The 123,875-nt window shown below is 56.8% G+C and overlaps 6 protein-coding genes and 1 long non-coding RNA gene across 21 annotated transcripts; 4 read left to right on the forward strand and 3 right to left on the reverse strand.

Moving 5' to 3' along the window:
• Positions 1 to 35,912: 35,912 nt before the first annotated feature.
• Positions 35,913 to 60,583, reverse strand: LOC119152178. The gene is made up of 2 exons (XR_005105707.1): positions 60,514 to 60,583; positions 35,913 to 37,961 (listed from the first exon to the last, which is right to left on the reverse strand). It is a non-coding gene; the product is annotated as an uncharacterized LOC119152178 (long non-coding RNA).
• Positions 49,216 to 55,638, forward strand: LOC119152177 (START domain-containing protein 10-like). Its single transcript, XM_037397067.1, has 6 exons — positions 49,216 to 49,968; positions 53,289 to 53,436; positions 53,555 to 53,658; positions 53,775 to 53,892; positions 54,182 to 54,234; positions 54,562 to 55,638. The coding sequence occupies exons 1-6, from the start codon at positions 49,804 to 49,806 to the stop codon at positions 54,772 to 54,774; spliced, it is 801 nt and encodes a 266-aa protein (XP_037252964.1). The 5' UTR covers positions 49,216 to 49,803; the 3' UTR covers positions 54,775 to 55,638.
• A 358-nt stretch (positions 60,584 to 60,941) lies between the features above and the next one.
• Positions 60,942 to 82,742, forward strand: ARAP3 (ArfGAP with RhoGAP domain, ankyrin repeat and PH domain 3). 7 transcript variants are annotated; one of them, XM_037397058.1, is made up of 34 exons: positions 60,942 to 61,146; positions 63,025 to 64,143; positions 64,757 to 64,818; positions 65,137 to 65,210; positions 65,444 to 65,514; positions 69,810 to 70,079; positions 70,338 to 70,407; positions 71,231 to 71,351; positions 71,572 to 71,759; positions 72,539 to 72,645; positions 72,751 to 72,950; positions 73,103 to 73,188; positions 73,355 to 73,537; positions 73,776 to 73,938; positions 74,257 to 74,403; positions 74,480 to 74,633; positions 74,792 to 74,894; positions 75,126 to 75,324; positions 75,413 to 75,476; positions 75,794 to 75,957; positions 76,125 to 76,337; positions 76,488 to 76,593; positions 77,138 to 77,285; positions 77,478 to 77,546; positions 77,838 to 77,912; positions 78,135 to 78,249; positions 78,409 to 78,537; positions 78,746 to 78,879; positions 79,037 to 79,119; positions 79,319 to 79,354; positions 80,137 to 80,200; positions 80,308 to 80,445; positions 80,816 to 80,854; positions 81,558 to 82,742. In XM_037397058.1, exons 2-34 carry the CDS (start codon positions 63,065 to 63,067, stop codon positions 82,122 to 82,124), a joined length of 5,421 nt encoding a protein of 1,806 aa, XP_037252955.1. In that variant the 5' UTR covers positions 60,942 to 61,146; positions 63,025 to 63,064; the 3' UTR covers positions 82,125 to 82,742. The 7 variants fall into 7 exon arrangements, with proteins under 7 accessions (XP_037252955.1, XP_037252959.1, XP_037252958.1 ...); XM_037397062.1 differs by having other exon boundaries at positions 64,760 to 64,818; XM_037397061.1 differs by having other exon boundaries at positions 60,942 to 61,139.
• Positions 82,743 to 82,819: 77 nt separating this feature from the next.
• Positions 82,820 to 85,258, reverse strand: LOC119152176 (proteinase-activated receptor 2-like). Its single transcript, XM_037397066.1, has 2 exons — positions 85,049 to 85,258; positions 82,820 to 84,063 (listed from the first exon to the last, which is right to left on the reverse strand). The coding sequence occupies exons 1-2, from the start codon at positions 85,143 to 85,145 to the stop codon at positions 83,045 to 83,047; spliced, it is 1,116 nt and encodes a 371-aa protein (XP_037252963.1). The 5' UTR covers positions 85,146 to 85,258; the 3' UTR covers positions 82,820 to 83,044.
• A 1,380-nt stretch (positions 85,259 to 86,638) lies between these two features.
• Positions 86,639 to 92,355, forward strand: FCHSD1 (FCH and double SH3 domains 1). Its single transcript, XM_037396379.1, is given in 19 exon segments — positions 86,639 to 86,744; positions 87,044 to 87,141; positions 87,372 to 87,417; positions 88,268 to 88,341; positions 88,604 to 88,748; positions 88,825 to 88,961; positions 89,039 to 89,102; positions 89,210 to 89,338; positions 89,534 to 89,656; positions 89,739 to 89,834; positions 89,914 to 90,021; positions 90,128 to 90,232; positions 90,449 to 90,679; positions 90,768 to 90,851; positions 90,961 to 91,117; positions 91,202 to 91,407; positions 91,532 to 91,693; positions 91,695 to 91,772; positions 91,926 to 92,355. Coding segments are annotated over 19 exon segments (2,130 nt in total). The 5' UTR covers positions 86,639 to 86,723; the 3' UTR covers positions 91,992 to 92,355.
• A 47-nt stretch (positions 92,356 to 92,402) lies between these two features.
• RELL2 (RELT like 2) lies at positions 92,403 to 106,825 on the reverse strand. Of its 8 annotated transcripts, none has more exons than XR_005105631.1 (9): positions 105,638 to 106,825; positions 104,541 to 104,757; positions 101,188 to 101,401; positions 99,441 to 99,506; positions 99,299 to 99,365; positions 98,795 to 98,983; positions 95,247 to 95,814; positions 92,910 to 93,468; positions 92,403 to 92,674 (listed from the first exon to the last, which is right to left on the reverse strand). XR_005105631.1 is itself a non-coding variant. In XM_037396383.1 (9 exons), the coding sequence occupies exons 2-8, from the start codon at positions 104,586 to 104,588 to the stop codon at positions 93,427 to 93,429; spliced, it is 1,194 nt and encodes a 397-aa protein (XP_037252280.1). In that variant the 5' UTR covers positions 104,589 to 104,757; positions 105,638 to 106,825; the 3' UTR covers positions 92,403 to 93,112; position 93,426. The 8 variants fall into 8 exon arrangements, 7 of the variants coding, with proteins under 7 accessions (XP_037252280.1, XP_037252278.1, XP_037252282.1 ...); XM_037396383.1 differs by having other exon boundaries at positions 92,403 to 93,112; positions 93,426 to 93,468; XM_037396381.1 differs by having other exon boundaries at positions 92,403 to 93,468.
• A 91-nt stretch (positions 106,826 to 106,916) lies between these two features.
• On the forward strand, positions 106,917 to 120,842 carry HDAC3 (histone deacetylase 3). 2 transcript variants are annotated; one of them, XR_005105630.1, is made up of 16 exons: positions 106,917 to 107,028; positions 107,295 to 107,377; positions 112,098 to 112,240; positions 113,582 to 113,663; positions 114,463 to 114,519; positions 114,615 to 114,670; positions 116,730 to 116,863; positions 117,141 to 117,221; positions 117,310 to 117,383; positions 117,619 to 117,683; positions 118,036 to 118,125; positions 118,243 to 118,301; positions 118,679 to 118,758; positions 119,143 to 119,300; positions 119,586 to 120,438; positions 120,522 to 120,842. XR_005105630.1 is itself a non-coding variant. In XM_037396380.1 (15 exons), exons 1-15 carry the CDS (start codon positions 106,974 to 106,976, stop codon positions 119,653 to 119,655), a joined length of 1,287 nt encoding a protein of 428 aa, XP_037252277.1. In that variant the 5' UTR covers positions 106,917 to 106,973; the 3' UTR covers positions 119,656 to 120,842. The 2 variants fall into 2 exon arrangements, 1 of the variants encoding a protein (XP_037252277.1); XM_037396380.1 differs by having other exon boundaries at positions 119,586 to 120,842.
• Positions 120,843 to 123,875: the final 3,033 nt, after the last annotated feature.

Raw genomic sequence — 123,875 nt, forward strand, 5'->3', positions numbered from 1 at the left:
CCACGAAGAGCATCACTGAGGATCCCAGGGTGGAGGAGGCTGGTTCTCATGTTTGTAGGCAGCACAGGCCCCCTACCAAAGAAGCCAAGGGTCTCTGTGCTTGCAGAGCCCCTGCCAGGCAAGCAGCAAGGCAGGCCCCCTCTTTGGCACTTGCATCTGCCAAATCCAGCTTCCTGGGGAGCCCAGTTTTCCTTCTTGTTGAAGAGGGAGATGGTGTTTCAGCAGAAACATCCCTGTCAGGGAGCTGGAGCTAAAGGGGTGCTTGGGGACATGGCTGGCTAGCCCCAAAGGTGCCTGCACCAAAGCAGAGCCAAAGCCACAGGAAGCTGGAGCACCCTGTCCCCACCATGTCTGTGGGCTTGGTGGTTGTGCAAGACCATCAGGCTCTGCAAAGAGAGCAGTGAGGCTCTCACGGAGAACATCCAGGCTCAGCAAAATCCCCCCTGTGCCTCTGGGAGAGGGAAAGTGGAAGATCTCACACTGTACAGAAATGGCTTCCAGTCAGCCCTGCAGCAGGGAGGCTGGCCAACACATGGCAGTATGTGCAAGGCATGGCCAGGGTCTGCAGCACGGCCCTGGCACTGCGCCACAGACAGTGCACCCAGCACACACCAGACCCCATCCCTGCGCTCAGGGCTAGGTGGCAGTGCCAGGGGCACTCCATGTAACAAACCTCCTCTGCAAGGCACCCCAGGGACAAGGATGGCTGCTACTGCATGGCACAGCTGGCAGCAAAGGGCCATGGCTGGGGCAGGGAGCCGTGCACGGCAGGCAGGGAGCATTGCCTCACTCGCTGCCCGGGGCTGCACCTGCGCTGCCTTCAGAGGGAGCTGGAGGTGGCTCTGTTTCCAGCTCAGCAACCTGCAGCGAGCTCCCATTTTCCACTTGGTTAGCCTTGCTGCCGGGCTGACAGTGCGGGGCATGGCTTCCCCAGCCAGCCAGCACACAGCTGTGCATTCCCCAGCTTGCTGCAGAGCCCAGGACCGAGTGTCACCAACACAGGATGAAGGCAAGAGGGTACCATAGCACGGCAAGCCTTAAGATGCATCAGGGATGCTTGACTGTGAATATGGGCACATCCAGTCAGGTGTCATTCTAAGGATGGAAGAAACCTCTGTTTGTACTGTGGCATCCTTTTCACCCCATGCCAGGAGGCTGAGTGGTGTGGGAGGCAAAAAGCAAGGCCAGTGGGCTCGGTGAGAGATAGCATGGCTTGTCCCAGCCACAAGTCCTTCGCTGCCGCGGGGATGGGTGCAAGGGGGCTGAGCTCAGTGCTGCAAAGGGCTGTGCAGGGAGCAGAGCAAGCTGTGGTGAGCCAGGGCTGGTGATCACATCAGACTTCAAAGGGGAGCACTGTGTAAATATTTCACCAGGCCCTGTGCAAAGCAGAGAGGCAGTGGCAAACATAGCCAGGCACGACTGCTCAGAGCAGGCAGATCAAAGCCACCTGGCAGGAGCCTGGCCAGGAGCTCACCTGGGCAGTGCACTCAGCTGCCCTCCCCAGGGAAGGCTATGCTGACCTGGACACAGCCTGTACCCTCCTTCAGCCCATCTGTCCAGGGGCTAGCACTGTCTGCACACAACTGGGGACACTGAGGAGCTACAGCCTGTGTCTCCAGCCCCACTGAGAGCTGCTGCCCGGCTAAGCACCTGTCGGTGGGCATAGGGCTGCCTGCTTGAAGCTGTCATCTTGCAGTACCCTGCTCCTCCCCAGGACGGCTGGGCAAAAGGCTCACCTTCACCTCCCATCCTGCCTTGCTTTGCACCCAGCAGCCATCATCACAGCCCCAAGGGGTGTCAGGTCCCATGGCCACAGAGTCTTTGCCACATGCACCAACGCTGAGCCCTGCAAACAGGGTGCTGTGGAGCACAAGGTGCTGCAGAGCTGGGCACTGCTGCACTGGGAGAGGCCACGCTGCTGCCTGTGCTGCTGTTTGTGCCCCCAAATTAAATGGAATAATTCATTTATTTTGGCTTCAAAAAGGCATTTGCTGGAAATCCTGTGAGGCATGCTCAGGCCCTGCTGCCACGCTGTTTCCTGGCACAGCTGGCACAGACAGGAGGGGTGTCACCAGGAGGTGGTCTCTTGGCCTCAGGATCCTAAGGGACTGTCCCCAGGAGGGCAGTGGGGCTCAGTGGGGACTTGGGGCTGCCCCCCAGTGCCCTGTCCCCAGGCTAGTCTGCGATGGAGGGAAAGGGGGGAAGTACCCTGTGTGCCAGCAGCTTGTTTTATCCATCCCGATGACCACACTGGGCTGGAAGGTGGCACCAGTCACCCAGTACTTACATTTCAGTATTCCCACTAACAATGCAAAGCTTTTGTCTGCCTCACCTTCTTGGCCAGGAGGAGAGGGGCCAGGAGGTCCCAGCAGTGCTCTGAGCTGTGCTGAGCCATGCTGGCACCTGACACTGCTGCATGATTCCACCAGCGCTGACACAAAAAGGCTGTGGCTCGGATGTGCGGTCACATCCCTGGTGGCACACTTGCCCAGAGGCCTTGGCATTCACAAGCTCTCCCTTGCACCAGGGGACCCAGTGCCAATGGGGCTGCTGGGTGCCCTCGGTGCCACCGTGCTCACCCCATCCTGCACCTTCTGTGGTTCTCACTTGGCCCGTGGGGTCTCACATGATGAAGCCATAAAGTGGGTGGTTCAGGAGAGCTGGATGGGCAGTGTGCTGGGGGCAGTGGCAGGGTGACACGGGCTGTGCATGCACACATCTTTGTGTTGGCAAGTGCTTCTAGGGAGGGGTGTGTGTGTGTGTGTGTGTGTGTGCGCACCAGAGCTCAGCAGGGCTGTGTGTGTACTGGGGCTGCGTGTGTGCAGTGGGGCAGCCCACATGCAGTGGGGTGTGTGTCAGCCGTAGGCCAGGTAGCAGCACAAAGGGACAGCAGCCCCCCATGGCCAGGGAGAACTGTGCTGGGGACCCTGCTTGCTGGGTCCTCCCTCGCTCCGTGGGTGACAGCAGCCCCTCGTAGCTGACTGCAACCACTAAGCTACAGCCCCCTTGGGGTTCAGCTCACTCGAAAGCTTGCCTTTAAAATACGCTCCAGCTCTATCAATGCTACTGAAACAGAGCAGAGCTGGGCTCTCCACTGAGGCACCTAACCCCTCCTGGGGCATCGGTGCTCCCCAGCACCCATGCTGTGGGAGTGTCCTGTGCAACAGGGACCACAAGCAAGCTGAGGAGTGAAGCACTCTGCAATGTGCCATGGTCCCAGGGCAATGGCTCCCACCACACCTCAGGGACCTGGGAGATGTGCCCTCCCAGAGTGGTGGGTGCACAAGGGGGGCACTCAGCACCCTGCCCTACAGCACAGAGAGGGGATGCTGCCGGCAAGGAATTAGCCTGTGAGCAGAGACCTGAAGCCAGAGGCAGGTTTCTCATCACCAGCCCGGCAGCACATGCTGTGCCGAGCGATGGGGTCCCGTGCCCTTCCCCCTCACCCAGAACAGGTTTCGCTCACCAGCACAGCTGCTGCATCCAGATGTTGCTAGTATTGAGGGAGGCAGGCTGCTCAGCCCACAGCTGCTCCCTGCTTCGCTTGCAATTGCTTTGGAAATATTGTGTGTGCTCAGCTCTTTAGAGCTAATCTCCATCCTGCAGCCAGGGCTGGGGGAGCTGCCCACGCCAGCCCGGCCGGCAGGGAAACTGGGGAGGGGGAAGAAGGGGAGGGGGCCCTGCCAGCAGCCCCTGTGCAGGGCAGGTCTGGGCCAGCTGTGATGCTGTGGTGGGGGGTGGGCTGGGTACCACCCCAGCGATTCCTTCCCACTTGATTTGGGCCATTAATCCTGCGCTCTCCACCAAACTGACATAGTCTGTAAGTGTCAGCACGTGAGCGATCTGCTCGCTCGGCACCATTCATCAGGCCCCTGGCAAACGCCATGTGACACCCCCTCCCTGATTTATCTGAGGCCAATGGAGTCATGAAAAACAGCTGGTAAATCCTACCCCATCAGCCGGCTGGTTATTAATGCAGCCAAGTGTGGAGGCATCAAGTGGTTTGGAGAGACGGGCCTGGCCAGTGCTGGGGAAAGGCAGCATATGGCCCATTCCGGCTGCCCCCACCCTGCCTGCTGCCTGCCGGTCGCAGCAGAGCCGAGCCCTGCCTGCCCCTCGTGCATGCAGGCAGCAATGCGGTGGCTGCAGAAGTGTCCCATGCTCTTGCCTGCACCTGCAGCTCCCAGCTCAGGTATGCAGGGCACCCTCTGCCCTGGGATGCCTAGGCTGGGGGGCTTAGCACCCCCGGGAAGAGCAAATTGTGGGGCTCCTGCTGGGTAAAGTAGCCCATGGATGGGTGCAGCCAGCACGGAGGGGCGCCCAGGCTTTTTCAGGGGGAATGTGGCTGTATGAATGTACAATGTGTCTCTGATGCAGGGGCACAGGGTTGCCCAAAAGAGGGAGAGATAACCCAGCATCGTGACTACGGGCAGTCATGGAGTGGGGCTGGCTGCTGAGAGAAGGTGCAGAGCCCCAGGCTTGGCCCGGTGGCGTTGGCTGCAGAGCCTGGGCTGTGGCATGGGGATACACACAGCCCCCATGCATGGGTGCAAGATGCCCCAGGGGTCTCTGCCAGCCTGTGCAGCCTGTTGCATTCCCCTGCCCCGTCCCACAGAGGCAGCACAGTCTGGGGGCACCCCAGCCTGGTGGGGACCAGCACCATGGCCACCCCAAGATGCAACACCCAGATGCATTGCTGCCTACACCCCTCATGGGTCCATATGGCCTTGGACATCCCACCCTGCTCTCCCAGCCCTGCAAAAAAGCATCATCGAGAGCCAGGCAAACCACTCGCTGGCTTTTACAGCCCCAGTCTCCCTGTTGCACCCCATGCACCAGGGCTCAGCATGCTTCTTGTGCCCTGCAAGGCTGCTGTGCCCTCTGCATTGACGTAACAGCTTGGGGAAAAAAAAACAAACAACAAAACATAAATTGTGTGAGTGGGCTGGAAGGAAGCTAGAAGCAGCATTTTTGTGGTTGTGTGCCGAGCAGGTGCAGCTGACAATTAGCTATCTCTTCCCAGCCTCTTCATTTAGTTCCTCAAGGTTATTTTGAAAATTGAATATTCAATTAATGAAAGAGTGGCTTTGCAGGGCTCTCGGTGCTCCCTTCCCTGGGGCAGAGGCACCCTCGGGGACAGCTCAGGAGAGAAGGAGGAAGCAGTGTATCCTCCTCTCCTTAGCCCCCCTCCACAGCCATGTTTCAAACACTCTGAGCCCCAGATTTGCACTGAGAAGATGAAGCGGCAGAAGTCATTGTGGTGGAAAGTAGGTGACGTTGAGTCACGTTTGAACCTGTTGTGGGAGACATTGTGCTCCCTTCATTGGTGAGCCTCCCCTTCAAAACCCAGCCTGCAAAAAGCCCTGTGCCCCAGCCCCCCACCAGCATCACCCCAGCCCCCCCAGTCCCCTGGAACTGTGGGGCTGCATGGGAGGGAAGGGGGGCAGCTCCTCCCCTCCCTCCAGCACATCCTTTTTCCCACCCTCCCTTGACTGTTTTATTTTCTTTCCTGCCACTTAAAATATCGTGTGATGATGAGCCCGTATTGCTTGGAAACGCTGGTGCTGCTCCACCGGGTCTTGTTCCCTGGCTCCTTGCTGGTGCTTGCAGCGATGATCTCCGCTGCCAGCAAACACCCTTCCAGCCAAAATGCTCATGTGGGGTCACTGAGCAGCACCCTCACAACCCACTGATAGAGCAGAAAGTCCCTTTTCTGCAGCTCCCCTCACTGGGGCTGCTCCTTCTGTGCCCACTGCAGGGTCAGGGCAGACTCCACACCCCCAAATAAAGCTTTCAATGAGACCCTGTGCCCCACTGGGCTCTGCAACTCACAGCTAAGCATGATCCAAACCTGAGCCCTTGCTCTGTGCCATGGACTTGTCACCACTAAGACGTGCTCGCCATGCTGGGACAAAGACCCTTGGCTTTCACTTCAAGCATCACTGGTCACCAGGCTGGGGACAAGTCTCTTTGGCTGGGAGCTTGGGGCTGGGGTTCTCCTCCCACCATGGGACGTAGGAGTGCTGGCCTCATCCCACACCATTCCCAGCTTTCTGTTTTTGTAAATGAAGAGCCCTGCACCACTAGCAAGTCATCAGCATCATGTTAGGACAGGTGGTCCCCCACTTTTGGTCCTCTTCCCTGCTGGACTCAGAAAATCACCCTCAAATCCTAACCAGAGAGAGGAGAGGTGAGCTCTCCCCCAGCCCAGGGTGGGACAGAGGGGAAATCGAGTCACGGAGTGGAGCTGCAGCCCAGAGACAGAAAATGGGCGACACTTCCCCCAGGGAAGCAGCCGCAGCAGATTGCCAGGGTGGCTGGAGCAGGTGGCAGTAGTGTGGGCACACCTCTCTGTGGTGATGGACGAGCGCTGGCTCAGACCTCTGCTTCCTCAGCTCTTCCTGGGGAAGGGTTGATGGGAGAGGGCTGAGAGATCTATAATGAAATATTGCTTGGTGTGTGCTGGTTCGGTCCCAGAACTACAAGGACCCTTTGCAAGGAGGAAAGGTGCTTAGCAAGGGCAGGAGCCTCAGTCCCCTCTTTGCTGACCTGCAGGTGCTCTCCTGCAAGGTGCCCTCCAGCAAAGTCCCCGTAGCTGTGTGACACCTGGCCCTGGGGACAGTGGATGGTCCCACGCTGAGAGCTGTATCCCTTCTGCAAGCCAAGCAGAGCTCACTGCAGCAGCGCAGCAATGTGCAACCCCTCCAGCACAGCTTTCTCCGAGACTCTCCACTCACCCCAGCTATGAGTGCTCACTGGGGAAGGAAGATTTTGTTTGGGAGACACTGCTGCCAGTCCTGCTCTCTGCCTACCCATTTTTCCACCCCAAACCATACAGGGCTATAGATCCAGGAGGCGACATTTTAGGTTACCAAGGGGTGTATTGCCTGGATAAGGGATGATGTGCACTGTGGGGATGCTCTGGGCTGTGCTGGCTCACCCTTCCAGCTCAGGGTTCATCTTGGAGCATCCCTCCTCCTCTCTCTTGTCCCCCCACTATTTCCCATTCCCCAAACCTCATTTACATCTTCCTTATTATCCTCCTCCCTGCGCTATCTGGGTCACCCTCCTCTGCTATTACCCCAGATAATTGTGAGCTGAGCAGAGGCCACGGGCAGCAATCTGGCAAGCAGCACCTGCGCTGCTGTCCCAGCACTGGGGAAAGCGCTCCTCCGCCAACATCTCCCTGCCTTCCTCATACCCTCCTCCTCGGGTCCCTCAAGCCAACCTGGTTTCCCAGCTCCTGGGGAAGGCAGGCAAGCTGGCCGGGCTGCAGGCAGGTGAAGCCTGAATTGTCAGGCAAAATCACCCCGAAGGCAGCTAGGGTTGCAGCACTCATGATGCCCCATGAAGCGAGGAATGTTTGCTAAGTGAGGAAAAGCCCCTCGCTGCAAATCTCCTGTTTCTGGATGAGAAATAGCTGTGCCCGAAGGCAGGAGGGCTCTCAGCTTGGCGCTGCCTGCATTGGTCTCCTGGGGTCTTGCTCATAGGCACAAACAGATTCAAGCCTCACCCAGAAAAAAAAAATAAATTAAATGGCACCATCTGGCACTCAGAGAGCTCTTCCCCCTCCCGTCAGTGGGGAGAGGGTAATCCAGGATGGGAACCAGGCCACACTGCAGGAGCAGGCCACCAGCCTGTGTACAGTGGTGGCCAGGCATCCCCCTGCCCACAGGTGGCTGAGTGGAGGGGAAAGACACCCACTGTGGCCAAGCCAGGGCCTGGGGTCCCTGAAGGCTGGCATGGTCCCAGCAGGTGCCAGCATGTCCTGAGTGGCAGAGCTGGACACATTTCCTCCCTACAGGGACAAGGCCAAGCTTATTTTTATACATAATTATATCTCCAAAACTGGCCCAGACTCCTCCCAGGGACGATTTTAGCTCAGCTAAACCCACGTGGAAATTCAAGCTGTCTGGGCTGCCTGGGGACCCCATCCCACTCCCCTCTCCTACCCAGCTGGGATGTCCCAAATCCTGGGCAAGGGAGGAGATGGAACAACCTGCATCCAGGCCTCTCTGAGCAGGGGATGGGGCAGTACACTGGGATTTTGGCCCCTCCTCTAAAGGTTAGTAGAAATGAAATTAAATAGAGGATGACAGGAAAAGCACTGAGCCCTAGGTAGACCCCAAGGCTTTCCCCCATGGGGGATGCTGTGTGCTGTGGGATGGGGCTGCAGCTGCCCCTCTGCCTGGCTGTGCTGCACCCTTGCTGCCTGCTATGCCCTGGACCTGCCTGTGTTTCCTCTGCCTGTGTTTCTCCTGCCTACGTTTGTTTCCCCTGCCTGCATTTCCTCGGCAAAGCCGTGGGGAGGAGGTGCCTTATCCCCGTGATGGCATCAGGGTGGCTGCAGTTCCAGCCTCCGCAGGAATGCAAAACTATCAATTAGGAAATAACTGCCTCGCCTGTCCTTGTTAATCCCCTCCTCTCTGGGCTGTTATTTATTATTTATGGTGAAGGAGCCCCGGGATGTGCTGTCGGAGGGACGCCTGACAGGCTCAATCTGTACTGTACAATTACATCCTCCTTACCAGCTGGGGAAGCCCCTTCTCTGCTCCCACCACCCCGATCTTTTCCGTATTCCCTGCAGGAGCTGAACTGGGGGTACCAGACCCATCCTGCCCTACCACTGATGACCAACCCCATTCCCATGGGTACAGGGAAGCCCTAGCACACCCCCATGGCACCACACTGAGGGTGTGCCCCCATGTATGGCGGACCTGGGGGCACACCAGCCCCTTAGGTGCAGGACATGGGCAGCTCACCCACCCTCCTCCCTTTTGCCCCCATCCCGGGCATGGCACTTTGCCGTGGGCACAGCATTATCCCAGAGTGAGCCATGGGATGAGGCTGCCCCACTCTTCCTCCCTTTCCTGCCTGCCGGCAAGTGCAGGCAGCAGCCAGCCTGGAGGGGGGCCCAGGCAAGCCGCTGCAGAGGCATTAGCTGAGCCGGGATTAACATTCACCAGCGAAAAAATAACTCCATCCAAGCTGCGTCTGTTCTGGGGGCCTCGTGTGCGGCACGAATTGAAGTGCAGGCTCCCCTGGGAGCCCTGGGGATGTGTATGCTGCAGCCACGTCAGCTCTTTGGAAGGGCTGCTAATGTCTTGGCTAACAAGCTCCCAGCTGAATGTGTCCTACACACACCTGAGGATGGAGCCGGCCACCTTCATCTCCCCCCTGCTCTTCTCCCAGCTGCCTGTCTCCTGGTAGTGCCATCACCTCTTCCAGCCACCCCATCTGGGGACCAAGTGCTTGGGCATGGGGTCTGTGTGGACATCGCTTGGGGACATCTGGGCATGATGAGGATGTGTGCTGGGGCTCAGAGGCTGGGCAGGCATACTGGGACACTGCACTGACACTCAGGGATGTGTCGTGCCCTGTTTTGTGTTTAGGAGATTTGCAGGTTGATATCTTATAGGGCCACGTGGGGTTTGGGGACTGCAGGGTCTATACAGGTGCTGGGGAGCTGCAATGGGGCCTGGGGGCTCATTGCTGAGCTGTGTGATGAACCCCCCCCCCACAATCCCCCATGGGTGCCAGCAATATGTGCCCTCCACGCCTGGATGCCAGCACAGCTTTGGCGCAGGTGGCATGCTCAGCAAGCACTCTGGGGTACCCATGCACCTGTAAGCCCTTCCTCTCCTCTGCAGAGGGTGGGCATCCCCACTGCACACAGGGTCCAGCCCATCTCTATGCCATGCACTGGTGTGGTATCACGAGGTGGTGTGTAGGATCAGCTGGGTGTTCTGCACATACGTGTGTTCATGTGTGCCTTCCCAACCCGTGTGCACAGTTGCTGCCTCTCTCTTGGGAGACACACTAGGGAGCTGCTGGCATCCCATGGCTGGCAAATCCTTGGGGTACCAGCCACCTGCAGTGGTCCTGGTCCTCAGAGGGGTTGTGGGGTGTCTGTTGGGGATGTGTATGGGTGTCTGGCACATTATTTGCCACCTGGAGTGCTAAGCTCCTGCTCATCAGCCTTTTTGCACTCCTAGTGTTGCCTATCGGTGGGTTGTGTCTCCAGGAAAACACTGCCCTGGAGCACGGGCCATCTGTGTGGGCAAAGGCTGCCGCTCCAGCTGCAGTGGGCACTGCAGGCCAGCACTTTAATAACAGTCTGAGGACAAAAGGGATAAAAATAGCCCCCGGTACTGCCTTCCACTCTCCAGTCTGTGGGGAAGTAACGCCTCACCACCCCAGCCCAGGTGGTTATTTTTAGGCTGTCACCTCCTTGCTTCTCTCATGGGTGGCTTTTATAAATAGCCAGTGCCTCTGAGAGGCTCCAGTGCCAGGCAGGAGCTAGATGTGCCTGTGCGCGGCAGAGCTGGGAAAGACCCTGCCTCACTTGCCCAGCGGCTGCCCAGCACTGCCTGCTTGCTGCCACCAGCCTGCCTCCTCTTCCTCTGGGCACAGACAGCAGGGACAGAGCCCGATCCCACCACCCATGCCTCCCTGCCAGCTCCTGGAGCTTAGGCACAGCTTCTCTCACTACCTGTGCTCACCTGGGTGCTCCAGACACTGTCCCCCCACTCGGGGCACCCTGTCCTCCAGCTCTTGCCCCTACATCCTTCTGGCTCCTGCCCCAGCACCTACCCCAGCCCTGATCCCCATCCTCTGCTCCTGGGAACCCCACAAGCCCCATCCCTGTGCTCCAGCTCCTCTCAGGGCCCAGCCCTTCCTCTCCTGCAGCTCTGCCCCTTCCCCAGGGCCTGGAGTATCCTCAAGACCCCTTGATCTTCCTCTTCTTCTTGTTCTCCAGCATATTTTAGTATCCATACCTCCCCAAGTGCCCCTTGCCCTGCAGCATCTCCCTGGCACAGTTTTGCCTGACGCCGGCTCGCTGTGGCCATAAGCGCTGCAGAGTGGCAGCCGCGGTGCTGTAATTAGCCAGGTACAGCAGGAACACACTTGCAGCCTGACAGCTCTTCTGGAGTCGAATGGGAGCCAATTAATCTAATTAAAGCGGCCACTGGCTCGTTATCCCCGCACAGTTCACAAGGCTATGAAAGGGCCCCATCCTTGCCCTCCCCCTGCCCACGAGCTGCTCAGGTGGGTGCACATGGGTGGGTGTGGACAACCACGGCTTGCTCTCTCTATGGATCCACAGCACCCACAGCATTGCCCTGGGGAGAATAAAGGGGCATAAAAGCTGGGTGCTAATGGTGAGGTGTTTCTGCTCCATGCATTGGGCACCCGGAGTTCCTGACATGTGGCTGGGGTGCCAGTGGTGCCCGTGGGAGCAGGACGCAGGGAAATGACCCCTGAGGATGCCATGGCCACAGGGTTTGCATGCCGTGGGGCTGCAGAGCCAGCCACCGTCAGCCCCCGTGGCGGTCGGTGGGGCCTGGCACTCCGCCACGTCCCAGCAAGGAAGAGCTTTGTTTCCTGGTGCCAGAGCGGGGCAGCGCAGCAGCATCCTGCAAGCTAATTACGAGGCAGGCCGAGGAGGAGGTCTGTCTGCACAGGTGTCTGTCAGCAGGGCGCTGGCATTCGCCTCGCCTAATTAGACACCCTGCCAGCCTTTAATGAGAACAAATGAGAGGCCAGCCAGTGCGGGGCTGGGCCGCAGCATCCAGACCCTGTCCTGCATGCTGGTCTGGCCCAGTGCTCTCAGAGATCTGGTGGCCGCTCTCATTGGGGCATGAGAGGGGGCTGCAGCAGCTCAGCCCCCCCCATGCTGGAGAGCGCTGGCATCAGGGCAGAGTTTGCCCGGTGCCGCCATGCCCCTTGCAGCAGCCTGCATCCAGCATGCACCCTCCTGGCAAACCCTGACCCATACCCATCCCCTTGTCCCTTCATCAAGTCCATTTAGGAGCTGGGTCTTGGTGCCCCATCACCACAGGGTGCCTCTGAAGAAAGGTGCTGCCTCACCCTGCTGCCTCCCCCATAGCCCGTCTCATTGCAAAGTGGGGAGCTTAATGTCAAGTGGATTTGCCCTTATAGACTGAGCCTCCAGCTATCCTCTCATCAGCTATCTGCAACAGCTCCTGCTGCCCCATGGGGCATCCCATGGCATGCAGATTGCCACCTCCATGCCCTTGCTCTGGCAGCACTGATCCAGGTGCACCACAGGACTCAAAAGCCCTTACCTGGGTGCTTTAGAGTCTGTGCACAGGCAGGGAATGGGTTTGCAACATGCTCTCCTTGGGATCCCCCTCTAGCTCTTCCTGTCTCCCTATAATCTAAAGGCAAGCAGTGTCCTGAGTCGAGCACACAACGGTCTGCAGCAGCACGTCCTTCTGCCCTGAGCCCCTGGGCACAGGCAGGCTCCCTTGTTAGAGCAGGGAGCTGGGTGGGCAGGGTGGCCAGGATGACTTGGGAGTACCAGGTGTGCTCCGAAAACCTCAGTAAGGCTGCAGGATACCTCAGGCCACATGTGCCTCTGGAGAGGGAAGTTTAACCCAACAGCAGGACCTCAGGCAAGCCTGGAGGCTGCAACGGGGCTGAGCAAGCTGGAAACAAGGTGCAGAAGAGCTTACTGAAGGATGAGGATGGTGCCAGCCTGCTCCAGATTATAAACTCCCTCTGTGAGTAGATTTACACACCAGCGGGCACCAGGGCATTGCAGTAGGCATGTGTGTGTGCAGCCTGGGAAGCAGGAAAGGGAGCCCAGCCTGGCTGGGGGGTGGCAGGCCCCCACACAGCATGCCAGCTCTGCAGCAGCCCTATAAATAAACACACCCACACACCGCAGCGCACATGCCGGGATGCTGGGGGGAGGTAACCGCATGCGGCTCCCGGCAGGCAGCAGGGAGCAATGGGACAAGACCAAGCATGGGGAAATGCTGTGTGAGTATTAGGAAATGTCACCTGCCAAAGGAGCGATCGGGAAGAAGGCAAGTCCCTGGGGAGCAGGGCACGCTGCCTGCTGTGCAGGGCATGGGCAGGGCTGGGGTGCCCCTGGAGCCCCCAAGCAGGAGAGTGTCTGAACTAACGCCTGCACAGTCTGGAGGGGAAAATGTGCCATTAGGGAAAACACACACCTCCACACCCCCACTGTATGTACACACATACATGTGCACACATACATCCCCCTGCGTGAGTGCATACACACACCTCCACCCCTGGATGCAAACTCCCCTTTAACCCTGCATTCACCCTGGTATGCACATGTTCCTTCATCCTGGCATGTCCCTCCATGCACACATACCTTCACTTCTCATGTGTCCCACACACGCCTCCATCCCTCCTTCTGCACACATATTAGCCCTTGTGCACCTCTGCATGCATGCGTTTCCCTCCTCCCTGTGCACATCCCCACTGAAAATCACTCTCACAGCCCCCGGGGCTGGCAGCCTGCACCCCCAGCTCCCTGCCTCCTCAGGGCTGGAGAAGGATGGTCAGATCTGTGCCACCACAGCTCTGCCAGCCCAGCTTCTCAGCAGGCTGCTATCACGCCGCGGCTTAGAGAGGTTTAAGGGAAAGGCAGGGACGTGCCAGGTCGGAGGCTGAGGCCAGCCCTGCCATGCCAGGCAGGGGGTGGTGGGATTTGCTGGAGTGCTGGGCAATTTCCCTGACGCTCTGCTCCATCCTCTCATATTCGCAGCAGGGTCTGAGTGGTTGATGGGCAGGTTGGTATCGCTGGTGCAGCCCCCCTCCACTCTGCCAGTGGTGCTCGCCTGCCTCCCAGACTGCCCAGTGTGTGCCTGCTTGTTGGCTGGAGGAGGTGGACATGGAGCAAGGGGCTTTGCTGTGAATTTGCAAGCCTTCAGGGTGGGCAGGGGCCACACCACATCACCAGCAGTCCCAGCTCCATCCAGACACTGCTCCGCTGCTCCCACAGCCCTGGCAGGCTGTGCGTGGCCATGCGGGATCCCACAGCACTGGCCACAGTGGGAAGGGGCGGAGGTAGTTGCTGGAGGAGGATGGAGGCAGCTGGGGACCAGTATGCTGCAGCCAGGTGTGTCTCCTCCAGTCGGCCACGGACCAGATGCAGGGGAGCCATGCAAGCTGGCACTGCCAGCAGGGCGGAGGTGTGGGGCAGGTGGGGGTTCCAAAGCCTCAGCACCCCTTCAGCCCCTTCCCCGAGAGGCTGGGCCCTGGCCTGCAGGGATGATGGAGCAGATGATGCTCTTGGTCTGAGGTGAAAGGCAGAGAAGTGTTGCCATGGAGACCAGCTATGTCATTTTAAGGAGGCACGGAGGCATTCGAACCCATCCCTCTAGGATGAGCCCCAGCAATGGGAGGTAAGTGGTGACCAGCATCCCCTTAAGTCCCAGGTGGGTCGTCTGGTCCCCAGCAGTGCCACCCCATGCAGGAGCCTGAACCGAGGCTGCAGGCAGGTCTGCATGCCCAGGGTGTGCCCTGGGACCAGCCTCCCTCAGGGCCAGCTGGGAGCAACTGGTGGCACAGGGACAGTGTTACTCTGCTGCCAGCCCGGCCTAAGCGGGTGATAGGGAAGAGACTGCAAGGAGCAGACACCAATACATGCTCCCCCCCCAATTTTCCTGAGATGTCCCTGCATGCTGCAGAGGGGTTACAAGTGCCAGCCAAGGGGCTAGGGTGAGTTTCAGGGTGAAGGAAGTAATATCCTGGCTTTCTAGATAATTTAAGCTTTAAATAAAATGAGGGTTTACGTATTAGCAGCTCCCCCACCCCTCCTTTCCCCGCAACCAGCGGGAGCAGAGCGCTGCTGCTCGGCCTCCCGGCGCCTGCGGGCAGCTCGGGTGCCTCTGCTGGAATCCCCTCTGCACTGCCATGGACCCACCGGCTGCTCACCGGAGGAGAAATTATTCGAGGGGGTAGATCCCGTTAGAATTCCAATAGGAAGAAACACCCCCAAATATAGAAGCAAATAAAGGGATGCAAAGATGCCCCCCCACCCCCACCCCCCCCTCCGCCCAGGAGGGCGTTCAGGCATGCTCTGGTCCCATCAGGCAGCCTGAGGGCCAGGGCTCACTGCTTGCTGGGTTTTTGCTGTAGCTCCCCTCGGCCAGCCAGCCCCTGCCCCTCTGCAGGGTCTCACACAGCGCCAGCACCCCGAGGGTGAGCAGCTCCATCACGCTGCCAGCTCTCCCCAGGGCTGCCGCGCTGCTCAGCACTGTTGCCGTTGAGATGGGACTGGAAGAAAACCAGCGTAGCTGCACCGGTAAGTCAATGCCCGGGAGGATGCCGGGTGCTGAAGTGGCTGCAAGCGCTGCGGGCCAGGGTGCCCAGGGCAGGGGTCTGCAGCAATGAGAGGGACACTGCAGTGCATGCTTCCTGCATGGGAAGTGGCCAAGCAAGCAAGCTGCAAACAGAAATGATGCCTTGATGGGGTGTGGGGAGGAAGAAGGACAGCCAGCTTCAGCACAGCTCAGAGGGAGGTGCTGGTACCATCCTGGGTGTCAGGGTCATGCAGGCAGGGCTCAGGGACATGATTCCCTGGCAGATGCTTGCCCAGAGCAAGGGGGTGCAGACCTCAGACAAGGGGCTGTGCATTGTACCTGGTGTGAGGTGTGTACACTGTGTGCAGTGTTAGCTGTCTGATCATGCAGTGCAGGTGTGCAGTGAAGATGTGTAGACCTGCAGAGTGCGTGGGAGATATGGCTGCACCAAGTGTGAGATATGCACATGTTCAGGTACAGGGTGTGTGGCATACAGCCGTGCTGCATGTGCAGTGTGAGACATGGGTGCAGTTCACGTGTGCAATGTGACGTCCATGCACGCCTGCAGTGTGCTATGCAAATCTGTGCACTGCATGCAATGAGAGGTATGTGCACACAGTGCACATCAGTGTGGGAGATATGAGCTATGCAGTGAGGTGTGTGCATGCAGTGCACACTTGCTGTGGGAGGTTGAGCTGTGCAGTGCTGTATGCCACGAGAGGTGCATGCATGCATGAACTTGACAAGAGGAGTGCAGTGTGCAGCTGCTTGCCCAAGGCAGAGGGGCAGACTGCACTGACCAGGGATGGCATGGAGCCAGATTAAAGTGTGGGCACCCCAGGCATCCCTGGCTGGATCCAAATGGGCTCCTGCTGCTGTATGCATCTCCCACACCCTTAGGGAGCTCTTCCCCCCAAGTTCTGCTCAGCCTGGCATGCTCCTGCAGCCACCCAGCCAGGCGGGAGCATCTCCTCCTGCCATGCCTGCCAAGACTCCCACTCCCGAGACTACGACAGGAGAAAAGGGAACAAAAATTCACGTTTTCACATTTAGCTTCCTTTGTACTCAGCTAATTAGCGCCTGAGTCTGGTGATGTCATTAAAGCAGCACTAAGTCTTTATTGGGGTAATTTAATTTTCCCTTTCATATCAGGATGATTTCCTTTGTTGGGGTAGGTGCTGGGGAGGGGGAAGGGCCTGTGCAGACAATTGCTATTGTCAGGATAAATAATTCCCCAGTGGATTGACAAGGGGGGAGGTAGGCTGGGGGGCTGGGAGCTGTCACTCACCCGGGTAGCAGCAGGAGCTGGCCAGCCCCCTGGGAACTGGGTGCCTTGGGGTGCCTCTCCCTGCGCCAGGTGGGCTCCCCAGCCAGTGAGGCACCTGCCTTGGTCCCTTCCCAACCACTGAAACTGTGGCAATCATGACATTCAGAAAGCCGGTGGGTAAAGTTGGGGAGTCTCACATATAGCCCCTCCACTTCTTCCACCTCATCGGCATCCCTGGTGCCGGCAAGAGGAGGGAAACAGATTGCACCAGGATAAAAGGAGCATTTCTGAGCCATTGCAGACACCATGTGTAGCAACCCGCTGGAGAAATGTGGGGCTCTGCATGCAGCTGGGACATGCAGGGGAACAGGGAGCTGCCAGGGCTGGCGTAGAGCAGGGGAGCCCTCACAGGGGTCTCCCACCTTGGGGGATCCCAAGTGACAGTCCTGCACTAGGAATGGTTAGAACAGGGCTCAGCAAATATCCCCCCTCTCCAGGCTCTGCATGCAATGCGGCGATGCTTGAGCACTCACTGCCATGGCAAACTGGGCACAAGGAGGGGGCGGCTGGCACAGGGCAGCATGCAAGACCCAGCGCTTGGGGTAACAGAGGAGCAGGAGGCTGTTTGGCATTGCACCTCCCTTGGGACACCCTCTGAAACAAGTCTCCAGCCCCTTTCCCAACCCTGTCATCCCCAGCCCAATGCCACTCCTCAGCCCTTTGGCTCATGCTGCCCCAGGAGGGATCCCAAACACAGTGTGGAAGGCAAAGGAGATGTCCCACGGGGCCAGAGCCCCTGAAGACTGGCCTTCTCTGTCCCCACAGAGCATCACTGCAGCAGGTGCCCATCCCATCCCTGCCCTGCTGTGCTCACCATCCCCCAGCCTTCCCGTGCTCACCATCCCCCAGCCTTCCCGTGCTCACCATCCCCCAGCCCTCCCCTGCACAGGAGAAAAAGCTAAGGTGGCACATCCCTAGGAAGCAGCTGAGAGACAAGAGCTGTTGACATGTGCCACCACTCAAGTCCCGGTGTCCCTAGGAGCTTGAGCATGACACATGGTAAGGGTCTGAAGGGGCAATGTGTGGGGCAGGCTGACCCTGGCTCAGGGGTTGCACATCTTGCCCAGGCAGAGCTGGTGGCAGTGGTGTCCTGGTCCAAGAGAGCATCACCAGGGTGGGATGGGGTGGTTGGTGTGATCCCAAAGCCCTAACATACCAGGTTTAACTCTCCAGACACTTCCAGAGGAACTGTCCTTCCCTGAAAACAGGAAGGGACATGCCTGGGAGGAGAGAGCAACTGGAGAGACCCATTTTCCACCCACACCTGGGTCCATCTCCAGAAGGAACCAGGTCCTTACAGCCCTTCCTGAGCCCACCCTGCAAGTCCCACCTTCCCCGAAGCCCACCAAGCACTGCTGCCAGCTTGGGTGCAGACCAGGAGGACGGGGGAGACAGGCTGAAGAGGGGAACGTCACACCTGAAACTCAAACACCAGCTTGTTGATAATTAGCAAATGTTTCAAGAGAAATGATGAGAAGCCAGTGACAGGCAGGCGGGTTTCTATTAAAAGCTGCCACGTGTGATCCCTCTCCAAGCCTGCCGGCCCCTCCTTACCTGGCACAGGGGAAATCAGATGCAAACCTGACATTAATGCAATAATCAGGGTGAGCTTTAATTGCAGCTGTGGCAGGAGCAGCATAGCCAGGGGACAGCAGCTGGGCCTGGGTGGCAGGGTGACAGGCATCCTGGCCTCCTGCCGCCTCTGCTGCTGGGAGGAGAGCTGCTCAGTGCCTTTGGGTGCTCTCCTCCCAACCATCCTCCTCCCCGACCTTCTCGCAGAGGGTGTGAGTCACGAGGTGCACTGAAGTGAGCACTCAGCACCCCGCGTGTCTCCACAAGCAGAGGCACTTGCTTAAATGTTAAGGGCTTGTTTGTATCCAGCGGAAGGGAGCTGAGCCCCAGCTTGCCAATTGCTCCTCCATGCCTTCCGGAGCCAAGGGGCCAGGGAAGTGCTCATCCACACAGGGGAGCATCCTCGAGTGATTCCTCCATGTGCTCAGCCCCCAAAATGCTTCTTTTCAGCCTCATGTGGGGTTTTTTTTTCTGGCTTACTTTCCAGAGCATCCCAAGCATTACAGGACCATCCCAGCCACTAGAGAAGGAGCATGCATGGCCAGGGCAGCATTTTCAAGGTGGCCCCAGGGCTGATGCACAGTGGTGGTGTGGGTCCTTGTCTTGGACCTGTAAACCAAGCCCAGGAGGAGCCAAGGCACATGGTTGTGTGATCAGGAAGGACAGCAGCATGCAGGCAGACTTGGTGGCCTTGGGCCAGTAAGGTGGAGATTGCCACAGAGCAGGGGCTGAGGGTGGATCTGCTCAGTAATGCATCTTGTGAGTGACAGGAGCCAGGAGTGTAATCTACTTCTGGCTTTATGAGATTGGCTCCCCCAATCCCCACTCCGTGGGATGAAAGTGAGTAATTACAGTCTGACTTGGCAGAACAGTGAAGAAGGTCAGCTGGAGGGGTCAAGCCCACCAACGGTTGGGACCAGCACTTTTCAGGCTGGAGAGCATCTCTTGCCCCTGCTCAAGGTGTGAGCAGAGGTGCCCTTGTCCCTTGCCATCATCTCAAGGTGAGGGCTCCCCTTGCTTCACAATTCCTGCTGGCTTCACCACTGTCACATCTTGCTCCCAACCTTTCTACTGTCCAACACGTCTACCCAAATAGTAACCAGCTTGGAGCTCAGTGTAACCCCAAGGGCAGGAATGGGGATGAGCAGTGCACTTAGCTGCCTCTCAGTCGGGTCCTCGTGCAAGTGATTTGCTGAGTGACAGCAAGGTTGTTCTTTTAGCAAGGGCTGGCTGTGCTGAGCAGGGTTTTTCTTGGTCTCCTGTTGTCCTGGGCTTGCCGAAGAAGGTGGATCTCTCTCAGCTGAGCTCAAGACCATTTGGGAGTGACATGGACTCTTCCTTAGAGCATCCTTTGGGAGTTTCTAGCTGTGGTTCTGCCTGGACCTAGCACTGGGGACAGAGCTGCTCAAAAAATGTTGGATGAGAAGCTGCATCCAGCCAGTCCCCCATGTCCTGGCTGTGCAGCTGGGGTCCTCAGTTAGCTGAGACCTCTTATGCTGCAGCTCAGGTAGAGGCAGTGTGGGGTTGAGGGCTTTTCTTGCCCTGGGTCGGAGCAGTGGGATCGTTGCAGGGGAGATGTTGCAGAGAGGCAAAGAGGTGCCCGAGGACATCAGTGACACCTCTCGCCTGTCACTGCTGCTGAAGGGGCCAAACCTCAAAGGCACATGTAGCTATAACAATCCCACCACCACCAAGAAAACCCCAGAGCGAGGGTGCTTCAGGATGGCTGGGGACATCACAAGGGATTATTACCCAAAACAGTCAGCTGGGGTCCCTGTGGGGAGAAGGTCTACAGGGGAACCCCCAGGGCCTAGGATGGAGCTGGGGACAGCAGGGCTGGGGCAAAGAACTACCATAAGGCAGTATCAGCTCTCCTTGATGTCAGCCTCTGCTAGATGGATCTGCCCTAGACCTTCTCGGTGGTCTGCCAGGGTTTACAGAGTGCCCCAGTGTCCCTCATGGGTGGTGACACCTCCTGGCTGCCAGACAACTCTTTGGACGCCCTCGCACCCTCCATCTGCTGCTATTAACCAGCTGTCCACATTGCCTTCCCCACCACACTGGGGAAGAGAGGGAGCTCAGTTGTTTCATTAGCTGGTACATGGGGAGGGAATCCTGTGATGCATGTTTGGCCAGGCTGTCTTGTCCCCACTTCAGAGTGACCTGGGGCTGTGTCCCTGTCTGTCCCTGCTGCTGCCCATCCGTGCTGCTGCTCATGCTTGGCAGCGCTGCGTGGGTCTGTGCCCTCCACATCATGCCTGGTTAGAGTGAATTGTGTCTGATGAACATGCTAGTCATTGTTTAAGGGCTCTTCTTTGGACTATGGAAGCACGGGCAGCTGCCACACTTCTCCACTCCTTAATGTATTTTTTGGCTTGTCTGTCTTCCCTTGAGGCTGAAAAAACCTTCTGTCCAGGCAGCATTTCTGTGCTTTCCTCCTGCCCAGGGTCACTGCTCCTATCAAACACATTTGCAATCTGCACTGGTCTTCTCGGTTTTATTTCTGCAGGAATAAAGCCTCGCGCTTGTTTTCCCATCTATTCCCTCCACGCTCAGCCCTGCTTTGTCACCAGTTTTTAAGTCCTGGGCATGTGCAAGGTCCCCCTGCTCCTGGACCATGGCCACCCCATCACTGTGAACCCACCAAATGCCGTTGCTGGTGCAGGAGGAACTAGGTGCTGCAGCATGGGACCATGCCATGTGAGCTGGACCAGCAGTCCTGGAGCATCGGAGAGGGTTGCCCCAGCCCAAGAGATGCCGTATGGGTGACACCCAGCAGCAATGGAGCTGGCCAGGGAGAGGCTGAGCTGGCAGTGATGCTGCTGGAAGAGGCAGAGGGACATGAGGAGGGATACAGAGGGGTCCTGCCATGGATAAGAGGATGAGGAAGATGGGGAGGAGTCCCCAGCCCTGTACTGTGCGGGAGTGATGGAACAAGCAGCAACTCCTGCCCGGGCCAGCGGGGCTCCCCTCACTGTAGCTCGCTGCAAAGGGGCCCTCGAGTGCATGCAAGCGAGGAAAGGCGGGGAAGGGTGGGGGGAGAGATCTTTTCATCTAAAAGGTTACATTTGTCCTACTTCCTCCCATCTCCAGCAATTAACTTGAAGGGAGACATCACTGCTAATTGAGCAGTGAAGATCAGGAGCAACAATTACGCCTTTTGACAAGAGACAGCACAAGAGGGACTGCTCGGAGGCTGAGAATGGTAGGGAACGGTTTCTATGGCAATATAACTTTCCTCTCTTCCTCTCCAGCCATAGAAATGATAAAAATGTAGATTTCTCCCTGATTAATGATTTAATGAAAATAAAGAAAATTCTTTTTAAAAAAAAGGAAAATGGGGGGGGAGGGGAGAAACAATCAATAGGATGCAATGTTTAGCATGAGTCTGTGGCTGTGGGGAGAATCGATGTCCTTCTTCAGGCTGGACGTGGTGAAATCTATTACAGCAACGTGCCGAGGACTCAAAGCGGCCCTGCCGTTGGTATTAGGCAGCAGGCTCACACGGGGGAAACGTGAGGGCTATATTCAGATCTCTGATCAAGGAGCTGCCCATCAAAGAGCTCCTCGCACTGGCTTCTCCAGCAAACCTTCACAACTCGCTCCACATCTCTCCTGCCTTCCTTTCTCCTGCCTGCTTCCCCCAGCCTTCCACACCCCTCCCCAAAATCATTATTTTTAATTTTAATTATTCAGCCTGTTCCCTTTGTGAGGCAGACGGGAAGGGCTGCCGAGGCAGCTCCCAGCCTGGTAAATGGTGATGCCTTGTTAGCTGCCAGCAAGGTGAAGGAACAACTTGCCATGGAGGTGGCCCTGAGCCGGTGGCAGGGGTGCCACGGCTGTCCCACACCTGGGAGCAGCAGCGCCTGTCCAGCCGAGATGCTGGCAGCCACATTGGGTGATGCGACATGATACACTTCCTATACTGCCGCAGCCATGGGGAGAGCCGTGAGGAGGAGGAGGAGGAGGGTCAGGACTCATCCTGCCCCCATGCATGGCCTTGCAGTGCTCCCATCACATGTGAGCCACTTGCTCCTTCGCTGGAAAGGCCTGACAGGCGGCAGGCAGGGCGTGTGGCAGGTCGGGGCTGTGCGTAGCCCATAAGCCCATACCTGAAGGCATCACAAGGGCCACGTCCATCTGCATCTGTCAGCAGCAGCTGCTGGCTGCCATCCGGTGCTGCCTGGGCAGGCAAGCCAGCAGCAGAGCCCAGAGGGTGAGCAAAGCCTTTCTGAAGCCCTCTCTCCCCCCCGCTTCACCAAGTCAGCAAGAGCATCCTCTGTTTTGCAATACATTCTGCAGCCCATCTACTCACCCCTCAAACAAGCAGTTTTGGGGTTGGTTATTTTTTGCTTTTAGGGGATGTTGCTTTAGGATACAGGGAGGTCACTGGGGTAGGACTGGCTGGAGCTTCTCTGTCAACACCAGGGAAAACGATGCAGCAGATTCAGGTCAGCTGCATGCCCATTCATCAAAACAAAATGCAACCCACTTCAGAGATGAGAATTTGCCTTTGTGAGAGACCCCAGGCAGCAGTGAGCAAGTGGGGGGCTGCAGATCCTTGGCTCCTGCAGCTGTTCCCCTGAGCCCAGCCCAGGGCACAGGATCCCTCCTGCCATGGGACAATCCCGGGTACCTCTGTCCCCCCCAGCTGCCCCCACAGGGATGCACCTTCCCCACAGCAGACTGCTCCCCAGCAGCCCATGAGGTGGCAGCCCAGCAGCTGCCCATCCTGACTGTTCCTGCCCCACGTAAGGAGCTGGCAGTGCCCAGGAATCACGTCTCCCGCCCAGGCACTCTTATAGGGGCAGAGCACGGGCACATGGAGGGACTTTCCCACCTCCTCAGTTCCTATTTTATTGCCAAACTGAAGCATAAAACACACATAAACAAATCTAACGGCGAGAAATGGGTTGCTATCAAATCAACAAATTAATCTAATTATAGGGCTGATTAAATCGTATCAGATAAACCAGCGACTCCTTCCCAGTGCTCAGCAGCCACGCAGAGAGGCAGGCAGCCCTACTCTGCTCTGCTTTTGCATCTGGCTGAGCCATGGCACGGGCAGAGCATGGCCACACGGGGCTGGCAGCACTCCACAGCCCTGGCACAGTGGGGAGCCCCGAGCCCCCTCTCCCCGGCACTGCGCAGGATGGCACAGCTTGCTGCGGTGCAAATCTGAATGGCAAATGCAGATGCAAAGTACATGATTCCTCGGGATTAAAGATGCAGCTCTAGCCTGCAAAATGTATGCGGGAGCCGTCTTTGGAGCGAGATTGCTTAAACCTAAGCCTCCTTTAGGTATTTGAGGAACAATTTTATCGGTGCTGTTCGCAGAGATTTGCTGGGGCCGTTTCCACCTCTCTGTGTGCTTGCACATGCCAACACCCATGTGCATGCGGGAATGCACTTGTGCACCAGCACCCATGTGTAATACCCTCCCTGCCAGCCAGCTGCTGGAGAGAAAATGCGTCCTGTGTGAAAAGCAAAAGCTCTTAACTGACCGACAACACTCGCAGCAAGGGCTGTGGATACAGGACTGCTGGCAGATTTCACCAGGAAGGTGCTGGGAGGCTGCAGAACCTCGCTGGAGGGTCTGGTGGCTCTTGAAGCGCCACATGATGGATGTTTTCCCCAGTTCCTGCAGGTGTTGAACTTCAGATCTTGCCTCTTGCAAGACTTCAGATGGGAAGGTAGAGAAAGCACTGGTGCACCTGCCTGGCCGGGGATGTGTGAGCTCTCTGCAGGCTCCCACAGTGCTGCTGAACCTCGGTGCACCTCAGTGAAGAAGGAAAGTCCTTTTAAAAGTGGATATTGGCTCTGGTTTCACCTGCTTCTGGAGGGTAGCAGAGGTTTTTCTGCCACTGGCAAGTTGTTTTCCTCTTTTCAGGGCATCCTTTGCTCCCAGCCATGGGTTATATCAGCTCTTGATTCTCCTCCTCTTAGCCTAGTTCCTCTGTTCCAGGAACAAAGGTGTCAAGCAATGATCTTTTGTCTCCTAATAGAAGATTATATGAAAATGCTTTCAAGCTCAGCAGAAGATGAGAGGAGCTCAAGAGCCCTGGCACGGCGCAGAGGTCTTAACCTTCTCAGGGTTCCCAGTGGGTCCCACTTTGACCACTAGCTTTGCAGAGGACACTCCACTGCCGGTCTTCTCCTTCACACCCCAGTTCAGGCCATCCCGGTCACCATTTGAGGGCCAAGAAAATACACAGCAGCGGGTAAAGTGGGGTATCACTTGCTTCTCAGAGCCAAGGGCACAGCGGTATGGCCGAGACTGGACATATCTTGTCATCACCATGGCAAGTGACACATGGCAGAACTGGCAGAGAGCATCCCCAAGGGGAGCCAGCCTGAGGGAAGGATTACACAGCGGGCACTTAGGAAGAATAAAGGTGTGGCTATAACAGGCCCAGTTGGGTGGATTCAGCTGGGCAGAGACGAGAGCAAACCCTCCTTTTGTGTTCAAAAGCAGCTTTCCATTGCCAGTCCCCAGCATACGATGGCTTGGCAGCACCGTAAGGGCTGGGGTACCAGTGGGGAGCAGCTGGGTGGGCAAAGGGGGTTCAAAACAATGTCTTCCCAGGCAATGTGCTCAGCTTCGGACAGTCTCTCACTACTGTTTTTTTATTAGTCAGTCCTTAATCTGTATTGCCCTATTGTAAAAACATGTAAATAATGCGAAACATGGGGGTCAAGGATCCTAGCTGCCTGGCCTTGCACCCCTGCAGCAGAGACTGCCCAGAAATGTTACTCAAGGTGCACAGCGCGCTGCAGTTTTCACATGTTTTAGCAGCGTGATTGCGGCAGTGCCCTGGGCCATGCCAGGAGCCTGGGTGACACGGATATGGGGTGCTGTGAACAACCCTAGAGTGACCCCAGAGTGGGATTTAGGCTGCTGGTGCCAAGGTGGGTGGTGATGGGGATGCTGGTGCTGGAGCTTGGAGCCTCCCCTCAGCCTTGCCAGGGGAGCACAGCCTGGGTCGGGGGTACAAACCAACCACCTAAACGTGCTCCCAGTGCCCCCCACCGCTTTCAGTGCCTGCAACCACCCACTTTGAGAGTGTGTTTGCATGCATCCTTCTCTGTGTGTGCATACATATGCGTGTATATGCAGATGTGCATGCATGCATACACATATACCATACATATGCGCGTGTGTGTGTACCCGTGTGTGCCCACATGAGGGTTGGGGTGCGCACGGCTGTGCACATGGGTGGGGGGAGCTCTGTTAAGAGGAACCATTTCCCAGTCTGTGCTGATGCAGTTTAGCAATCAGAATAACTTTGCTGATGAATATTTAAGCCAAGCTCTGAATATTTAAAGCATTCAATTATTTTAATGGCTTCTAAGTGTGACAGCAGGAGGGGACGGGGGATGGCTGCCCCTGGGTCCGGCACCAGGCCTATGGCAGGGCAGGCAGGCAGGGATGCTGTGGGCAGCCCCCTGCTGTGGGTGGGGGGAAGAGCGTTGTCCCCAGCAGGGTGGTGGCATCTTCAGCATGCTGCCAGGGAGCTGCCAGTGCCGAGCACTGCTGGCTGCTGGTGCGAGCCCTGCCAGAGCTCGGCCGGGTGGGCAGAGCCCCAGCGGGCAGGAGGAGAGCTGTGCCCTGCCATCCTGGCAGGCTGAGCTCTGTCCTAGTGCCCTAATTCTTGCATAAGCAGCCTCGGCTCGTGCCAGCACCGCATGGTGCCAACCCCCTCCTCTCTGCCACCAGTGATGCTCCTGAGATGTGCCTCTTCCTGTCCCTGTGCCATCGTGCCATCACGGCAGTGGAAGCACCCATGCGCTCCTGCACCAGTGCCACCACCGGGACACATCAGCCCTGTAGATACCCCCTGGGATGCGAGGGGCAGATGGGCATGCAACTGGGGCACCGTAGCCTCCATCACGCCCGAAGTCCCCCCAAAGGCAGATCCGTGGTGAGAGGAGTGCAGTGGTGGTGACGGGAGTGCAGCATGCCTACTGGGGCTAGCCTGCCCCCGTGGCTGGGTGCTGCATTCAGGGACCTGCCCAAGAGCCACAGCGAGGAGGGTGGCAGGGAGCACAGAGGAGCACTTTCCCAGTGCATGCTCCTGCAGCCATAAATATTCATATTCTTATACTAATTTTCCATGTACTTTTCTGTCACATCCAATTTTATTTTAATTTCCCTTTATAAACCTTCACAGCTAATGCACTCTGTGCTCCCATGATTACCCCAATCAGCCGACGCTTTAAACACAATCCCTGCAGGCAGCTCTTGTTGGAAGCTATAGGATCAGTGAGCATCCACGCACGAGTTGTGCACACTTGGCAAGACCCACTCACCGGGGCTACAGTAGAGCTCCTTTGCCACCCTGTGGTGGGCACAGCTCCCATCTTGGTGGGCACTCTGGGCTGTGCTGGGCTTCCCACGGTGGCCAGACCAGAGGACATCTCCAGTCTTGTGCCTTTCCAGTAGCCTTGGTTGTGTCTGTGTCCTGCAGTGTGCATGTTGCATCTGATTGTGTCTTGCATGGGGACACAGCTGTCCCGGTCCACTGGGTCTTTCCCTGGGCAGGTGGTTCAGCGAAGCCCACCTCTGGGCACCCTCCTGCACTGCCCCCAGCTGGCAGTGACACCCTGCCTGCAGGCAGACCCTGGCTCCTGGATCTCCTTGGGCAGAGGGGATGTGCAGGATCACTGTGCTGGGGCTGTGCCGTGCCAGCCAGACTGCTAGGGCTGTGCCAGGGCTATGCCAGGGCTGTGCCATGCCGGCTGCCTGGACCTAACAGCGCCGTCCCTGCAGGGGTGTGCTTGTGCCATGCCCTGCCATTCTGCACCATGTCAAGCAGACTGCCCAGATTCAATGATGCCATCCCTGCAGTGTCGTGCCGTGCTGTGCAGCCTCCTCAGGCTCATCAGTGCCATCCCTACAGCACTTTGCCATGCCATGTTGTGCCATGCTGTACCAAGCAGGCTGACCAGGCTTGGCAGTACCATACCTGCAGGGTTGTGTCGTGCCATGCCATGCTGTGCCATGCCATGCAGGCTACTCATGTTCAGCAGTGCCATCCGTGCAGCACTGTGCACTGCCACCCTGTGCTGTGCCATGCCGAGCATTCTGCCCAGGCTTGGCAGTGCCATAACTGCAGGGATATGCCATGCCATGCCATGATGTGCCAGCTGCCCAGTCTCAGAGGCGCTGTGCTTGTCAGGGAGGTACCATGTGTGTTTGTCAGTGCCAGGAGCTGTACTGGTGGGTGATGAAGCCGGTGCCTGTGCTGTGATCCATCTGTTTGCCATGCAACTCAGGCAGCCTTGGCTAGGTTCTGCTCACTGCAGCCCATGCACTCCTGCCTGCCTGCCACCAGCATCCTGGCACGGCTTGGTGCCATGGCACCGCTGCTCCCACAGCACTCTGGGGTTCCAGCAGCCATGGAGGCACCAGGGCGGGCCAGGCAGGTGGTTGTGCCAAGGCTAAGCCAGCTGGCACTGCATCTGCATATGTGTCTGTGCATGGACCCATACTTCTGTGTGCATGCGTAGGGGTGTTTGTGTGCATGCACCTCTCGGTACCTCACAGGGGACCCAGAGCCAGCCTGTGAGCTGGGCACACAGTAGGCATTGGGCTGGGCAACAGGGCTTGTACCCAGCAGAGCAGGACGTGTCCCCAGTGGGGCAGGACATGTCCCCAGAAGGGTGGGACACGTCCCTGGCAGAGCAGGCCACCTGCCCTGGCCCAGGGGCAGCCCCAGAGCAGGGTCACACCATAGCATGCAATGGGAAGGGCCAGGGCTACCCAGACGCAGAGTGCTGCTGGCAGAAGGAGACAGCGCATGGATGGTAATTTGCTCCTCACCATCCATGGGGGCATGAATTAAAGAGGCTGTGGGAACCTGTGCCGATCTTCTGCTGGCAGTCCCATGAAAATCCCCCCTCAGGCAGGGGCAGGGCAGCTGCCACGCTCCTGCCAGCCGTGGGAAGTCACTCAGGCTCCGCTCGCTCACTTCTGAAGACCTCTTGATAAACATTTATAAACATTTGTAGTATTTTAAATTTCCCCTCAATAATTTATGAATAGTTATTTTATATACTTTAAAGAGGGTAATAATGTAAAATTTATAAGGCGGGAGCGCTCAGAGTGGCAGCACGGCGTCGCGGGGCTGGGAGCGGGAGACGCAGCCTTCCCCGCCTCTCCCAGCCAAGCACTGATTGAAACTTTAAAGGCTGCAGCAACGGGGTAAACCGGGGCACGGCGGGGACCGGGGGCACGTGAGCGAGAGGTGTGCGGGGGATGCGTGTGGCCGGGAGGGGTGGCGGCCCCAAGGATGGACCATGAGATGCCCAGGCAAGGTGGTGGAAGGAGGGAGGGATGGAAAGGAAAGAAATCTGAGGATGGGGGGGATGAGCGGTGGAGATGAAAAGGAAGAAGGGGAGTGCATGAGAGGGGCAAAAGATGAGTAGGAGAAGGGAGGGAGGGAGGAGAGATGTGTGTTAGGGAGCGATAACTGCAGCGGGAGAATGCAGGAGCGAGGGATGGGGAGAAGGAGGGATGGAGGGAGCGGTGGGGAGGGGCGAGAAGCAGCTGGGAGCCAGAGATAAAGAGGGAGGAGAAGGGTGCCCAGCACTGCACGCGGAAAGGTGTCAGGTAGATGGACGGATGAAGGAGTGGATGGACGGATGAATGGAGGATGAACAGAGCAGGAAGGGGGGAATGGGGAGAGGTGTCTACAGGGATGCAGGGGGGAGTAAGCCAGCAAGTCCGGGTCTGCAGCATGCCCCCACAGGTAGGGGGTGTGTGAGCAAGGTTTGGTGTCCAGGGGTACAGGAAGAGAAGTGCCTGGAGCTGCAGGGATGGGAAGATGTTGAAGTGCGGTCATGCCAGGGAGGCATCTCTGATCAGCAGCAGTGTATATGTTTGCAAGGCACGAGCAGGAGCACAAGGGAAAGTGCATGGGCAGGGTGTGATCAGACATGCAGTGGCTGAACACATGTGCAAGGTGTGAAAGTGCAAGGTGGGTGTGAGCAGACATGCCAGCCATGAGTGTGTGCCTCAGAGGTGAGTGGGTGTGCAAGGCATGCATAAGTGTACAAAGCATGCAGGGCTAGAGGGTGTGCACACCGTATATGTGAACAGAGTGGGAATGCTTGTGCAGGGGGTGAGTGTGAGCAGGGTGGGAGTGCTGGTGCAAGGATGAGTGTGAGCAGAGCAGGAGTGCTTATACAGGGGGTGACGATAAGCATATTGGCAGTGCTCAGGCAGGGATGAGTGTGAGCAGGGTGGCAGTGCTTATACAAGGGGCGAATGTGAATGTGCATGTGTTGCAAGTGTGCAAGGGGTGGGAGTGTACGTGCAGAGCATTAGTGCACATGCATGTGAAGGTGAGAAGGCAACTGTGTGCTATACAAAGGTGCTCCCCTCCTTCCCCAAGCTCACAGGGAACCTTGTGGCAGGATCCTCACATCAAGGCACCCCCAGTGCCAGCCGTGCCTTTGGGGATGGCCCTTCCCCAGCTCCCTGAAGGGCTGCAGGGTTAGCACTCCACTCTGGGCTCTCAGGGGCGGTTCTGAGCTCCTCAAGGAAACACGGCTGCTGGCCCTCCTCATGCAGGGCACACCAGAAGGGCCCAACTCAAAGGGATATCCCCCCCAGATCCTGCCTGAATTACCAAGACACCTTAAATGTCCAAGCAAAATCCATCAGGAGCTGGCAGCCATAGAGGGACCTGCCACGAAATGATAACATCTTCCATGCTATATATAGCGCTACCTTTATATACATATACGGATATACATTTATTTATGCTGCTTCAAGGAGGATGTCAGGGAGAAGGGGAACACAGTCAGGGCGTGTGTAGGGCTGCGGGAGAGAAGGGTGCAAGTCGTGCAAGGTGTGAGTACATGAATAGGGCACAAGTGCATGTGCAAGTGTATGTGTGGGGTGAGTGTGCAAAATGTGAACATATGCATAAAGCTGAAGGTGTGTGCAAGGTGTGAGCACTTGTACAAGGTGAGCAAGCTGTTTACATGAAGGGTGCAAGCATGCGCATGCAAGACAGGACTGTGCATGCAAGGAACATGTTTGCAGGTGACAAGCATGCATGCAAAGCACAGGTGGGAGCAGGGGGGCTCAGGGGTGCTGTGTCCCCAGCTGGGATGGCGATGCCACCACAGGGGACCTGTTGGGGTGCAGAGGTGGGGGCACATGCAGCACGTGGGGCAATGTGGGGTGCGAGGAGAGGAGGGAAGGGGCATCTCGGGCTCCTTGCAGCCAGGAGTGGGGAAGGTAGCAGAGCACTGTAAGCAGAGGGAGAATTTATTTATTTTGATGATAATTTCCCAGTGTTTGGGGCTGTCAGGTTCCCGGTTAGCAGCTCCCCCTCCGTGGAGCTGCTCCATGTAGTTGACACCGCAATTGTTTTCTGAAGAGAACACGCGACTTTCTTCTTATGTATTCCCTTTCCCGGTGTTTGTATTTGCTTCAAAGTCTCCTCATCACCCTGTTTGGTGACAAAAACTCATGTCTGGAGATCAGGGTAATGTGTTGCTTTTCAAAGCTCGTGGAGGAGGGGGTTGGTAGACATGGATTTGCTGCATTATTTAGTTCCCCGCAGCGCCCTGCCTCCCCAGCAGCCCTGCCTGTTGTCCCCACTCTGGGTGCTGGGGCACCCACCCTGCCAGCTGGGACACCCCAGGCACTCAGCATCCCACCTTACGCTTTGGGATGGTTGGGGGCACGCAGGAGGAGGGGGGATGCCAGGGTGCAGGAGCCTCTGGGTAGCATTTGGAGCACTCATACCCTCCGAGGGAGCACAGCAGGCACCCCCCAGCTTTGCAGACACTGTCACAGTGTCACACGGCTCTGGTGTATGTGGTGAGGTGCCAACAGTGCCCTGACCTGCTCCTGACACTGCCCCCATCCCTCACGCACATCCAGGCTCTCTGGGGTGGGGCAGCAGGGCCATGGACCAGTGTCCCCACTGCATGACAGCAGTCGCTAGCCAACTATCCCTGTGCCAGGGCAGGCAGGCTGGCCATGGTCCCGCAAGCCACCAGTGCCCCATGGTCACCTTTGCTGCTGGCCTGTCCCCTCCAGTCAGACACCTGCAGATGTGTCCTTACAGCTGGTGAGCAAATCAGGGCAGGAAGCAGGGTGTGGGAGACGCAGTGGTGTGTGTCACCCTGAGCTCAGCATTGGGGCTCAGCACCCTCCAGACACTGGTGTGCAAGCATATAGTGCGTGTGGCTGGGTGTGCACACTGAGTGCAGCTGGGTGCTCAGGCCTGGGTGTGTACACACTGAATGCGACGCAGTCAGGTGTGCACATGAGCACTGAATGCAGCTAGGTGTGCATAGCTGTGCATGTGCACACCGAATACAGCTGGGTGTGCACGGTTCTACGTGCACGGTGATTGCAGCTGGATGTGCACGTCTGTGTTTACACACGGAGCTCGACTAGGTACAAATTGCAGCACCCACTTGCGCAAGCACAGGAAGAGTGCTGGGGAATCACACTGGCAGGTGTGCTGGCACAGTCTCCCCCTCCACATGTGTGCAGTGCCACTAGCACAGGCAGTTCTATATCTAATTGATCAATTAATTATCTCCGGCATTCAGCTGCATATTGGTTTTAGATGAAGGGATAGGCTAACAAGCAGATTAGACGTGTGTGTCTTCAAGCAAGTGAGCGAACAGAGACGTGGGAGGAAGGGAGATAGGAGATAGGCAGATGTGGAATAAGGACCTCTTGCTATTGCCAAGGCTGGAGCCGGGAGCTGGAGCTGACACTGGGGGGCACACCTGCAGCGATGCAGAGGAACAGTGCTGAGGATGCTCCAGAAACAGTGATGCTGAGGCAGAGGATGCTCCAGAAATGATGGGCCAAGGCAGGAGGATGCTCCAGAAATGCTGATGCTGAGACAGGAACATGCTTTAGAAATGGTGGGACTGAGGGAGAAGGATGATGCTATGGCACAGACAGGGGTGCTCCAGTATCAGTGCTGGGTGCCCGGTGCCCACCATGGTCTGCAGCCCAGACCAGGCTCATCTTTCTCGACCCCCTTCTGCCCTGCCCAGGATGGATAGGGCCGGTCAGGATAGTGTCCCGAGTGTCACCGGTGCTCATGGGCCATGGCTCTGAGCAGGCAGCATGACCCTGCACGCTGGGAGCACAGGCAGCATGGGTGTATCTCCTGGAGGCTTTGTGTTTTCTAGGACAAGCTGTGCCCCAAAACTGCTGGGGTCAGGCAAACCCAGGCAGCTTTCCACTGGCATTCAGGAGAAAGGATGGAATCAGTGTCAGCCCCCACTCACCCCAGACCTCTCCCAGCAGTGCCTGACAGTGGCGAGCCCCCAGGGATGGCCCGAGGAGGTGGCTGCGGGTGTCAGCCATCCCACCTGGCACTGGGGCTCATTAACGCGACAGGCTGTCACTCAGGCTGCAGCCAGCCCTGGGGGCACATCTGGCTGGAGGAACCCCTGCCAGGCCAGCCTAGGGCAGGTGGCAGAGCCTTTGCATCCCTCCAGCATGCTTTGCAGCCCGTGGGGACAGCGGGGAGGGCTGCATGCCATCACTGAGCATTGTTGGGCACCTGGGTGCAGTGTCACACTGCAGGTTGCAGGGGGCCGGGGGGCTGCAGCCAGGCGGAGCACATGGTCAGGGGAGGCAGCAGCGCCTGCTGCGGTCTCTGTCTGTTGCCCCAAGATCACAGCCCTGGAGTGCCTCGCTCCTTGTCAATCTGTGTCAGGCGCTGATCCCCACCTGTCAGCACGGGATATGACAGTCCATTAATGATCATCGTGGAGCAGGATGGCTCTGCACGCAGGGGAGGGAGGAATAATTGTTTGACTTTCTTTACTTCCCATCCTGCTGTCACTTGGTCTTTGGAGTGCTGTCAACCTTGCGGCACCCCTCCAGCTCCCTACCTCAGCACCAACAAGCACCGCATAGCTAGGTGCACACACACTCACTGTATCCTGCAAGCACTGAACAGTCACACACGGGAGCTTGCATACATGTGCACACACATCCATTAGCCTGTGTGCATGCAGAAGTGAGGTACATGCATGTACATGTGCAAACAGAGCCTTTACCCTGCATCCATGTCACTGCACCTGCATGCACATACACAACATACACAACATATACATGCATTCTTAATCCTGGGACCATTCAGCACTAAGAAACACACCTGCATGTTTGAACACACTGCCCATTCAGTGCACACGCACACACATGCATATTCAGCCCTGGGAGATGTATGTATATGCACACACAACCCATATTCACCAGAGACACACAAACACACCTATACAGTGCTCCCATGCCTGTGACCTGCATCCTACATGCATTTTCAGGCAGGGAGCACATACATGCCCTTGCATGGGCACACAAGGTACCAGCATGTGCCAGTGGTTTTGCCAGCTGGGGAGTCTGGCTTGTCCTAGCTGAGCTCCCGCCACCCTGCTCAGCCTGGCACAGCACAGCTGTGGCCCTGAAACCTGCCCAGGGAGGGAGGGTGTGCCCCCAAATGTGCACAATGCCTGCACTGAATGTGAGCGTGTGCACAGGTGTGTGCACAGCCACTTCCATGTGCCCAGGGCGGGGGTCCCATCATGTCCCACGGCACAGGATGAGTGGGAAGGAGGCAAGCATGGTTGGGCTGGGGCTGCGGGACAGGCAATGCAGTGTCGAGGAGGAGGAGGAGGAGGAGGAAGGAGCAATACTACCCGAGGCTGCAGTCACTGCAGTCAGGAGATGGGTTGGCTGGCTACAACAATGCTGCACAGGGAAGGCTTCTTGCATTTGCTAGGGCCCCAGCCCCAGCGGGCAGAAAGCATTTCCCTCGTTAGCCGGGATGCACTTGCCACTCTCAGGCTGCCTGCCCGATGCCCGCAGCTGTTCGTCCTCCCCGCTGTGCCCGCCGCTTGCCTCGGCGTAATTAAAGATCCAACGACCTTTGCCGACTGCCTGAGATGCTGGAACAAATGAATGGTAAGCACCAGATTACAGCCCAGCTCAGCAGCCCCACAAATCCCTTTAATGAGACATTTAGGCAGGGCCAGCGGGGTGCCTGGCTGCTGGGGTGGGCTGGCATGGGCGGTGATGGTACCTCGGCCAGCCTGGCCATTGCCTGGGGACAATGGCACCAATGGATCCCAGTCCTGACCCCATCCCTGCCCTGCTGGGCAAGGGTCCTTGGGGTACTGGCCCCACAGGCATCCCAGCACCCAGTTCTCATTGCAGGAGCCACTTGTGGCTCCAGCTGCCCCCATGTCCCCCCTTGCACCCATGTACATGCCACAAGAGCAACCCTGCAAGTGGCAGTGGGGAGAAGGCTAATGGTACCGGGACCAGTCTCCTGCGGGGACGTGGGGTCCCTGGCCATGTGGCGGCTCAGGGATGGTCATGGCAAGCCCAGCCCAGGGCTGCTGGGAGGTTTATCCCTTCCAATTGTAATATCAAAAAATGAAAAAGCCTGAATGACTGATGGGGCCGTAAGGGTGCAATCAATAGTTGACACGGCAAACGATGTCTCTGCTCATATTAGTGCCAAATTAAGCTGTTTACTCAAACTTTCCCTGCACAAGGAGAAGCTGGGGCTGGCACGGGGAACTGAAGATGGATGGCATGTTCAGGGGCCTGGAGGTGTGATTCTTCTTGCTGTGACAGACAGTTTGCAACAACGATGTCTTCCCCTCCTCTCCTTCAAAGGTGGAGATGCGGCAAGAGGACTCAGAGAGCAAATGGGCAGAAGGACTCCATCCAGTCATACTTACTGCTGGGGCTTGGAGCTCACACAAGCATCCACCCAGCCAGAGAGAGCCGGATGGCCCTGTCCCCCTCCTGGGGACACCTGGGATGGTGGCAGGAGCCAAGGTGGTCCCAGGCTCCTCCGTGACATGTTGCAGGGAGCAGGTAAATCAGGAAACAGGGAGACATCCCAGCTGGACTCCCTCCCTGACCACACTGAGCTGACTGATGTCCCCAGCTTATCTTCAGCGTCCCAGCAAGCCTCTGCCCCAGAGGTTATCTCCAGTGTCCCTGGGTGGGACCCTGGTACTTCTGAATGGGGGCATTTATCCCTGGTGTCCCTGCATGCCCTCACTCAGTGGCATACATCTGTGGTGTCCCTGATTACCCCTGCCCTGGGACATTTATCCCTGGGGTCCCTGCTCCTCTAGCACCTCTGTGCCAGGTGTTTATCTCCAGTGTCCGTGGCATGGCGTTAAGTGATTCACTGCCCCCATCTTGCTCTGATTCATGACTACTTCTCACGATGCCCAAGAGCCTGCCAGTGCCCACGGCGCGTTCCACATCCTCCAGACATTCAAGTCCCTCCCCATGGCCATGACATCTTCCCTGTTCCCCACCAGATGGTGAGTTGTTGGCCAAGTACACAATTCCAGCAAAATCTGAGGGAAGACCAAAACAATCAGTGAATTCAGGTCAAACTCAGCCAGTACAGAAATGAAAGCAGGGATGCAATGCAGGATGCAATGCAGTAGAGCAGCAATATTTTTCAACCTAGTGATTCCAACATGGGTTTTTCCAAATTAACTTTACTTTCTGGCTAGCAGTCAGTGCAAAACCTACCAGCCAAGGCATGCAGCACCCTGCGCCCTCTCGATGCTCACCATCCCCCAGTCCCTGGGATGCTGGCATCTGGGACACAGTATAACGGCCAGGCAGCACGGAGACCCAAAGATGGCAGAGCCAGGGATGTTCCCTCCTCCTGGAGTGGTACAGGCAGAGAGAGGGCAGCGGGCAGAGGCGGAGGCCAGCAGCATCCACCTCATGCCTTTTAATAAAACATGAATTAGGTGCCAACGCGTATTAGATTCACTTCCCCGGTGACAGAAAATCAAAGGCTTCTCCCATCTTTTCTAGAGGCGCGTTCCTGATTGATCTGGAAGAAGCAGCTCAGTGCGAGGGAAGGAGTCTATACACACCGAAACAGCTCTTTAATTTCTTAATTTAATATCTGACACGTAAAGATTCTCATTAAGCCAGTCAATGAAGCCTGGAAATACAATTTTCGTGCAAACTGTCGCTATCATAACTTACACGAAACTTCAGATGGTGCCCTGTAAGCGGTGTGATTAAAACCATTCATCTTCCCTGTCAGTCGCCTGCTCCCACTCTCCCCCCAGCCCCCAGCCCTGCACCACCCGTGCCTGCCACGGCTGGCCAGCCTTGGCACCGCATGGGGCTGGTGGGTGCCACCGTGGCCATGGGCATCCAGCTGATGCTCGACAGCTGCATCCCGGGTGGGATCCTGCAGGAGCACCAGGGCAGTGCTCTCTGGACCAGGCAGACAGGGGGGTACTGGCAGCATGCTGGGCAGCACCCCACCAGGCACAGCCTTCGCAGTGGGCCCTCAAGCCCTGAAATCCCCCCACTGGGGCATGCGCAGGAGGGAGACGATTTCTGAAGATGCTAATTAGGCAAATTAATTCCTGTTGAGTCAAAGCCCTTCTCTGCCTTAGAAAAAAAAAAAAAAAAGCTACTTACTTCAGTGCTGATTAAATCCCAAATATCGAGACAAGGATTAGACCTGAGACTATTCCTTGGGGGTGCTCCCCACCAGCTGCTCCCAGTGAGTGCCTGCCTGGCACCATGCAGGCACACTGAGGAAGGGGCTGGCAGGGACTGAGGTTTGCACTGGGACATGAGCCACTGAATTACTCCAGAGGCTGTTGTTCCTCACACCAGCACCAGGCAGAGCACACATTAGCTGGGCTCGTTGCACCTGCATTGGCTGAGGAAGAGGATGGTAAAGATGCATGGGTGCAGGGCACCACCTGGGCACAGGGCACGTGGCACATTCTCTGCCATGGAGAAGCCTTGCTGAGCCTCAGGGTGCTCTCTGAAACCACCCATGAGAGGGTGATGGGCAGCTGTCCCATCCTCACCAGGCCCTGAGGGTGGATTGAACAATTTCTCAGGCTTTTCTGCTTCTGTCTGCCCTTCATCCCCCTCTCCCCAATCCAGGCCTGCTGAGCTTTTCAGCTCCAAGAAAACTCCAGAAATTTCCCAGCAGCTGGAAACTCAGTACTGGACACCAGGCTGAGGAAGAAAAGCCACTTCAGGGGACTCAGCAAACACTGCTGGATCTGTCTCACCACGGGTGTTGCATTGCACCTGGTTAGGGGAGGGAAATAATTCACTGGCAGCATTTGTCACCTAAATTTCTGTCCCAGCAGCTGGTGTCCAGCAGAGGAGAAAAGCCAGTGACAGGGTAGCAGAGAAAGGGACTCGTGAGCATCACCAGCTGCCCGGTCCTTGGGTTTCTGCAGTCAGCGCTGGTGCAGCCCCATGTGGGGCACGGCGCCATGGCACAGCCCCTTTGCTGGTGGTGCCAGTGGATAGCGGGTATCAGACACTGTCCCCCAGACCCAAAGCATGCAGCTTCCCCCTGCCTGCCCTTCCACTGGGGAGGGAGCATATTCCTGCGGGGATGGGTTCCCCAGGTACCCCAGCCAAGGTCCAACTGCCGTGTCTGGTCACTGAAGGATGCTCTGGTGAGGTGAAGGCTAGGAAGAGCCTCCAGCATATTCTGGTACTGCAATTGCCCCAGAGGTGTGACAGCTCCGGGAGGAGGAAAGTGGCCAAGCAGGTACCAGTGGGGTCACCCAGCTCTGCCTCTTCCCCCTGGGCTGCAAGCTTGGATGACTTTGACTCCAGTCTCTCACAAGAGATGAAATCTGCCCTGAACAGCATGGGCACCCACCTCAGCCCAGTCATGCCAGCTGAGGCACTTCGTGGGTCCTGTACCCAGGGCACCCTGACGGGGTGGGTGGCCCCTAGGGAAAGGCTCTGAAGGACACAGCACCCAGTGCCTGCGCATCGCACTGGCAGAGCAGCTTTCCTTGTCTTTCTTCTGTGTGTTATCTCAAGACGTCGGAGCTGCCAGCTCCTGCCAGCACTCGCGCAGCCTGACGTCGGTGCAGCTTGAAAGTGCGCGTGGCGTGTTTGATGTCAGGATTACCGGCTGGGTGTATTGTAAATGCTAAAATGAAATAAGAAGATTAGAGAAGAAAAGCGCCGCTCCGCAGTGTGCGCCTGCTGATTGCCTCCCGCTGGATCTTCTGCGGCTGGCGGGGGGCGCGGAGACCCAGCCCGGTGGCAATCATGCAGCAGAGGCAGCGGTGCCATGGAAAGGGTTAAAATGGTCCAAGCATCTTCCACTGTGGCTGGTGCTGCCTGCCACCCAGGCATGAACCCAGCTGGGGCAAGAGGCAGGATGGACCCCTTCCCAGCTGCCAGGGTGCCAGGCTCCCTGATGCTCTGGCTCACATTAAGTGTTCACTGGCTGCTCCTGCTGTCTCCCAGCCCGAGTCCCAAGTCTCCCAGCAAGTGGCCCCACATCAGCCCTGTCTTGCCCAGCCCTGGGCCAAGGCATGGTGGGGCAGTGGGGTCACATGGGGCTGGGTGGGTGCCTACAGCCTCGCAGGGAAGGTGAGTGAGTTCTGCATCCCTTCCCAATGTGCTGCATTCCTTCCCAGGAAATCGAGGCACAGCTGTGTCCCAGCCTTGGGAGCTGGCTTTTAGGGGGAAAAAGGCTTGTACATCCTCGGAAGTGAGTGACAACCTTCTGCAGGTCTTGCCAGGGGAATTTGGGGGTCTCCAAAGGGCAGGTGAGTGCTCTTTTCTCCCCCACTCAAGTGGCAGGACATTCTTAACCATCTGAACCCAGACGTAGCAGTGGGCAGCTCCACACCCCTCCTGCACCCTCCCCCTCCTCACACCAGCCTCTACCAAGCAGAGAAGGAGGCCAGCAGGCCACGACCCCACGGGCAAGTGTGAGAGCCAGAGGGGATGGAGGGGGAGCTGGGGCAGGGGTCGGGCACTGCTGAGCCACTCTCCATCTCCTGCTGACAGCAGCACGCCCCTGAGCATCTCCGCCAGCACCCTGGGACCCAGTCCCACACACACGAGCCTGTGTGTGGGCAGGAGGGCAGGGGGCACTGAATTTCAGCAGCAGGATGATTAGTCTTCATTTTCAGCTGTGCCCTTGGCCTCAGCTTGTCTTGCTGGGCCCTGCTGCCAGTGCTGGAGGAAGAGGAAGAAGAGGAAGAGGAGAAGGAGGCTACAGCATGCTCCCCGCAGCACTTCTTGTGCTGATCCTGCAGGATGCCAAGCTGGGCACAGGCAGCAGCACATGGGGCACAGGGCTCAGCCTCACACATGAAGCCCCCCATCCTCCCTGGCAGAACAAGTCCCACGTTTGCAGCTCCTCCCAGTATGGCAGAGCACCCTCCCCATGAATCCCTACTGACAGTGATCCCCACCTAGCCAGGGGACAGCTTGTACCCCAAGAGGGATGCGGGATCCCCCACCCACACTCTGCCACAGCAGCACCCCCAGGACTGCACCCAGCATCCCACATCCTGCAGCACGGCGCATCCCATGCAACAGTGCATCCTCTACCCACTGCCGTGCCCAGCACTAGCACCACAGCCTGCCCAGGCAGGCCAGCATGCGTCCCGGCAGCCCTGGAGCCGACAGGGCAGAGGAAAGCCAAGCACCAGCTGCCTCTGAGGAAATTTCCCTTCCCTGCAGCAAGGACCAGCAAGCAGGCTGGTGGCTGGCCCCATGCCGTAACTGTGCAGCTACCTGTCTTCCCCACCCCCCCTTATCTCTTGCATCTGTTCCCAATCAAAGCATCGTTTCAATCCCTTCGGGAGAAGGTTGTTCTCCCCCTGCCACCAAATGCTATTGTTTTTCTGAGGCGTGGCAGCTCAGCAGCAGCAGCTCAGCACCTGCCTGTGCCAGCTCTGCTCAGACACGTGTGGGCAAGCGCCTCGAGCGAGCCCCTACTCAGCTCCCTCCTGCTGAAAGCAGAGCTGATTTCATCCCCACAGCAAAGCACTGGGCTGTAGGCGGGAAGATGGGGCTGGCAACCCCCGAGGGAGAGGGCGACTGGGGAATTGACTCCCTTTCTGATGCCCAGTTTGGTGTTGGCAGCGCTCGGTGCCCCGGTTAATGTCTGCATGGGGCTGCTGGGTGGGTGAGACCCATCACAATGCCCATGTACGTCCTCCATCCCCCAGGTTTTGCTGCCAGCTCCAATGTCCCTCTGGGCTGAGCTCAACCCTGCCCTGCATCACCCTAGGTGGGTGCAGATCCCCCCTTGCCCCCCACCCCAACCTGGATGTGCCAGGGACAGCTGAGTCTGGCTTCCTCCCCTGCGGGACTCACCCATACACATTGCCATGGGGCCTCTGCTGCTTCTGTGCAATTAATGAGATTTAATTGCCTGTAAACAGATCCCCGGCAGCCCAGAGCTGCCATGGGAAGTTGCTGGAGTCCAGAAAAGGGAATGGGAAAAGGGAATCGTAGCAACTGTTGCCACGGCTGGACTGGCCATTCCCAAAACTTGACCACAGCAAGGAGGGGCTGGCCATATGGCCATGTCCTCCTGCCCTCAGTGCCACCATCACCACTCTCCCACAGTGCTGAGTGGCATGGGGCTCAGCATCCCACAGAGAGCCCCTGCACTGGGACGTGGCTGCATTTGGGGTCCCATGGAGAGGCTGCACTGACAGCAGGCTGCCAGGGCTGGGGGAGGTCCTTGCCCTCCCTCTCTGTGTGACCCCCAGGCTGGGCATGCACACGTCTGCATGGCACTAATGAAGTCTGCAAAGGTCAGGGCTCAGGGTATCAGCAGGCAGTTTCTGTAAATGCTATTTTCTAGCTCAGTGCCCTGTAACTCTTTCTGACAGTTGTGCTTAAATAAAACAAACAGAACATTTTAATCACCCCCGCACACCGCCCCCAGGCACTGCTCCCTGCCCCTAGGACAGCTCGCTGCGCCCCTGCCCATCGCAGCCCCACCCCGCGCCCTTCCCCCTGGCAGAGGACAGCATGAACACCCAAGGGTGTCCAGCAGTGCACCTGGGGGCTGTCCCCAGGATGGCACTACAGCATGGAGACTAATGTCACAGCAGGGCAGGAGTGGGACACACCTCTGTCCCAAGAGGACATGGCATCGGTGGTGCAAGGTGGGCTCGGTGCAGCAGCTGTGCCCTACTCACTGCTCAGCTAGCAATGGGAGAGGTCCCAAGGCACCAATATGCACACGTGTGTGTGTTGACATGTGCCCATGTGTGTGCAGATCCATGCTTGCAAGTGCAGATGTGTGAGTGCACATGTAAGTGTGTAATCCTGTGTCTGAGTACATAGGGATGCATGCGCACATATGCATATATATATATATTATGCATATATATATATATTTATATATGTGCATGTCTGCATGTGTGTGCACACATGTACCTGAGTGTAGGCATGCCTGTGCATGAGCATCCATGCATGTAACTGTGCATTCATGTACAGAAATGTCTGTGCCAAACATCCACAGATGGCTATACGTGTGTATAAGACTGCACATGCATGCAGGTGTGTTTGCACACACTGCATCTACGTGTCAAAGTGCACACGTGTGTGTGTGTGTGCATGCGTACCACCTCCTCAGCCCATGCAGTGGAAGCAGGTCTTGTCACTGCAATCACAGGGAAGTTTTGCTTAAGCCCGGGTGAGGGATGGGGCTGGGCGAGGGAGCAGTGGCAGCAGCGGCAGTTGGAGCGGCACGCATCCGCACCAGAGATAAGTTCCTGCCACAAAGTTTTCTTTCCCTGCTAATTTTCTGATTAGCTCCTGTCTGATGCGTCGGCAGCAGCGCTCCACGGAGCTTATTCAAAGGCGGCGTAATCTTTCTAAGCAGTGAACAGGGGGCAGGGACGCCATTCAGCTCCCAGCAGACAGAGCCGTGCGTCTGGAGGTAATAACTCTTCAGGGACTTGCAGCCGAGCGCTGACAAGCCGCCGGGAGGGCTGTGGAAATCCTTTCTGCGGATGAGCCAAGAGGATTCTCCTGCTATCCCCTAAAGCCTGCGTGTCACCTAGTCCAATAAAAGGCATTATCGGGAAGGTGGCATTTTGTTCTGGCGTATCTCAGGCCTCCAGCCCAGCCTTGGCTCTGCTGGCTTTGCATGAGAAGGGGAGGCTTAGGGCACAGTGGGTGCTGCCTGCCAGGGATGCTGCTGGGTGGGGGGCTGCAAAACACTTTCTGTGTCCCCCAGCAGAAGAGGGGTTGGGGAGCACAGCTGTGCCTGCTCTCCATCCTGCGCCTTTGCTGGCCCACAGCCACCCAGCGCTGCACCTGCAGGCTGGGTATCTCCTGCCCCAGGGACAGCAGCAGCAGTGCACTGGATCTCAGCACACCCATCCGCTTTCCTGTCTGCCTTAGAGGAGGTATGAGGTGGAGGGCTGGGGAGTTTGGGGGGTTCAGAGCAGTTGGGGGGACCCAGCATCTTTGGTGTGCAGATGTCTCAGCCCCATCCTGGTCCATCCCTCAGCCAGAGGTGATAGTGGGTCACCCCAGGGGACCTTCCTAGCCGTGGGGGTGCTGGGCACCTGGTAACCACAGCCCCATCTCCAGGGAGTGTGTCCCCAGGGCTGGGGAGGGCATCCGGAAGGGGGTGCACCAAGGCTGTGCTGGGGGTAACATGCACCTCATGGTGCAGGAGGTCATCCTGGGGTGGTCCTGGTTGTCCCATGTCCTCTGGATCCTGCCTGGTCCTGGACACCACAGGAGCTGCCAACCTGTGGCATTACCTGCTGCAACCAGGCCCCCAGGGATGGGGCATGTGCTGGGCCATGGTGATCAGGTGGTGCCAATGCCTGAGGGGACACACCAGCCCTAACCCCCGAGTTAGCAGGGGGCTTCCCTGCTGCTACCCACTGTGGCACAGCCCCAGGGTAGAGGGGGATCGTCCACGTGCAGAGTGGGCAGCATGGGGGGGACACACGACCCATCCTGATGTGATCGGCTAATTTACCGTGCTGCTTGTGCCCTGCACTAGCCAATAACTATGAAATGATGTGGAGATTTGCAGCCAAACCCTCTCATAAAGAGATTTAGGAGGGTGACGAAGATAATTAAACATCCTTCCCCAAGTATTGACTTGCAGTTGAAAGGGGGAAAAATAACTACATTTTTCACAGTCCTTTTAAATCATCCTGATGCCCAGCTGGGGCACTGTGCAAACAAGCCCTGGCCTGGTGGCTGTGGGGCTGCGAGCACCACAGCCCTCTCTGCCAGGCTGGGAAAAGCGTGGTGGAGCAGAGGAGGAGTCTGGGCAGCTGGGGGCTGGCGCAGGGTCCTGGGCTGGCAGCAGGCAGCGCAGGCAGGGAAGGATGCTCCAGAGCAAACAAGGCAAGGGTGACACAAGGGTGGCTGTCCCCTGAACAGTTAAGCTAAAATGAGCAGTGTAGGGCAGTGGGAGAGCTGAGGAAGAAGAAACATGCAGCCAGGCTACAGGGACAGTGATAGGAGCCAAGAGGGGGAACAGGATGCAACAAAGAGGCTTAGGAGAGAGGAGTGGGGGGCTTAAGGACAGGTCCTTGAGGAGCATCCAGGTACATGCTAAAGCAGCTGCAGTTTGCATACGTGGGTCTGCACACACATAGAGCATGCTTGCACACCACTCTGTGTGTGTCTGCACGTGTACGTGCGTGGGTGCATGGGTGCTCAGTGCCTCTGGGCTGCCCTGGGCCGCCAGCTCGTGCACTGCTGAGCTGTGAGTGCATGTCTTGCCAGCTGCATGTACCGCCATGTGTGCACTGCCACGTGTGGGCTGGTGAGTTGGGCACATGTGGGCGGCTGACATGCATGTCCAGACATGTCATTGTTGTGTCGTCTGTGTTAGCGACAGCTTCTGTGCCACCAGTTGGATGGAGGAGTCACCGGCACCTGCTGGATGTCCATGCATGTAGCAGGATCCCATAAGCACGTCACTACTCCACAGCTGCATCCACGCATGCACTTGCCTTATATCACTGCATCACACATGCAGTGCGTGGCCATTTCTGTGCTGTGTATCACTGCGATATGTGGGATGCAGGTAGCTGGAGGAGCATCCTGGGGCAGGACCCCATTCTGGCATGATGACCCCAGTTGTAGGAGGACACAGAGGAGCGGCAGAGAGGTATGCAGAAGATATATGGAGTCACATCACCCAAGGGACCTTCTGACCCATCTTCAATGGGACAAATATGCTGTGGGATGTACCACCCTGGCCTCTGTGCCCCAGGGAGCACACCCCATGCATCGTCCTCCACCGGGTCTCCTGAGGGCAGAGCTGAAGCCAAAACTCATGGCAGGGTGAGCAGGGAACACCCACTTTTCCATGTCGCTGTTTGCTGTGCCAGCCCCTGGGAATGTTCCTGGCAGCCTCCCCACCACCTTCTCATGCTTTGTCATTGGTGCCACCTGGCTTTGCCAGCACGGATGCTCTGAACCCCCTGACCTGCCTTTCCCAGAGGGAGATGGTGCTCCCCCACTCCCCATCACCCTGGGAAATGATGCCAGAGATGAGACTGTGTCCCTGCACAGGGGACAGAGAAGGGACCCGGCAGGGCTGGATACCCCAGCCGTGCTGGATCCCAGCCTCCAAGGAGCTGCTGTGTGCAAGCCCCAAAACACACACCTTTCCCTGACACCAGAATCTTCCAAAGTAGCACAAAAAGGTCTGTACTAAAACATACAGGAGCTGGTGGTCCCCAGGTGCAGGGTGCCAGTGCTGCCCCTGCCCTGTCCCCCTCTCTGGGAGGTCTCGGGGTGGCTGGGGAGGCCACTGTGGATGGGCTTGGCTGTTCAGACCCTGCCAGGAGCTGGAAGGATGCAATGGCAGTGCAGGGCTGGATCAAGGCAGAAGAGGAAAGTTTCTGGGCCTTCATCCCATTCTCTGCTTCACAGAAAAACTGACGGCAGGGGAGGGGGGCCCGGGGGTGTCTCTGTGTTCCTTGGCACTGGGAGGAGTGTGCCCCTAGCGTGCCCACTGCCCTGGGTACCTTTAACTGGGTCTAGTAATACCAAGTGTCCCAAGAGCCTGAAACTGAAGTGCAAATCACTCAAACCCTCAGGTTTGACCTGGCAAGACTGGGCGGCTCCTGGGGTGCCAAAACCAGCTCAGAGCAGCAGGGGGAAGGGGATTGTGAAGCCTCCCCCGATGCCCCCCTGGAGGAGGGGGGGGGGGGGGGGGGGGGGAGCAGACAGGTGAGCAGCCAGCAGCCAGCACCCACCTGCACCCACCTGGCACTGGCATGGGGAACCCGGGTCAGAAGCAGCCCCAGCCATCACCTCCGGCTCCGTGGGCGAGCTGGTGGCATCGGCGTTTTGCTGGGGGACATCTCACGTCCGCTGGCACGGCACGGCTCCTCACCCTATCCCTCGGCTTCTCCCCCCCGCCGTCGCCCGGGCCGTGTGGCTGTCGCTGTCGTCCGTGGAGCACGCGTGACACCCAGTGGGCGAGCACCAGACTGCACACGCCGGGCGAGAGGCACAGCCCGGAGCAGGGTCCCTGGGTGCGGTGGCCCTGGACTGGGGGTGTCACCCATGCGGGGGACATTGTCCTGCAGGGAATGGTGTGGCCGTGCCCGAGGGACCTGAAGTTGGGTTTTAACTTGGTTGGGTCGGATGGGCACATGGCAAGGGGGCCTGCATCCCCAAGGCTCTGGGGTCTCTCCAGGCACCCATGGGTCCCTGCAGCCCTGGGGCTTGGGGTCTCACCAGGGCCCCTTGAGGCTCCCTGCAGCCCCAGGGTGTTTTATTCAGCCTTGCACCATTCCTGGGTCAGGCTCTTGCTCTTCCCTGGCTTTGTTGCTTCTCCCTGTGTCCCTCAAAGGAGAGGCAGCCTAGCCAGAGCTAGCGTGACCTGATGTTTCTCAGGGCTTAATACCTTCCTGCTCCCATCCTGGGACAATCTGCACCTCACAGCCACGATCTCCTAATGACATGTGGCAGCTGTAATCCTTCATAACTGCTCCAGTTGGGTTTTTCCAGGCTGGGAAACTCTCAGCCTATCTTTAGCTTTTCCTCCTCTCTCTCTCTTGTTCATTCCCCAGGAGATAAACCCTGGTGCAACAAGAATCTGAAGGGAGCCAGCTCTGTGGCTCACATAAAGCCAAAGCAGAACTATTTTCTGTAAGAAAACCATTTTTCATTTCAATTTGTAAAGGCTTTCAAAGCTGATTCTCACAGGAGCAGGAGTGGTCTCTACAGAGGGGATTGGATGCTCTTCTCCAGCTCTGGAGGAGCTGAAAGCTCATCCTGCTGAGGCATCCAAGCTCGTTAACAGAGCTGTGAACACTCACATGCAAAGCCCTGCAACCCCACTCCCAGCATGTCAATCTCACATGCCAGCTCTAGACTCTGTAAAGACACTTGGAGAGTTTAGAAATTTGCTCTGAAGAATGAAAGGAAGAGGAAAGGACCAGAAAGTCCTTGTTCAGACACAGCTGGGACAGGGAGCTGAGTCTTCCTCACCATACCCTAAGCAGGACCCCTGCATGCCCTGGCCCCACCAGGCTCTGGAGAGGCCCCTGCTCATGAAGCTGGTGGCTGTGGGGGATGCAGGGATCCCAGGGGATGCTGATGTGACGGTCCTCTGTGTCATCCCCCACTGCCCATGCACAGTGACAAAATGTGGCCAAGAGCAGGACCCTGCATGCTCCCAGCAGATGGACCCATCTCTGCAGCACCCTAGAAGAGCATCCCAGAGATGGGACAACCTTGTGAAGGGCAAACCTGTCTCCTGATGTTGCATTTCTCACTTAGAATGGCACCGACATGGAGCACAGCTATACTGTCAGCCTAGGGAATGTAACTCCATGCCAGCTATGGGGCCACCACAAGCTGCCAGTGTCCCATAGCCAAGGAAAGCCAGTATCCAACTAACCCGGGTGTAATGAGCCACTGCCAGCTACTGGATGCTGCAGGGCAGTGGTGTGACACTACTAAACCCAGGGTGCAGGTTCAGCCAGCCCTGACAGTAGGGCCTGGAAGGAACCATGCAACAGGGATACGCCCAGAGCCCAGCCAGCTCCCTGCTAACAGATACTTGTGCAAAATGAGCCTATCAAGTCCATCTTCCTCAGGTTCAGGTCTTGCTAGGGTGGTAGCTCTGATGCCTCCAGAGAAGCATCCCTTATTTCCTCCCTCCCTGCTGACACTTCCTCCATAGAGGATGGGAAGAATGGGGCTGTCATACCATGGGGACACACCACAAAATTGTTCCTGAGACAGCCACTGCCTGGCTGGAAACTCAGGGTGGCTCCAGCCATAGGACATTTGATAGTCAATGTTCATAAAGAGAAGTAAAACAAGATGTGACAGAGACAAGGTCACATTAATGTCTGGATTTATATCCGCTACAGTCACCTTCATCTCTCTACCTTGGGGTGTGCAGAGTCCCAGCGGCATCACCCAGACCTTAGAGTGGTAAATGAGTGGGCAGTGGTAAATGAGGTTGTTATGAGCCCTGAGCAAGGGCAAGTGGGTCAGAGGAATGCATCTCAGCTCAGCTGTGCCTTGCATGGGACATGTGATGGTGACCAGCAAGCTCTTGGGTGGCTGCACTGTCATCTAGCTTCAACACTGACCCCAAGGGCTGATGCAGAAGAGAAGAAAGCACTTCCATTCAAGTTTCCAGCCTGCCCAACCAATTCTCCCATTAATCAGGTACAGCGAGAAACGTGGCCAAGCAGGGCTAGTTCCCGCTTCAGTGATGCTGGCTAAGCATTCTGCTCCTTCCCTTGCAGCCAGTTGGAGCTCCTTCATCCCCAGGACTGCAGTGTCCTCCCTTCTTTAACCCCATGGACACACTTTGGAGCTGCAAAGCCCCCAGGCTTGGGTCCTACTTTTCCCCATGCATCCATGCACTGACTTTCCAGGCCGTGTCTGGCTCTTGCAGGGACTGGGGTGATTGCCAATGCTTGCGTGTGGACACACAGGGGTGCACATGCTCACATACACACGGTCCTGTGCACCCCATGGGACACTACAGCAATGGCATTAGACAGCTCTAGACCATAAATCTGTCTGGCCTGGCTTGCTCCCTGCTGTGCAGCCCCAAGGTCATCCCAAGGACTTTCCTCTGCACCGTCCCCAACTTGAGATCTGCCACTCCCTGCCCACTGCGGCAGCTCTTTAACGAAGCATGGCGCTTGGCAGCTCTGCCTCAGGGGCAGACAACCACGGCACCCAGAGCAGCCCAAGCTGTGAAACGTGCAGCCCTATGATGAGCTGGCATGCATGGAGGGCAGCTGCTCAGCCCACCATGCTACAGCATGAGCAGCTGCAGGCAGTGGCAGGTAGCATTCCTTGCCAGGCAAGACTTCGTGAGCAGCTGCAGCTCTCCATCTTTCTCCCTGCTGTCCCTTCCATGAGTTTTTGCCCATCCCTTGATGCCCAGCTGGCAGCTGGTCTCAAGCAGGGTACCCCAGGGTCAGTACTGGGGCCATGTTCCCCATCCTCATCAGAGGGTCAGTTGAAGAGGCAAGTGTACCGTTGCCTTGCAGGTGAGGCTAAACTAGCGCCAATGGGTGTGCAGCAAATAGTGGAGCCTCAGTACAAGTGGACCCCAGGAAACTCACAATTTGGGTCAACAGAAACCTGTGGACATCAACAAGATGGGCCAGATAACCCCAGATTTCACCCAGGCTAGGGACCAAAGGACTCAGCAGGGTCCCAGCAAAAAGGACCTGGGACAAGGTCCTGGACAAGAGGCTGAACAAATGGGGCAAGCTGCATCCTGGGCGACATGAGGAGTGTAGTTAGCAGCCTGAGAGAAGGAGTTGTCCCCTCTGCACAACACCAGGGAATCTCCAGCAGGGTGTTGTGCCCAGATTGGCCCCCCAGTTCAGGGAGAAGTGGAGGAGCTGGAGAGGGACCAGTAGATGCTACTGGCAGGGCTGGGACCTGGGACTACAAGAAGGGTGAGTTGGGATCTACCAGCATCATGCAGCTACCTGGAGGACAGATGCAAAGGTGACAGAGCCAATCTCTCTTACTAGGGCATGAGATATAACAAAGGACAGCAGACATTAATTGCAACTTCAGGTTGGATGGTAGGGGTTTTTGTTTGGTTTTTTCCTGGGGAGCTAGTGTAGCTGTGCGACATGCCACCAGGGAGGTGGGGCAAGTCCATACTTCAAGACACAGCTGGGTAAAGCCATGGGTGACATTTGCTGGTGGTCTTTCTGCTCCAAGTGGGAGGATGGGCTAGAGACCCCCAGGAGTCCCTTCCCACACCAGCATCACCAGGATCCTGCAAGTCCAGTGAGGGGCAACCTCCCCACCTGCAAATTCTTTCCCTTCCCCACACCAGGAGCCCACCCCACAGATCCAGGACACCTTGACAGCCAAGGTCCTGTGCACTGGACCGTGGCCCCATCCCTGGCATGCCAAGATCTGTGCTGACCCACACCCTGCCGATGCTGAGCCCATCGCCTCTGCCGCGCTGCTGGGAGGCCTGGCTGCTGCTCCTGGCAGGTGATCAGCTGATCCCGCCAGCGAGCTGGTGCTGCAAAGTCAGGCACAGAGATTGCCAGCGTGCCAGCGAGGGGGGAGCAGGGCCAGCAGGGCCGGGGGGCTTGGGGAGCCAGGGGCAGCTCTACCCTGAAAGCCAAGCTACCTGCATGCTGCTACCTGCTGAATAATAGAGGAGCTGACAGCCAGGCGGAGAGAAATGCGATCCCGGTTAGCCGGCCGGGGAAGACATCTGAGCCGCCAGCAGCTGCGATAGTAACTGCAGGGAAGGAGCCTTCCTCCCCGCTGCTCTGTGCCGTGCAGCGTGGCCGGGGTGGCTCAGGTCCCTGCCCATCCCGGTGTGCCTTGGGCAGCCAGTGCCCACTCGCGGGGCACGGGCTGAGGGCGCGGAGGATGATGTGAGCTGCAGCAGGGACCCAGCAAGGCACAGCTCAAGGGCAGAGCCAGGTTTCCCAGGAGGCAAGGCAGGAGCCTGCCTGCAGCCAGTGCCTGTGCCCTGGGTCCAGCAGCTCAGCCCCATGTCCAGAGGAGGGGACATGGTTTATATCCCAGATGACTCCGACTTCAGCTCCTTCAGGGATCAGTGCGAGAGCCTGGAAGGCTGGCACTGTCGGTATAACAAGGCTGGCGTGACCGTGTGGAGTCAGGGGCAGGAGGAAAGCTGCACCGTGCAGAAAATCAAGGTAAGCAGATGCCTGCAGCTGCGGGACCACCAGCCCTTTCCTACCTCAGCTGCATGCCAGGCTGCTCCCTGAGGGTCCCTGGGGTGCTGGCCCATCCTGTGCACCCTGGTACAGCCTGCCTGGGGGTGCTTCTGCCTGGAATGCCAGGGCTGGCAGGGTTAGTTACCCAGAGGTGCTTCCCCAGCTGGCAAGCTGCTCTGCAGGCTCTCACTGCCTGCCCCATGGCTTTAGCCTCTCAACCTGCTGGGATGCCCACTGCAGCATCCTGCCGTGTGTGTACGCGTGTGGGTTCACATTGCAGCTGCCCTTGATCCAGACCCAGGCAGGAAGGCCCTAGGATCGATTACGTTATGGAGATGGCCTTGTCAGGAGCCCCTGGCATGCAACTGGCTGGCGGGATGCCTCCCTGGTGCCTCTCCCCTAGCCATGCCATTCTGGAGCACGTCACCTCACATCCTGCACTGGATGAGCATCTCAGAGAGTTTAAAAGCCCCCATGTCGGGAGGTTTATTGCTTGCCAGTGGCCAGATCTGGGATGCTGCAGAGGGACTAGCGAGGTTCAACCATCCCTCAGGTTGTTCCACATTGCTACTCATCTACATGGCACCAGTGACACTGCCAGGTGACCCTGAGTACATCAAGAGTGGTTACAGGGTGCTGGGAGAACAGGGCAGGGGAGCCCTGTGTGGGAACATCCTGAAGGCCAGTGCTTGGCTCCATGGCCAGTATCACGGGCAGGGCTTTGGCTTTTCTGGCAACTGAGGATCAGGACTGCCAGGCAGGGATGGGATCCTGCTAGGCAAGTAGGGCCAGAGCATCTTACCTACGGGACAGCCAACCTGATAAAGAAAGCTTTCAACTAGGAGTGTCAGGGAAGGGTTAATACAGCCTGAAGAGGAGGGAAGGCATGGGGAGGTGGTGAGTAGGGGAATGGGGTATGGTATAGCTGGAGGAGGCTCTTGCACTGCTCTTCTGAACACAGAGTAACTGACAGCCCGTCTCAGCTGCTTGCACACCAGCGCATGCAGCTAAGGAGGCACAACAAGGAGCTGGGCACATGATTGCAATGCTGCCTTGGATGAAGGCCCTTCAGGGCCAAGGTGAGGAGGAGGAGGAGTGGCACTCTCTGCAGAGGTGTATCTGCAATACATACCACCTTGACACCATAAGCCAGGGAAGAGCTTCTGGGCTAGGATCAAGGAGCACTTAAGGCACTTGGCATGCACAAGTATGCAGGACCAGGCAGGACACACCCAGGGGTGCAGAGGGGTCTGGCCAACATCTCTTTGAAAAGTCTTGGTGACTGCAGGAGGTCCCTGGTAACTAGGAAGAAGTAAACGTCACATCCATCTTCCAGAAGGGCAAGAAGGATGCTGCAGGGCGCTATGGGCTGCTGTGTCACCAACATCCCTGGGACGGTGATGGAGAACATCCTTTTGGAAGCCATGTCCTAAAGGACAAGGGCAGTGGTAACAGCAGTAGGGACTACCAAGGACAAATAATGCTTGACCAGCCTGCTTGCCTCCTGCAATGAGAGGACTGGCTGTGTGGGTATGAGGAGAGCAGTGAAAACCCTGTACCTCAGATTTGGTAGAGCTTTTGACAAGGTTTCCCATAGTGTCTTTGTCACCACATTGGTGAGATCTGGACTGGAGAAGTGGTTGATGAGAGTAGCTCATAGCATGGTGGTCAGCAGTACAGGATCCAGATGGTGGCTAGTTGCCCAGTCCCACCCTGTTACTGGGATGATGGGATCGATTTTCCTCTCAGTGAGAGTGCAGGTAGCACTGAAGCATGGAGAGCATTTGAAGTGCTGGAGACAAGAATGCTGCTCATCGTGACCTGGACAGGCTGGAGGGACAGGCTGGCAGAAGCCTCATGAAGTCCAGCCAAATTCAGACAAGCACAGCACAGCAGAGGGGATACAGTTACATCCCCTTTTGCCACCACCAAGCCCTGCACAGAAAGAGGACCCCAGGCAGGAGCAGGGAGGTCTGAACACCATTGCCCAGCCTGGTTCATTGCAATTAATACCTCCTTAATGTAGCTTTTCCCTGCTCAGAAGAGGGTCTGCACATGGTGCAGGGGTTAGCACTGCCCAGGGATCCTTTCTGAAATGTGGGATGGAGGATGCCACCCAGTCTGTGAGGGAGAGCTGAGCTGCACAGGCTGGAGCTTGGGGGTCAGAAGAGCCCCAGTCTTTCCATTAGTTCAGGCGTAACCTGGTGAGTCCCTGAGCAGCTGGAGCTTTGGGTTTTTTTCACCTGAATTCACTGTGGATGATCTGGGTTTGGGCTGTCTGTTTTCTCCATCCCAGCTGGCCACCTGCTGCACCTGGTGCAGCTGTTGCATAGCCGCTGCTCATCCATGGCTGGAGGGACAGGCTCTAGTGGGCAAGCCTGAGATGGTGCCGCTGTGATAAAACACAGGTTCCAGAAGCCCAGGAGGACCATGAGCTCCACCTCTGGCTGGAAGCACCCTTCACCCTGCAGCAGCAGCAGCACCAGACCCAGCTGGGAGGGGGTGGCTGGGGAGGGGGGAACAGGAGGAAGGGGATGGGTGCTTCCACACTCTCCTCCACAGTGCCCCAAGGAGTCCAACACATCTCCAAGCCTGTCCTGGGCATGAGTCCAGCACACCAGGCAGAAACCATCACGCAGGCCATCGGGAAAAGCTTGCCCGAGATTGATGGGACCTGCAACGTTCAGAGGGCCATCTCCAATTACATGGCACTGCTGAACATCTCATCAAAGATGCAAGGCCTCTAACGAGGAGCAGATGACATCTCCTTCCTCCCGGCATTGAGTGGAGGGGGGCAGCTGGCTTCATCAATAATGCACTTGCCAGTGCGGCTGGGCAGCTCCATGGCTCCAGTTACAGCCTGGGGCCGGCCAACCTTCCTGGTCTGGACCCCACACCTGACACCATTGTGCCAGGGCAGGAGCATCCCTTTGCTTGCCCTGCAGGAACACGGGGTGAGGGGACAGGGTTGGACTCAGGGAACCCAGGCACCAGAGCCTGGACCACGAGACAGCTCCATTTGAGGGCAGAGAGTCCTTCTGCCCCTGCTGCCCTCCTGCCTCTGCACTGTGCTGCACGCTGGCAGTGGGGCCAGTGGCTCTGCCTGGGCTGTCCTGAAGCAGCAGTGTGCCCTGCGCCATGTGTGCAGAGCATCCTCCACAGCACACGTAGCTTTGTAGCAGCACAGGGGCAAGCCAGCGCATGCAGGAACAGCCTAAAGTCCTTGTCCCCAGATAGGCACAGCTCCGTGCTCAGTGGGTGGGTGCTGCCCCCCTGCCCGACTGCCCGTCTCCCCACAGACTCGCATCTCCTGCAAGGATGTCCCTGCCGAGACGCTCTACGATGTGCTGCACGACACCCACTACCGCAAGAAATGGGACTCGAACATGATCGAGACCTATGACATCGGGCGCCTGACTGTTAACGCCGATGTGGGATACTACTCCTGTGAGCAGCCCCCAGCCCCTGGGGACACCCAGGGTTCCCCTCACTGACCCCACAGCCCCGTGCATGGGTGTGGGGCTGTGGGGGCAATGGGTTGGGGTGTAACAGGGTCTGTCTGCAGGGAAATGCCCAAGCCCCCTGAAGAACCGGGATTTCGTCACCCTGCGCTCCTGGCTGCCCCTGGGCAATGACTACATGATCATCAACTACAGCGTCAAGCACCCGGTGAGACCCCAGCCAGCCCCAGCCCTGCCAGGGGGGCTGGCCCCATGGGCCAACAGCACAGGCAGGGCTGGGGAGCGTATGGGGCAGGCTCTGAGGTCCACGGCATCTTTCTGCAGAAATACCCACCCCGGAAGGATTTTGTGAGGGCCGTGTCCCTGCAGACAGGTTACCTGATCAAGGCAAATGGTGCCAGTGCCTGCATCCTCTATTATCTCACCCAGGTGGACCCTCGCGGTGAGTGGCAGCAGGATGGGAGGGTACAGCATGCCTCCTGGGGGATGGGTCCCATTATACCCCGAGAGCTCACCCACCATGGGTCTCTATCATCCAGGGGCCCAAAGGGCACTGGGAAGTAAGGACAACCCAGGGAAGAAGGGTGTTCCCTCCAAGGCCACAGCATGTGGCAGGTTCCAGCAGCCCTGGGGGGGGAGGTGTCAGTCTGGCATGGGGTGCTGCAGGCTCATGGTGCCTCCTCTGGGGCTGGCCCAGATCAGCTGAGTGACAGGGCTCTGGGCTTTTGCAGGATCGCTGCCAAAGTGGGTGGTGAACCGCGTTTCCCAGTTTGTGGCACCAAAGGTAAGCAGGGTGTGTGGCCAGTGGTGGGATGCATAGATGCATCAGGCATGAGGTGCCCTGAGCTAGCCCCCTAGGTAGGGGCAGGATGGGTGCTGGCTGACCCAGGGCTCTCAGGACAGGTACTGGGTGACCCAGGGCTTGCAGGGTGTGTCCTGGGCATGCTGGTGGGGCTGTGTGGTCTGAGCCAGGCACCCATCCCATCCCCTCCCAGGACCCCCCAAAAAGCTAGCATCGCGGGAGCTGGGAGCTATGCCTACAGACCAGAGTGGCTCCATCCCCCCTGGGGACTTGGGGCACCATGACGGCCTGGACCCACTCTGCCCACAGGCGATGAAGAAGATCTACAAGGCTGGGCTGAAGTACCCGGAGTGGAAACACAAGCACAACCCAGGATACAAGCCCTGGGTGTACCCAGAGCAGAACACGCTGCCCAGTGTCAGCCTGGCCGAGCTCTCAGTGCAGCACGCTGACTCGCTGGAGAACATCGATGAGACGGGGCTGTCCGAGGACCACCTGAGCACCAGTGACCACGAGGCCTGAGCCCTCACCACAGCCCTCTCACCAGGCTCCCCCTCATGACCAAGGCTTAGCAGCCAGGGGGCACAGGCAGGAATTTTGCCCCCTGAGCCCAAATAGTCATGTCTGCTCTCCAACTCCTTCACCATAGACCTCCCTACCCAGGCAGCAGGATACTGTCCCATGGGAACCTGCAGCACGGGTGGTGGGAAGAGGGAGGACAGGCACCTTGGTCCCCCCTTGCACCAATGGTGGCCCATGGAGATGTCCCTGTGCAGGAGGTAGAGCTGGCAGTGGGAGCGGGTGCCCCAGGGAGAGGCTGGGCAAGTCAAAAGAGGGGGAACCCTTGATGTGCTGAGTAGGAGCTTTCCAGGTACCAGGATATCCCTTTGCCACTGTAAGACCTTCTAGGGGTGTCCCTCAAATGGCCAGAAGTGGGGAGTCTGTACGGGTCCTGCCCATGCTTTGCAGGAGCACAGAACTGACCCTCTCTGGCTTGAGGTCCAGCTCTGCCAGCCCCGCAATCAGGCTGGACCCACTCCAGCCCACCAAGCCCCCCACCAGGCTTTGTGTGACACCCCCCCACAACTCAGGGAGCCCTCCCAGGTCCTCTCCTGGGCATCAGGCTCACTTCTGCAGGGTGGCTGTAGCCCAGCTGGCTCTGGGGACCCCTTACCCAGGTGGTGTTTGGGAGGTGGGGTGGGATTTTCCTCGCAGTGGGGTCTCGGGCAGCCTCTGTTCCCACTCACTCAGTGTTTGCTGCTGCTGTGGTTTCTGGCACAATAATAAAGGGATTGGTGTGTGTGCGAGAGAGCTTCAGCATGGGATGGGGAGGACGCTGGCACTGCACCCACCCTGAGGCTGTCCAGGCACTAGGTCCTGGCTTGGACAGGAGGGCCAGTCCAGCCACGCTGTCCCAGCACCTAGGGGTGACCCTCAGCAGGGAGCGAGGTGGCCAGTGGTGGAGCAGGAGAAGCGGATGCTGGGCTCTACACACCCACGCACATGTGGGTGAGCGTGCATGGGACCAGGGCAGCTTCCACCAGACAATGGGAAGTTAGTCTAGACAGCCACTGCTGGGGGAATACACTGACAAATGTTGCATTTTTCTATCCACTGCCAGGCTCCAAGACTGCCTGCAGCTGCTGGGCTCCTGCCCCAGATGGCTTTAAGCCTGATCTGTGCAAGGCCAATGCAAACAGGGCCGTCACTGCTGACAGTGCCATGGTGCTCAGCTCCAGACCTGTCCCAGCAAGGTAAAGACTAGTGGACATGGCCGGGATGTGGCAGCTGCCCTCACAGCAGAGCCCTGCCTCGGCAGTGCGGGGGGGGCACAGCCCTCTGGCAGCCGCTCAGGGCTTGCAGCCTGCCCAGAGCCACCCACCACCGTGGCTTTTGGGGACCCTCTGACCCACCCAGCCTCACACCCCCTGGTCACCCCAAACCCCAAACCGAGCTGCAAGTGCTGTTGCACTATGCTGGCTTCCCCAACATCTTGTGTTTCTCCCTGGTTTGTCCAGATGCTGACCCCAGCATCCCAGGTGCAGATGCTCACTGTCCCCCTTTAGCTACCCTGTTAGGTCACGTATGTTCCCTGTGCTGCTCCATGGAGACATCAAATGCACATGTCTTACTGCAGAGAGTGCTGGGGAGGCAAGAGGAGGTCCTGGCCATTGGGCAGACAGCTCCCACGGTTTGCAGCTGGGCTGGCTGTACAAGCAGAACAGGGGCAAGAAGCACCTTCACAGGGAAAATGTGGAAAACCCAAGGGCAGGAGATGTGCAGCCTCCCCCTCACAGTGCACGGGGCTCACGGCAAGGGGAGCAGTCTCTCCCTGCCCTGCGCCACTCCCACCACCTCAGCAGACTGAGGGCACAGCAGCAGGGAGGATTTTACCTGTGAAGACACGTCCCAGCCCCAAACTGCCCCAATAACACTTTGCAATAATGGTGATAGAGCTGAGCAGGGAACTGTGGCCAGAGCAAAGGCGAGAAACACCCCCGGGTGCTGCCCTGATGAGTACAGAGGTCACTGGCACCCTGAGCCCGCAGGGTGCTGGGGTGAAGACCACCCCACACGGCCCCAGTGCTGCAGAAAGCAGCCCCATCTCTCCTCATTCCCTGGATGTTTCTCTGCAGCAGCCAGGCTGCTGTGGGGCTATTTTTAGCCAGCCCTAAGTAGGTGTGAGGAGCTGCTGCTGCCTGAGCACCAAGAGCCGGCAGGGAGTCCCCACTCCCCAGCCAGCCCCAGGGAAAACTGTGCCAGGGTTGGTGACATCTCAGCCCAGGATGCTGCCCAAAATGGCCAGGATGGCAGTGGCATCAAGTAGAAGATTAGGGCCACTGGGGCAGCAGGGACACTGGTCCGCATCCAGCACTGGGCTGTAGCAGAGCTCCTGGCCCCCAGCATCACCCTGGCTGGGGAGCAGGGTGAAACCTGTGCAGCTGGAGAGGTGGGCTGCCTCGGACCCTGTGGGTGCCAGGAGCCCCAACATCGTGATTTCTTAGTGAATGATGTGCCACTGCTGGGTTTCCTGTGGCACAAACAGGAAGGGAGCCATGCACTGGCATACCCAAGCGCCTGAGTTAAGGGAGGCAGCAGACAGGCTATGGGGGGACTGGAGCCCCCTCAGTGCCCTCACCGGGATGCTGGGGGAGCAGGTGGCGACAGCCCAGGGGTGATGGCCACGTACATGGGGGCTGCAGCTCCACACAAGAGCCCAGCTGGATGGCTCTTCCTGCCTGGCCATGAGCAGAGAGGAGCCGCCCCACAATGCAGAGATTGGAAAGGAAACGGGAAGCTGCTGCTGGACGGGAGATTAGCCCAGAGGCAGTGATGTCCGCCAGTACCCTGATGGATGGGGGGCAGAGGGAGTGTGGCATGGGCCCCCCACCCTGGCCGCACAGAGGTCCACAGTCCACTCCAGTGCCCCCAGTATCAAACATGCCCCAGATGGAGGGGGATGTGATTCCATCCCTGGCATCTCATGCTTTGCATCCCTAAACTCATGGATAGGCCCTGGGCAGCTCTCACCCCCACCACCCACACTGGGAACCTGAGCCCAACAGGGAGCTCCCCAGCAGTCTATCTTATCTCATGGAATGGCCACCATCAGAGCTCTTGCCTGGAGAGGTCCAGCAGGATTCAAAGCCCAACAGCCTCTACCTTCCTGCTCCACACTCCTCCACCAAGCCCTGCCAGGGGCTCAGCTCTCTGCCAAGCCCAAGACAACCCTCTGGGCTTGGTCCCAACCCCACATTTCCAGCTGTCCAATGTGACATTTGCCCTCTTAGTATGAGGCCTGAGTGTCCCTCACTCTGTCCTGATCCCAAGAGGTGCTCCCACCATCACTGCACACGTCCCCCAGCACAATCCAGCATGGGTGGGGCTGAAGATAGAGCAAAGGCTGCCCCAGAGAGCAGCAAAGGGTGATGGCTAGGGATGGATGGATGGATGGATAGAGAGATGGATAGATAGATAGACAGACAGATAGATGGAAGAAGGAAGGGAGGGAGCAAGGGAGGGAAGAAAGAGTGGGTAGAGGGAGGAAGGGAGGGAGGGAGGGAGGGAGCAAGGGAGGGAGGGAGGGAGGGAGGGAGAGAGGGGAAAATGAATGGAGGGATGAAGGGAAGAATGGATGGATGGATGGATGGATGGATGGGCAGACAGCTGGACACATGGACCTTGAGGCACAGTGTCATGCTTCCCAGAAAGGGGAAGGACTAACAGGCCAATGTGCTGGAAGGATCCAACCTTTACTTTGATCTTCATTTCATCTAGCCCTTGCCAGCATCTTCTTGAAGCCAAATCCTCCAGCCTAAGGGGTGTTTTATGATTCTGCCCATCTGCCTTTTCCAGGGAGCAGGCAAGAGCTTCCTGCTGTGCAAACCCGTAGATATGGCAGAGCTCTCTGTCTCTGCCCAAGGAGGCTAGCATCTAAATATGGATTGCATCAGAGGTTAGTAGACACCAGAGATCAAACAGAGGCTTTGAAACCTGTGCTGTAGAAAGTGGGCTAATATGAAGCCTTCAGCAAACAACCCAGCCGCAGCATTCATGTAATGGCTGCCAGTGCCCCAGCACTCTGCTGTGCCCTGCTTCCCCCTGACACAGCCCTGTGCCAGCTGTCTGTCTCCAAGATGGTCCCATGGCTGGGGGATGACCCAGCTTGGGCTGTCCTCCTGGCTGAGCCCTGAGAAGGGACAGTCTCTGCAGGCAGCCGGGTGCTGGGGCTCAGCAGAGGTGCTTGAGCAGGGGTTTCCCCCCTGCCAGGGGAACCAAGCTCCAGTCCTGACACTTAAGTGACTGTGGAGGTAGAAGGGACCAGGGGAGAAGTTTTGCTGCACTGAACTGGCCTGTCAGCAGCCATCAGGATGTGGGTTGTGGGGACTGGGCCCTGCTCTTAATCATGCTGGACCATCAGATGGGACTGCAACTTGCCACTCTGGGGATGTCCCAGGTTGTCCCTTCCACCCTCGGACAAAGTTTCCCTCCCCAGCAGCCCATCTCTGCCCTCCCAGCACACAGGGAGGAGCACCACTCCCAGCAGCAGAGTATGAGGGCTCTATAGAGGTGCTGCAGGGTGCCAAACAGTGGTGAGCCAAGATCTGGCCCCACACAGGAGTCTGCTTCACCGGTGCTAATGCCTCCAGCATGGCAGGATGGAAACAATGGCATGCTGGCTGCAACCAGCATTACCAGCACCCTTTGTCCTGCCCCTCCAGCCACTCACACCACAGACCTCAGCAACCATCTTGTGAGCAGCAGTGCTTATATTTAGCCAAACAGCTTCCCCTAAGAGGCAGAAGCCCAGCAGGATGGCACAGTCTGTGGTGCAGAGCCAGAGGGTCCCTGCACATCCTGAGGGTCCCTGTGCACCCTGTCTCCAAAACTCACCCACAGGGTGGTCCATGGGGCAACCCATGCCATCCCCAGTCCCAGGGATGTGTCACTCCCTGCCGAAGCAGCTGGCAGGGAAGGGGGAGGAAGGCAAAACTGATGCTGGGCTCATGCCGATTTCTGCTTCTGCTTTGCAGGCGCAAAGTGTGATAAAGGAGAAGCTGCCTTTCTGCACCTAGCTGCACGCACAAACACTTGTATGGGGCGGCCCTTCCACACCAGGGGCTCCTGCCACTCCCAGCCCCCAGCAAAGACTTTTGGGGGCATCACTGGGGCAGGGAAGGACAAGCGTGGATTGAAGCAAGGGGGTCCCCAGAGAGCTGGACCCTCACAGGGCAGGGAGCAGTTATCAGTCTTGCCACCAGGCGTGGGGAAGGGCTGAAGGGTGTTGTGAGATATCAGCCTTGGACAGACTCCATGTGCAAGGTTCGGTAACAGCAGAGCCGGACTAACTGCCAGCTCCCCCGGGGCTCTTGCAAAAAGCATTGCATTAAAGGCAGCCTGGTCATCTGGTAGTGAATGTACAGGCTCTTGGCAGGAGAGAAACCCTCCCAATATCCCCCTGCCACCCCAGACCACACTGCCATCCATCCTGCCCCTCAGCTCACTCCACATCACCCTCTTCATGGGGTACCAGCAGGGGGGAGTGTGGGGGGGTGTGCTCTATCCCCAGCATCCCTACAGCACAGGGGAGGCTTCTGTGTTCCAGACATTTCATCCAACCAGCCCCAGTACCAGCCCTTCCAAGTTCCCTCATTAGCATGAACATTTTAACCTGTTTTCTCCAATTTGGCAACACCTTCCCAGCACCTGCACCCTGCTCAGTCCCAAGCCACGGTGGATATAGTGAATATCTCCTCTTACCTGCAGCCGGAAGCAGAAACAGCAGGTGGAGCCGAATGCACCCAAGAACTTCAAACATCTCCCTCTGCAGTGCAGCCTTGGAGTGTGAGCCTCAGGGACCTGGTTCCCCCCATGGCAATGCACGTCCGAGGGCTCGTGGCAAGGAGCAGGACCCTGGCTAGGAAGGTGAGAGAAGGCGCGTGAGTGAGTGAGTGAGTGAGTGAGTGAGTGAGTGAGTGAGTGAGTGAGTGAGTGAGTGGGGAGGTTGGGGGCAGCCCCCAAAAGAGGGCAGAGCCTGGCTGAGGGGCAGGACACAGGGCAGCCAGACCAGGGGCCAAGCACAGGGCACGGTGATGCCTGGGAAGGGGCAGGACGGGAGGGTGGGACAGGGATGGGAACCAGAGGGTTGGCCTGGAGGAGGGACCGGCAGTGGGAGGCGTGGGCTGGGTGCTGCGAAGCCTGCCTGTGCCCGCAGCAATTCCTGCAGGGCTGCCTGCCTGTGCCTGCAGGCTGAGCCCTGTGCCCAGCAGAGACACCTTGGCATCACCCTGGAGCCCAGACTGGGGCAGCCGTGGAGCCCGCAGCAGCACTGCCACCGTGCTGCTCTGCTGGAGCCAGCCCTGGGGGGCTGCGGACTGCGCTGCGGGGTGAGAGGTGAGGGAGAACCCCGAGGGTGGCAAGGGATGGATGGGACAGATTCGGGGACATGGGGGGAAGGGCCAGGGCCTGGGTAGTCCGTGCTCACTGCACTGGTTGGTTTGCATGGGTTTGCAGGGACAGGGATGGTGTCCAGCTCCCTCTGAAGTGCCACCACTCACAGGCACCGCTGGACTGCCCCCAAGTGCCACACCACAGCCCAATGCCTGGCACGGCTCCAGTGCCCACTGCCCAGGCATAGGGAGATCTCGGGAGCCAGTTTCCCGCAGGAGGCTGCCTGTTGAAGCCTAGGCAAGGCAGCCAGGGGGCAAAAGTGGCCACAGATCCCTCGGGGCGATAGAGGCACAAGAAAGAGGGAAATTGCCCCATCTCAGCCCCAGACTGCTGGGCAGAAGTGGGTACAGCCCTTTAACCCTGTGCCAGAGACACCAGCCCACACCAGTGCAGGACATCCTCCTCCACACCCCCCTACCCAGCCCTTTGTGTAGGTCCTACACCAATAAGCAGCCTTCCAGCTGCAATGTCCCCATGCCCTGCACCTCATGCCCTGCTCCCCCAGCTTCTGGGCCAGCTCCTGCCATGGCTGTCCCTCCTCAATGTACACCAGCATGCAGCTGCTCGCCCCATGGGGACCCTTCTGTGCTCATGTATACAGGGTTGGGCACACACAGCATGCACACCGCATACCCACGCATGTGAGCAGAAGCCCCTGCTGTTCACACGTGCTTGCTGACGGCGTGCCCCCCCACGTACTCCCAGGAACACCAGCGCCTCCACCAGCCTGGCCACACTTCCCCGTGCCACTCGGGGAACTCTTGCCTGTGCAGACAGAGCTGGGGAGCAGGCAGATGCCTGCATGGGGGTGCGGGGGCTCATGCAGCAGGGAATCTGGCCTGGCTGTCCCTCAGCAGGTCGGGACGCAGCTCCTGTGGGAGAGGGCAGGGGATGCGTGGGAGCATGCAGGCAGCAGGAAGGAAGCCTGCGCCGAACAATAGAGGGAAATGGAGGAACTGGAAAAAGACTCAGTGGCAGCACAGTCAGCACAGATGGTTTAGTGCAGAACAGCATGATTCATGGGAAAAAGGCCCTCAGTGCTCCACAGAAAGCCCCCAGCTCTGTCCCGGGGCGGTGCCAGCAAATAAGCTGGGGATGGGGGTCCCTGGCAGAGCGGGACCTGGTGGGTGGACACCATGCTGCACACAAGCCCCAGGCTGTGCCCCTCTGTCCCGAGCTGTGGGTGCTGGCAGCAGGGGCATAGGGGCCCGTCCCGTCTGGGGGTGGGAGGCTGTCCCCCCTCCGTCTGCCCGTGAGTCATGCTGACCTCTCTCATGCCCTCAACAGCAGTGAGAGAGAGAAATTATGGTCTGGCCCTTCCGGCCACAGAGCCCTCCCCAAGCTGGCCGGCACAGCAGCTCATCCCCTGGGAGGGGCCCAGCTGCTCCCCCCCACTATCTGCCTCAGGCAGCCCCCTCCGCCAGGACACCCCCCTGGCTGTGCCAGCTCTCGTTCTCCAACCCAGCTCTGCATGCAACAGAGCCCAGGATGCTGCAGTGTCCAGCATCTGCTCGACCACCCACTCCCCTGTGAGCCCCCGGCTGCTCAGTTCCTGTCTGGGCTCAGGTCACAGCCTCACCGACAAAGCAGGGCCAGGATCCGGCAACTCCGGGGAGGGGCCGAGAGGCTTGGGGCTGAGGAACAACAGGATGCTGGCTTCTTGAGCTGGGAGGTGAGCGACTCTGGGGAGAGCGGTGAGGCGGGGGGACCTTCAGGAGCATCTCGTGCTCCCACCCACAGCATCTGTGCCCTTCACAGCAGCTGGACCCACCCACCCACCTCCTGTTCCCTCCTCACCCCCTTTCTCTCCTCCTTCAACAGATGATGGGCTGAGCATCCGTCAAAGAGGCACCCCAGGGCCATGAGCTCCCCGTGCAGTCTTGACTCTGATATTGCAGACTGGCTGACCACCATCCACTTGGAGAGGTACCAGGATGTCTTCAAGAAGCATGGGTACCATGTGGCCAGAGATGCCGCCTGGCTGGGTGGCAATGACCTGCAGCAGCTTGGCATCACCGCCACTGGGCACCGCAAAAGGATCCTGAACTTGGCGCAGCAGACAGTGATGCTCAGTCAGTCTCCGGGGGAAACCACAGCAGGAGACACCCATTTTCGAGCCACCGAGGTCCTGGATGCCCCCCAGGCAGGCAAAGATGCCATGAAAGCAGAGCTGGGAGGGGCTACTGATGCCTTTGGGACCCAGCAACGCATCGCTGCGCCTGCCCAGGCATCGCTTCCAGAGGAGGACCCTGCTCCCCGCCTTGTGAAGCCAGTTCCCAAGCCAAGGACAGTTTTCCTTCGCTCAAAGCCAGAGCAGAGCTTCACACCCGTGCCACTGGCACGCACTACGGTGCCAACACACGGTCCAGGCAGCGACGGGGCACCTGCAGCGTTTGTGGTACTGGAAGGGTTTGTGCCGGGGGAGAGCTCCACGGACTTGGAGAGCCCAGAGCCAGTGCCACCAGCTGGTTCAGGGGCAGCCGTGGCCATGGGCATGGCAGCATCCCGGCTGCGAGCACGGGAGAGCGCTCGAGAGGAGACACGTCCTCCCCCAGCTCTGGATCACAGACAAACCGTGGAGCCAACAAAGAAATACCCCCCATCTGTCCCGTCTGTCCCACCACGGCACAGCCACAGGGGCCAGACAGCCGAGCCCAGCCCTGGAACTGTGCTGGAGGGTCACCCTGCATCCAACCCTCCCCTGCCCACCGCAGCCATCCCAGCCAGAAGAGATCCCTCGCCCTGCCCCAGGGCAGCCTCACAGATGGGATCAGGGCAGGGCAGGGTGGAGATGGTGTCCAACATCATCTATGAAGGACTCGAGCCCCCATCAGCACCCACTGAGGACTCAGGAGGGGAGGATGGTCCCCAGGGTCAGGGTCTCATTCAGCCCCCGGCTCTGTCCCTGCAGGAGCTGACCCAGCTGGACGACAAGCCTGAGTAAGTAGATGTTTTCCCTCATCCCAGGAAATGGAAGGGGGGGTGCAGAGCAGCCAGAGAGACCCCATCCCCTGGGACCCCATCCCCAGCCTGGCCCTGCCTGCCTCTGGGTGCTGACAAAGCCCCTTTCACCACCCTTTCCATGCCTTCCCCAGGCTCTGCATGGAGCAGTCCTGCAGGGCAGCTGGGATCCCGCTGAGCTGAAAGGGCCCTGGGCCCCCAGATGGCTCAAAGAAGCTGCTGCCCCTCCTTTGCCCCCCCAGGCAGCAGGGCTGGGTGTCCCTGGCATGGTGAGGGTGTGAGGGCTCTGGGGCTGGCTCCTGCTGAGAGCAAGGCAGGAGATGTCAGCTGGGGGCAAGCTCAGGTGGGAAATGGCCAGCAGCCCCATGAGACACAGCCCAGTATGTCCCAGGGTGGGGAGGAGAAGGGAGTAAGGAGGGTGCAGGGAGCAGGGAGGGTATGCTGCACATCCTGGGGAACAAAGCCTGGCTCAGCCCCAGTCAGGCACAGCCTCCAGCCCATATAAACCAGACAAGAAAACAAGGTGGGAAAACCTCACAGGCTACCACTCTGGCCCGGCTGCAGCCACAGTAACCCCTCTCCTGTTTTCCAGCAGTTCCAGCTGGCCCGGCGGGGGCCTGCCCCCCATCCCACAGAGACCCACCAGCAAGCCAGGTGAGAGCCCCAGGCCACAAGTGTGCAGCGGAGACCTCCTGGTGTCCCCAGGGAAGGGGGGTGTGGGGGACACCCACATACCCTGCCTTTCCCCCAGGTCCTGCCCTGTGCTCCTGCCTCACTCAGGGACTGGGGTGGCCCCAGGCCAAGGCAGGATCCAGCCCCACACATATTTGGGCTGGCATCTCTGTTACGCCAGATGCCTTGGACATTGGGGTGCACTGTGGGGGTCCCCCTCCAGGGTTGGCAGTCCTGGCTGGTTGCTGTCCGGCAGTAGGCACCAATGACTGCTTTTCCTTCCCATGTCTCATCCCACAGAGGTCAGTGAGCAGCCCGTCAGCCCCTACAGCGAGACCATCTTTGGGCATGCAGCCCCGTCCCGGGAGCAGAAGGTGAGAGGACACTGTGGGATGGTGGCTGTCCCCTGCAGTCTTCTTGCATCCCAGCAGCTGCTGCGAAGTGGGGAGCTGCAGCTGGTGAGACCGTGGTTCCCAGCAATGCCTGGCTGAGCATCACTGCTGGGGTGGGGATCACAGGCTTGAGCCCCCTTCACAGTGGGCCAGGGAGGTTGAGGGGGTCTGGGATGGGAGATGGCAGAGGAGATGTGACAAGTCTCTCCTCCCAGGGTGCTGGCATCGCCTCTAATCAGAGCTATGAGACAGTGTCTGAGCTGGACCTGGAGCGAGAAGCATGCAGGTAGGCATCACCTCCTCTGGGCTACAGGGGCTGGGCTGGGCTCGGGTCTGGGGTTTGCATGTCAGGGGGGCAGGGGACACCCCAGGGGACAGTCTGAGAGGTAGTGGGCACTTTTCCCCCACCACAGAGCCCATCAGGAGCATCTGGCATCAGGTCAGCAGTCTTAAGAAGAGCCAGTGGGCTCAGAGATGAGAAGGAACCATGCTGGTGGGTGGCCCTCGGGGGGCCAGTGCTTACCCACAGATGCTCTGGGTGCACAGCTGGGGCAGTGACAGTGGCACTGGGCACATGCACACCAGGCAGAGCCTGGATTTTGCTGCTGGGAGCAGGGAAACACCAGGAGGAACAGGGGTTGCTCAGAAAGGGGATGACTGAGCTCCAGATGAAGGGATGTGTAAACTCCAAAGGCTCCAGCATCATCAGATCAGCATTTGCTGATCTGCCACACTGTGGTGGACAGTGAGATTGTGAGAGGCACTTTAAAAATGTTTTTGAAACGTACTTTCCATAACTCCTGATAGCATCTCAGAAAGAGGAAGGAAAGCTGCTCTTCCCATTTCAAATGGGGAGGGTTCCTTTTCCTGTGCTGCTTAGAGAGAAGGCGAGCTGCAGCTCTGTGTCCTTTGGGTCTGCTCGTGGCCTTGCCGGCCAGTGCATCACCATGCCCCGGCTTTTCTGGCCCCAGTGTTGGTTGGTCCAGCCCACCTCCTGCTCTGGGTGCAAGTCACTGCAGTGTGGCCTGATCCAGCATCACGGTCAGCCACACATTGCAGTCAGATAAAAGCCAACACAGGCCATAGGTGGAGAACTGCAAATACCTGGGAGCAAGAGCTTTGTAAACAGAAATACTGAAATCTGCCATGGAGCCTCTGAACCAGCAGTTCAGAGCAGGGCTGGGGGCTGTTCCGTGGCTTCCAAGGAGCTGGGATCCAGAGCATCCCAAGGGCATCGGCCAGGCACTTGCAGCCCTGGACTCACCAGCGGCTTTGCAGCCTGGTCTTGCTGAAAAGAGACAGGACACAACTGTCAGCAGAGTAGCAGAGGCAGTGGTTCACAGGGGGGTTTTTTTCCCAGCCTGAGCACTAAGGTGGTTGGGGTGTGGGGAGCTGAACAAGAGACGGAAAAGTCTTTGAAGACTTTTGCATGGTGCTCATAGACTTCATTGCCAGCTGCTCCAATGCTTTCCTCCCCTGACCAGCTCCACTGATCTGACAATGATCCTCCTGGAGCAGAGCTATGGGCTCCTGCTCAGCTGCTGAGCCACTGATGGCCAGCCCTGGACCCTGCCCCTGCCACTGTGGGACCTCCCAATCCTTCTCTTCAGCACTGGTGTTTCTCCAGCTCAGTCAGTTCCTCATCCTGCTGATTGGCACCCGGTCAGTGGGGACAATGCATCTCCTGCAACCCACTAACCCGCTCATTATGGGAAATATTTCCCACTCCCAAAACTTCAGTGAGGCCCTCCCAGTCCTTTGGCACAATATCTTCATCCTAACTGAGGTACTTCCTCGCTCTGTCCTGGGGGAGTTTCATCCAGACCATGTTGCTGCCTGGGGTCCGGGCGGTGGGTGTCAGTGTTAAAGATGGACAGAGCTGCCTCAGCCAGCAATGAGGTATCCTCAGCAAAGAGGAAGAGGAATGCAAAATTCCCCTTAAAACTGGGAGATGGGTCTCTGAGGGTCCAGCAGAGCCTGGACCATAGGGTGGGATTCACCTGCTTTCATGTTTGAGCACCTTCATCTGAGCTGGTGATGCTCAGCCCCCTGAAATACTGGTGTGGAGGGCAGCATCTGCCCTGCTTCAGACACCAGTCTCACCAGGAGAGAGACAGTGGCACAGCGGTGCCCAGTCACCCCATGGAGCTTGGGGGACTGGGTCAGACAGCAACTCGTCAGGCATTGTGGTGAGAATGGTGCACCCTGCCCTGGTTTGCATCGAGGCCCACCATGAGATGATCCTCTGCCAGATACCTACGTGGCTTACTTCTCCCCACACCTCAAGGCATCTTTCCTGCAGGAAAAGAAACGCTGAGAATGGTGTGTTCCTTGACAGCTTATTCCTTATCCCCCTACCTACTTCCAGGTACCCACTCACAGGTTGATTGTCTGGCCCATGACACCCAGTTGACATAACCAGATCCATTAGCAGCTCCTTGGCCCCCTCACCACCAGCAGATCCCTTTCTTCCATCACCCATCCTCCATCCTCCACCAGATCTCCCATGTGAGCAATGACAGGCTGAGACTATGCCAACTCAGTGCACCTCAGGCATCACCCTCCAGGCTCAGCTGACCTGGAAATACCTTTCAACTAAAAGGAGCACTTGGCATGCTCCTGGGGTGCTGAGTGGGGTCCACTCCAGCTGGGCCATGTGCTTTGCTTGTCCCTGCCAGATGTCAGTTTTCCTCCAGCTCTTTATGGTTTCAGTGGCTGTAAATCATGGCTGTCAAGGATTTTCCCCCTTTTTCTCTTGTCGTGACCCATTCAGCAGGTCTGTTTTTCACTAGGCTCTGGCACTCAAGGCTGATGTCCGCCTGTGATGTAGAGTCGTCCAGCCAGCCTGCTCCCTGCCCGGTCCCTCCTGAAGAAGCTGGACACCACGCTGGGACTCCATATCTGCCAAGGCTCTGTTATGCTAATTAAAAGCAATTTTCATTGCACTCTGAGCCTTCAAGCAACCCATGGCCGTTTCTTGCCTTTCTTGCAGACACAGGCCATTTTCTCTCTCCACCCACCTCCTCAGCCCCATCTACCATCTCACTTCTCCAGACCTGACCCCTAGCTGGCTCCAGCCCAACATCCTCCCAGGCAGACTTAGGTCTTGCTTCTGTCCCACATAGTTCAGGGCCATCTAATGTCTGATGGCCTCATAAGGTGCCTGCCCAGGGTCAGAGCACAGGTCCGTGTGCTGCCTTTAGCTGTTATGATGAGGCAATGCTCAAAACCAGCTTTTTGGAGGATTTATGGTGAGAGTCGGTATTTGGGGTCATTTGCCTGGTCTAAAAGCATTTCTAGCACTTGGACTTGTGCTGGAGGTAGTTTCTCATATTCAGTACCCCCAGTGAGTTTCTCCTCCGTAAACTTCTCCTTCTACAACATCCCATGGTGAGGAGTCCCACAGGTCAGCCCCTCCTTTCCCATGTGGTTCTGCACCTTGCTCCTGCTGGCTTTGATGTCACCCAGCTCCTGTGACTGAAGCAGTGGTGGCCAGGAGATGCCTGTGCACCCTCCTCATCCTGCTCACAACTTCAGAAACCTGCCCCCATCACGCACCCTTTCCCCACCGGAGATGCCCAGCTTGCTCAGGTGTTCCTCAGACAGAAGCTGTGACAGGGCTTGCACTGTCCTTGCTTTCTTTCTTGGAGCCTTTTCTTCATCTTGGCACTGGATGCCACAAGTGACCCAGTGGCATGGGTGCTCTCCTGTTGATGCTAGGGTGTCCTGGCTGCTGTGACTCTCTTCCTGCCCATCACCATTGCACCTGGGCAGTTCCCCTGTGAGCTCCTGGGGCCGTCAGACATTTTCCAGAATACTTCCTTTTCAGGGAAAGAAAAGTATCTGCTGAGAGGGCTGAGGGGAAGGGGCAGGCTTAGCAGTTTATTTTTATAGTTTCCTTTTATTGTTGTGACTGGATAGTCTCACCAGGCCTGGCTGGGGGGTTTAGTATGGCTTTCCAAGAAAATGAGGTGGATGCAGGAGCTCCACTGGCCCATCTGTCCATCCCAATCCCTTTGCAAAACATTTTGGCTGGACACAAGAGCAGGCAGGAGGGTATCGCAGCAAAAGGACCTTCACAGTGCCATGAACACTGGAGTGGTAGAAGGAGACAGCAGGCTGAGACCCCTGGTGAGGGGGTAGCTGGGGTGGGTGTAGATGAGGGAGCAGGACGGGGGATCAGGGAGCTGCCTGGCTTCAGTTTGCTGCCTGGATTGAAATGGAGAATGGAGAGGGGAAGGAGGTGATGCCAGGGGGTTGGAGATGTGTGGTGGCCTGTGCAGTGTTACCCAAGGTGGGGAAGCCCATTTTGCCAACTAGCCCCAGACTTGCCATCATGTAGGACTGGCTGAGCCTCAGGCTGCTGGTGGCCATAGGACTCATGAGCATTGAGCCTTTGTCCCACTCTTCTCAGGGAGATGCAAACAGCCACATCAGCAGGTACCCCAAGGAGCCCAGGATGGGGCCAGGAGCATCTGCGTATGTGAGACATCCCCAAATGGGCTGGCATTGACCAGACCACCACACGGTGAGCAGCCATGCTGCCATAGCCAGGCTCGCTCACAGCCCCATTTCTCACAGGACAAGCAGCGAGTGCAGCAGCGAGGGAAGGAGTGAGGACGAGGAGACCCGGTCCCGGCTCATCGACCGCATCATCCAAAATGACACAGAGGGGTACTCCACTGTGGATGCACCACAGGCCGAGGGTGCCCCTTTCAGCCTGCCAGCCCATCTTTACCCAGACGAGGTCCTGGATGACCTCACCATCTCCCCTTACGCCAGCTTCACATCACTTTCTGAGCCCCGACCCACCATGCTCAGCGGCTGGCTGGACAAACTCTCCCCACAGGGGTACGTGCCCACCCATGGGACAGTCCCCATAGGTAAAACCCCTTTGGACAAGGCTGGTGAGGTGGGCACGCTGGTCACCCTGCTACTGGGGCAGCCAGACCTCCCCACAGGAGGAGGACCCTCTTGATTGCCCCAGCTATGCTTCAAGGGTCTCTGTGCAGTCATTCTTGGGGGAAGGAGGGGGTCTGTGAGCAGATGTAGGGTTCTCGGGGGGATCATCCGCTTCCCAACATCCCTGTTTTTCTGCCATCCCAACAGGAACTATGTCTTCCAGAGGCGCTACGTCCGTTTTGATGGGAAGAACCTGATGTACTTCAGCAGTGAGAAGGTACAAAAGGGTGGGATGCGGGCAAGGTGGGGAGGGTGCACTGTGCAGCTTAAGTGGGGTGCCTTGACACCACATGAGCTGCCATATTCCCTTTGCCTCCCCTTGTCCTTCTGTAAGGAGACAGCACTGCTTTACCATCACTAGGGTGGAGCAGCCATGGCACCTTGTGCCTGGGGGACTCCGAACATAGCCTCACGCCATAGGAAACACAGGGTAGAAAGGGAGCAGGTGAGGGGGTCCTGCTGGCTCGCAAGCTGGCTGCAAAATGGGGGGTCTCTGGGTCCCAGCCATGGACCCATCCCCCCCTGAATCCTCAGCTCCTGCCCAGCTGCTGGTGTCCCTTGGACTCTGCTATGAGGCAGCACCCAGCCGAGCACCCAGAGGATGTGGAGGATGTGCTACACGTGGAGGAGCTTTTCTCACTGTGGGTGCTGGCACTGTGGGTTAGGAGTGTGGGGTGAGACAACCCTTTCCTGTCCCACATCCTCTCATCCTTCTGTGGGGGCTCTGCATGGCCTCATTAGGCCTGCTGTGGGGTGCTGGTGGTTGCCACGCCATCTGGGGTGACAGACACTGCTGTCCCAGTCCCACCACACAGCCAGACAGGCTGGTCTCACACCAGAGACACCCATGCAAAAACCGGTACCATGCATGGCCCCAGAGCAGCCACTGTTGCAGGAGCTTGTAGACATCTCTGACACATCCCCTTACCTCTGCTGTTATGGTGCCAGTGTGCCTGGCAAGGTGGGTACTGGGGTGGCCAGGCTATGGAGGTGCCCCACAGGAAGGGAAAAGGGGTAACTCTGCCTGGGGCTTGTTCCAGGAGCCCTACCCCAAGGGGGTGATCCCACTGTCTGTGATTGAGATGGCTCGCTCCACCAAGGACAACAAGTTCCAGGTCTTCACCAGCCACCGGATCTTTGTCTTCCGTGCTGAGAATGAGGGTAAGCGAAGACCAGGGCCAGGACCCACCAGTCCCCAAAGAACCGTCCCTGACTCCCTCCTCCAGCCAGAGCATCCTGAGGGCAGCTCTCACCCTGTCCCTAAAACATCTAGCCACAATGAGCGAGGGGACCTCTCCCCTGCCATGTCTGTTGGGTGCTCTGCTCCATGCCAGGGCTGTTGGGAAAGGCTCAGACCTGCTCCCTCATGCCCGGTCCCCAGCCCAGAGGAATGAGTGGTGCTCCACACTGCAGAAGAAGGTGATGGACCAGCGCCTGGTGGGATGCCGGCCCCAGCCCGCCAACACCGCTCACTGCCAGAAGTCAGGCGTCCTGGAGCTGAAGGGCCAGAAGTCCAAGGTGTTTGCAGCCCTGAGCCTGCCTGAGATGTGGCTGTACAAGAGCGAGCAGGTTTGTGGCCAGACCAAACACCCTGCTGGCACAGAGGGCTGTGCCAGCAGTGAATGGGATGAGAGCAATGGAGGGATGGAGGGAGCTTAGCCAGGGGCAGTGCCAAAGGCAGAGCAGAGAGGAAAAGGACAGGTAGGAGAAAGGGAATGGCAGAGCAGGATCTCCTCGCTATCACCAAGTTATCTTCATCTTTGCCAGGCACTTAGGTGTTGGTCACACTGAAATGTCCCGATCCATCACAGGACAGGTAGATCAATGACAACAAAACCACCAGCAAACATGCCTACTGCAGCGCAGGCTTGCCACATGGGAGGCAGCAGGTCTCTGCCGGCCAGTCGCATCCTGCCTGCTGCCCATGGAACTCCCCACATCCTGCCTGCTGAATTTTCTTAGCAACCCTGGTTTTCTTCTATTCACCTTGTTTCACTTTGCCTGACTTGCACAAAGCAACATTCAAGCCTCTGTGGTTTTTGCTCAAGCTGACGCTTTATGAGTGCACCTGACTTAGTGTGAACTCAAATCCCCAAAACAGAAGGACTTGAATGGCCAGGTTTCAAGGGCTATGGGCAGAACTTGCCTTTCATTTGCAGGATGCTTTATGTCAGCCCACATGAGACGTGGCAGGGTACCAGGTCTGGCTTGTCCAGGCAAAGCAGGGATGGGGTGCTGGGAAAGCTGGACACAGCTCCCTGGCTCCAGTGTCATGGGCATGTCTGGGTGGTGTGTCCACTGCAGCTGCTGCACTGCAGAGCCAGCACCACTGTCACTCTGAATTTCAGTTCTTTAAAATGGGCATTGGCATTTGCTTGATTGAGATGCGTGGGTCCACCATCCGTGAAGCCAAGAACCGCAGCTTCGAGCTCATCACTCCCTCCAAAATATTCAGGTACCTCAGGCAGCTGGGTGGAACAAGATGGGGGAGCAGCTGGGTGCTGGACCCAGGTGCTGGTTTCTCCAGACCCCTGAGTTTTGGCTGTGCTGGTGCTCATAGCTTCGTGGCAGAGTCAGAGTGGGAGAAGCGGGAGTGGATGGAGGCCCTGCAGGAGGCCATAGCTGAGACACTCTATGACTACGAGGTGGCAGAAAAGATCTGGTCCAACAAAGCCAACAAATACTGTGCAGACTGCTGGGCTCAGAGTCCCGACTGGGCATCCATCAACCTGTGTGTGGTCATCTGCAAGCAGTGTGCAGGCCAGTACATCTCCCTGGGAGGCACATGGGGGTCCCAGCAGGTGTGGGCTGGCCCTGCCTGGCAGGCAGGGTGCTGGCTGGGTGATGGGTGCGACCTGGGTACCGGTTCCCCTGACAGGACCAAGGGGTGCTCACTCTCCTACTCCTTGCAGGGCAGCACCGCAGCCTGGGCTCCAACATTTCCAAGGTGCAAAGTCTGAAGCTTGACACCAGTGTCTGGTCCAATGAAATTGTACAGGTAGAGACACTCAGGGCAGGGCACTGGGGCTGGCATGGCATGTTCAGGGGCCAGGCTCTGGGCAAGGCAGCAGCCCCACGGTCTCCCCCAGGATGCAGGGACACTGGGCATCCTGCTCCTCCTGGCTGGCCCTGGTGCTCACCATGACCATGGGACTCTCCTGTAGCTCTTCATTGTGCTGGGAAATGACCGAGCCAACCGGTTTTGGGCTGCTCACCTCCCCACTGCTGAGGCCCTCTACCCGGATGCCACTGCTGAGCAGAGACGGGACTTCATCTCACGCAAGTACCGAGAGGGACGGTACCGCCTGCCCCATCCCCACTGTGCCACTCAGGAGGACGTGCTCCAGGTAAGGGCCACCTTGGAGTGCAGCCAGGATGCTGGGGTGCTGGGAACAATCCCAGAGCTCCGGGTCTGAGATACCAACACCAGCTTGGCTGCGTACACCCACACCCTCATGTCAGGTAGTTCTCGGGGCTCAGGTAGGAGTTGTGACCCACTTTGCCTGTTTTTGAGCACCCCTGGCAGTGGGCTGGGGGTCTCTGTGAGCCACAATGTGGTCCCTACAGGCATCTGTCTCATCCCAGGCGCTGTGCACTGCAGTGGCAGGACCAGCCCTGCTCAAGACCGTCCTGCAGTTCTTCTCAACCTCGGAGGCTGGGCTGGCAGCTGACCCCGCTGCCTGTGAGGTGGCCACAGGGGCAGACCTTTGCTGGGGACTGGAGAGAAAAAGGCCCAGGAACCATTCAGGTAACAAGAACCCTCAAGCTCCATCTGGCTGTAAGGGGGGGGGGGCTTCTTCCTTAGCATTGTCCCTGCCCCCCACAGCACACCCCAAGGCTGGAGACAGCCAGTGCATCAGGTCCGGTGGCTCCCTGGGGGACCCACCTGCCCCATTCCCATTGCACCCCTCTTTTGGGATGGGACAAGGCAGCAGCTTCCTCTGGAGCCCCTTTTCAGGGAACCCCATGCCTGAGACACTGACTTGCCTACACCTGCATGAGTAGGGTCTCCACACTCCTCTGGTACTCATGCTTTGGTGGGTGCCTGCTCTCATCCTGCTTTCAGCACCATTCCCCGCAGGGAGTGCCAGCGCACAGGAACCGCATCTGGAGGGAGTCTACAATGAGATCACACAGCCAGTGACACACAGTGGGTACCTGTACCGGGCCATGCCCCCCCTCAAGCTCCCAGGAACCAAGAAGAGCAAAGAGGGTAAGTGTGGGGACCATGGGAGGGCAGCCAGTGGGGTGCCCACTCCAGGGCTGCTGACCTCCCCCCGGTCCTGCAGACTTCCAGCGCACGTGGTGCTCCCTGGAGAGAGCCCTGCTCTTCTTCGAGACAGAGAAATGCACTGAGCCCTTGGGCCACATTGAGAGTGGGGACCTCATCTCCCTGGGCGTGAACAGAGCCCAGGCACTCGCCAGCCCTGGCCCCACTGAAAGGTACACCCAGCTGTGCCCCCACTGCATGCCCAGAATGCCTGTGGGCACAGAGAGAGCAGCGTGGGCATTGGTCTCTGCTTGGTGCAATGGTCTGATCTGGCTCTGGGTGCAGGTTTGGGGTAGGGGGCTGTCCTGATGGGCTGGTTCATCCTCCATAGGTTTCGCTTCACCCTCGAGCTCTTCCTCGCTGGGGAAAAAGTGCAGCAGCTGGGAACCGATGGGCCTGAGACCCTGCAAGCCTGGGCCAGTGCCATCGGCAAGGTGAGCCAGCCTCAGCACCCCATGGCACTGGTGGGTCCCTGGGCTCTGTCCTCACTTCCCCACTGTGATTCCTCCCACCTCCCTGTGATCTTCATCCTCTGTGGCAAGCACCTTCTTCCCTTTGTAGGGGCTCATGTCCTCCCTGGTGACCTGCCCCCATCCTTCTGGGGGTCTGTGCTCAGGTGCTGAGCCTTGTCTTTACCCAGCTCATCTCTTTGCTCCATCCTACAGTGGTTCACACCCATGAGCTGTCACTGCCTGCTGGGTTACGAATTCCAGCGCGTGGGCCAGCTACGCTACAAGTGCATGCTCAACCCTGAGCGATGGCAGCAGGCCTTCTTCATCCTGCAGAAAGCCCATCTCTTCATCTGCCCCACCAATGATGATGGGGCTGAGGACAGCATCAACCTCCGGCGGCTGCAGGAGCTCAGTGAGTTCTGTGCCACAGCCCAGGACCAGTACCATATGGTGGCGGGCCATGCATGGCTCTGACCCCTCTACTTCTCACCCCAATGCAGGTCTGGTTCCCCCCACGGAGACCCCAGAGAAGAAGGAGCTGATGATCCTTGTGGAGATGGGGAGGTGAGTCCTGGCTGCGGAAATGACAGATAATGAGCCAAGCAACCTCAGCAGGCTGCCCAGGGCAAAGGCACTCATGCATTAGTTGATGTTGATCCCAAACCCACAGTGGGGATGCTACTGGGACAGCAGGGCTGTGGCCAGGGTGTTTACAGAGGTCACCCAAGCCCAGGGTGTCTTGCTGGGGTAGGGTGTCCTTTGGCTCAGCTTGGCTGTGCCACACTACCTGTCCCAGAGCCAGGCTGTGCCTACAGGCAGGAGGGGATGACCTGCCCCCTCGGCAACCTTCATTCCCTCTTTTCTGCCCTTGTTGTTCTCAGGACATTTTACCTGCAGGGCTTGTCACGGGCGGACTCAGCGGCATGGTACACTGACATCCAGGCATCAGCAGGGGGCCGGGGCAATGCACTGCGGGACCAGCAGTTGAGCCGGGGTGACATTCCCATCATTGTGGACAGCTGCATTGCCTTCATCACGCAGTATGGTGAGCTCAGCATGGCAGCAGCATGGTCAGAGCATCCTCCAACACACATGGGGTGGCCAATGAGTCCAAGCAGGAGGCACCACTCTCAGGGCACCAGCCCTGTTAGGGATTCCTCAAGCAGGATTGGGCCCCCGTGACCCCACCATGACCCCATGTCCCTGTCCCAGGGCTGCGGCATGAGGGTATTTACCGCAAGAATGGAGCCAAGTCCCGGATCAAGGTACTGATGGAGGAGTTTCGGCGGGATGCTCGCAACGTCAAGCTGCGCATCAATGACAACTTCATCGAGGATGTCACTGATGTCCTGAAGAGGTTCTTCCGTGAGCTGGAAGACCCTGTCTTTACCCTGGAGCTGCACCCACAGTGGAAGGAGGCTGCAGGTACCTCCTTCACCTCACACTTGCTCCCACACCGGGCTGCCTGACAGCGACCCCTGGGACCAGTGTCCCTCAGGGAGGTGTCCTGGTACCATGTCAGCTCTGGGTCTGTTGGGTTCAGCAACGGTCCATGACTTGGTTTTCTCCCTCCAGAAATCTCCTCAAAGCCCCAGCGCCTGGAACGGTACAAGGAACTAATTCATCGCCTGCCTCGCCTCAATCACAAGACCCTGGCTGCGCTCATCGGGCACCTCTACCGGTCAGTAGGCCACCTCCCTGCAGGGCGCCCTGGTCCAGACGGGGTCCCCAAGGCCAGGCCGTAGTGTGGCATCTCGCTGCTGCCCAAGGCATGCTGGTTCCCATCCCTGTGAGCCAGGGAGAGCCCAGTGCCCATGCCCTGCCCCATCAGCCCCCCAGTCAGTGCTGGGGTGTCCTGGAGCATGTTACTCTGGGACACCTCAAACATTCCCAAAGTCATCCTGCAGCAAGGGAGAGTGACAGGAGGTTTGGGAGTAGGGGACACCCGCCTGTAGAATGGAAACTTCACCCAGTGCCCAAAAAAAGAGGGGAAAAACCAAATTCCTATCCTAAACTCAGAGTATGAGATGGGGCTGTTTTGTGGTTTGATGGCAGCTGGGAGTCCTTGGAAAAGGAACTGCCCAGCTTGAAGTTGCCACTGCTGGGGAGCTGGGGAAAAATGGGCTTTTATTCAGGAGAGTTTGTATGATGCAGAGGAGGGTGGCTGGGGCTGAAACCCCATCCAGAGTGAGACCAACCCCTCATCTCTGTCCACCTTGTCTCAGGGTGCAGAAATGTGCAGATCTCAACCAGATGAGCACCAAGAACCTGTCGCTGCTCTTTGCACCCAGTCTCTTCCAGACTGATGGCAAAGGGGAGCACGAGGTCAAGGTGATGGAAGACCTCATTGACAACTATGTCAGCATCTTCAATGTAAGCTCTCTGCAGGGTCCTTGCCAGCCCCCTCTGTGCTGGCTCTGTGCATCTCCCCTTGTATCCCTCCATACTGCCTGCCTCTGCCTCGCCCTGCATCCCTTTATCCTGGCCATGTGCCCTCAAGCCATATCCCACTCCTCACTGACTCCATGTGTGTCCTTCTCACCCTGTGCACCCTTCCTCTGGCAGATTGACGAGGACCAGGTATCCCAGATGGATCTGGAGAACAGTCTGATCACCACCTGGAAGGACACCCAGGTACCAGGGATGTGCTTGCTGGCCCCCATCACAAGGGACCCCTGGGCTGGTAGGACTGCCTGGAGGATGGGGGCACTCCCAGCTGCCCACCTTGGGTCCCCACTGTCCCACACCACATATTTGGGGAAGGACCTTCCCCTGCTTGTCTCCCTTTTGCTCATCACCTTGAGGCTCCTGCCCAGCAGAGAAGCAGCCTCAGCTCCCTGGGACACCTTCACCAGCCCCTGGGGAGAGGGAATGTGCACAGCACCCGTCCCAGCACAGCATCAATGCCACCCGCTTTTCCCCCAGCTCTCACAGGCAGGGGACCTCATCATCGAGGTTTACCTGGAGCAGAAGCTGCCGGATTGCTGCATCACCCTGAAGGTGAGTCCCAAAGGAGGGCCATGCCAGAGGAAGCAAGGAGGGATGCAGGCTTCTAAAAAAAAAAAAAAAAAAGAAAGAAAAAAAAAAGGCAAAAGCAGAAGAGAAAAAGAAAGAAAAGGCAAAAGCAGGAGGGAAAAAAAGGGAAGAAAAAAAAAGGTCCCAGCCTGTCCCTGGGACCCATCCTGCCACCACCCACTGCAGCTTCCCTATGTCCGCCCCCAGGTGTCCCCCACGATGACAGCAGAGGAGCTCACCAACCAGGTGCTGGAGATGCGCAATGTGGCAGCCAGCCTGGACATCTGGCTGACCTTTGAAGCCCTGGAGAATGGGGAGCTGGGTGAGCATGGTGGGATAGCACAGGGGGATGCTCTCAGTGTGGCCGGGCTGGTGAGGAGGAGGTGTGAGGTATGGGTGGGCAGCTTGCTGCCACTGGCAGGGGGGATGGAGACTGGCACAGGAAGGGGATGCAGCAGTGAGAGTGTCCCTGCCTCCCCAGAGCGACCCCTGCACCCCAAGGAGAAAGTGCTGGAGCAAGCTTTGCAGTGGTGCAAACTCCCAGAGCCCAGTGCCGCTTATCTGCTGGTGAGGAAGGTCCCCATCGGTGAGGGCAGCTGTCTCTTCACAGGTAAGGCAATCACAAAGGGTCCCAGCCCCTAGGGCTGTCCACAGAGTGGGACAGCTCTGCCTGTGCTTCCCTTTGCCTTGGCTACAACGCCGCAGCCTTCAGGAGCACATCCCTGAGACCCACAGTGGGATCTTACTGCAATACCCCAGCCACCCCCCTACCTGCTTCCAGCCCCCCTGACCCCCATCTCCCCACCCACACTGGGCAGGTGTCAAACGTGAGACCCCCAAGTGCGGGCTGCTGAAATGCCGCGAGGAGCCCCCCAGACTGCTGGGAAACAAGTTTCAGGAGCGCTACTTTGTCATCCGGGATCGGAGGCTGCTGCTGCTCAAGGAGAAGAGGGTACCCAGGGGATGCTGCAGGGGTGGACCTGTGCCCTGAGGGTGGGAGGAGAGGCAAGGAAGGGGAGCCTGGGGACAGCAGTGGCACGGTGGTGGCTGTCCTCCTGGCAGGGAGGCTGGCACCAAGCTGGGCTGACTCAATAGATCTCCTTCCCCAGAGTGCCAAGCCAGAGCGCGAGTGGCCCCTGGACGCAGCCAAGGTTTACATGGGCGTTAAGAAGAAGCTGAAGCCACCAGCCCAGTAAGTGGCACCTTCCAAGTCATGGCTCTGGGGCACACAACCCTTGGTCCCTGCACCCGACACATGCTGGGAGCATGCCAAGCCCCACCGGGACCCAAAGCTGGGACAAGCTCAGACCCCTGCCCCCACTGCCCATGAACCCCAGGCTGTGTCTGGGCTTGGTGGTGCTGCACCACAGCCTGTCTCCTCCTTTCGCCAGGTGGGGTTTCACACTGACCCTGGACAAGCAGCAGCTGTGAGTATCTGCCCCTACTGTCCTGGGGCTGGGGGGATGTTGAGATCTGTCCCCAGTTTTAGTGGGAGTGGGACAGCCAGGGGCAGTGCTACAGGGCCCTGGAGGTCAAAGTAGAGCTGGTACCTTGCTGAGACACTCAAGGGACAGAGTGGTGAGGCCACATGCTCCCTGGCACAAGGTGGGGGCCAGGCTCCAGGGGCAATCCATCTCCGTGCCACACACCTTTCCTACCTCCCCATCCATGCCAGCACTCTGGGGAGATGCATCTTCCAAGCACCCAGCACCAGGCTCCAGAGGGACCTGCTCACCCTGCCCAGGTGTGCAGATCACCTGCATGGCTGTGCTGCCTGCCAGCCTTCATTCAACACTGCTCCATGTCCCCGCACACCCAACAGCAGGTGCTCCTGCACCCTGCACTGAGCTAGGGTCCCTGCCCTGGCCTCCCTGGCATCACTGGGTGCCTGGGCATACCCGTGCATCCCACTGATCCTGTCCCCGTTTCCCTGACACTGCCAGTGCTGCAGCAGCACATCACCTGCCCCTGACATGGGGCTGTGATATTCTTCTAAAGGCAGCAAGGACAGCTGAGCCAAGGTGCCTCATGGCTGCTCAACAAGCTCTCGCCTTGCCCTGAAGCAGCGATTCAGGCATGCAGTTTCAGAGGTGCAGCCTCTCTGGGTATAGTTGTGCCTGACAGCCTAGGGCTCACAGGCAAGTTGACAAGGGGACCTGGGCCCCGCTGGCCCTGCTCCCTCACAACTTCTCACATGGCTCCTCTGCAGGTACCTCGTGTGCTCGGGGCGGGCTGAGCTGTGGGACTGGACCACCAGCATCCTCAAGGCTCAGGTGAGTGCAGGCTGGCCATGCCACCCAGCTGGGCCGCACTGGGACAGGAGGGGCCTGGCCAGGCAGCATGGCATGACCCCCTCTCCCTGTCCTGTCCCTTTGCACAGCATGATGACCTGCGCCCCGTGATCATGCGCCGGCGCTCCTCCTCTGACCTCGCCAAGCAGAAGTTTGGCACCATGCCGCTGGTGCCCCTGCATGGGGACAGCACTGATGCCACCATGCTCTCCGCCAACCAAACCCTGGTAAAGCCCCAGCAGCTACGCCTGCCCATGGGTGCTCCTGCATCCACCCAGGTCCATGCACCCATCTCAAGACCATGTGCCACTCCAGGGCCCTGGAGGGGGTGCAAGCTGCCTGGCACTGATGGATGTTTTTGGTGTGTTTCCCTGTGCTTGGGGGTGGGGGTGGGGGGGTGGGGCGGGCTGGGTGTGTGAGTGTGGTTGTGTGTGCTGCATGCTGTGCTCCTGTCTGTGGCAGCTCTCCATGCATGCAGGGCACTGTGAGGGCACTTGGAGTGCTGCACCCCGCTGCCCATCCTCTGCCTGCCAAGGCATCCGTGTCCCTGCTCTGCACTACTGTGTGCTTACCTCTGCCCATCTCCTCTGTTTCTAGCGCCGCCTGCACACGCGAAGGACTTTGTCCATGTTCTTTGTAAGTACCCGCACATGTGGAGCATGTCTGTTGCTGGCTTTGCACCATGCCTCCTGGCTCTGGCAGCATGGGCTTGCCTGCAGCATACCACCTGCACTCGGAGACATGCCCAGGCCATCCTGCCCAAGCTGCATGGCAGAGACGGAGATGCTCATTGCTCTGTGTACCCCATACCCAGGGATGGAGGTCCCTGCATGGTCCCAGTGCATGCAAGCATGACAATAGTCCAGCCCAGTTCCCAGAGCCTCTCCCATTGCGTTCATATTGCCCAGAGGGGAATCAACATAAGAAATGTGAGAAAATGGGTTTGAGTTCCCCTCACCATCAGGTTATTTCCATGGGGGCCACCTGCCTGGACTTCACCTGGCTTTGTGCTCTGCATGGCCACCCATCTGCCCTCCCCACCCCAAACCACCTCTGGCAAGGAATGCTGAGCTGGTGCCACAGCTTGGTGGCAGGGATCATGCCTCACAGGGACCAAAACGCTCACCCTCCATCAGCGATGGAGGAGAAAGGGCAACAGTGCTTGAGCCAAGAGACCTGATGGAGGGTGAGTCTCCTGCAGTCATCAGGCCCATGGGCAGGGGGCAAGGCTCCCTGGGCAGGACCCGAGTGCAGGGAGGGGAAGGTGACGGGGGGATGGAGGGGTACAGCTGAGCAGTGCAGACAGTGCCCCTCACCCTGACCCCCCACCCTCCCCCAGCCCATGAAGATTCACCAGGACTCCCTAGAGGAGCAGCAGGAGAAGGAGGTGGACGCTGATCCTGTCTATGAGGAGGTGGGCAGCTTCGCTGAGCTGGCTGCGCTGGAGCTGGAGCAGGGGCTGTTGGCAGACCTGTCAGCCATGCCCCCCGTGGACAGGTCCAAGAAGCCAGCCCCATTTCCTGAGCAGCCCCCAGCTACAGCGCTGCGCTCCTCACTGCCTGCCAGCCCGGCCCAGAGGGTGGCAGGTCCCTCTGTCACCAAAGCCCTGTCTCTTGAAAGGGGCTTGAACCTGGAGAGCGACAAAGTTCCAGCACAGGGGCTCAGACCCACCAAAACGGCCTCTCTGGAGAGGAATGTGGAGCCTTCCCTGGTGCTGGCCAGGGACTGGGAGCAGACAGCCACACCAGGGAGCAGTCCTAACAAGGAGACCTCCCTGGAGATCCCCAGAAAGAGGAGCATGCAGCCTCCCTCACCCATCAATGACAAACTCATCCAGGAGCTCAGCAGCGTCATCCTCAAGAAGAATGAGGGCCAGCCACCAGGGCCAGGCCAGCCAGTGACGTGACCCACCGTGCCAAAGGGGTGGCCACCAACCTGGGGGTCAAGTCGTACCCGGCAGCAGCGATGATGGGTACTCCACGCTCCCACATCAGGGAGCCTGCACCCTCCTCCTCCTGACCCCAGAGCCGGGCTGGGAGCAGGGACCAGTGGGGACCAGGGGACTAGTGGGGACCAGGATGCAGAGCCATGGTACCCCCTCTTTGGAGGGCTGGGGGTGCTGCCACGTGCGCTCTTGCTTGTGAGCGGCATGTCTGTCATCAGGCCCAGCACCAAGGGAAGCAAGTAAAAGAGAAAATAAAACACAGTGCCTGCGTGTTTTGGGAGCATGGCACAGTGTCAGGCAGGGGAGCATGCAGTGCCTGCCAGCGTGGTGGATAACACCATGATGTCCCCTCTCCAGCACTGGGCCCACGGGACAGGGTCAGGACACCCACATGATCCCCCACTTCCCTTCTTATATCTACTGTGGCATATTTGGGGCGGTGGGGGGGCAACAGGGGCAGGGCTGGCTGTGTGTGCCCGGCGCATAGTCCTGGCAATGGAGGCCAGCTCCTGCTCAGCTTGGGTATTTATACCTGTTCCTTCCACCAGCAGGGAGAAATAAAGGTTTATTTGTACTCTGGAGGGTCTGGTCACTGCAGAAGGAGCAGTGTGATGTGGGGGTCTGGCAGGCAGGGAGACGGGGGTGCCAGGGTCAGGCACCTAACCGAGGGACCCATGGGATGGGGGCAGCACCAGCAGCATTGGAGAAAATGCAAAACTGGGGCAAAGACCTAGTGAACCTCAGATCCAGGGTGGGATTTTCTGTCCATGTCTGCTGCTAGTCTGGGATGGCATGGCCCTTCATACTGGGCACCAAGCTGGAGGATCCCCCCTTCCCAGGGCAGGGGAACACAGCCTGGCACTCCTTAGGCCTGCCTACAGCTAACTCTGATTGCTGGACCTCAGGGGCAAGGCTGCCTTCTCCGAGGCTCTCGCCGACGAGGTCTCGAGCCCCCCCAGGCAGCAGCTGCCTGCATTCCGGACCCAGCCCCGAAAATCCTTGGAGATATAGAAGTAGATGAAGGGATCAAAGCAGTTGTTGAATGCACTGAACACCAGGGCCAGGGTGTACTGTATGTAGGTGACATTGTGGCACCCCGTGGCTTCAAGCATGTAGTGGATGAAAAGCAGCACGTTGCTGGGGGTGAAGCAGAGGATGAAGACCAGGAGAACCAGGGCCAGGACATGCACCACCTGCCGATAGCGTCTCCCCTTGGGCAGCAGCTGTGCCAGGATGCAGCTGTAGGAGATGGTCATGAGCACGAAGGGCAAGCCAAAGCCCAGACCTACCAGGGAGAGGAAATAGTAGGCAAAGAACATGTGCTTATCCTTTCCTACGACATCGTGGCATGTTGTGATGTTCAGGCTCAAGATATGACTTGTCTGGGAGTGCAAAAGCAGAGGGCTCACTCCCAGCCCCACCAGCAGCCAGATGCCCACAGAGATGCCTGCCTTGCCCCACACCCAGCTGGAGCCCTTCCGCAGAAATGGGTGCACCACAGAGATGTAGCGCTCCAGGCCAATGCAGGTGAGAAAGAGGATGGAGCTGTACATGTTCCCATAGAAGGCAGCCACCATGGTGCGGCACAGGTAGTCCCCAAAGAGCCAGTGATTGCCCAGGAGGTGGTAGGAGATCTTGAAGGGCAGCAGGACAACAAAGAGCAGGTCGGCACTGACCAGGTTGAGCAGGAAGAGGGTGCTGGAATGTCCCCTGAACTTGGTCACCAGGACCCAGCAAGCCAGAGCGTTGGCTGGCAGCCCCACAAACAGGACCACAGAGTAGAGGGCAGGGAGGAGGTGGGTGGTGAAAGTGCTGTTGAGAAAACCTTCCACGGAGGCGCTGGGGCACGTGGTTTCTTCTTGGGGAGTGAGAGGAATCAAGACTCGCCCTTTGTTACGCACTGCAGAGGACACAAGGCGTCAGACTCAGACAGAAGCCCCCTCCCAGTACCCCTTCCCACCTGGGACCACGCAGGAGCTATCAACCCTCCCTGCCAAGCTGCCAGCAAATGCAGGAGCTGTCATGTCCCTGCCCCACAGCAAGGGCAGCTCAGGGCACGGGAACCCCTAACATCCTGCCACCCTCACCATGCGGAGCCACACCACATCCTGCCCTGCTGGTGGCCTGCAGCCCAGCCAGGCTCTGCTCCCACGTGCCGGCACAGGGACACGCAGCCCTACCAATGTCCCCTTTCCTACTGAGCCCAGCACAACAGGTTCCCTGCAACCCCATGGGAAAACCAGGAAACCCATGCCTGGACAGGGTCAGGATATGGCCACCCATGCCAGGATGGGAGTAGTTGTCCCACGGGGGCTTCTGCCTCCTCCTCCTCCTGGCCAGCCCATCAGATCAGCCCCTCACTGCAGTTAGGGCTGCACACACCCTCCTGTCTTCCTGTGGTTGGAGGGGTTTCAGTGCTTGCTCAGAACAAAAACTAAGAACAGGAAGGTCCCAGGACACTAGACAGGCAACTCCAGATCAAATCCCTTTTCTGGCTTCTCAAAAATCATAGCCAGGGTCTGCTTTCTTGCATACCACCCTCAGCTCCAAAAGCTCCATGCAGTCGGTCCCCAGGGGTCCTGGTTACATCCAACAGGTTTACTGCAACCTCTGCTAACTCTCCACCTCTCCGGGGGACAGGGGAAATTCAGGTTATGAGAGTAGTAACCTGATTTTCATTTCCAAAAGGGAAAGGGGTGGCAGGGTTTCGGGTCTTCACTTAGATTTTCAATGTGGACACCCAGAGAAGCAGCAGAGCAGTGCCCCGAGCTTTCACTGTGATGCCCAGCCATCCCCTCCAAGGATCACAGGACGTGATGGTGGGGTGTCCCAATGAGGCTTCCCTACCCTGTCCCACCATCCCCCAGACCCACCAAGGCACTTACTTGGGGAGAATTGTGTGGCGGAGCTGAGCCAGGCACAGCCAATCAGGAGGGTGACACAGGCAGCAGCAGAGCTGGACGAAGGCACCAGCCAGGACATCTCTGTGGGGTGGCCTCTGCACAAGCTGGGTCTGCAGAGTGGTCACAGGCAGGGCTGGCCCCACCGTGCGTCACAGCAGGACGGACACCAGCCCCCTCCCCACTAGCACCCTTGCTCTTCCCGCCCCCCCCCCCCCGCCCCCCCCGTCGCCTGTGTCCTGGCCACGCCCCTGTGGTCTAAGTGGCCAGACGGTCAGCTGTCACCACCGCCGAGCACTTGGGGGACGTCATCAAGCTTGGGGTGATTTCCAGGCACTAGCACGCAATGTCACGCTGTGCAGAGGAGGAAGCAGACCAAAGACAGACATCAAAAAAAGACAGTTGTGAACTGCAGCAGGCAGATGGAGTTGTACATGTCCCAGGAGGGGGGCAGGAAGGAGGCCATTGGCTTCCAGCCTGGTGACGTGCCCGTGTCCCATTGCAGCACCTCAGGGGCACAGGGCACCCTGCCTGCCCAGCCCTGCCAGGACCACACATCCCCAGGAATCAATCACCTTGGTCGGGCTGACAAGCCAATGTCACCCTGTAGGTGGGGCTGCCCTGCACTGTCCCACTCTGCCATCCCCTTCCTGCCACCAAAGTGGGTGCTGGTGGCCCCCAGTCCATTTTCCCAGCTTCCTCCTGCAGCAGAGGGGCCATGGAGGGAAATAACAGACCCAGTGACACAGCCACAGCCCAGTCCCACATGTTGACACGCTGCAGGGGAATCAGAACATGTGCAGATGACTCCAAAAATGTCAGGGAAAGAGCAAGAAGGGGACAAAAGGGACAGCGGGGAGAGCCACAAGCTCTGCAAGAATCACAAGGCAGAAAAAAAGCAGAACAGAAAGAGAAGTGAGAGCTGAAGGGGATGAGAGGGGGACAGAGGGACCAGGTGGCAAACAGGGCAAGGATTCCTGGGGAGCCTTCATGGCTCCCAGTGTCCCCTACCAAATGCCACTGCTCAGCACCTGCTTGTCCCTGTGGCAGTGTCCTGCCAACCCAGGGGCTCTGCTTCCTCCACGGGCTGTGGGACCCCACGTATCCCTGTGCCCTAAGGACTGAGGCCCCACTGCCCCACATGCCCCACGGCCCAGGACCAGTGTGCCCCAGCACCCCACATCTCCCTGTGCCCCAGAACCAGTGACCCGACCCTCCGATGGGACACCACGCCCCAGGACCAGTACCCCATGTGCCCTCACGCACAAGGACTTGGTCCCCAACGTTCCCAGTGTCCCTGTGCCCCAGTACTCCGCATGTCCCCAAGTGCCCATGTCCCTGTTCTCCTGCCTGCCCGTGTCCCCATGTCCCCATGTCCCCGTGTCCCCGTGTTCCCGTGTCCCCGTGTCCCCGTGTCCCTGTCCTGCTTCCCCGGATCCCCGGGTCCCCGCCCCAGCGCTCCGGCGAGACGCGCAGCACCGACCACTAGGCGGCGGGCGAGTGACGGCGCCGGGCGGGGCCTGCCCGGGAAAGGGGCGGGGCGGGGGCGGGGCCCGGGGAGGGCGGAGCCGGTCCCGGCAGTTCCGGGCTCTACACACGCGGGGCGCGGCGGCGGCGGGGACCGGGGATCAGGGATCGGGGACCGGGGCCAAGCGCAGCGATGCAGCCGCCGCCACGCAAGGTGAGCGCGGGGCTGGGGCGCGACACTGGAGCGGGTCCCGGCAGCGGGAGAAGCGATCGGAACCGGGTCCTCCATCGGAGCCGGACCGGGGCTGGGTCCCGCAGAGGGGATCGGGATTTGTCCCCGGCGGACCCTCAGCGGGGCTGGAGAAGCGGAGCCGCGGCTGGGCGGTGGCCGCCGGCACCTGCAGTGGCATCCGGGGCGGGGCGGCAGCGGGGACCGGGGACCGGACTGGCCCCCGCATCCCAGCCCGGCCGGGGCCGCAGCGTCCCCGGGCGCTGAGCGGTGCCGCCCCGCAGGTGAAGCTCACCCAGGAGGTGCGGGTCCACGTCCTCGAGCAGCTCTCGGGCCTGCAGGGCAAGCAGCAGCGGGATGCCGAGCTGCTGGAGGACATCAGGTAAGGCCTCACGCGTGTCCGTCCCCGCCCCGCCCCTAGCCGAGGCCGGCCAGCTCATCCCACGCGTGGGGTGGGGGCCAGCCCGTCAGGCACGGCTCACCTTGAGCCTGCTGCGCCGAGGTCATGGGCTCCACCACCGGCTGGGTGGTGGCAGGGGGGCAATGGCAGGGTGGCCTGTCATTGCTCTTCTGCATGGGTCCTCGCCTGCCCCCAGTGCCCTCTCCCCACAGGTCCTACAGCAAGCAGAGGGCCACCATCGACAGGGAGTATGGGCAGGTAAGGACGTGCCACTGGCTTCAGGACTGATGCTTTGGGGAGGCACAGTCACTGAGCCACATCCTCCCTGCGTGGGGTGTCCCAGAGTAGCACACAGCCCCATGCAAGCAATGGGCAGCATCAGAAATTATCCGAGCAAGGCGAGGCTTGGCTGCTCCGTGCCAGCCATGGAGGGCAGTGGCAGATGGGTGCAACGTTCTCCCTGCCAGGGGGGTACCAACCACATTAGGGCACCTGCTGGGTTGCTTTGCTGAGTACAGCATGGCCCGAAGCTTGGGTGTTTTGGGGGCCTGGAGGGAAAGCCTTGTGGGAGGAGGAAACTGCTCTGCTGTCTGCTGGGTCATCACAGGGCTATCTCTTAAATATCAGAGCCTGGGTTTGTGCTGTGAGATATCCCCACAGCATCCCTTGGGGATACCCCGCAGCAGTTGTGTCCCCCTACAGTCGGGCACCATGCCACCCTTCTCCCTCTCCCTTGCCCAGGTTAGGGGGGAACAGTCCCCCCAGGGTTGGGGTTTTGCTGTACTTGGCTTTGCTGGGGGCTCCTCTACTCTGTCTCTGCAGATGGTGTCCCTTGCTGGTGTTCCCTTGCCAGTCCCCTGTCCCAAAAGCTGCAGGGGGGTGGTCCTCTCATGGTGGTGGCTGCTCCCCAAAAAGGTTTTCCCCTTTCATGGGAGCATGACAGGAACCCTGCTGACACTGAGCCACTGATGAGGGGAGTCCCTCCCGCTCTGGGGACACTCATGGGGTTGGGTAGCTGATAGTGGGGAGGCCAGTTTCGGCCCCGGAGCTGGATGCTGGGGTGCTCACCAGGGTTGTAGAGTGCCAGTGATGATGGGTCTGTCCACAGGCACTGCAGAGGCTGGCGAGCCAGTTTGTGAAGAGAGACTGGCAGCGGGGCCGTGGTGAGGCCAGCGACTTGAGGTGGGTTAGGGACAGGGATGGGAACCTGAGGCTGGGGCTGGCTGTGCCCATCCGTGGCCCTCCTAGCTGGGAGATGCCTAATGCCAACCAGGATTTGGGTGTCCTAGGAATGCAGCCTTGGGTGGGATGTCCCCAAGGATGTGGTACCTGACTCAGAGGGGACTGCAGGGGCTGAGGGTGCTGGCTGCCCTGCTGGGCATCCCCAAAAGCTGGCAGGGAGGGAAGAGAGTACCCTGCCCTGTTTAAACTCCCACATCTGCAGGAGCGTGGTCGCTGTCTGGAAGGGTGTCATTGAGGGGACCGCACATGCTGGGCAGGTCCGTGTCACTGCCTCGGAGAGCTACCGCGCCCTCGCCACAGAGGCTGCCCGCACTGCCCGCCTCTCCAAAGAGAGGATGCTCAAGAAGGTACCAGGGCGAGGACATGTCCCCCTGTGCACGAGTGGTGGGAACATCTGTCCCGCCCGGCTGACACTCCCTACAGGGTATCGAGCGGCTGCAGAAGGCACAGGCAGAGCTGCTGGAGACAGTGAAGGAGCTGGACAAGGCAAAGAAGCAGTTCACCCATCTCCAGCGCAGCAGTGAGGTGGCCAAGGACAAGGCAGCCGATGTGGAGGCTCGGTGAGCAGAGGAGGTGGCAAGAGAAGTGCTGCTGTGGCCATGGGGTGGTCTCACATCCCTCCTCCCACCCTCCCCAGGCTCCGGAAGAGTGACCGGAGGATATTTCACACCAAGGCCAGCCTGCAAAAACTCAGTGCCAAGGTCAGCAGCACATGGTGCTGGTGGGGTACCCAAGCAGAGGGATGCAGGGGGACATGGGGTGGTGGCCCCCACCACATTGCCAAGCCATGCTTTCCCCATCCCTGAAGTTCACAGCACGGCTGGCCGAGCACTCAAGGCAGCTTGCAGGAGTGCAGAATGAGTACAGCTTCGCCCTGGTGTCTGCCACTGCCCACCTGGAGCATTACCAGCGGGTAGAGCTGCCCGCTGCCATGCAGGTAGGAGCTGCTTGGACACCCCTGCATCCCCTCCAGGGGTCCTGCAAGAAGCATCTCCCTGGTGCCACTGTGAGGGGGTGCAGCAGGGAGGGTCCTGCTGGTGCAGAGTCAGGGCTGACTGCCCTGGGGGGTCAGGGATGCTCCCCGGGGAGATGCGGGCAGTGCCGGCGGAGTTTCCCATCTGCTCTCCCCCAGGCGCTGGACGGTGACCTCTACGAGCGGCTGCGGGAGCACTTGTCAGCTGCCAGCCGGACAGAAGCAGAGACATGCCAGGCCACGCGGGACTGGTTCCAGGGTGTTGCGGAAGCATCCGCACGGGTAACAGCACCTGTCTCGGGAGCTGGGTGGGACAGGAGGGGACGGGTGGCCCCCCTGGCCCCACACCACTCCCTTGCTTCAGGTGTGCCGGGAGCAGGACCTCCTTCTCTTCCTACAAGACCACCCTGCCTTCACCCTGGCCCCCACGCAGCGCTTCCAGCTCACCGGGGTGGAAGAGGTAGGTAGGGGGGAACATTGTTACAGCAGCAGGGGGTCTGTGCAGCCAGCCCCTTCTCAGCCACTGTGTCCTTGGCCAGGTATGCCTGCTGCCGCCGGGGGACGATGGGGCCAGCCTGGAGAAGGAGGCACGGCGCTGGGCCACACGGGTGGCCCGAGACCACAAAAACAAGGCATACAGTGAGGAGGTCAGTGCCACCCTTCCCCGTGGAGCACTGGGGGGTTCAAGGAGGGGCTTTCCCTGCCCCCTGCCAGGCTCCTATCACCCCTGCTGACCTGTGGGTGCCCTCCTAGGTGCTGCAGCGGCTGGAGGCCAGGCGGCAGCAGGTCCCAGAGGCAGAAGCAGCCACTGTGGAGCGGCAGATGGAAGAAGCAAGGGAAAACATCCGGAAGTCAGAGGTGGGTCCCCCAGGCAGGAGGCTAGGGGTGACTTCGAGATCTGTCACCCCCAGGGTGGGGGACGCAGGGATGGGGAGATGTGGTGGCTAGGGATGTGGTGCTGGGGATTCTTTGCCACAATGGCAGCCACGCTGGGGACTGGGGCAATGGGGCTTGCTGGGCTGTCCCCCAGCCCATAAATGTCCCCTTAGACCTTGACAATACGTGTGTGCTCAGGTCAGTCGAGTGAAGGCAGAGGCAAGGCTGGCGCTGCTGCGGGCAGCAGGGCTGGATGTGGATGCTTGGATGGCGGGGGCCATGGTGGGTGCAGGTGAGGAGGCACCCGCAGGGCTGGATCCAGCCGAGTTCGATGACTATGAGGACAGTGACGAGCCGGACGAGGACAATGAGCCTAGCCCTGCTGCCCGCACCTACCCTTATACCTGCCGGGTGATCTTTGGGTACCAGGTATGGCCATGGCTGCCTGTCCTTCACCCTGCCTGCCCAGGGCCAGCACCCTCAGCCTCCCTGCCACCTTGTCCCCTGTCCCCTGCAGGCCTGCCAGCCGGATGAACTGTCCATCACCCAGGGCGAGGAGCTGGAGGTCATCGAGGATGGGGACGCAGAGGAGTGGGTGAAGGTGGGAGCAGGCTGAGCCCCCCACCGTGGTGGAGGGGACATATTTCAGCAGTCCCCAGGCCATCCCTGTCCCAGAGGCTGGGACAGTTACACAGTTTCTGCCCACTCAGGCTCGGAACAAGGCAGGTCAGGTTGGCTACATCCCAGAAAAGTACCTGCTGTCCTTGGGTGGTGAGCCAGGGGCTGGGGTCGGTCCCCCGGGACCCTCTGCATTGCACCGCCAGCTCTCCAGCATCATGGCTGCAGAACTAGTGCTGGAGCCCGGAGGTGGGTGCTAGGGCATCACCCCCACCCCAGGGAGGGGGACAGGTCCCCAGAGGCTGCTGAGCCCCTGCCCCATCCTTCCCACAGCCTGGCTGGTGCGAGCTCTATATGACTACGAGGGTCAGAGTCCCGAGGAGCTGAGCTTCCCCGAGGGGGCCATCATCCGGGTGCTGCCCCGCGCCTCTGGTGAGGTGGATGATGGCTTCTGGACAGGCGACTTCGATGGCCGTATCGGCGTCTTCCCCTCCCTGGTAGTGGAGGAGCTCACTGGGGCCCGGGGGGCAGCCGGGCAGGTTGGTGGCAGGAGGGTCATTGTGTCCCCTCAGTGTGGGGTGCAGCTCCCCATCTTGAGCTGTGGCTGCTGGGGGGAAGACTTTCTTCCCACTGTTCCCATCCCTCTTGGCTGTGTCTTCCCAGGAGCTGCCATCGCCGTCCCCACCCCCCTTCTCTCCTCCTGGCCTTGCTCCTGGGGCCAGCCTGGCTCCCAGCCCCACTCCTGAAATGCCACTAGGAGGTGAGTGCCAGGGCGGGCTGGGAAGCGGGCTGGGGGGGCATGTGGAGACCTGGGCTGAGCTGCTGGGCCCTTCCAGGTTGCAGGCAGGATGGTGCAGGCAGTGGGCAGAGCTCTCCAGACCTGGCAACCACCCGTCTCCGGCCGGTAAGCCTCATCACAGCGATGCTGTGCACCGCAAGCCTGCCCCCGACCCTCCTGTAAGGGGGAGCGGTGCCACCCGTGTGCTTTGGAGGGGGGGTCTGACGGGGGGTGAGTAGCCTTGGCATATTCGGCATCACTTCTGTCCTTTCTCCGCAGCTCCGTGCACCTCCCCCACCACCCGGTAGAGCCCCCGAGCCTGACCCTGAGCTGCACTTCAGCTGATCCTGAGGGTCCCCCGTCCCTCCCCACTCTCCCAAAGTGCTTCACCTAAGCGAGCCACCACAGGCTGCTGTCCTGGCAGCAGGGGCCAGTGCTGCCCCGTGCTCTGAGCTGGTCTCTCCGGGGGCTGCATCCTGCCCAGTGCTGCTTGCAGAGCAGCCCTGCATCCCAGCACAGCATGGGACATCCTGGCAGCCCCTTTATTGGGATGCTCAGCGCCACTGCCGGTCCCCATGTCACTCAGCTCTTGTCTCTGCCGCTTCTGCCTGGCATCGCCTGTGCACCCCCAGTGCAGCCCTGCTTCTCCGGGGGGGCTCAGCCCTGGGGCCCTGCCTGCCCCACCTGGCATCATCTCCCTGCAGGCAGGAGCGGGGGGGGGGGGGGGCGGGCTGTGCCCCAATAAAGCCAGTTGACTGCCAAGGGGTTCAGCAGCTTTAATGGTTTTAGCTCGTCTATGTACAGTGCAGTTACACACCAAAGCTCGCCACGGGCACCAGGGCTGCCCGCTGCCTGGCCAGGGTGTGATCCTGCCCCCAGGGCCAGGCTCTGGCCCCTCTTGTGCCGGGACAGGGCTGGAAGCTCCTCTCTCCGCCAGCATCTCCCAGGGACCTGCAGGGTCCCTCGCCGGTGCAGGATTTGTGCCTGTGACCGCTCTGCGTGGCAGGGGTGCCCAGGGGGGCTTTGCTCTGCAGTGAACGTGCCAGGTGGGTGGGGGGTGCTGCCCCCCACCCTGGGGGGGCTTGAGCCACTGCCTCCATCCCTGGCCCTTGTTGCAGCCCCCTCTGATGCATCCTTCCCCCAGTGCTGGGGGGCTGCAGGGGCCAGATGGGCAGCAGGGACTGGCTGCTGTCCTGCCCCTGCCAGGCCTGAGGGTCCCCTGGGGGGTCTCCAGGGTGGGTGCAGTGGGTGGGAGTTGGGTACCTATTGCCAATGGGATGAGGTCTGGCGCCGAGTGCAGTTGTCTGTAACGTTGGCGCGTCCCTCCGGCCATGCCAAGCGCGTAGCTGCCCACCCGGGGCCGGGGCCAGCTGCCCTGCAGTCCCCCCACAGCAGAGCCCCCAGCCCAGCGTGGGGGCCGGGGCTGCACGCCTCCCATCCACACTCCAGCCGGGAGCGGAGAGGAGCTGCGGGGAGAGGGGTAGGATGGGGCTTGTCCCCATGGCTGTGGCATCCCCCGCCAGCTGCGACTGGACTGTCCTGACCCCATCCGTGGCTGCCCGGAGCCGGCATGGCTGCCCGTTGGCATCACTGCCTGTGGCTGGGCATGCAGGCAAGAGGACCTGCCCGTGCAGCATGTGGTGCATTGGGAACCGACCCTCCTGGAGAAGGGGTTCACCCTCTCCATCAGCAGGCTGTGACCCACCAGGGCAGGGACACTGCCAGGGCCTTCCTATCCCACCCCGGACATTGCCCCAGGGACTGGGGGCAAGCACTCACGTCACACGGTTGCTCCTCGGTCCTGCACCATGGCGCTGGGCTCCTGTGGGATGGAGGAGGGATGTAGATGTCAGTGCCTCCATGGGAGTGGGGTGCTGGGGCAGGGGGCCGGGTCTCCATTAGCCACAGCAGTGACCCATGGGACAGTGGGAAGAACCCTGCTGAGGCTAACAGCCCTTGTGGTGGCCTGGGCTGGGACCTAAGGGATGAGGGAGTGTCCGAGTGGTGCCAGGGCTTGGTGACTAATGTCCCAGTCAGGTCCTGTCACCATTCTGGGACCCTGTGCCCTGGAGCACCCCAAAGCCTGGTGCAGGATCCAAGGCAAGTGTCTAGTGCCACAGAGGGGACAGACAAAGAGAAGAAAAATTGCCATGTCCCTGGTTCACCCTGCACATAACTGTGCCCCTGTCATCAGAGGGTCCACAGTCATTGCCCAAGGCATAGTGGGCCATGGGAGGAAGGAGGACCTGTAGCCACCTCTCCAGGTCTCTGAAGAAGGGCTACAGCCCATCAGCTCTGTCCTGCGTGGCTGCCTTGGGCTGCTCTTCACAAAGCAGCTCAAACTTTCCAGCCCGGCCACCAGAAAGCAAAGAAGGGAAACAATAAACACAATGGGTTCCTGCTTTTTTCTTAGCCTGTGTTCAGCTAGGCACCTTTCCCCAGGCTGACCCACTCCTGCCCTATCCCATCTCTCTGCCAAGGGCTGCTGGCATGTGCCACACACAGCCCATGGAGCTCCAGCAGAGCCAGCCCCAGGGAATGTCCCCGGCTTTGTAGCACACCAAGATATTTGCTCAGATGGTTTGCTTCCTTTTTCTTCTAAAGGCTTTGCCATGTGTGCCCCAGTGCTGGTTTTGTGAGACGAGCCAAGGCCAGCTCTGGGGGCTGCTCCATGCAGGCAGCTTTAGTAGGGTGAGATCACACCAGGTGCCTTACCCCAGCCCCCTTCCATGAAAAGCATCTTTCCCCAACTGCAGAAGCACATGTGAGTGCACGAGTGAGTGAACATGTTGCTTTCCTGCTACCACCACCAACAGCCTAATTTGCTGCCCTGGAGCTCTCTAGCACCTCCAGCAAGGTGATCAGGTGAGAAGGCTGGGAGATACTAGGGTGCTGGGAGCTCCAGCCAGGGTGGGCTGTCCTCCTCTATGAGCATATCTACAACCAGCCCCTCTGGAGCAGGGAAGAACAGCCAAGAAATGACCAGCTGGCTTCACCATTTCCTAGACATCAAGTCAAGAAAGGCTCCTGAAGACATCTGGCCCTGCCTGTACGTTGCTGGCCATGTTGAGCCCCCAGCTTGGGCAGTGAGGCTACAGTTTTGGAGAGACCAAGCTACGCGCAGCAGCAGAGCTCCCCCTGCTCTGATCAGAGAGAAGAAAGTCAAGAAGAAGTGATCCTGAAGTGGTCCCTAAAAAGCCCAGCCACAAAGGAAAACGCACTCCTTGCCCAAGGGCCAGCTGGCAGCAGGTCTGCAGGATCTCCTGTGCAAGTCAACCAGTGACCTGCCTTTTTCCCCTGCAGTGCGGGTACTGGCAGGGTAGGAACTGTCACTGTGCCTCTGTGTGCCCCAGACATGAGAAAACGATGGGAAAATGCAATCAAAAAAGATAAGCAGAAACAGGGGGGACAGGATAGGGCAGGTCCCATGTCAGCCAGCCTGGCGCAGGCCTCAGCTTGCCTGTCCCCACTGCACAGCTCACACCACCACGCTTGGGCTGGTTGATCTTGTCAGCAGCAGGACTTGGGGTGCTGTGTCACAGCCCTTCAAACCCTGGAGCCCAGGGGACCACATGGGGACAAGGAAGAGAAGAAACCTACCTGCTGCCCCATGTCCTCCATTCCAGGCTGTTTTCTGCTGCTGTCATCTCTTCCCAACTCATCAGCCTGTTCGTGCAGACTCAGGCTTCCATGAATATCTGACACCTCATCTGCTGACCCCAGTCCGGTCTCCTCCAGGCAGATGCTGGCTCCTTCCTGTGACAGGTCTCCTGGGATGCTGGGACTCGACCCTCCCAGCATCTGACGGCTCAGGAGCTTCCGCTGGCGGCTCGTGCTCCCAGGAGCGGTGCCAGCATCCTGCAGCGAACCTGCCGTGCCAGACCCCTTGCCCCGTCGGCTGTCGCGAGTGCTGGAGCTGACTGGTGTGTTCAGGGCTAGGGTGGTGGAGCGGCTCTGCTCCCCACCTTTGCCACTCTGGGCACCCTTCTGGATGGCTCCATTCTGCAGGCCACCCATGGGGACAGTCCCATTGCGAGCCCGCTCCCGCTGGAGCCGGTCGCTGCTGTGCTCCAACTCCTCCGTGCTCAGCTCCCGGCTGCCGTCGGGCAGGGGACCATCTTGTTGCTCGTGGAAAGTGGGTTTCTTCCCAATATGTGTGACACGAAACCTGGAATGGGGACAGGACAGATCAAAATCCTTTCCCTCCTCTACCCGCACTGTATTTCCAGCTTGCCTGCACCTCCAGCCTTGGATCACCCTCCCTTTGTCATCAACTGGTGCTGATCTCCAACCTTTCAGACCCATTCAATACTACTAGCCCCCACTCTAGCCATGTCCCCACTGACTTCAACCCTGGTTTTCCCTTTCATTTTTGGTAAAACAAGTAGAGAAGGATAAAAAAGTCAATCCAGATCTTGGCTGGTACAGACCCTGCCAGCCTGTCCTCCCTGCCGCAAGATGTGTTGCAGCTCCTGGAAATGCTCCAAGATGCAACCTGGGTGAACAGAAGCTGGTATAGAAACTCAGGTGTTGGTTCAGAAGATGAAATGCAAACCATCTAAGCCTGGTGAGGAAGGGATGGCCAGGCAGAGCTGTGTGGATGTTGCACCCATTGACTGACTGCCATCAGGGGAACAAATGCCAGAGTTTTCAGCAGACAGAGCACCCTAAGTGAGGGCACGGACAGGGTTGCGGCAGTTTGGGTAAGGGGATCAAAGGTGGGAGGAGTTGTTTGGCTAAAATCTGCCAAAGCATATTTTGCACTGTCCCCTGGAGTGATGAATGATACCTAGGTGGTTCACCAAGGCTTCGTCATGTACCAGGTAACAGCTCAGTTCTCCAGGGCAGGCAGGAGAACAGCTGAAGAATTTGGTCTGACACCCTCAAAGGCTGCATTTACAATCAGAGGTGATGCACATGGGGAGGAGAAGTTAGGGATCTGCCACAGCTTCAGAATTTGAGGGGTAACGCATAGGCAAAGCCTAAAAGCCTGAATTGCAAGCAAGCTGGTTGTGACTAACACTGCGACGCTTCTTCATAAGAAATGCAAGCCACTGCTGGACCAGCAGGTAGGAAATCTCCTCCACAGTGATCTGGTGTCCACCAGACAAAGAACGTTGATCCCACCACAGAAACCTCGTGCAGCCCATGACTCACCCAGCAGCTGCTCTCCCTGCACTTGAATCACATGGGAAGACGCTGCAGATGGCCCTGGCTCTGCTGACGTTCAGCTGCGAGTCAGCATCAAGGCAAAATACAATTTCAGCAGCAAAGCACTGCTGGGGTTGAAAGAACAAGACCCAAAGGTGAAGCACATGGCAGTACAGCCATTCTGAAGGAAGAAGCTCAGAAGAAAGGTCCAACAGATACCAGATGAGATGCCAGAAGTGAAAGAGACCGCCACCAGACTGAGGACCAGGCGGTCTCAAACCCCTCAGCATTGTTGCTCATGGTTGGAAGGGTCAAGGAGGAGATGCTCCAGCTCTGGACAAGATGTCCACAGGACTACTCGGGTCAGGCCAAGCAGCAGCAAATGTGACCTTTCAGGTCTATCCAGATATTTAGAGACAAGGCACTAGCACTACGATTCAGGAAGACCAAAGAATGTTTCAGTCCCAAAGAGGGACAGGGAGGAAACAAAAATGGCAAGGTCATTTCTTGGTGATGCCATTGAGCAATGTCAGCCTGGAAGAGATTGGGATGGATTCAAAGGAGCAGGCAGGGTTTGAATGGAGGGAGCATGAGGTAATGTAACCAGCCTCTGGACGGTGAGGGGAAAGGCAGAAGAGCACTGACTGCCTGCCTAGACAGCATGGCTGAGGCATTTGATGCAGTAGGACATGACACACTGTGGCTGACTGCACTAAGGACAGAGGGTCAGATGCAGATGCTTTGGCAGATGAGCTCTGCCACAGACAACAACTGGTTTAGGGAAAGCCCTAAGATAAATGGTAAATCATCCAATAACGTAAGAATACAGATCATATAACCAAGATTACCTCAGAAGTGTAGAATAATTTAGGTGCAAAAAGCCCTCGGGAGGTCTCCAGTCCAACCCTCTGCTTGAGACTGGGCCACTTACCCTCCTCAGTCAGGTGGCCCAGGGCCCTGTCCATTCAGGTTCTGGAAATCTCCAAGGATGAAGATCCCTCCACTCCTCTGGGTCTTGTCCTACTAAGACTCCTAGCTGTGATGGTAGGAGAACCCACAGCCCCTGATGCCCACTCTGGCTCAACATTACCATGAAAGGACCGTCTCTCTAGACCACAACAGGAAACTTCATCAAGGCTTAGGCCCTGAATGAAGACCTGCTTGCAAGATTTGAGCACAGGAGATCTTTGTGTCTTACCAGGGTGGCCATCCAGGGACCAGCAGTTGCTTGTTGTCCTGCCCTGGTCACCACTGCAGTAGGGAGCTGAGCCCTGGAAGACTTTGCCAAAGGTCTAGTGCATGCTAAACCTTGCTGCTGGGGAGTGGGGTAATCTGGGCAAGACTGCAGATTGTACTAAAGGTTACTGACTGTGCAGACACCACAGGAACCTCAGGAAGTTCCTTGAGGTGAGACCAGGTGGGGACTGGAAAAGTATTTGTGGGAGGTATCAGGTACACTCCCCTGTCCTTATATTCCTGCCATGTCATCTAATTACAGTCATCATCATAGGCAACAACCTAGAGGAGCACAGCACTCTTTCATTCTGATGGGTGCTGGCTAGTAACTTGCACTGGGACCTGCTGTCACCTCCTTGCCCTCTCAGTGAGATCCCTAAAACCTGGGGTCACTGCCCTTGTTGAGCAGCAGAAGCCCAGCTTGCAGGCTTTGAAAGGACATAGATTTTGGGCTCTGCCAAGCGCTGAGTCAGCAGGACAACCCAAGCTTGAGTCATCTTCCTGGAGAAGAAGGGAAGCCACCAGTGCATCATGGCCTGCCACATACCAGAGGCATTTCCAGGTGCAAGAGGCACCTGGGTCCCCAAGACTCCCAGCTGCAGAGCTGCTACTGGGGCATCTAAATGGGAAACAGCAAGAGAGTACCTGGTGTGGGGCAAGTGGAGAAGAGGGGGAAAGGAATAGGAAAACCAAGAGGACTTTCCATGATGTTTGCTCCATCAGAACAGGTGGGCCATATCCAGCAAGGCTCATTTAAGTACCTGCCCACTGAGAAGACGGTGGTCTCTCCAGGATGCATTCTGCCTTTGCCATCCTTGGACCGTCCTTGTCGATGCAGCGGATGCCTCTTCCTCTTGCTGCAGTGGATGCAGGGGGCCTGCGTGGAGCCCAGATGCACTGTGTGGTGATGTGGTGGGCCCCCGTCCTGGCTGTTACGGTGGGGACAAAGGCTGCAATAGAAGAAGAACGAGACAGGTTATGTTACCTGAAGAAGACTTCCCAACCTTGGTGTAGCCTCACTGCAGCAAGCCCTGAGAAGCTGCAGCTCTGAAGGGAACCCCCTGTGAGGACAGGAGGAAGAGCTATTCCCCTTAGCAGTGGGGTGCAGCACTTATCACAACCCCTGGGGGAGCAGGACTTCCCACTGGGAAGATGCTTTATACCAAGCTGGAAAGGGGCTGGCTGCAAAGGCTGCAGACCAAGGTGCTACCCAAGGCTTCTTCCTCACTCTGCAGGAGCCACAAGCTAGTATAGGCTTCCCTCACCTGGGCACTGGCACTGGGATGTCCCCTTCATTGTCCCCCAGCATCTCCTTGAGGGCCTCTGCATTTGCTGAAGAGAGGAAAAAGGGAATGCATCAGCCAAAGCAGTCAACATGTCTCCAGACCAGCCCTAGGAAATGCTCACCTTCATTTTGTATGATGCATCTCACAATCTTCTCCACAGTGTCCTCATTCAGCTCCTCCTCTTCATCTGAAAAGAGAAAACATGGCACTGAAGGCTGGGATTCACTCAGCTCGCCAGTCCTGCCCAGGAGCAGCCACACAGACAGAAAGCTTGGAAAAGCCTCATGTTCCCCATCATGCTGGGAAGACCCTGGGGTACACCAGATCCCTCACCCTGGAAAAGAAATGGCTAAAACGGCATCCATGTGTGCAGGGAGAGAGGGGTTGTGTTGCTCACCCAGAACTGGGGAGCAAAACAGGAAATAAGTGGGAATCAAATCCCAAACAAGTCAAAAGAGGGGGCTCCTCATGGGGACAGTCCAGCCCTGGAGCCCCTGGCTGCAGGATGCTGCCAGTGCTAAAAGTCTTTAAGGGTAAACAGGACTAGCTTACAGAAAAAAAAACACTGGAGCCTGTTATATATGGAGCAACCATCTCTGATGGAGAAAGCCCCAAGCTGCACACTGCTAGAAGCTTAAAAGAGTATGCTGGGGAAATGGCTTGGTGTCTGCTCTGTTGTGGTACTCATCCCCAGGATTCATCACAATCTGCTTCTGGCCATTGTTGGAGGCAGGAGGCTTGGCTGGCTGGACCTTCAGCCCAGTCGGCAGTGTTATGTGTTCCTGTGAGCAGGCCAGAGCTGTGGGCTGACAGGTAACAGCCTCAAAGAGCATGATCAACAATTGCCACCATGATCCTGGAAGCCCATGGAGATGTTTCCCTGGGCTGTGGCATTTCCAGAAAGCAAAGCCAATCCTGGAAAGTTCAGACACTGTCTCCAAGTCATTAAAGCCAGAGAAGCATATCCAAGGACACCTGGAAGCTTCTGCTGCATCCATGGGTGAGCTGGAGGAGCCATGTTTCCCTGCTGTGCATGAGCAGTGGCAGCAGGAGATGCTGATCCTCCTGAGCACTGCTCACAGCACAGGGAAGCTGGAGGAGTTGCATAGTGCCATTTGGCTGTTTTCAGTTAAGAAAGCAGCTGGAGGAATGTGTCTTCTTGATTTCAGGAGAGACTCATGAAACCACCAAAAGACAGAGCTTGCTTGGACCAGGCTCTAGCTTGCACCCACAACTGATGCTGCTGTGACTCCCAATCCAAGTACCCAAGAGTGATTTTGGATGGCCTGAAGTGATGGATAAAAACCCTAGAGGTCCCCTTCAAACAGGGGGCACGGATCCCCAGGAAACACCCCTATTCCTCTGGCCTGCAGGAACACAACCGGGACTAGAAGAGGGCATGACCGATAGCAACCACCATACTGACTCCATGCCGGACCCCTAATGCCAAAGGGGCAGAGGAACAGCTTGTGCCTTGGCTGGGGCATGCTTCCTTTGTAGGGAACATGGGTTATAATTCAGGCGCTGGGGATTCAGCAGGTCCTGGTGGTTCATCAGAATTACCTTTTGGGGAAAGCACAGCTTTGGGGAGCGCCAGATGCTGGTTCCCACCTCCCTGACACTACCAGCCTTCACCAGCCTGTGGAGGCAGCAGACCAGAGGGCTCTCCAAGCCACATGCTCCCAATCCCCAGGGAACACTGTGCTGCTTTTGCCACCCCATCCTTTTTTCCCAGCACAGCAGCATGTGATGGGTAACTCTCCCAGCCCCAGCCCACATCCCAGAAGCATGTTTAAGGGGCATTGATCTACACCAGGCAAGAGGCAGCACCTGAGCCCCCAGTGAGCCCCCAGCACCCCAGCACTCACTGGCCTGGAGCTCCGCCAGCACGTCTTTGTTATCTGGGTCAAGCTCATCCCGGAAAGTCCGACACCGGTAACCCTTCTTCTTCAAGACATGGCAGATCAGGAAACCCACCAGGCCCATGATGAAGAACACAAGGACGAGGAGGAAGACCATAGACAGGCTGTGCTGGGGGTCTGACTCCCCATCATCGGTGCTGTTCTGGTCTGACATGCGGATCTAGGAGAAGGGGGAAGGCAGCTCAGAGACCCCAGTGATCACCCCCCACCAGGCTCCCTGTGTCCATCCTCCTCTTCTGTCCACCCTGGGCAAGAGCCAGCTTTCAGCTTGGGGTGGGCTGCCAAGGGCTCATCTTTTGCCCCACAAGGTCTGGCATGGTGGGGGGCCCCCACGGAGGAGCGGGCAGGCTGGAGGTGGCTCAGCACAGTCTCCCAAGGACACTGCTGCCCCGCAGACACCCAGCAAGAGGCATCCCAAGGGCAGCGGTTGCAGCATCCCCGCAGGCCTGCCCGGCCCCAGGCTGTGGTACTTCCCAGTCCCTTGCAGGCAGCATCCCAAGGGCACCGGTCCCCCGGCCTCCGCCAGGCTCTGCGGCGGGCGGCATCACCCCGCTCGCCCTTGCAGGAGGATGAGCATCCTCGCAGCGCCGACCCGCTCCCCCCACATCCCTCGCTACTCACGGCCGAGGGCCTCCGCCGGCAGAGGCAAAGGCAGAGCCGGCAGGAGCCGCGGCAGCCGCTCTGGCGGAGGGCCGAGCCGGCCGGCGGCTCCCGCACCGGCCGCCCGCAGAACCGAGCGCTCTCCCTCCGACCTGGCTTCCCTGAGCTTTCCCGTCTCCCTTCCCCGGGGCTCAGGGCTCGGCCGCCCGCTCGCCGGCTCCGCTTCCCGGCGCAGGCAGGGTCTCCCCCGGCTGTCCCCTGTCCCTGCTGCTGCAGCAGTACCTGGGCCTGCGGTCCTCCGCAGCGCTCTCCTCTTCACCTTCACCTGCCTCCTAGCAACCCCGCATCCCCGCGGCTGGGGACGGCGGCGAGCATCCTCTGCCCCCCCGGCTCCCGGCTGCCTTCTTTCCTCGGGCAGCAGCCAAGCCGCTTCTAGCTGCCGCGGCAGCCTGCCGCTGTCTGCCAGCAAGAGCACCCGCCTGTCCCGATCCCGGAAAAATCTCTCCGAAGCTGTTTCAGTGGATGAAGGTGCAGAGGGAACCTCAGGGAAATGCCGGCAGCTGCAGCAGGAGCAAACCGGAGTGCCGTGCCGCTCGGGGAAGCCGGTGCTGGCAAGCTGCTGCCCGCCCCGGGGTGAATAACCTCACCTGCACGCAAGGCAGCCCTGACTTCCCCCGGCACCCTCCTTCCCAAAGCTGTCGGCAATTTTTAGAGCACTGAGCCGTGGCGATGGGAGGGCAGAGGGGTGGAAGTGGGTCTCAGCAAGACCAGGACCAGTCCAGTACCAGCGTGCAGGGGGAGAGGGGTGCAGATAGCTGCACCATGCTCACAGCACCGAACCGAGGAGGTGGAAAAGGAGCCCCCCCAGCCCAGCACCCTGCACCAGACCAACTGGCCTTCCTAAAAAAGGCACGGCTAAGCCATTTGAAATCTCCAGCTGCGGTGGTCCCATGACCTCCTCCTCCATCTCCATCACATTGTCCTCACTCTGGGAGGCTTCACCCAATTCTCCTTTGCTACTGCAAATTAGCCTTGCTCCTCTCTGTCTTTCACCCACCTGCCAGTTCTCCATTCAGACCCTGAGAAGCACAGGCAACCCCTGAAATCCCTTCCATCCCATCTCTACTGAACTAAGTGTCTATCTGTATACACATTTATTTGTGGGAATTATTATGCCACCACACTCTGTGTTGCCTTGAGGCAACCTGCAACTTCTCCAGGCTTTCAGCTATGTGATGATGAGGGCTCCTGTCCCTCTCTACAACTGACCAGGAGTCAACTCTCAGGAGCCCAGGAGCCTCCTCTATCACCATAACTTCTGTAGGTCACTGCATTGTAGGTGCCACCCATCCATTTGCTGTCCTGGCAGGGAGACAGGCCCTAAGATGGACCATCTATGGCAAGAAAAGACCACAGGCAGTAAGACTTATTCCTTCTACCATGCATTGCTAGGGTCACAGGAGAGAAGACGTTTCCTGATGTTGGACCAACAAGCTGTGAGTCTCTGTTAATCAAGACCTTAAAGGTGGCTTACTTCCTGTCCTTGTTTCTTCAAAGAGGGGGACCTCACAGGTCTGGGTTTATGCAGAGCCCTGAGGGGATGCAGTCATGGTGCCCTTATTTCCATTTTCCTCATGCCCACGCAAGCTACCCTGCACAATGAATTGCTCTTTCTCCTCCCGGGCATTGCCACCCACCTGATGCATTGCTGCACTCTACCCCCCGCTTCCAGCCTTCAGCTGTGCTGGGTGAAATAAGCCCAAGTTTCTCAGCCCTCCCTGCTTTGAGGGAAGATTTCCATTTTCCCACAGCCTCTGGGAATGGGAAAATTCAAAGCATTTCCACAGCCCTGGGGGGCACAGGATGGTGCAGCAGCCCACCTGGGCACAAATTCTGGCTTCTGCGGGATGAACCAGGACAAGGAGGGGGCTCTGCTACCATCAAACTGCTCCTGCCTGGTTCTGCAGCTGGGCTACCCCTGCCAGGAGTGTTTCCCTTCCTGATGCTCCCCTCCAGGCACTGTGTGCCCCCAGCCTCCACGCTGCTTCCACCACCCCAGCCTCAGCATCCCTCCAGGATGCTCAGTCCTTGTCCTACTATGGGACCCTGTTAGCACTTCAATGGCCAGAACATGAGCCTTGTCCCATGCAGCACCTCGGAGGTGACCCAAAAAAGACACCATGGCTCCTCTCTGCCCAAGACCAGTCAGCATGGCAGACATGAATCCAGCACGGCAGACATGAATCCACACAGCTGAGCTCTTTGTTCCAAACAGTCTGGCCATGTCCACCCTGGCCAGTGGGGATGGTCCCTGCATGGGACTAAGCCCCACACCATGCCAGGGAGATGTGAACGTAGCTGTGGACAGGATACTAATGGCACGTCCAGAGGCTGGGCTCTGCTTCCTCTGTCCCCTCCTGACCCCATCCTGTGTGACCCCACCAGCCAAGGCGACACAATGCCCTGCCCTTCCTCCCTAGATCACCCACTCGGGGCTCCCTGGTGGGTGCAGGTGTGAATTGTGGGCATCCTTGGAGGCTCCAGTCCCTCTCATGGAAGCCCTTAAATTTTAAGCCACCGGGTCAAGAGGTGGCTGGGGAGGGAGGGGACAGAGCAAGTGAAGAGAAGGTGGAGGGACAGAACCATCCCCATCACCCTGTCCTGCAGCTAGCTCCAGTCCCAGCGCGTCGCCACGTTACCTCTCGTTCGCTCTCCCACACCTCCTCCGCAGCCATCACGACAGACATCACCCCGCAAACAATGCAAATGTGCCCGCTCAGGGGATCGTCCGCCCCGGCACTGCTGGTTGTCCACGTGGCAGCTAAACAGGCCAGATCGCCCAGCTCTGGCAGTCCTGCAGGCAGGCTCCTCCTGGAGTCTCCGTTACAAGGTTCAGCCCAGAAACTGCCATCATCTCTGAAAAAGGTTACATCCCATCGTGTCAAACATCTTCCTGAATCTTAATCCCTTATTTAAGTTTTTCAAACATCCCCAGCAAGCTAATGGCCTTTAAACCACAGTGTGTTTTTGCTCTCTGAGCACAAAAAGCATCTAAAAATATCCTCCAATGCTTGCTTTGCACCACTCAAAGACCCATGAAGATGCCTGGAGCAATGACCAGCTTCTAGAAACAAGTTCAGCCAGCAAAGCAATCCCTGCTGGAAGCAGGGATGTGCTTCTCCCCTCCTCACCCTTTTCCCCCAGCCAGGCGGCTCAGCCGTGCCTCTCGGGCAGTTCGGTGGCCCTGGCCAGACACTATCTGGTGGCAGCACCTTGCGGAGCAGCAACCCAGCTATCGTCATGCGGAGTGAGCAGCCCCTGCCAAGACGTCAGCACACTCCACACGTTTGATGCTACACCCTTGTTGTTCAGCATGTTTAATGCCTGTTTAAGATGGTGGGTGCTGGGCTCAGTGTTCACTGTGCTGGGGATGGCTCTGAGTGTCCCCCACCACAGCTGTGGCCAGAGGGTCCCCATTTCCCCTGGGGCATCCTTGCTCCATGCTCTGGAGCCAGCATGCTGAAGGGAAACACTCATGAGGAGCAGTGCTGAGGCAGCACCATCCCTGCAGTAAGTGGCAGAGCCAGCCAGAACCATCATTTAATAATCCCATGATTTAATTGCACCTTGACGCTAGTTCTCAGGCCTGCTTGCAGCCAGCACAGCACCCGAAGTCCCACACTGTCATGCCGTCACCTTGCTGCCCTGTTAGCCCCATCCCACGCACCCTGGGACGTGCATGCATAGATCTCCCCTTGCTGCGCACCGAAGGGGTTCCCTCCCGCACATTGATTACCCAGCATCAAAATCCTGTTGCTGAGGAGCTGGGGAACATCCTGGTGCCGATCTGCCGTGGTATCCATCCTTAGCCAGCTCTTGGCGTGCCCCCTGGGGGTCCTTGCCCTTTGCCAGCTGCTCTCTGAGACCGCGTTTTATTGCCGGTGCTCTGGGCCGCCTGCCTCCAGCGCAGCATCCTTTGCCCCCAACCTCCTGCCCGCAGGAAGTGACCAAGCAGGAGAGCGTCAAGACCAAGTCCTTGCCATGCCCCGATTTTGGCTAATTTGTTTTCCAAGCCTTAGGGCAAGACTACCTGCTCCTTTCATCCTTTCTGCTTTCCAGCCCACAGGGAACGGATCTTTGCTGCCGGTGTCCCTGTCCCTCGCTGGGGCCTCACCCAGAGGTTCAGGATTTTTTCCCCTGTTCCGCAGGCTGCTTTTCCATACACAGCAATTTTCCAGCCGGCTTTTGTCCTCTGCCAGCCTGGCGGTGCCTCCCTGTCCCTGCTCCCTGCCAACCCCGGCAGGGTATTTTCAAAGGCTGCCAGCAGTGGGGAGGATCTGCACCCTAGCAGGGTGCGACCTGGGAGGGCTGCTTGGCCGGGTGACAGCTGGCAGTGGCAGTTCCCATTCCTCACAGCTTGAGGGGCTGCTCCCCAGAAGATGTGTCCCAGCAAGGCGTGGGTGCCCCGTGGGAACCCCACTGCCCCATCCCCTGTGCCCTCGGCCAGTAGACTGCAGCAGCTGGGGGAACACTGGAGGAGGCTGGGGCTGACTTGGGGGAAAAGTGGGGGTAAGTGGGGGTAGCTGGTGAGCAGCTGTAGAGTTAAGTTACAGGAGAGAATCCAGTGGGCAACTGGGAGTAACCGGGAGGCAGCTGGGGGTGACTGGGGGAAGCTGGAGCTGCTTGGGAGGCAAGTGGGTGTAACTGGTGAGCAGCTGGGGGTGCCTGGGGGCAGCTGGGGATGACCGGAAGGCAGCTGTAGGCCTACAGAAGAGAATCCAGTGGGTGACGGATTACCTGGGAGTAACTGGGGGCAGCTGGGGGACCCTGGTGAGGGGCAGTAGGGGTGACTAGGGACAGCTGAGGCAGATGCAGGGTTATGGGAGAGAATCCAGCAGGCATCTGGGAACAGCTGGGGTGGCTGGGGGCAGCTGGAGGTGACTGGGGGTAGCTGGGGGGTGACTGGGGCAGGCGCTGGGACCGCGGGGACGCCGCCGCGCTGCTGGCCCTGGCCCCGGCCCTCCGGCAAGCCCCGCCCCCGACCGGCGCGCAGGCGGGTGTGAGCTCACGGCGCCGTCGCGGCGTGATGACGTAAGCGGGAGCGCGCGGCGGCGGGTCCCGGCATCTCCGCCATGGCGAAGACCGTGGCCTACTTTTACGACCCGGACGTGGGCAACTTCCACTACGGTGCGGGCTGCGGGGCTGGAGGAGAACCGGGGCGGCGGCGGAGGGGCCGGGCACGGCTCGAGGCGGGTGTACTGCCTAGCCCGGCCCTGGCTGGCCGGAGCGGCGTGGGGCCGGTCCCCTCACGCCGCCGCGGGGCCGAGCGGGCCTGGTAGGGGGGGTCGGCGGTCCCGTCACGGCCCCACGCTGGGCCCGTCCTCGGGGGGGCGAGGCGGGGGGGGGCGGCTGGTGTTGCTCCCCCGGGTGACTCCGTGCCGTTTCCCTTCCAGGAGCGGGGCACCCCATGAAGCCGCATCGCCTGGCCCTGACCCACAGCCTGGTCCTGCACTACGGGCTCTACAAGAAGATGATAGTAAGCGGCACTTCTGGGGCCCGGCGGCGGTCCCCCTGCCAGGCGGTGGGGGAAGAGCAGCTGCAGCTGGTGGCTTCAGGCGAGCCGCTGCCAGGGTGGGGGTTTTAGGCCTTGGCACAAATGAAAGGTGCCAGAGAGCTGTGCGCTTCACTGCAGGCTTCAGTTGTGGCCTCCACGTTAAGACTTGGCCTGTGTTAGTAGGTTCTCAACAGCTTTCTTGCATTGCTGCCTCTCCTTCAGCTCCACTTTTGGCACAGCAGATAACAAAGTTGTTGCAGACAAGGCCTAGAGCAGTCTCGGGCATTCTTATCTGCCTGAGACCCTACCACACCACCCATGGCCGGTTTGAAAAGCACCATTGCTAATTGGCAGTGTCTTGTTCAAACCTGTGCTTACAGCAGCAGGACCACTGGGGACCATGCATGAAATTTCGATGTCTGTAGCCACTTGTAGGAAGGACCCAGTGACCATTGCGGACTGTGTGATCGTAGAGTAGTAAAGCTAAAAAAAAAAAAAATGCCTCAAGAGGCTTGCTCATTCACCTTGATGCTTTAACAGGGTTTACTAATCCTATCTCATACCTGATCAGTCATTGTCCAACCTGCTTTTCAAAACCTTTGTTGCTCAACCAGTTCAAACAACCTAGTCCAGTGCACTCCAGTTCTTACTGTTAAATTTTCTTTTCTGGAAATTTAGCCTATGTAAACCTGATAAAACATGATCAGCGTGTAGCGATAATCAAAAAGAAAACTTAAATCTTATCTTTCAAGAAATGAACTAGGTTTTGGGTAATGGAATATCACCAAACATGTGGTAACCTTCTTCTGAAGTATATTTATTTTACTTGGTGTAAGCAGGATTGAACCAAGCTCCTTTCCCTAGAATCCTTGTTCACTTTTCTGCCTGGTCTTGTGGCACAGAGCAAATGAAAAGCTCTCAGGAGTACAGGGCATATAACAGTGCCTCATGATACAAGATCAAGGTAGGAATGGTAAAGGTCTTCCATAATTCTGCCCCTTTTTGAGATGGTCTTTGCCCATTTTGATGGGCAGAACATGCTACCTGCAGCTGCTGATCATTATGGTGCAACTCATTTTTGTTGGTTTAGTCTTGCTTTTGTTGCAGCAGGGTTGCTTCTGAATGGTTTCGGACTTTTGAGCAATTTAATTCCTAGGCTGACTGGCATGGCTCCAGGTGGTGCTATCTGATCCAGAGGCTGGGTGTAGCTGCAGCCTGTTGTCTCCACAGCCTGTGATTTGTTTGATGTGTCCTGAAGAAGGGCCCCAACCCAGAATGAAAGTGTAGGCTACAGCTCCAGGCATTCTGGTTTTATGTACATATATGTATGTATTTATGTATGTACATATGTGGGCATACAAACACGCATTTACAGTGTCTTTTCTTGGGAATTGCCTTGTTAAAAGAGGTGAAGCGCGCTTCTGTCACAGGCATCATTGTGCATAGCTAGCAGACAGGGAGGGGAGGTGAAAGAAGGGCACAAAACCATCATTGTTGTGACCTGCAGGGAGTGTTAGGACTTTCCCCTGTCCTTCCTCTTCATGCTCATGCATGCCATGTGTGTTCCACCCCGTTCTACAACTGGGCTCTGCTCCTTGTGATGCTCTGTCAACCAGCCGCTTCTCCTGTTGCTCATGAACCTGAACTGGATGACTCTGGAGGTTATTGTGAGGTGTGTGCTCTCAAAATGATTAGGAACTCAGTTGTGGGTTGGTGATTGCAAGGAACTGATAACAGTTGGGATTGTTTTGAGGCTGTGGAGAAGAAAGTGTAATCAACTTGTCTAAGTGATGTTTTCACATCTGCAGTATGCTTTAGGGATAAATCATAAGTTGGTGTGAAAACATGGCAATTGTGCAGAGCTGTCGGACAGAAACGTGTGAATTCCAGTCCCTCTCCAGCTAGATCAGGCACTTCTCCAGACTGTCATTAGCTTCCCAAGTTCCCTCAACACAACCATTAGACATTAAGCAAAACTTCCACTACACCCTCAAAGACTAAATATTTAGGTTTTGTGATACCAAAAAAGCCTTTCTTAAAGGTCACTTCTCAAGCGCTTGAGAATCGGGCAATGTTAAAATCAAAGTTGTATCACTGTGAGCAAAAGAGAAGTATTAGACCAGTGGTTTTAATTGTGGCATGTTTAGTGTCTTCTCCACTATATGGGCAGGACAAGGTGCAACAATCTTGGAAGTTTGGCAGCATTACAGTTTTCCTGCTTTTTATTTTTTAGGGCAGAGACTGAACAGCCAAACCAATGCAAGTGGGGCAGAGGGAAAAGCTAGGTCTTGGCTACTTTGTAGCTGCCCATCGGTGCTGCACAACTGTGTCTTTATCCCTAGCACTGTACAAGTGCCTGGTGTTTGGCATGGGTTCAACATTAAGCTCTTGCACTGCCACCGTATCTGCTTCTGTGGTGAGAGACTTGCAAATTGACTGAAAGTAAATAGAAAATAAGCTGTCCCAAAACTAAAGCACAATGTCAGTTTTTAAAGGAAGGTACTAAAACAGAACAGTGGAACAGTTCCTTGATGCAATATATAAAATTAATGTGATACGTCTAAACATTAGAAAAGCTTCCCTGTGTAATTAATATAATTCCCTAGTAAAATCACATGCAGCCTCAGTGACCTGCTGTTGCACTCGCAGGGGGATGCAGCTGGAGTATACTTGGGGTGCGTGGAATCTTTGCAGAAGCTGTCTTTCAGATTTTTACTGTAAATGTATGAACCTCTATGAATAATTTCCTTAGTTGGCACTTTTCTTGCAGAAACAGCAAAAAGCATATTCTGATGTAACACTTCTATTACTATGTCTGAATTAGGCAGAGCTGTACACTCTGCCACGTTTTCAGTCTTGAAACCCTTCTGTAGAGGTTATATTTTCCACTAGATGCCATCATGAAGCTGAAAACCACAGAGGAAACTTCATCCTGAACAGTCAGTGAGACTGGTAAAGTGATGGGCAAATAAAAGTGGGAATTATGGCCAGTTGTGACTATAAAAAGTCCTGTTAACTGCACTGTGGCTACATCATTATCTGCCCTCTCTACCGCCTCCAAATAAGAGGTCACCGTCCTGTCAGGCAGGGTTTGTCTCTTCACACCTTTCCCAGCTTGTCTGTGGCTGTGGTGCACAAGCGCATGGTGAACCAAGACTCGGCGTTGCTGAAAGAGGAAGGGTTGTCCTGCTGCTCACCTTCCCTGCTCCTCCACTGCATCTTCCCTCTGCCTTTCTTGGCTGTGTCTGGAAGCTGTTGGATCCCTGACACAACCCACTAACTCAGCAAAACCAGGAGAGTTTTCTACAGAGTTGGCTAAACAAGGCAGCTAACAGAGGGGGGGCTGAGTGCCAGAGCTTGCTTAGGGAGGTGGATGGGATTGCTGGGAGCAGGGTGAAGGGTGGAAGGAGGCAGGTTTCTTCTGACAGCAGCTGAGTCTGTCTTGAAGCTTTTGGTCTTCCCCACCGCTCCTTCTCTTTCTAAGTTTTGAATCACATCCCTACATTTTGTTGTCCAAGAGAGCCTCAGGATATCCAGTGAGAGCTATTTCTGTGGTGCGAGCTGCTGCTTCAGTGTTGGTTTTGGTCTTGTTTGATTTTAGTCAATCGTCTGGATTCCTGGGAGATACTGTGCAGAGCCCCTGTGGGGAATAGGCTTTGCCTTCACCCTTAGCAGCTGCACTGATGGCTCGTGCTTGTCAGTTGTCTCATCCTCCTTGTTCGAGTTGTCAGAGACAGTAGCCTCTGAGAAACACCAAAACCCACGCATCCGTGTGGAAAACGCCAGACCACATGCAGACCAGTTCAGGAAAGGAGATGATGGGTTTGTTAGGGTATATTGTGTTTCTGAAAATTAACACATTTCCTGCTTAGCCCAGGAAATGGGCACGTTGGTGCAGTTGCCCTGATAAATTTTCCCTTTGGAGACAAGCCTGTGCATGTTACTATTTTTTTTTGTGTTCCACTTTTTCTATAAAGTGCATGCTTTAATTAAGAAAATTGAGAAACACAAAAAAGTTCTCATATTGATTTCAGTGTAACTGTAATTTCATCTTGCCATGTATATGGTGTTAATTTTTAACTTCCTAAATATAGAGGTATGTGTGTTAAGTGCCAAACTGGCAAACCTGTATTGTCACAAGATCTTTAATTTGAATCCATCCAGTTCCCTGACCATTTTTTTGCTGGCTTTCTGAAGGAAACAAAGCTTATGCAATTCTTCCATCTGTCTGTGAGCTTTCTCTAAATAAATTTGAACCTATCGGCCTATTACAGGCAAATCTGACAGAGGGAAACCACCGCTGTATCAAGATCTTAAAATTGTATGAATGCTGGTGACTGATAAGGGAGTAGTTCCCCCCAGTAAAGAAAAAGCTGTGGTTTGAACTCAGCTGTTTTATTTTGCTAGCTTGCCCAAGGAAGGGGGGTGTGCAGTGGGGGAAGGCAGGCATCAGAGAATGTGGTAAGAGCTGCAGTTATAAGAAGCAGGAAATGGGTTTATGGCTGAAAGAAAAATCAGTAGGAAAGCAGACTTCATGGAGCAATATTGAATTTAAATGAACATGAATATCAGGAAGCCAATGAATTGGAACATTTTCTTTCTATACCTCGTGCATGTTGTTTGTCAATTAGCTGGAGATTTCTTAGAGCCAAAGCAAATGCAAGTTTAGGTGGGAAATAAGTCTTGCCTTTTTCTCTTGAAGGTTTTCAAACCATACCAGGCATCCCAGCATGACATGTGCCGATTCCACTCCGAGGACTACATAGACTTTCTGCAGAGAGTAAGTCCCAACAACATGCAGGGATTTACCAAGAGCCTCAATGCCTTCAACGTGGGTGATGACTGGTGAGTGCTCTGTGTTTCCTGTGAACCCACAGTCAGAAGGGGTGCTCCTGCATTGCTAGTGTCCAGAGAGCTCTTTTAGAGTGTCCCATTTCTTATTGTTTTTAACCAGAACAAGGTGCATGTCCCTCCTGTGTTTATCAGATTACCGGAACCTCCTTGATTCCTTTCCCTTCTCTTTAGATGCTGCAGTCTTCCTTTTTAGATCTGTGTTTAGGCTGTAAGCTTGTTAGGTTAGAGACTGTATCTCCACTTGTTCTTGCAGTGCTGCAGTTCTTGAACATGCTAAGTATCTTAATTGCCTGTCATTTTAGCGTGCATGTTAAATTCAATACAGTGTTGAGAGCCTGATTTTCCAGTAGAACCAAGGAGATACTCATGCTTCTGTACAAAACTACATGAGATCTTGTTGAGAATATTCAATTCCAGTCTTTAATGCTTGTGAGAGATGAAACTTGAAAGAAATGGGTGGAAGGGCTCTGTGGGTGACTGAGGAAATAGCAATATGCCTTCTCTGGTTGAGGATTACAAGGGCTATCAAGAGAGTAAATTGTTCTTATGTATTCTGTGGAGGGGAAAGCTGTAAGTACTAGGAGGGGAGGAGTTATGTTAGCTAGAGAGCAGTGTAATCCATAGAAGGATATTAGTATAGCCTGGTTTTTAAAATACAGGCTGAGAATCAGAAGACTGTTCTCTAACCTTGCTGTTCTGATGATCAGAAACCATCGTCTTCTCAGAACTGAAAGGGGAAATAAAACCCCATGGTCTTTTAAGCTGTGCAAGCTGGTGCCACAGGGGCTCCATGTCCTGTGTTTCTGTACTCTCCCAGTGCCTGGGCTGGCTCTGCGTGGTGGGATGGATCAGACCTTAGCACTGTCTTAAGAGCAGCATTCATCTCCGGTTGCAGTACAGCATGCGTGTGGAAGCCCTGTGGCTGGGATCTTCCAGATACAGCCAGGGAGGAGGTAGTGCAGGAGCAGAGCAGTCCTCTCCTCTCCTGATGCAGTGTCTCACATCATGTCCTGGCTCTGGGCACATGTCAGCAAGGCAGATGCTGGCAGACACTGTGAGCAGGGGAGCCTTTTCAGGGCAAGCTTGGAAGCTTTGGCAATCTTTATCAAATTCACTGAGTTTCCCATTGTGTTTGCAGCCAAATTGCTCGCCTGCTGGTACTTGGTGTGTTACAAGCAGGGTCAGAATGATCCCAAATTAACTCTTTCACAGAGAATGAGTTTTGATCTTGCTCAGGTAATGTCCCTGGACAGTTTTATTCCTGGCTTTGTTCTGGAGAAACAGGGAGGAATGAGATTATGTTCTGTGTTTGAATCGTGGTTTCTTTTTCAGTCCAGTGTTTCCAGGCCTCTTTGAATTCTGCTCTCGCTATACTGGGGCCTCCCTGCAGGGAGCAACACAGCTGAACAACAAGGTAACTGAGCTGATGCACTTATCTTTTGAAACACAGGAATAAGCCAACTGGTTTTCAATTTAAGGAGAACCTCATGGATTTGTTTTGTAAAACAGCATAACAAGCACTGCTGTGTTGGGGCATAAATACCTAGTGCTGTAGGACTGTTAAGCTTGAGACCATTCCTGTCCTGTCGGAGGCAACCATTTAGTAGATGTTTAATCCAGAAGGAGTCAGAGGATACTAATGCTGCACATACTAAAATCACAAACTGCTCTTAGTGCTGTAGAACAAACCTGGGGTCTTCAGTGAAACTGGCTGCTGGGAGACCTCGAGAGTGCTGCTAGGTCTGTGCTATGGAAATGCACTGAATAAGACCATGCAGAAGGTCTGAAGAGAAGGGTCCCTTGGGAGAGTATATATATATATTAAAAAAAAAAAGTACAAAGATTTGAGTCTTTTAGAGACCTGAGAAGGGTCTAATGGGTGTAAAGAACAAGTGCAGGAACAAAGTGTATATGCCAGGTGCTCTGCCTGCTGCTGGCTGGAGGGGAGGCAGTGGTAGTGGGAGGTAATCTTTTCTGATCTAATGGAGAATATAAAGCACAGGACTAATCCAGTATGGGCCTAATGTAACCAAAACTGTTGTCTGGGCTAACAACCAAGATGGAGCTTTGGAAAGGCCTCCGTAGGAGAAGGAAAGGCTAGAAGGGTGTTTGTGGGCCACAGCACTGGCCAGGTTGAAGTGGGTGCAGCGAGGAAGTGGGTGCAAGGTTGTTGTTACTATGTTGTCACCTTTAACTTATCTTTACTTTCTTAGATCTGTGATATTGCAATAAACTGGGCAGGGGGCCTGCATCATGCCAAAAAGTTTGAGGTAATGAGGCAAATCTGTGCATTCCTCTGTCTTTTTGAGGCCCAGGCTCTTGTGTTGATCTCATTCTAATCTGGTTGGTTTTCTCTGTCTTACAGGCTTCTGGGTTTTGTTACGTTAACGACATAGTTATTGGCATCCTGGAGCTGCTCAAGTAAGGGCATGGAGCAAATGCAGTACTGTCCTGACTGGCGTGTGATTTCCCTCTGCTGCTTCTGTTCTCTCTGTCTGTTTCCCCTGCTTTGTTTGCCATTTTAGAGTCTGGGAAAGCCAACAACTAGATTTTTGTCCTGGCCTCCTCTTCAGGCACAAGAAGGGGGACTTGAGAATTGCATTATCTGATTCCAGTTTGTTGCATGCAGCTTAAGGGATACAGAAGAGTTCTTCAACTCCATTTCTCATCCATCTGTGAAATATTAATTTCAGGGTCTTCTGAGACTCGGTGTTTTTGCCACAGTGAGCCTTTTGTAAGTAAATACAAACTATGGCTCACTGGAAACAGTTAAATGACTCGAATCTTTCCTGATTTGCTTGAGTGGCTTAAGAACAGAATTTGAACAACACATGGATGATCAAAGGACACTTTTCTTTGAGTAGAAGAGAGACATAATTTTTTTCTTTTTAGAAAATGAAAAATAAATTCAGATTGGAAGGAAGAGTTACAGAAATACCTTCCGTTTTTTGGATCGGTTTTGGGGTTGGGCATTTTTTTTTTTTTTTGTATTCTCACATGCCTGCCTTGTCACTGAATCTGAGACAAGATGTTATGAAATTATAAAAAGGTTTGTGGCTGACTGCACAACAGTTTCATGACTGGTGGCAAGCTTACGCACTCTCAAAGTCAGATTTACAGGATTTACTGGGGTTTCTTGTACTTCCTTTCCCTCTGCCAGTCTTCCCTGCTCTGTGTTTGGAACCTCAGGTCTTCATTGTGTATCTCTGCACATGCCGTCATGTCGTCTTGCATGAGTCCCATATGCCAGAGGCTTCAAATACAGCCCAGTAACCCCTCATGAGAGATTTTAATATGTCCCTATTCTTTTATTTCCTGTTTTCAGAAACCGTTTCTGCAGCAGGTGGCTGCATACTTGAGATTTCTTCCTACCATGGGAGTACTGTGGTGCCTCTAACTCTTAGACAATCACTTTCTCCATTTACCAGTGTGCAAGGGCTGCATGTACACATCCCCTTTTTTTCCTTGCAGTCATTTGTCTGCAGGATTAATAATCTGGACTGTTTTAAAATAGTTTGTCTCTCTTCAGAGACTGAGGCAAAGTACTGGTCTACTAATCAGCATGGGTCAGTATCTTCAACCAGTTTGATCAGGTTGCTGCAGACACGCTTAAAGCCATGGTTCCAAGTCAGATGGCACAAACCACGTCCTCCTCTTCTCTGTTTCGATGCTGTTTTGCTTTTCAGGTCCCTCCCTAGTCCCCTAGGGTTTCAGCATGGATGCCAGATCCCCCGTTCTTTGGAGATTTACCAGATGCTGTATTTCCCTATGAAAAGCTGGAGGAGTTCTCTCCAGCCACCCAGACAGCTCTAGGGCCTGGCAGACAGGGGTAGCTTAGGGCCATGTCTCCAGTGCTCAACAGCACATGAACTTTGATCATTACCCCAGTGAATTTACTTGTGATGATATCCCCTTCTTTACCCTCTGTCTCTGTGACCCAGCAGACTTCTCCAGTAAATTTAGTCCAGGCTGGTGGTTTTGGTGCTAGCCAGCTGGGACAGTGCTGCCAGTACTCTGGCACATGAAGGAAGTAAGTTTTCCTACCTCCTCCTTGGCTAGCTTACCTTTCATTTCCTGATATGATTAAAAATAGTTGGAGCTCTTAAAGATTAATGGCATGTTTGTAGAGGAAACAAACCCCCCAATTTTCTAACACCCTGGGTGGTTAAAATAGGTTACCTTCATCATGTGCTTTCAAAGACATTTCTGGCCCTATCTAAAACTTTATTCTAGTATCTATTTCAAGCACATCAGAAGAAAATGTTTTAGTTGTGGAGTGTGTTTGAGTGTATATGAATGCCTCATATCTAAACTATTTGATATGCCTCAGATGGGACAGGCAAGTTCTTTTGGCAAGTGGACTTGCAGGTAGGTGTCAGTGGTGGTTTTCAGAGCACCAGGTGATACTGAGGCATGTGGGGGATAGTGAGGTTGGGTATGGTGCAGACACTAATGCTGGTTTTCCTCATATATTCAACAGGTATCATCCACGCGTTCTGTACATTGATATTGATATCCATCATGGAGATGGTGTGCAGGAGGCTTTCTACTTGACGGACCGTGTCATGACAGTGTCCTTTCACAAATATGGGAACTATTTCTTTCCTGGTACAGGTATGTATTTTCCCTTGTAGTGTGAACCTGGCCTTGCTTCAGAATCCTTTGAAAGCTCTGCTGGAGTGTAAAAGTGTGAAATCATGAAATCAAAGCTTCAGGGAGAAATGGTGAAGAAAGGGCTTGGAAAATCAACTAGAGGGTAACAGGAGTGTAGTTATTTGTAAGAAAAAGGGATCCTAGCTAGGTTAAGAGATCTCAACCCAGACCAGATTTGGCCTTTCCACACCTCTGAAGTCTCAGAGCTGTTGTGATTCTCCTGTCTTTCCCTGGCCAGGTGACATGTATGAAGTTGGTGCAGAGAGCGGTCGTTACTACTGTCTCAACGTGCCTCTACGAGATGGCATTGATGACCAAAGTAGGTGTTGCATGGCATTTCCCCTTGCCCAGGCATTTGCTAGTCCTCCTGCTCCAGAGCCATGACAAATCTGCCTTTCTCTCCAAAGGTTATAAACACCTCTTCCAGCCAGTCATTAACCAGGTGGTAGATTACTATCAGCCCACCTGCATAGTACTGCAGGTAAGAAAGCAAGCCTCTGCGTATGTCCATCCCTTTCAGAGGCTGTAGGTTGGAGGGGGCTGCTATCAACATGTTACCTTCTGTTCCCGGGGAATCGGGGTTGGTGTGTCCTAGCTGAGCTGCTGTCTGTACCCTCTGGTGAATGAGGATGGCCAGGGGTGGGGGGACACTGATACATGTCTGGAAAGCAGTGCCTCAGTGTCAGAAATTCAGCCGTTCTTTTTCTCTTCCCCAGTGTGGTGCTGATTCTCTCGGTTGTGACCGTTTGGGTTGTTTTAACCTCAGTATAAGAGGACATGGGTAAGTACAGCGGGGCTGGGGCAGAGCAGTTTGTTGAAAGACCATCCTTTAGTCTGAAGGGCTCTAATGTCTCCTCTGCTGTGAGGCTTGAGCTTTGGCCTTCAGCAGCACCAGCAATTTTTTGGGTTTTTTAACACTTGTGTGACAGGAGGAGATCTCAGAATGAGCTTTGTACAAGGCACTGCAGAGCAGGTGGTTCACAGAGTAGCATGTTGTTCTGGCTCCCTTGGTGGAAGCCCTGAACTCCAGGTGTATCCAGCCATGGTGGTGCTTGAGCGCACAGCAGCGTTTCTGACACATGAATGTGTGCTGCAGTTAACAGCTTTGGCATTTTTTTGTTTGGGGTTTCTAGAGAGTGTGTGGAGTATGTTAAGAGCTTCAACATCCCCTTGCTGGTACTGGGAGGAGGTGGTTACACAGTCCGCAACGTGGCACGATGCTGGTGAGTCTCTTCTCTGCTTGTTGAACGTCACTGACTCAGCAGTTGCCTGTGGGCTTTGTCCCTGCGTGCACTGTGTGATTTTCTCTGGACTGAGCTCATCTTATTCCATGTTTTCAGGACTTACGAAACATCATTGCTTGTAGATGAAGCAATTAGCGAAGAGCTCCCGTACAGCGGTAAGTTGGAATTCCATTTTTTCCTCATTAGCTGAGCTAAAGTATTTGTTATATCAACTGAAGGATTAACACTTCTATTTCTGATCTTAGAGATGGCCTTAGTCCTCTCCTGCCACCCACTTGTAGACTTTGCTGGGCAGACACACTCTTACTGTGTCATGTATCATTTCATTTGGATCATTTTCTATTCAGTGACGTGAGCGTTAGTTTTGCTTGCCCTGTTTCATATAATTCCCTGTGGTTGCAGAGATGTACATCACTCTGTTTTTTAGGGTCTGGTCACTTCTAGCGTGGTGAGAGAGCAAGCTCTGCTCTGCAGAGCAATCTGGGCTGGCTCCCTCGTCTCTCTGCTGTAACTCTGGCTCATTCCATTACAGAGTACTTTGAATACTTTGCTCCAGACTTCACCCTTCATCCTGACGTCAGTACAAGGATTGAAAATCAGAACTCCAGGCAGGTGAGTGCTTGCAGCCTTATTACAGTATCACCAATGTACTTCCAAAACCCTGTGGTTGATGCTCTCTCCTGTGAAACGAAGTAGAGTGCAGGCAAGGAATTCTTGCGGGGCAGAAAACTGGCAAAAGAAAGCAGAACCTTTCCTCTGGGGTGTCAGTCTCATAGCATTTGAGAACCTTGCTGCATTGTTTTACTGGTTTCTGTGTGAGTTTCATTGATGGAATGAACTCTCCTACCTCCTCTGCTCTGATAAATAGCTTTTTGCACAAACTTGTTTCTCATAGCCACCACATAGATGATGCAGGCAGGTAGCAGTGCTAACAGTTGTAACTCTATGTAGACTGCCAGATCTCACTGTGGCGATCCCTCTGTTTTTTCCATGTAGTACTTGGATCAGATCAGGCAGACGATATTTGAGAATCTGAAAATGCTGAACCATGCTCCCAGTGTGCAGATCCATGATGTCCCTTCTGACTTGCTCAGCTACGATCGCACTGATGAGCCTGATCCAGAGGAAAGAGGCTCTGAGGAAAACTACAGCAGGTACCAGATCTTGTTCTGGAGAAACGGGCTTCAGTTTCTGTCCCTGCCAGGATGGGCAGATCATATACTAGAGACCATCTGTTTCCTAGAACAGATACCAAGTCACTTCTGAGTCTGGTTTTATCCAGGGAGCGCCTCTCTAGAAATGTGTGGTCTCCTCACGTAATAGTTCATGGGGTGTTTGATTGCAGGGCATCTTCTGACTAGCGGTGTGACCTAGGCGTTCTTCTCTGGCCATGAGGGTGCCAGGGCTCTTCTCACTGATGGTGATTGTCTTTCCCCCAGGCCAGAAGCTGCCAACGAGTTTTATGATGGTGACCACGATAACGACAAAGAGAGTGACGTTGAGATCTGAGGGCTCTGGTGTGGGGCTCTGGACTGTGGGGGGTCCCACATTGGACATGGGTGCTTGGAGCAGGTAACTGGGCCATGCAGGAGCCACTTAGCCCTCCCTTCGTATCTGATTGCATGTGGTGGCAGCAGAAACAACACCACTGCAGGCTTCTACTACTTGGAGAGGCAGAGAGCAGTAAAATGTGTTCCTTGCTTTCCACCACGTGTCATGGTTCCAGCTGGGTTCCAACTCTGGGAAATGGAAATTGGAAGTAGCGCTCAAATCTGTGCTGTGCACTGGCTGGCAGCTGTGCAGCTGCCTTCAGAGGCTGACCTGTGCTGGTTTGTTCACCTGTAACTCCTGTGCAGGCTTCTGCCAGCAAGGTGGGAGCTGGAGCAGTTGTGCCTACAATCTCTGCCTCTCTTCAGCAGCAACACCTGATACATCCTGCTCTCCCTGGCCCTCCACTCAGGTACCCAGTCAACTGCCCTCTGAAGCCTGCACTGAGAGTTGCTTCCTGATGTCTCTTCTAACCATCTGATGCTCCACAGCTCAAGAAAAACTACTCGAGAAGACAAGGCCAGTTGTGGGATAGCAGTCAGGAATGTCCCTGGAGCAGGGAGCATCTTGATGGAGCAGGATGGAAGAATGTATGCAAAGCATAGTCTTGTTCTTTCCCCCCACTACTCAGTTTTGCGTTCACAAGAGTACTGCAAACACTTTGCCAAGTTGGACCTAACTTCCCTGTTTTCTTTATTCTTCAAGAGGCTAAAATCACTGTGGAACAGAGGTTTGGCTGCCAAGGTCAGTAAATAGTGTGTCTTGCACCTCTAATATAGCTTCCAGCTGTGTTTTCCAAGTTCACACATGGTCCTTCTATGTGTTAGCAAGAGATTGAGACTGCTTGCTCGGAGTGGAAGCCATTCCCTCTTGACTGTGCCCAGGAGACATCGCTCTGCTCGTGGTTGAGGGAAGCTGCTTCCTCCCAAGTCCTGTCATCTTGCCCTCACACAGCAGATTTCTCTCAGCTGTCTCTCAAATCCCAGACTTTGCTGCTCCTCCTCCAGTTATCACCTGGTACCTGTCATGGTTTGGAGTGTGCCATTTGGGGAGGCGGGAGGGGTTTAGCCTCTGACTGTCTGTACTGTTCTGTTTGTTTACTGATGTCTTTAAACATTAAATGAAGAGGCAGTATTTTTCTTACCTGACCTGTTCTGTTGTTCGTCTGTTTAATACTCACACCTTTTTGGCTCCTGTACTCCCAAGGACTGAGAACATGCTTATCATCCCTGGCAGGGTAGCATCCTCTGCCGTCTGAATGGAGGGCATTCAGCTCCTCAGAGTATATGCTGGTGAGTTTTCAACATCAGTGCACAATGAGGAGAGTACCCTGAATTGCCTCACAACAGGGCAGGTGGGCTGGTGGACACTCTTGCTTCTGCCTGTGAGTCCAGTAAAAGCTTTGCAGGAAGCTGCAGAGCTGATTCAAAAACCTTAACCTGCATTTGTTTTAAATACCGTGGTTTCTTTGAGTTGCAGTTTCTGTAAGAGCCTGCTCTTTGCAGTCTCACTTTCCTAAAGGCCTTGTTGGTGACTGGTTTTTAGTTCATGTAACTCCAGTGTGAAGCAGACAGTAAGTCAATGTTACTCCTGCTAGGTGCCCAGAGAAATAAGTTACGGTAGAATTAGACTAGGTGTGGAGAGTGGTGATCAAAGGTATAGCACAGCTCCTATATGAGGAATAACTCCATGGATGAGGATCCATCAGCTGGGGAGAGAACTGAGCTGGGAAAGAAAGAAGCCGTAAGGTTTATAGAATCAGGAGTGTTGAACACAGTTTCTCCAACTGTTACATATTAAAGGAGCATCAAATGAAACTACCAAGGGGTCAACCCAAAAGGAAGAGGTCGCTTTGCACACATCTAGTTGAGCCATACAAGCTTTTTAATGTGGCCATGAACGTGGCTTCCAAAAGGGATTGGAATGGGGGATGGAATTTCAGGTTTGTTAATACAAAGACACTCCTGGGTGCAAATTGTGGGTGACTGGGTGCATGCTCTGGAGAAACACTGTTGTGTACTTACTCTGTGCTTGTACCATTCCTACATTTATTATTTGGCCACGGCAGAGTGGACACTGGGCTAGGTGGACCTTACTCTGACCCCTCTTTGGTCAGCTGTATTTGTTTCTAGTATTCTGTAGCCCATAAAATGTTCTTTACAAAGTAGAAGACAGAAAATGCTGCTCCATTGACTAGCTGGACTTCTGAAAAAAAGTGTTTGTGCCCCAGTAGAAAGGAGATGTGTTTTATTCTGGCTTACCATCTCACCTGGTGTCAGACAGCTGGCTTGTTGCCTCTGCTTCTGTCATCACCCTCTGCAGCAAAACTGATTACAGGAGGAATCCAGGCTCCCACCTTGGGTAGCAGGAAGTGTTGGCTTTTGAAAAATAAAATAATTCCCTCTTTAAATTCTTTCTTACGTATGAAGGTGGGAATGCCCTTGCCTTGCAAACCTCACAGCACTGTCCAGGCTTTCTCTTTTCAGAGCACTGCTCAGTCCTGCATTTTGAAATAGGGCTGGAAACTGGGATTATCGTCTTACCTGGGTTTCTAAGGGTGGATTTGTTTTCCTTGATTTGGGAAAATGGCTAAGAAAACAGGTTCAGTCTGTAGAGATACTCTTTTTTTTCCCCACTGTTGTATTTTCCCACTGGAGCAGAGCTATTAAAAATAAGAAACCGCACTACACTTGCTATCTGATATTGCAGGGCTACTGGAGCTGCATTAGACCAGCATTTATCCCTGGCCTTGGCCAGTCATGGACACAGTGCCAGGGTGAGCCCAGGGCGAGCCCTGCACCCGCCTCCGTGTCCCAGGTAAGGTGGCAAACCTGCACCTCCTGCCTGCTGGGTGGCAAGATGGAGCCGGCGCCGGACGACTGCTAGGGTGTTCCTTAAAACAGGATGGGCTGGCAGTGACTGAAATTAAGTGAGGCCTGATTTAATTATCTGTAGGAAACGTTTGAGGACATACCCTTGCACATCACAGAAGCATCATCGGCAGTTTCTACAGCACATGGCTGTGCTGAGTCACGGTGGCAGTTTCTACAGCACTGGGCTGTGCTGAGTCACAGTGGTGGATGGGCAGCAGGGCTCAGGAGAGGGCAAAAACGATCTTGGGTGCTAGACCATGTTTTTTCCTCTCACAGTTTTTCTTTTGTTGCTCTCTTGCACCCTAGCCCAGCCTGGGGACCCAAGAGAGGTGCTGGGGACGTGTGCCCCTCCCCTGGGGGTAGCTGGGAAGCTGGGCCTCATTAATACTCATATCTGGTGCGACAGCCTTTCTGCAAAAAAAACGCGTAAATAATTCCCATTCTATGTTTTCATTCTTGCCCTTTAATTTTGCATTTTCAGGACACTCTAGAAATACCAAGTTTAGCCGTCGTTGTTGCTCAGTTTGGCTTAATGGATCAGCCCAGTATCCTAAAGCCCCTTCTACATCAAAAGCTGGAGTAGGAGGTGTTTGCACTCCTGTTACAGCACCCAGCTGACGGATGGGGTGAAAATGTGCCCCTGTGAGGTCATAAAAATCCAAAATGACGCTGGGAGTGTGTGTAGTACATGAAGTTGTGCTTGTGCATTTTAATAATCAAGTAATGCTGTTTATTTTCAGGTTTCAATGGGTGGATGCCCAAGGGTGGGATCCAAAGCCTTTCAGGAGCTGCTGTCATGGAAATCAGAAAGGCAAAGCCTGGCTTGGTAGGGACCAAGCAGGCTCCTGACTACAAGTCTGTGGTTTGCGCTTCTCAGGCTTTCTTCCCTGTTTCTCCTCACTGACACTAGGATGGTGCAAACAAAAAACTGGGGTTTTCTTTCAGCACTACACAGTGCATCTCTAGCACCCTGTTTGATCTTCATGGACAGATCGCTGGGATGCCTTCATACATATTTGCCAGCTCCCTAACAGTTGAGACAAACCTAATAAACCACAAAACGTCTCTGAGGCCTGTTTCAACCACTGACTTTTGGGGTTGGGAGCAGACTCTACTTCACTATTGTGCTTCCAGCTGTAGCTTGCTCACCAAACATCTTCTGAGGTCACCCTGCAGCATTTTTCCTTCTCTCAGCTCATGGGAGGAAGGTATCAAGTCACCAAGTGATGGTATGGGTCACCTGTTAATGCTGCCTTCTGCTTGTTTTTCATGATAAGGGAAGTTGGCGGCATCTTGTGAGTAGAAAGA

Source organism: Falco rusticolus, chromosome 8 (assembly GCF_015220075.1).
Source record: "Falco rusticolus isolate bFalRus1 chromosome 8, bFalRus1.pri, whole genome shotgun sequence".
NCBI lineage: Eukaryota > Metazoa > Chordata > Aves > Falconiformes > Falconidae > Falco > Falco rusticolus.

Coding starts and splice junctions, on each gene's coding strand:
- LOC119152176 (XM_037397066.1), bottom strand. CDS start 85,145: ATGTCCTGGCTGGTGCCTTCGTCCAGCTCTGCTGCTGCCTGTGTCACC. Junction 84,064..85,048: donor CGCCACACAATTCTCCCCAA/GTAAGTGCCTTG, acceptor TGTCCTCTGCAG/TGCGTAACAAAGGGCGAGTC.
- HDAC3 (XM_037396380.1), top strand. CDS start 106,974: ATGGCGAAGACCGTGGCCTACTTTTACGACCCGGACGTGGGCAACTTC. Junction 107,378..112,097: donor GGCTCTACAAGAAGATGATA/GTAAGCGGCACT, acceptor TTTCTCTTGAAG/GTTTTCAAACCATACCAGGC. Junction 116,864..117,140: donor CTATTTCTTTCCTGGTACAG/GTATGTATTTTC, acceptor TTCCCTGGCCAG/GTGACATGTATGAAGTTGGT.
- RELL2 (XM_037396383.1), bottom strand. CDS start 104,588: ATGTCTGTCGTGATGGCTGCGGAGGAGGTGTGGGAGAGCGAACGAGAG. Junction 101,402..104,540: donor TGTGGGAGAGCGAACGAGAG/GTAACGTGGCGA, acceptor CCCTTCTCCTAG/ATCCGCATGTCAGACCAGAA. Junction 93,469..95,246: donor TGGAGGACATGGGGCAGCAG/GTAGGTTTCTTC, acceptor TCCATCCCACAG/GAGCCCAGCGCCATGGTGCA.
- LOC119152177 (XM_037397067.1), top strand. CDS start 49,804: ATGTCCAGAGGAGGGGACATGGTTTATATCCCAGATGACTCCGACTTC. Junction 53,437..53,554: donor CGATGTGGGATACTACTCCT/GTGAGCAGCCCC, acceptor GTCTGTCTGCAG/GGAAATGCCCAAGCCCCCTG. Junction 54,235..54,561: donor CCCAGTTTGTGGCACCAAAG/GTAAGCAGGGTG, acceptor CTCTGCCCACAG/GCGATGAAGAAGATCTACAA.
- ARAP3 (XM_037397058.1), top strand. CDS start 63,065: ATGAGCTCCCCGTGCAGTCTTGACTCTGATATTGCAGACTGGCTGACC. Junction 64,819..65,136: donor GAGACCCACCAGCAAGCCAG/GTGAGAGCCCCA, acceptor CTCATCCCACAG/AGGTCAGTGAGCAGCCCGTC. Junction 74,634..74,791: donor AGCCCTGGCCCCACTGAAAG/GTACACCCAGCT, acceptor CATCCTCCATAG/GTTTCGCTTCACCCTCGAGC.